Here is a 144,179-nt window from a genome sequence, read left to right on the forward strand (position 1 = left end):
CACGTGGGCCAAAGTCCCGAGGTAAAAGGTCTTGCACTTTCTTCAATTTGTACGGGTGCATCCCCTCTTCTGCCAGGACACGCCACACATTCACATGGGAGGTGTTTCGTTCGTGGGCTAGTGCGCGCGTACTGGTGCCTGGATGATCCATCACTGCAGTTAGCACATCTTCCACAAACCGTCGTGTTCGCACACTTCGCGGTCGTCCAACTTCTCGACGAGGTGGCAACACTGATCCTGTTTCCCGAAGTCGAGCGTCTACAGTTTGAAATAAGGTGTGCGATGGTAACGCCCTATTTGGAAAACGTGCCCCATACAGACGCCTTGCAGCAAGGCTATTACCTCCAGCCTCCCCATAAATCAGATGCATGTCCGAAAGCTCTTGGGACGTGTATGCAGCCATCCCTTACACCGGGCTACAAGTGTTTATGGCCGTTCACACTAGTACACTTCACAGAACACGATGGGCTGTGGCTAAGAATTAACACGTAACACTGCTAGGTCAAATGTTTGCCCAACACTACTGTCCAAGAACCTCACGTCTTTCCATTCAACCATGAATGTTTAACAACCTGCTGCTGGCACAGCACCTGAAGCACGAATGGCACAGACACGTGCGCTCCTTCATGAGGAAACGTACACTGTTGGCGCCCCTAGCGGGAAATGTGGTACTTAAGGTCAGATCACACGGACACCCATCCGCCCTTCAGGGTATGCAACCTATGACAGTTCATTTTTTTTCGTTTTTACGTCATGGTGCCCTTCGCTCAGGAAATTTTCTTTGTTTTTTGGTGCCATTCAACACATGCCAATTTTCGTCGATACCAGCTCACGCAGAACACACACACACCCCACTCCCGTCAACATCTTCGTTCGCGTCCTTTGGGGAATCCCTTGCGCCGACATTGCACGACATTGCCGCGTGATGTTTTGACAAGAGCGTACCCAATTTCTTAGTGGACCGCCCAACACCGACGACTTCTCTCCACCCGTTTTGCCATTATTCACTTCGGAAAATCATTTTCCCACGTTTTCAAACATCAGTAACTCGGCAACAAAGCCGTTTCCGGAATTTCGTTACATGAACTTTCCACCTTATTTTCACTCATACAATCACCTCCCAAGCGTTGTAAACGAACTTACGAAACACCCTGTATATGTGTGTGTGTGTGTGCGTGCGTGCGTGCGTGTGTGTGTGTGTGTGTGTGTGTGTGTGTGTGTGTGTGTGTGTGTGTGTCTCAGTGGCGGCGATTGGGTTCCAAATTCGGGGGCAAGGTGCCAAAACTGGGGGGCAAAGACAGTATATTTCCCTTTGGAGATAAGATTTAGCATAGTGCGGTGGCAAAAGTGGCTAAAAGTCGGGGGGTAACTGACCCCCTCGCCCCCCCCCCAAATCGCCGCCAGTGTGTGTGTGTGTGTGTGTGTATGTATGGGAGGCTGAATTGTGAACACCCCAAATGAGAAACGTTCCTGCGCCACTGCTTATGTGTAGTTGTTTTGATGTATATGTAAATTACTCTGAACCACAGAGATAGAAAATTAAGACTGGAGGGGAACAGATAACTTTTGTGCCACGGAAGCTGGAATACTTCTAATAGAGTGATTTTCGGTGGGTTCGGACACATACTATGTACTCCACTGTTTAGTACCTATCAATACAATAAAACTGTGAGATGGAATGAAGTTTTCTTTCTCCGACTGAACTTTCATCAAGGCTTTTGCCCCCGCCCCCCTAATCAGAGGGTCTGCGCACGCCTATAATGCACACACACACAGCGAAGAGAAGTATGATAGATACCGCAGAGTGTGAATCTTTTGAGCACGCTGCGATAAGTTTTTATCGCTTCATCGCCTGGCCGCACTGAACGTACAAGGACCATCTAGTGCTAGTGAATCCACCAACCAACCATTCCAAAGTTTGCTGCTACATAAATGACATGACTCATTATCAGCTGTCGGCGTGCGTGCAGTGTGAGGATGTTCGACCGCTGCAGACATGTGTCGGCGGAAACCTGGAATCCAAACAGAACTTGAGATAAAGGTATGTGTGCATTCCCTGTCTTCGGGTGCTCGTTTCTAAGGTTATCGCTCAATGCGTCATCTTCTAGGAAAATATATTATATTTCGGTTAGTTTACATGTCCGTGACAGAGTAGTCAAGATCTTGCGTTGGCAGGCCAGAGATCCAAAGTTAGAACCCCGACCAATGTTCATCATCATTCATCCTCACTTTTGCGATTAACCAAGGGGTAGAAAAACGATGTAAAGTAATCAAAATAGACATTTTAATAATGGCTCAGCTATACCGATGCTGATGTATCGGTATCGGAAAGTATCTGTTGAAATTTATATACCGATATCTGTTGAAACATTTCCGACATTTTTAATTGCAAGCCTGTTGATTCATTTCCATTATATCTCATTTATATAGATAGGACCAGTGGCTGCGATTAGGGGGGTGAGGATAGGCAGTTGTCCGCCCACTTTTTGACACTTTTGCCCCCGCACTATACTCAACTATATACACCAAGGGAAAGTCTGTCCTTGCTTCCCACTTATTGCACCTTGCCCCCCTAGGTTTGGACCCCAATTGCCGCCACTGTATAGGGTTGTATGATAAATAGGCTATATACAATAAATAAGAATTGTTGCGGTAGATCAGGTCAAATTTCCAAGATTCGCCACTGGATCAATATTACCATTACCCTAGGGAACTTAATTCACAGTTGTTTGTGGAACACGTGGCTTCTGAGAACAGATTCTCACCGTTGTTCACAGCATATTAAAGTTTTCCAACACTTGCTGTTGTAAAAATATTAACCTACAACGACACAATAAATATTAAACAAAACAATGGTAAAAATGCAGAATACTAACATTTTCTGCCGAAATGGACTTTTAAAGTTAACATTTGGTGCTAGTTCAATTTTCTAACATGCTGTGTTTAAAACATCTTTCAGACAGCCAACTTCAATTGTCTTGTTTGAGTTGGTGTTTTAAGTCCACTTTATGCACAGTTAGGTTAATCGGGACTGGGATCCGAACCAATGTGCCACCACCGGGTTTCGATCCCGGTACCCCTTGAGGTCGAGGTCGAATTGTCTTGTGTGTGTGTATGTGCGCGCGCGCACACATGGCAACCCACCAACATATCCAGTGGCGTAGCAAGGGGTGGGCGAAGTGGGCGACCGCCCGGGGCCTCGCGTCCCATGGGGCTTATATGAAAAATGTAATAAATAGAAGTAAGAACAAAAGATGGAAAGGGCTCTTCTTTTTGGACAAGAAATTAAAACATTCTGTTTTTATCTAACTTTAATTCTAGTTAAACGTTATAATTTGAATGAATACGTCAAATCAGGGACATAACATACAGGTAGACGAGCCTAAGCCTAAGGGGCAAAGAAAGTAAAAATTATTGTCGTAAGTCTGAAGTAAAAATTCACGATAACTTCCTTTCATATTTTTACCCATGTATTTTTTTCTTGAATAAAAAGCACTCTCGATTTTTAATGTTAACAATAAAGTACCACCAACTTCCACGAAGCAATTGTGAGTCATTTTAATACTTGCGTTGTTTTCAACTCAAGTAGGGCACGGATAATATTAGCATATCTTCCTTCCTTTCTACAGCTTCAGATTTCAGCTCCAGGAGAACAGAAGCATTTTTTAGGGTGTGTGAATTTTTTAAGTATCATTTTCGTCTGTAATTTATAATTTAAATATGATAATTTTCTGACGTATCCTTGAAGATTTAATTAGTATCGATTCATATTGAGATTTCAATATCACCCCAGCGTAATTTTCTTTTTGTTGTGATGTTGGTATTCCTGCGAAAATGTTCAAGCACGATTACTCAATCTTTTTCTGTGATGATCTTTATTAGAAGGTGCAGTCCGCGGTTAGAAAGAATATTTTTGGTGCTAAAAAGCGACCCTCTGTGCTGGTGTATCACCCCTGTTACTTTCAACCCTTGCGAAAATTCTGTTCCACACTCCTGCAAAATGGCATTGAAATAAATGACTGACAACGAATTCGTTACTTTTGTGTGTAAAATTTTGAAAGAAAGGGATGACTTCGATGATGACGACGGATAATCTGAAATTGTGAGAACATTGTAGAGGAGCATGTGAAAATTGTCCTTCGAAGTGTATGTGTATGGATTCGGTCGTAATCCGGCCTCGTTTAACTGAGCGATTATATTTCACTTTCAAAATTGTAATACTTAAATAAATAGCAATATAATAAGTAATGCATCATATATTAATACTTAGGGAAAGAACTTACCTGTATATCATGTTTGAATTGTACAAGAAACCTCTGGGGCTGTAAATAACTCCCATTACCAACGAAAGGTGTTAAATGAATGTCACCAAGCTAGGATTAAAGAACGGATGGGGGCCTTGCAATATAATCTCGTCCAGGGCCTCGCGATATGTTGCTACGCCACTGCACATAACATATACATACACACACACACACACACACACACACACACACACACACACACACACACACACACACACACACACACACACACACCATAAACCACGTATCATACATACACATTTAATGCAACAATGGAACATTAGCATAGCAACAATATCAAGTTAATAACGTGTACTTGATATGGATTATAAATACCTTGAATTCGAAGCGAGTATTTCAGAATTAAAATTCTGACCTTGGTGTTAGATGCTAAAAGAACATTGATGAGGAAACATGCATTTCAAGTCGAACAATACACTCCATTCAAATAGGAAATTGGCAGCTATGTGAATAAGGTATTTAATATGAAAATTGTTTATTATATATCGCCATTGCTTTCTTGCATCTTAGGTTGGTAGGAGCATGCTCAACATTCTAAAAAAGAGTCTGATAATAGTAGAATAGTAGAATCAGTATGAATATGAACAAGTGACGATGCCTAGATTGAAACGTAAATATTAGACGTGAAAATTTCATTTTCTTTCTTTCTTTTCGAAAATTGGTTGAAATTCAACCAGGACATCATTTCGGGCGGGTAGGAGGGAAGCTTCTGGATAAATTAGAAGGATCTTCGAAACTTAAATAAAATATGTAGTAATGCTACATATATGCTTATATTATAACTAGTGTGGTTTTATTAGTGCATAAAATTTGTTAAGTATAATAATTAATAAAGATTCGTTTGCGTTCCGCATTCAGAATATCTGTATTGGCTTGAAGGTACGGAAGCCCCACACGAGAGTATGTTTCGAATGACAGAAATGCATGTGGTACCGATTTGGAATCCTGCCATTATTTATTAGATTAGGACATCCTATTAATTTATAATAGATTTAAGGTTTCCTTTAATGAAAGTAATTAGATTGAAAGGTTGTCTCTCTTGGGGCATTTTGTAAGACAAATGGCTTAGTTACCTATTAGACTATAATCATTTCCTTAATTCATAATAGACTCAGGATTTCCTTCCATAGAAAGTACGTATATAGATTGAAAGGGTCCCTTGGAGTCCTTGGTCCGTGAAATAAGCGAAATGCCACCTTCAGCAATGTTTCTCAATACAGAATACGTAAGTACGAATATTCAAATTAAATGAACTAGCATATTTCAGACGTTTGTCCGATGCGAGAAATTTACCATTGTCTCTAACTATTACATTAGAATACTTCGCTTAATTTATAATATATTCAAGCATTCTTCGGTAGTAAAAATGTATGTACAGTAGATTCAACAGTGCTCTTGAGTGTATTTTGTTAGACAAATGCTATTAGACTAAGATAATTTACAATATTTACTATAGATTGAAGTATTCCTTCGACAGAAAGTATGTACACCTCAAGTTTAATTTAGTGTACTTATGTTAGACGAATGACTAAAGTGAGTCTCCTTGCTGATTCAAGGGAAACAAGAATTCTTGTGTTTACGCAACACAAGGACCGAAGTTCCAGCCTCACCCATATCTCTCATGATGTGGGCGCTGCTCCTCACGTTAGACTGTATCTCCCAATTGTTGGAGGTGAATGTGGTAGCATTTGGGAATCCTGGAGGTTGCTAGCTATTAGATTAAAATTATGTGTTTAATTTAGAATAGATTTAAATTTCCTTTCATCGAAAGTGTTTAGATTGGATAGACACATGAATTTAGTTAGCTATTAGATTAGGTTTCATAGTGATAATTAATAATATAATTTGGTTTTCCTTTGCTAGAAAGTATTTACATTGGAATGTATTCTAAGGGACCCTTTGTTAGACACATGGCTAACGTGAGTTTGTTTGCTGTTTCAAGCGAAACAAGAGTCGCCTTGTGTTTACGCAACACAAGGACCGTAGTTCCAGCCTCACCCATATCACTCATGATGTGGGCGCTGCTTCTCACGTCAGACTGTATCTCCCAATTGTTGGAGGTGAATGTGGTAGCATTTGGGAATCCTGGAGGTTGCTAGCTATTAGATTAAAATTATGTGGTTAATTTAGAATAGATTTAAGTTTCCTTTGATCGAAAATCTTTAGATTGGATAGACACATGAATTTAGTTAGCTATTAGATTAGGTTTTATATTGGTAATTAATAATATAATTAAGTTTTCCTTTGCTAGAAAGTATTTAGATTGGAAAGTACTCTAAGCGTCCCATTGTTAGACACATGGCTAACGTGAGTTTGTTTGCTGTTTCAAGCGAAACAAGAGTCGCCTTGTGTTTACGCAACACAAGGAACGTAGTTCCAGCCTCACCCATATCACTCATGATGTGGGCGCTGTTTCTCACGTCAGACTGTATCTCCCAATTATTGGAGGTGAATGTGGTAGCATTTGGGAATCCTGGAGGTTGCTAGCTATTAGATTAAAATTATGTGGTTAATTTAGAATAGATTTAAGTTTCCTTTGATCGAAAATCTTTAGATTGGATAGACACATGAATTTAGTTAGCTATTACATTAGGTTTTATATTGGTAATTAATAATATAATTAAGTTTTCCTTTGCTAGAAAGTATTTAGATTGGAAAGTACTCTAAGCGTCCCTTTGTTAGACACATGGCTAACGTGAGTTTGTTTGCTGTTTCAAGCGAAACAAGAGTCGCCTTGTGTTTACGCAACACAAGGAACGTAGTTCCAGCCTCACCCATATCACTCATGATGTGGGCGCTGTTTCTCACGTCAGACTGTATCTCCCAATTATTGGAGGTGAATGTGGTAGCATTTGGGAATCCTGGAGGTTGCTAGCTATAAGATTAAAATTATGTGGTTAATTTAGAATAGATTTAAGTTTCCTTTGAACGAACCCTTTAGATTGGATAGACACATGAATTTAGTTAGCTATTAGATAAGGTTTTATATTGGTAGTTAATAATATAATTAAGTTTTCCTTTGCTAGAAAGTATTTAGATTGGAAAGTACTCTAAGCATCCCTTTGTTAGACACATGGCTAACGTGAGTTTGCTTGCTGTTTCAAGCGAAACAAGAGTCGCCTTGTGTTTACGCAACACAAGGACCGTAGTTCCAGCCTCACCCATATCACTCATGATGTGGGCGCTGCTCCTCACGTCAGACTGTATCTCCCAATTGTTGGAGGTGAATGTGGTAGCATTTGGGAAACATGGAGGTTGCTAGCTATTAGATTAAAATTATGTGTTTAATTTAGAATAGATTTAGGTTTCCTTTGAACGAACCCTTTAGATTGGATAGACACATGAATTTAGTTAGCTATTAGATTAGGTTTTATATTGGTAATTAATAATATAATTAAGTTTTCCTTTAGTAGAAAATATTTAGATTGGAAAGTACTCTAAGCTTCCCTTTGTTAGACACATGGCTAACGTGAGTTTGTTTGCTGTTTCAAGCGAAACAAGAGTCGCCTTGTGTTTACGAAACACAAGGACCGTAGTTCCAGCCTCACCCATATCACACATGATGTGGGCGCTGCTCCTCACGTCAGACTGTATCTCCCAATTGTTGGAGGTGAATGTGGTAGCATTTGGGAATCCTGGAGGTTGCTAGCTATTAGATTAAAATTATGTGGTTAATTTAGAATAGATTTAAATTTCCTTTGATCGAAAGTGTTTAGATTGGATAGACACATGAATTTAGTAAGCTATTAGATTAGGTTTCATTGTGATAATTAATAATATAATTTGGTTTTCCTTTGCTAGAGAGTATTTAGATTGGAATGTATTCTAAGGGACCCTTTGTTAGACACATGGCTAAGGTGACTTTGTTTGCTGTTTCAAGCGAAACAAGAGTCGCCTTGTGTTTACGCAACACAAGGACCGTAGTTCCAGCCTCACCCATATCACTCATGATGTGGGCGCTGCTCCTCACGTCAGACTGTATCTCCCAATTGTTGGAGGTGAATGTGGTAGCATTTGGGAATGCTGGAGGTTGCTAGCTATTAGATTAAAATTATGTGGTTAATTTAGAATAGATTTAAGTTTCCTTTGAACGAACCCTTTAGATTGGATAGACACATGAATTTAGTTAGCTATTAGATTAATTTTTATATTGGTAATTAATAATATAATTAAGTTTTCCTTTGCTAGAAAGTATTTAGATTGGAAAGTACTCTAAGCGTTCCTTTGTTAGACACATGGCTAACGTGAGTTTGTTTGCTGTTTCAAGCGAAACAAGAGTCGCCTTGTGTTTACGCAACACAAGGACCGTAGTTCCAGCCTCACCCATATCACTCATGATGTGGGCGCTGCTCCTCACGTCAGACTGTATCTCCCAATTGTTGGAGGTGAATGTGGTAGCATTTGGGAATCCTGGAAGTTGCTAGCTATTAGATTAAAATTATGTGGTTAATTTAGAATATATTTAAGTTTCCCTTGATCGAAAATCTTAAGATTGGATAGACACATGAATTTAGTTAGCTATTAGATTAGGTTTTATATTGGTAATTAATAATATAATTAAGTTTTCCTTTGCTAGAAAGTATTTAGATTGGAAAGTACTCTAAGCGTCCCTTTGTTAGACACATGGCTAACGTGAGTTTGTTTGCTGTTTCAAGCGAAACAAGAGTCGACTTGTGTTTACGCAACACAAGGACCGTAGTTCCAGCCTCACCCATATCACTCATGATGTGGGCGCTGCTCCTCACGTCAGACTGTATCTCCCAAATGTTGGAGGTGAATGTGGTAGCATTTGGGAATCCTGGATGTTGCTAGCTATTAGATTAAAATTATGTGGTTAATTTAGAATAGATTTAAGTTTCCTTTGAACGAACCCTTTAGATTTGATAGACACATGAATTTAGTTAGCTATTAGATTAGGTTTATATTGGTAATTAATAATATAATTAAGTTTTCCTTTGCTAGAAAGTATTTAGATTGGAAAGTACTCTAAGCGTCCCTTTGTTAGACACATGGCTAACGTGAGTTTGTTTGCTGTTTCAAGCGAAACAAGAGTCGCCTTGTATTTACGCAACACAAGGACCGTAGTTCCAGCCTCACCCATATCACTCATGATGTGGGCGCTGCTCCTCACGTCAGACTGTATCTCCCAATTGTTGGGGTTGAATGTGGTAGCATTTGGGAATCCTGGAGGTTGCTAGCTATTAGATTAAAATTATGTGGATAATTTAGAATAGATTTAAGTTTCCTTTGAACGAACCCTTTAGATTGGATAGACACATGAATTTAGTTAGCTATTAGATTAGGTTTTATATTGGTAATTAATGATATAATTAAGTTTTCATTTCCTAGAAAGTATTTAGATTGGAAAGTACTCTAAGCGTCCCTTCGTTAGACACATGGCTAACGTGAGTTTGTTTGCTGTTTCAAGCGAAACAAGAGTCGCCTTGTGTTTACTCAACACAAGGACCGTAGTTCCAGCCTCACCCATATCACTCATGATGTGGGCGCTGCTCCTCACGTCAGACTGTATCTTCCAATTGTTGGAGGTGAATGTGGTAGCATTTGGGAATCCTGGAAGTTGCTAGCTATTAGATTAAAATTATGTGGTTAATTTAAAATAGATTTAAGTTTCCTTTCATCGAAAATCTTTAGATTGGATAGACACATGAATTTAGTTAGCTATTAGATTAGGTTTTATATTGGTAATTAATAATATAATTAAGTTTTCCTTTGCTAGAAAGTATTTAGATTGAAAAGTACTCTAAGCGTCCCTTTGTTAGACACATGGTTAACGTGAGTTTGTTTGGTGTTTCAAGCGAAACAAGAGTCGCCTTGTGTTTACGCAACACAAGGACCGTAGTACCAGCCTCACCCATATCACTCATGATGTGGGCGCTGCTCCTCACGTGAGACTGTATCTCCCAATTGTTGGAGGTGAATGTGGTAGCATTTGGGAATCCTGGAGGTTGCTAGCTATTAGATTAAAATTATGTGTTTAATTTGGAATAGATTTAAGTTTCCTTTGAACGATCCCTTTAGATTGGATAGACACATGAATTTAGTTAGCTATTAGATTAGGTTTTATATTGGTAGTTAATAATATAATTAAGTTTTCCTTTGCTAGAAAATATTTAGATTGGAAAGTACTCTAAGCGTCCCTTTGTTAGACACATGGCTAACGTGAGTTTGTTTGCTGTTTCAAGCGAAACAAGAGTCGCCTTGTGTTTACGCAACACAAGGACCGTAGTTCCAGCCTCACCCATATCACTCATGATGTGGGCGCTGCTTCTCACGTCAGACTGTATCTCCCAATTGTTGGAGGTGAATGTGGTAGCATTTGGGAATCCTGGAGGTTGCTAGCTATAAGATTAAAATTATGTGGTTAATTTAGAATAGATTTAAGTTTCCTTTGAACGAACCCTTTAGATTGGATAGACACATGAATTTAGTTAGCTATTAGATTAGGTTTTACATTGGTAGTTAATAATATAATTAAGTTTTCCTTTGGTAGAAAGTATTTAGATTGGAAAGTACTCTAAGCATCCCTTTGTTAGACACATGGCTAACGTGAGTTTGCTTGCTGTTTCAAGCGAAACAAGAGTCGCCTTGTGTTTACACAACACAAGGACCGTAGTTCCAGCCTCACCCATATCACTCATGATGTGGGCGCAGCTCCTCACGTCAGACTGTATCTCCCAATTGTTGGAGGTGAATGTGGTAGCATTTGGGAAACCTGGAGGTTGCTAGCTATTAGATTAAAATTATGTGTTTAATTTAGAATAGATTTAGGTTTCCTTTGAACGAACCCTTTAGATTGGATAGACACATGAATTTAGTTAGCTATTAGATTAGGTTTTATATTGGTAATTAATAATATAATTAAGTTTTCCTTTAGTAGAAAATATTTAGATTGGAAAGTACTCTAAGCGTCCCTTTGTTAGACACATGGCTAACGTGAGTTTGTTTGCTGTTTCAAGCGAAACAAGAGTCGCCTTGTGTTTACGAAACACAAGGACCGTAGTTCCAGCCTCACCCATATCACACATGATGTGGGCGCTGCTCCTCACGTCAGACTGTATCTCCCAATTGTTGGAGGTGAATGTGGTAGCATTTGGGAATCCTGGAGGTTGCTAGCTATTAGATTAAAATTATGTGGTTAATTTAGAATAGATTTAAATTTCCTTTGATCGAAAGTGTTTAGATTGGATAGACACATGAATTTAGTTAGCTATTAGATTAGGTTTCATTGTGATAATTAATAATATAATTTGGTTTTCCTTTGCTAGAGAGTATTTAGATTGGAATGTATTCTAAGGGACCCATTGTTAGACACATGGCTAAGGTGACTTTGTTTGCTGTTTCAAGCGAAACAAGAGTCGCCTTGTGTTTACGCAACACAAGGACCGTAGTTCCAGCCTCACCCATATCACTCATGATGTGGGCGCTGCTCCTCACGTCAGACTGTATCTCCCAATTGTTGGAGGTGAATGTGGTAGCATTTGGGAATGCTGGAGGTTGCTAGCTATTAGATTAAAATTATGTGGTTAATGTAGAATAGATTTAAGTTTCCTTTGAACGAACCCTTTAGATTGGATAGACACATGAATTTAGTTAGCTATTAGATTAATTTTTATATTGGTAATTAATAATATAATTACGCTTTCCTTTGCTAGAAAGTATTTAGATTGGAAAGTACTCTAAGCGTCCCTTTGTTAGACACATGGCTAACGTGAGTTTGTTTGCTGTTTCAAGCGAAACAAGAGTCGCCTTGTGTTTACGCAACACAAGGACCGTAGTTACAGCCTCACCCATATCACTCATGATGTGGGCGCTGCTCCTCACGTCAGACTGTATCTCCCAATTGTTTGAGGTGAATGTGGTAGCATTTGGGAATCCTGGAGGTTGCTAGCTATTAGATTAAAATTATGTGTTTAATTTAGAATAGATTTAAGTTTCCTTTGAACAAACCCTTTAGATTGGATAGACACATGAATTTAGTTAGCTATTAGATTAGGTTTTATATTGGTAATTAATAATATAATTAAGTTTTCCTTTGGTAGAAAGTATTTAGATTGGAAAGTACTCTAAGCTTCCCTTTGTTAGACGCATGGCTAACGTGAGTTTGTTTGCTGTTTCAAGCGAAACAAGAGTCGCCTTGTGTTTACGCAACACAAGGACCGTAGTTCCAGCCTCACCCATATCACTCATGATGTGGGCGCTGCTCCTCACGTCAGACGGTATCTTCCAATTGTTGGAGGTGAATGTGGTAGCATTTGGGAATCCTGGAAGTTGCTAGCTATTAGATTAAAATTATGTGGTTAATTTAAAATAGATTTAACTTTCCTTTCATCGAAAATCTTTAGATTGGATAGACACATGAATTTAGTTAGCTATTAGATTAGGTTTTATATTGGTAATTAATAATATAATTAAGTTTTCCTTTGCTAGAAAGTATTTAGATTGAAAAGTACTCTAAGCGTCCCTTTGTTAGACACATGGTTAACGTGAGTTTGTTTGGTGTTTCAAGCGAAACAAGAGTCGCCTTGTGTTTACGCAACACAAGGACCGTAGTTCCAGCCTCACCCATATCACTCATGATGTGGGCGCTGCTCCTCACGTGAGACTGTATCTCCCAATTGTTGGAGGTGAATGTGGTAGCATTTGGGAATCCTGGAGGTTGCTAGCTATTAGATTAAAATTATGTGTTTAATTTAGAATAGATTTAAGTTTCCTTTGAACGAACCCTTTAGATTGGATAGACACATGAATTTAGTTAGCTATTAGATTAGGTTTTATATTGGCAGTTAATAATATAATTAAGTTTTCCTTTGCTAGAAAATATTTAGATTGGAAAGTACTCTAAGCGTCCCTTTGTTAGACACATGGCTAACGTGAGTTTGTTTGCTGTTTCAAGCGAAACAAGAGTCGCCTTGTGTTTACGCAACACAAGGACCGTAGTTCCAGCCTCACCCATATCACTCATGATGTGGGCGCTGCTTCTCACGTCAGAATGTATCTCCCAATTGTTGGAGGTGAATGTGGTAGCATTTGGGAATCCTGGAGGTTGCTAGCTATAAGATTAAAATTAAGTGGTTAATTTAGAATAGATTTAAGTTTCCTTTGAACGAACCCTTTAGATTGGATAGACACATGAATTTAGTTAGCTATTAGATTAGGTTTTATATTGGTAGTTAATAATATAATTAAGTTTTCCTTTGCTAGAAAGTATTTAGATTGGAAAGTACTCTAAGCATCCCTTTGTTAGACACATGGCTAACGTGAGTTTGCTTGCTGTTTCAAGCGAAACAAGAGTCGCCTTGTGTTTACGCAACACAAGGACCGTAGTTCCAGCCTCACCCATATCACTCATGATGTGGGCGCTGCTCCTCACGTCAGACGGTATCTTCCAATTGTTGGAGGTGAATGTGGTAGCATTTGGGAATCCTGGAAGTTGCTAGCTATTAGATTAAAATTATGTGGTTAATTTAAAATAGATTTAACTTTCCTTTCATCGAAAATCTTTAGATTGGATAGACACATGAATTTAGTTAGCTATTAGATTAGGTTTTATATTGGTAATTAATAATATAATTAAGTTTTCCTTTGCTAGAAAGTATTTAGATTGAAAAGTACTCTAAGCGTCCCTTTGTTAGACACATGGTTAACGTGAGTTTGTTTGGTGTTTCAAGCGAAACAAGAGTCGCCTTGTGTTTACGCAACACAAGGACCGTAGTTCCAGCCTCACCCATATCACTCATGATGTGGGCGCTGCTCCTCACGTGAGACTGTATCTCCCAATTGTTGGAGGTGAATGTGGTAGCATTTGGGAATCCTGGAGGTTGCTAGCTATTAGATTAAAATTATGTGTTTAATTTAGAATAGATTTAAGTTTCCTTTGAACGAACCCTTTAGATTGGATAGACACATGAATTTAGTTAGCTATTAGATTAGGTTTTATATTGGTAGTTAATAATATAATTAAGTTTTCCTTTGCTAGAAAATATTTAGATTGGAAAGTACTCTAAGCGTCCCTTTGTTAGACACATGGCTAACGTGAGTTTGTTTGCTGTTTCAAGCGAAACAAGAGTCGCCTTGTGTTTACGCAACACAAGGACCGTAGTTCCAGCCTCACCCATATCACTCATGATGTGGGCGCTGCTTCTCACGTCTGACTGTATCTCCCAATTGTTGGAGGTGAATGTGGTAGCATTTGGGAATCCTGGAGGTTGCTAGCTATAAGATTAAAATTATGTGGTTAATTTAGAATAGATTTAAGTTTCCTTTGAACGAACCCTTTAGATTGGATAGACACATGAATTTAGTTAGCTACTAGATTAGGTTTTACATTGGTAGTTAATAATATAATTAAGTTTTCCTTTGGTAGAAAGTATTTAGATTGGAAAGTACTCTAAGCATCCCTTTGTTAGACACATGGCTAACGTGAGTTTGCTTGCTGTTTCAAGCGAAACAAGAGTCGCCTTGTGTTTACACAACACAAGGACCGTAGTTCCAGCCTCACCCATATCACTCATGATGTGGGCGCTGCTCCTCACGTCAGACTGTATCTCCCAATTGTTGGAGGTGAATGTGGTAGCATTTGGGAAACCTGGAGGTTGCTAGCTATTAGATTAAAATTATGTGTTTAATTTAGAATAGATTTAGGTTTCCTTTGAACGAACCCTTTAGATTGGATAGACACATGAATTTAGTTAGCTATTAGATTAGGTTTTATATTGGTAATTAATAATATAATTAAGTTTTCCTTTAGTAGAAAATATTTAGATTGGAAAGTACTCTAAGCGTCCCTTTGTTAGACACATGGCTAACGTGAGTTTGTTTGCTGTTTCAAGCGAAACAAGAGTCGCCTTGTGTTTACGAAACACAAGGACCGTAGTTCCAGCCTCACCCATATCACACATGATGTGGGCGCTGCTCCTCACGTCAGACTGTATCTCCCAATTGTTGGAGGTGAATGTGGTAGCATTTGGGAATCCTGGAGGTTGCTAGCTATTAGATTAAAATTATGTGGTTAATTTAGAATAGATTTAAATTTCCTTTGATCGAAAGTGTTTAGATTGGATAGACACATGAATTTAGTAAGCTATTAGATTAGGTTTCATTGTGATAATTAATAATATAATTTGGTTTTCCTTTGCTAGAGAGTATTTAGATTGGAATGTATTCTAAGGGACCCATTGTTAGACACATGGCTAAGGTGACTTTGTTTGCTGTTTCAAGCGAAACAAGAGTCGCCTTGAGTTTACGCAACACAAGGACCGTAGTTCCAGCCTCACCCATATCACTCATGATGTGGGCGCTGCTCCTCACGTCAGACTGTATCTCCCAATTGTTGGAGGTGAATGTGGTAGCATTTGGGAATGCTGGAGGTTGCTAGCTATTAGATTAAAATTATGTGGTTAATTTAGAATAGATTTAAGTTTCCTTTGATCGAAAATCTTTAGATTGGATAGACACATGAATTTAGTTAGCTATTAGATTAATTTTTATATTGGTAATTAATAATATAATTGCGCTTTCCTTTGCTAGAAAGTATTTAGATTGGAAAGTACTCTAAGCGTTCCTTTGTTAGACATATGGCTAACGTGAGTTTGTTTGCTGTTTCAAGCGAAACAAGAGTCGCCTTGTGTTTACGCAACACAAGGACCGTAGTTCCAGCCTCACCCATATCACTCATGATGTGGGCGCTGCTCCTCGTCAGACGGTATCTTCCAATTGTTGGAGGTGAATGTGGTAGCATTTGGGAATCCTGGAAGTTGCTAGCTATTAGATTAAAATTATGTGGTTAATTTAAAATAGATTTAACTTTCCTTTCATCGAAAATCTTTAGATTGGATAGACACATGAATTTAGTTAGCTATTAGATTAGGTTTTATATTGGTAATTAATAATATAATTAAGTTTTCCTTTGCTAGAAAGTATTTAGATTGAAAAGTACTCTAAGCGTCCCTTTGTTAGACACATGGTTAACGTGAGTTTGTTTGGTGTTTCAAGCGAAACAAGAGTCGCCTTGTGTTTACGCAACACAAGGACCGTAGTTCCAGCCTCACCCATATCACTCATGATGTGGGCGCTGCTCCTCACGTGAGACTGTATCTCCCAATTGTTGGAGGTGAATGTGGTAGCATTTGGGAATCCTGGAGGTTGCTAGCTATTAGATTAAAATTATGTGTTTAATTTAGAATAGATTTAAGTTTCCTTTGAACGAACCCTTTAGATTGGATAGACACATGAATTTAGTTAGCTATTAGATTAGGTTTTATATTGGTAGTTAATAATATAATTAAGTTTTCCTTTGCTAGAAAATATTTAGATTGGAAAGTACTCTAAGCGTCCCTTTGTTAGACACATGGCTAACGTGAGTTTGTTTGCTGTTTCAAGCGAAACAAGAGTCGCCTTGTGTTTACGCAACACAAGGACCGTAGTTCCAGCCTCACCCATATCACTCATGATGTGGGCGCTGCTTCTCACGTCAGACTGTATCTCCCAATTGTTGGAGGTGAATGTGGTAGCATTTGGGAATCCTGGAGGTTGCTAGCTATAAGATTAAAATTAAGTGGTTAATTTAGAATAGATTTAAGTTTCCTTTGAACGAACCCTTTAGATTGGATAGACACATGAATTTAGTTAGCTATTAGATTAGGTTTTATATTGGTAGTTAATAATATAATTAAGTTTTCCTTTGCTAGAAAGTATTTAGATTGGAAAGTACTCTAAGCATCCCTTTGTTAGACACATGGCTAACGTGAGTTTGCTTGCTGTTTCAAGCGAAACAAGAGTCGCCTTGTGTTTACGCAACACAAGGACCGTAGTTCCAGCCTCACCCATGTCACTCATGATGTGTGCGCTGCTCCTCACGTCAGACTGTATCTCCCAATTGTTGGAGGTGAATGTGGTAGGATTTGGGAAACCTGGAGGTTGCTAGCTCTTAGATTAAAATTATGTGTTTAATTTAGAATAGATTTAGGTTTCCTTTGAACGAACCCTTTAGATTGGATAGACACATGAATTTAGTTAGCTATTAGATTAGGTTTTATATTGGTAATTAATAATATAATTAAATTTTCCTTTAGTAGAAAATATTTAGATTGGAAAGTACTCTAAGCGTCCCTTTGTTAGACACATGGCTAACGTGAGTTTGTTTGCTGTTTCAAGCGAAACAAGAGTCGCCTTGTGTTTACGAAACACAAGGACCGTAGTTCCAGCCTCACCCATATCACACATGATGTGGGCGTTGCTCCTCACGTCAGACTGTATCTCCCAATTGTTGGAGGTGAATGTGGTAGCATTTGGGAATCCTGGAGGTTGCTAGCTATTAGATTAAAATTATGTGGTTAATTTAGAATAGATTTAAATTTCCTTTGATCGAAAGTGTTTAGATTGGATAGACACATGAATTTAGTAAGCTATTAGATTAGGTTTCATTGTGATAATTAATAATATAATTTGGTTTTCCTTTGCTAGAGAGTATTTAGATTGGAATGTATTCTAAGGGACCCTTTGTTAGACACATGGCTAAGGTGACTTTGTTTGCTGTTTCAAGCGAAACAAGAGTCGCCTTGTGTTTACGTAACACAAGGACCGTAGTTCCAGCCTCACCCATATCACTCATGATGTGGGCGCTGCTCCTCACGTCAGACTGTATCTCCCAATTGTTGGAGGTGAATGTGGTAGCATTTGGGAATGCTGGAGGTTGCTAGCTATTAGATTAAAATTATGTGGTTAATTTAGAATAGATTTAAGTTTCCTTTGAACGAACCCTTTAGATTGGATAGACACATGAATTTAGTTAGCTATTAGATTAATTTTTATATTGGTAATTAATAATATAATTAAGTTTTCCTTTGCTAGAAAGTATTTAGATTGGAAAGTACTCTAAGCGTTCCTTTGGTATACACATGGCTAACGTGAGTTTGTTTGCTGTTTCAAGCGAAACAAGAGTCGCCTTGTGTTTACGCAACACAAGGACCGTAGTTACAGCCTCACCCATATCACTCATGATGTGGGCGCTGCTCCTCACGTCAGACTGTATCTCCCAATTGTTGGAGGTGAATGTGGTAGCATTTGGGAATCCCGAAAGTTGCTAACTATTAGATTAAAATTGTGTGTTTAATTTAGAATAGATTTAAGTTTCCTTTGAACAAACCCTTTAGATTGGATAGACACATGAATTTAGTTAGCTATTAGATTAGGTTTTATATTGGTAATTAATAATATAATTAAGTTTTCCTTTGGTAGAAAGTATTTAGATTGAAAAGTACTCTAAGCTTCCCTTTGTTAGACACATGGCTAACGTGAGTTTGTTTGCTGTTTCAACCGAAACAAGAGTCGCCTTGTGTTTACGCAACACAAGGACCGTAGTTCCAGCCTCACCCATATCACTCGTGATGTGGGCGCTGCTCCTCACGTCAGACTGTATCTCCCAATTGCTGGAGGTGAATGTGGTAGCATTTGGGAATGCTGGAGGTTGCTAGCTATTAGATTAAAATTATGTGGTTAATTTAGAATAGATTTAAATTTCCTTTGATCGAAAATCTTTAGATTGGATAGACACATGAATTTAGTTAGCTATTAGATTAGGTTTTATATTGGTAATTAATAATATAATTAAGTTTTCCTTTGCTAGAAAGTATTTAGATTGGAAAGTACTCTAAGCGTCCCTTTGTTAGACACATGGCTAACGTGAGTTTGTTTGCTGTTTCAAGCGAAACAAGAGTCGTCTTGTGTTTACGCAACACAAGGACCGTAGTTCCAGCCTCACCCATATCACTCATGATGTGGGCGCTGCTCCTCACGTCAGACTGTATCTCCCAATGGTTGGAGGTGAATGTGGTAGCATTTGGGAATCCTGGAAGTTGCTAGCTATTAGATTAAAATTATGTGGTTAATTTAGAATATATTTAAGTTTCCTTTGATCGAAAATCTTAAGATTGGATAGACACATGAATTTAGTTAGCTATTAGATTAGGTTTTATATTGGTAATTAATAATATAATTAAGTTTTCCTTTGCTAGAAAGTATTTAGATTGGAAAGTACTCTAAGCGTCCCTTTGTTAGACACATGGCTAACGTGAGTTTGTTTGCTGTTTCAAGCGAAACAAGAGTCGCCTTGTGTTTACGCAACACAAGGACCGTAGTTCCAGCCTCACCCATATCACTCATGATGTGGGCGCTGCTCCTCACGTCAGACTGTATCTCCCAATTGTTGGGAGTGAATGTGGTAGCATTTGGGAATCCTGGAGGTTGCTAGCTATTAGATTAAAATTATGTGGATAATTTAGAATAGATTTAAGTTTCCTTTGAACGAACCCTTTAGATTGGATAGACACATGAATTTAGTTAGCTATTAGATTAGGTTTTATATTGGTAATTAATAATATAATTAAGTTTTCCTTTGCTAGAAAGTATTTAGATTGAAAAGTACTCTAAGCGTCCCTTTGTTAGACACATGGCTAACGTGAGTTTGTTTGCTGTTTCAAGCGAAACAAGAGTCGCCTTGTGTTTACTCAACACAAGGACCGTAGTTCCAGCCTCACCCATATCACTCATGATGTGGGCGCTGCTCCTCACGTCAGACTGTATCTCCCAATTGTTGGAGGTGAATGTGGTAGCATTTGGGAATCCTGGAAGTTGCTAGCTATTAGATTAAAATTATGTGGTTAATTTAGAATAGATTTAAGTTTCCTTTGATCGAAAATCTTTAGATTGGATAGACACATGAATTTAGTTAGCTATTAGATTAGGTTTTATATTGGTAATTAATAATATAATTAAGTTTTCCTTTGCTAGAAAGTATTTAGATTGGAAAGTACTCTAAGCGTCCCTTTGTTAGACACATGGCTAACGTGAGTTTGTTTGCTGTTTCAAGCGAAACAAGAGTCGCCTTGTGTTTACGCAACACAAGGACCGTAGTTCCAGCCTCACCCATATCACTCATGATGTGGGCGCTGCTCCTCACGTCAGACTGTATATCTCAATTGTTGGGGTTGAATGTGGTAGCATTTGGGAATCCTGGAGGTTGCTAGCTATTAGATTAAAATTATGTGGTTAATTTAGAATAGATTTAAGTTTCCTTTGAACGAACCCTTTAGATTGGATAGACACATGAATTTAGTTAGCTATTAGATTAGGTTTTATATTGGTAATTAATAATATAATTAAGTTTTCCTTTGCTAGAAAGTATTTAGATTGGAAAGTACTCTAAGCGTCCCTTTGTTAGACACATGGCTAACGTGAGTTTGTTTGCTGTTTCAAGCGAAACAAGAGTCGTCTTGTGTTTACGCAACACAAGGACCGTAGTTCCAGCCTCACCCATATCACTCATGATGTGGGCGCTGCTCCTCACGTCAGACTGTATCTCCCAATTGTTGGAGGTGAATGTGGTAGCATTTGGGAATCCTGGAAGTTGCTAGCTATTAGATTAAAATTATGTGGTTAATTTAGAATAGATTTAAGTTTCCTTTGATCGAAAATCTTAAGATTGGATAGACACATGAATTTAGTTAGCTATTAGATTAGGTTTTATATTGGTAATTAATAATATAATTAAGTTTTCCTTTGCTAGAAAGTATTTAGATTGGAAAGTACTCTAAGCGTCCCTTTGTTAGACACATGGCTAACGTGAGTTTGTTTGCTGTTTCAAGCGAAACAAGAGTCGCCTTGTGTTTACGCAACACAAGGACCGTAGTTCCAGCCTCACCCATATCACTCATGATGTGGGCGCTGCTCCTCACGTCAGACTGTATCTCCCAATTGTTGGAGGTGAATGTGGTAGCATTTGGGAATCCTGGAGGTTGCTAGCTATTAGATTAAAATTATGTGGTTAATTTAGAATAGATTTAAGTTTCCTTTGATCGAAAATCTTTAGATTGGATAGACACATGAATTTAGTTAGCTATTAGATTAGGTTTTATATTGGTAATTAATAATATAATTAAGTTTTCCTTTGCTAGAAAGTATTTAGATTGGAAAGTACTCTAAGCGTCCCTTTGCTAGACACATGGCTAACGTGAGTTTGTTTGCTGTTTCAAGCGAAACAAGAGTCGCCTTGTGTTTACGCAACACAAGGACCGTAGTTCCAGCCTCACCCATATCACTCATGATGTGGGCGCTGCTCCTCACGTCAGACTGTATCTCCCAATTGTTGGAGGTGAATGTGGTAGCATTTGGGAATCATGGAAGTTGCTAGCTATTAGATTAAAATTATGTGGTTAATTTAAAATAGATTTAACTTTCCTTTCATCGAAAATCTTTAGATTGGATAGACACATGAATTTAGTTAGCTATTAGATTAGGTTTTATATTGGTAATTAATAATATAATTAAGTTTTCCTTTGCTAGAAAGTATTTAGATTGGAAAGTACTCTAAGCGTCCCTTTGTTAGACAAATGGCTAACGTGAGTTTGTTTGCTGTTTCAAGCGAAACAAGAGTCGCCTTGTGTTTACGCAACACAAGGACCGTAGTTCCAGCCTCACCCATATCACTCATGATGTGGGCGCTGCTCCTCACGTCAGACTGTATCTTCCAATTGTTGGAGGTGAATGTGGTAGCATTTGGGAATCCTGGAAGTTGCTAGCTATTAGATTAAAATTATGTGGTTAATTTAAAATAGATTTAACTTTCCTTTCATCGAAAATCTTTAGATTGGATAGACACATGAATTTAGTTAGCTATTAGATTAGGTTTTATATTGGTAATTAATAATATAATTAAGTTTTCCTTTGCTAGAAAGTATTTAGATTGAAAAGTACTCTAAGCGTCCCTTTGTTAGACACATGGTTAACGTGAGTTTGTTTGGTGTTTCAAGCGAAACAAGAGTCGCCTTGTGTTTACGCAACACAAGGACCGTAGTTCCAGCCTCACCCATATCACTCATGATGTGGGCGCTGCTCCTCACGTGAGACTGTATCTCCCAATTGTTGGAGGTGAATGTGGTAGCATTTGGGAATCCTGGAGGTTGCTTGCTATTAGATTAAAATTATGTGGATAATTTAGAATAGATTTAAGTTTCCTTTGAACGAACCCTTTAGATTGGATAGACACATGAATTTAGTTAGCTATTAGATTAGGTTTTATATTGGTAATTAATAATATAATTAAGTTTTCCTTTGCTAGAAAGTATTTAGATTGAAAATACTCTAAGCGTCCCTTTGTTAGACACATGGCTAACGTGAGTTTGTTTGCTGTTTCAAGCGAAACAAGAGTCGCCTTGTGTTTACTCAACACAAGGACCGTAGTTCCAGCCTCACCCATATCACTCATGATGTGGGCGCTGCTCCTCACGTCAGACTGTATCTCCCAATTGTTGGAGGTGAATGTGGTAGCATTTGGGAATCCTGGAAGTTGCTAGCTATTAGATTAAAATTATGTGGTTAATTTAGAATAGATTTAAGTTTCCTTTGATCGAAAATCTTTAGATTGGATAGACACATGAATTTAGTTAGCTATTAGATTAGGTTTTATATTGGAAATTAATAATATAATTAAGTTTTCCTTTGCTAGAAAGTGTTTAGATTGGAAAGTACTCTAAGCGTCCCTTTGTTAGACACATGGCTAACGTGAGTTTGTTTGCTGTTTCAAGCGAAACAAGAGTCGCCTTGTGTTTACGCAACACAAGGACCGTAGTTCCAGCCTCACCCATATCACTCATGATGTGGGCGCTGCTCCTCACGTCAGACTGTATATCTCAATTGTTGGGGTTGAATGTGGTAGCATTTGGGAATCCTGGAGGTTGCTAGCTATTAGATTAAAATTATGTGGTTAATTTAGAATAGATTTAAGTTTCCTTTGAACGAACCCTTTAGATTGGATAGACACATGAATTTAGTTAGCTATTAGATTAGGTTTTATATTGGTAATTAATAATATAATTAAGTTTTCCTTTGCTAGAAAGTATTTAGATTGGAAAGTACTCTAAGCGTCCCTTTGTTAGACACATGGCTAACGTGAGTTTGTTTGCTGTTTCAAGCGAAACAAGAGTCGTCTTGTGTTTACGCAACACAAGGACCGTAGTTCCAGCCTCACCCATATCACTCATGATGTGGGCGCTGCTCCTCACGTCAGACTGTATCTCCCAATTGTTGGAGGTGAATGTGGTAGCATTTGGGAATCCTGGAAGTTGCTAGCTATTAGATTAAAATTATGTGGTTAATTTAGAATAGATTTAAGTTTCCTTTGATCGAAAATCTTAAGATTGGATAGACACATGAATTTAGTTAGCTATTAGATTAGGTTTTATATTGGTAATTAATAATATAATTAAGTTTTCCTTTGCTAGAAAGTATTTAGATTGGAAAGTACTCTAAGCGTCCCTTTGTTAGACACATGGCTAACGTGAGTTTGTTTGCTGTTTCAAGCGAAACAAGAGTCGCCTTGTGTTTAGGCAACACAAGGACCGTAGTTCCAGCCTCACCCATATCACTCATGATGTGGGCGCTGCTCCTCACGTCAGACTGTATCTCCCAATTGTTGGAGGTGAATGTGGTAGCATTTGGGAATCCTGGAAGTTGCTAGCTATTAGATTAAAATTATGTGGTTAATTTAGAATAGATTTAAGTTTCCTTTGATCGAAAATCTTTAGATTGGATAGACACATGAATTTAGTTAGCTATTAGATTAGGTTTTATATTGGTAATTAATAATATAATTAAGTTTTCCTTTGCTAGAAAGTATTTAGATTGGAAAGTACTCTAAGCGTCCCTTTGCTAGACACATGGCTAACGTGAGTTTGTTTGCTGTTTCAAGCGAAACAAGAGTCGCCTTGTGTTTACGCAACACAAGGACCGTAGTTCCAGCCTCACCCATATCACTCATGATGTGGGCGCTGCTCCTCACGTCAGACTGTATCTCCCAATTGTTGGAGGTGAATGTGGTAGCATTTGGGAATCATGGAAGTTGCTAGCTATTAGATTAAAATTATGTGGTTAATTTAAAATAGATTTAACTTTCCTTTCATCGAAAATCTTTAGATTGGATAGACACATGAATTTAGTTAGCTATTAGATTAGGTTTTATATTGGTAATTAATAATATAATTAAGTTTTCCTTTGCTAGAAAGTATTTAGATTGGAAAGTACTCTAAGCGTCCCTTTGTTAGACAAATGGCTAACGTGAGTTTGTTTGCTGTTTCAAGCGAAACAAGAGTCGCCTTGTGTTTACGCAACACAAGGACCGTAGTTCCAGCCTCACCCATATCACTCATGATGTGGGCGCTGCTCCTCACGTCAGACTGTATCTTCCAATTGTTGGAGGTGAATGTGGTAGCATTTGGGAATCCTGGAAGTTGCTAGCTATTAGATTAAAATTATGTGGTTAATTTAAAATAGATTTAACTTTCCTTTCATCGAAAATCTTTAGATTGGATAGACACATGAATTTAGTTAGCTATTAGATTAGGTTTTATATTGGTAATTAATAATATAATTAAGTTTTCCTTTGCTAGAAAGTATTTAGATTGAAAAGTACTCTAAGCGTCCCTTTGTTAGACACATGGTTAACGTGAGTTTGTTTGGTGTTTCAAGCGAAACAAGAGTCGCCTTGTGTTTACGCAACACAAGGACCGTAGTTCCAGCCTCACCCATATCACTCATGATGTGGGCGCTGCTCCTCACGTCAGACTGTATCTCCCAATTGTTGGAGGTGAATGTGGTAGCATTTGGGAATCCTGGAGGTTGCTTGCTATTAGATTAAAATTATGTGTTTAATTTAGAATAGATTTAAGTTTCCTTTGAACGAACCCTTTACATTGGATAGACACATGAATTTAGTTAGCTATTAGATTAAGTCTTATATTGGTAATAAATAATATAATTAAGTTTTCCCTTGGTAGAAAGTATTTAGTTTGGAAAGTACTCTAAGCGTCCTTTTGTTAGACACATGGCTAACGTGAGTTTGTTTGCTGTTTCAAGCGAAACAAGAGTCGCCTTGTGTTTACGCAACACAAGGACCGTAGTTCCAGCCTCACCCGTATCACTCATGATGTGGGCGCTGCTCCTCACGTCAGACTATATCTCCCAATTGTTGGAGGTGAATGTGGTTGCATTTGGGAAACCTGGAGGTTGCTAGCTCTTAGATTAAAATTATGTGTTTAATTTAGAATAGATTTAGGTTTCCTTTGAACGAACCCTTTAGATTGGATAGACACATGAATTTAGTTAGCTATTAGATTAGGTTTTATATTGGTAATTAATAATATAATTAAGTTTTCGTTTAGTAGAAAATATTTAGATTGGAAAGTACTCTAAGCGTCCCTTTGTTAGACACATGGCTAACGTGAGTTTGTTTGCTGTTTCAAGCGAAACAAGAGTCGCCTTGTGTTTACGCAACACAAGGACCGTAGTTCCAGCCTCACCCATATCACTCATGATGTGGGCGCTGCTCCTCACGTCAGACTGTATCTCCCAATTGCTGGAGGTGAATGTGGTACCATTTGGGAATCCTGGAGGTTGCTAGCTATTAGATTTAAATTATGTGGTTAATTTAGAATAGATTTAAGTTTCCTTTGAACGAACTCTTTAGATTGGATAGACACATGAATTTAGTTAGCTATTAGATTAGGTTTTATATTGGTAATTAATAATATAATTAAGTTTTCCTTTGGTAGAAAATATTTAGATTGGAAAGTACTCTAAGCGTCCCTTTGTTAGACAACATGGCTAACGTGAGTTTGTTTGCTGTTTCAAGCGAAACAAGAGTCGCCTTGTGTTTACGCAACACAAGGACCGTAGTTCCAGCCTCACCCATATCACTCATGATGTGGGCGCTGCTCCTCACGTCAGACTGTATCTCCCAATTGTTGGAGGTGAATGTGGTAGCATTTGGGAATCCTGGAGGTTGCTAGTTATTAGATTAAAATTATGTGGTTAATTTAGAATAGATTTAAATTTCCTTTGATCGAAAGTGTTTAGATTGGATAGACACATGAATTTGTTTAGCTATTAGATTAGGTTTTATATTGGTAATTAATAATATAATTAAGTTTTCCTTTGCTAGAAAGTATTTAGATTGGAAAGTACTCTAAGCGTTCCTTTGTTAGACACATGGTTAACGTGAGTTTGTTTGGTGTTTCAAGCGAAACAAGAGTCGCCTTGTGTTTACGCAACACAAGGACCGTAGTTCCAGCCTCACCCATATCACTCATGATGTGGGCGCTGCTCCTCATGTCAGACTGTATCTCCCAATTGTTGGAGGTGAATGTGGTAGCATTTGGGAATCCTGGAGGTTGCTAGCTATTAGATTAAAATTATGTGGTTAATTTAGAATAGATTTAAGTTTCCTTTGAACAAACCCTTTAAATTGGATAGACACATGAATTTAGTTAGCTATTAGATTAGGTTTTATATTGGTAATTAATAATATAATTAAGTTTTCCTTTCTTAGAAAGTTTTTAGATTGGAAAGTACTCTAAGCTTCCCTTTGTTAGACACATGGCTGACGTGAGTTTGTTTGCTATTTCAAGCGAAACAAGAGTCGCCTTGTGTTTACGCAACACAAGGACCGTAGTTCCAGCCTCACCCATATCACTCATGATGTGGGCGCTGCTCCTCACGTCAGACTGTATCTTCCAATTGTTGGAGGTGAATGTGGTAGCTTTTGGGAGTCCTGGAAGTTGCTAGCTATTAGATTAAAATTATGTGGTTAATTTAAAATAGATTTAACTTTCCTTTCATCGAAAATCTTTAGATTGGATAGACACATGAATTTAGTTAGCTATTAGATTAGGTTTTATATTGGTAATTAATAATATAATTAAGTTTTCCTTTGCTAGAAAGTATTTAGATTGAAAAGTACTCTAAGCGTCCCTTTGTTAGACACATGGTTAACGTGAGTTTGTTTGGTGTTTCAAGCGAAACAAGAGTCGCCTTGTGTTTACGCAACACAAGGACCGTAGTTCCAGCCTCACCCATATCACTCATGATGTGGGCGCTGCTCCTCACGTCAGACTGTATCTCCCAATTGTTGGAGGTGAATGTGGTAGCATTTGGGAATCCTGGAGTTTGCTAGCTATTAGATTAAAATTATGTGTTTAATTTAGAATAGATTTAAGTTTCCTTTGAACGAACCCTTTAGATTGGATAGACACATGAATTTAGTTAGCTATTAGATTAAGTCTTATATTGGTAATAAATAATATAATTAAGTTTACCCTTGGTAGAAAGTATTTAGATTGGAAAGTACTCTAAGCGTCCTTTTGTTTGACACATGGCTAACGTGAGTTTGTTTGCTGTTTCAAGCGAGACAAGAGTCGCCTTGTGTTTACGCAACACAAGGACCGTAGTTCCAGCCTCACCCATATCACTCATGATGTGGGCGCTGCTCCTCACGTCAGACTGTATCTCCCAATTGTTGGGGTTGAATGTGGTAGCATTTGGGAATCCTGGAGGTTGCTAGCTATTAGATTAAAATTATGTGGATAATTTAGAATAGATTTAAGTTTCCTTTGAACGAACCCTTTAGATTGGATAGACACATGAATTTAGTTAGCTATTAGATTAGGTTTTATATTGGTAATTAATAATATAATTAAGTTTTCCTTTGCTAGAAAGTATTTAGATTGGAAAGTACTCTAAGCTTCCCTTTGTTAGACACATGGCTAAGGTGACTTTGTTTGCTGTTTCAAGCGAAACAAGAGTCGCCTTGTGTTTACGTAACACAAGGACCGTAGTTCCAGCCTCACCCATATCACTCATGATGTGGGCGCTGCTCCTCACGTCAGACTGTATCTCCCAATTGTTGGAGGTGAATGTGGTAGCATTTGGGAATGCTGGAGGTTGCTAGCTATTAGATTAAAATTATGTGGTTAATTTAAAATAGATTTAACTTTCCTTTCATCGAAAATCTTTAGATTGGATAGACACATGAATTTAGTTAGCTATTAGATTAGGTTTTATATTGGTAATTAATAATATAATTAAGTTTTCCTTTGCTAGAAAGTATTTAGATTGGAAAGTACTCTAAGCGTCCCTTTGCTAGACACATGGCTAACGTGAGTTTGTTTGCTGTTTCAAGCGAAACAAGAGTCGCCTTGTGTTTACGCAACACAAGGACCGTAGTTCCAGCCTCACCCATATCACTCATGATGTGGGCGCTGCTCCTCACGTCAGACTGTATCTCCCAATTGTTGGAGGTGAATGTGGTAGCATTTGGGAATCATGGAAGTTGCTAGCTATTAGATTAAAATTATGTGGTTAATTTAAAATAGATTTAACTTTCCTTTCATCGAAAATCTTTAGATTGGATAGACACATGAATTTAGTTAGCTATTAGATTAGGTTTTATATTGGTAATTAATAATATAATTAAGTTTTCCTTTGCTAGAAAGTATTTAGATTGGAAAGTACTCTAAGCGTCCCTTTGTTAGACAAATGGCTAACGTGAGTTTGTTTGCTGTTTCAAGCGAAACAAGAGTCGCCTTGTGTTTACGCAACACAAGGACCGTAGTTCCAGCCTCACCCATATCACTCATGATGTGGGCGCTGCTCCTCACGTCAGACTGTATCTTCCAATTGTTGGAGGTGAATGTGGTAGCATTTGGGAATCCTGGAAGTTGCTAGCTATTAGATTAAAATTATGTGGTTAATTTAAAATAGATTTAACTTTCCTTTCATCGAAAATCTTTAGATTGGATAGACACATGAATTTAGTTAGCTATTAGATTAGGTTTTATATTGGTAATTAATAATATAATTAAGTTTTCCTTTGCTAGAAAGTATTTAGATTGAAAAGTACTCTAAGCGTCCCTTTGTTAGACACATGGTTAACGTGAGTTTGTTTGGTGTTTCAAGCGAAACAAGAGTCGCCTTGTGTTTACGCAACACAAGGACCGTAGTTCCAGCCTCACCCATATCACTCATGATGTGGGCGCTGCTCCTCACGTCAGACTGTATCTCCCAATTGTTGGAGGTGAATGTGGTAGCATTTGGGAATCCTGGAGGTTGCTTGCTATTAGATTAAAATTATGTGTTTAATTTAGAATAGATTTAAGTTTCCTTTGAACGAACCCTTTACATTGGATAGACACATGAATTTAGTTAGCTATTAGATTAAGTCTTATATTGGTAATAAATAATATAATTAAGTTTTCCCTTGGTAGAAAGTATTTAGTTTGGAAAGTACTCTAAGCGTCCTTTTGTTAGACACATGGCTAACGTGAGTTTGTTTGCTGTTTCAAGCGAAACAAGAGTCGCCTTGTGTTTACGCAACACAAGGACCGTAGTTCCAGCCTCACCCGTATCACTCATGATGTGGGCGCTGCTCCTCACGTCAGACTATATCTCCCAATTGTTGGAGGTGAATGTGGTTGCATTTGGGAAACCTGGAGGTTGCTAGGTATTAGATTAAAATTATGTGGTTAATTTAGAATAGATTTAAATTTCCTTTGATCGAAAGTGTTTAGATTGGATAGACACATGAATTTGTTTAGCTATTAGATTAGGTTTTATATTGGTAATTAATAATATAATTAAGTTTTCCTTTGCTAGAAAGTATTTAGATTGGAAAGTACTCTAAGCGTTCCTTTGTTAGACACATGGTTAACGTGAGTTTGTTTGGTGTTTCAAGCGAAACAAGAGTCGCCTTGTGTTTACGCAACACAAGGACCGTAGTTCCAGCCTCACCCATATCACTCATGATGTGGGCGCTGCTCCTCACGTCAGACTGTATCTCCCAATTGCTGGAGGTGAATGTGGTACCATTTGGGAATCCTGGAGGTTGCTAGCTATTAGATTTAAATTATGTGGTTAATTTAGAATAGATTTAAGTTTCCTTTGAACGAACTCTTTAGATTGGATAGACACATGAATTTAGTTAGCTATTAGATTAGGTTTTATATTGGTAATTAATAATATAATTAAGTTTTCCTTTGGTAGAAAATATTTAGATTGGAAAGTACTCTAAGCGTCCCTTTGTTAGACAACATGGCTAACGTGAGTTTGTTTGCTGTTTCAAGCGAAACAAGAGTCGCCTTGTGTTTACGCAACACAAGGACCGTAGTTCCAGCCTCACCCATATCACTCATGATGTGGGCGCTGCTCCTCACGTCAGACTGTATCTCCCAATTGTTGGAGGTGAATGTGGTAGCATTTGGGAATCCTGGAGGTTGCTAGTTATTAGATTAAAATTATGTGGTTAATTTAGAATAGATTTAAATTTCCTTTGATCGAAAGTGTTTAGATTGGATAGACACATGAATTTGTTTAGCTATTAGATTAGGTTTTATATTGGTAATTAATAATATAATTAAGTTTTCCTTTGCTAGAAAGTATTTAGATTGGAAAGTACTCTAAGCGTTCCTTTGTTAGACACATGGTTAACGTGAGTTTGTTTGGTGTTTCAAGCGAAACAAGAGTCGCCTTGTGTTTACGCAACACAAGGACCGTAGTTCCAGCCTCACCCATATCACTCATGATGTGGGCGCTGCTCCTCATGTCAGACTGTATCTCCCAATTGTTGGAGGTGAATGTGGTAGCATTTGGGAATCCTGGAGGTTGCTAGCTATTAGATTAAAATTATGTGGTTAATTTAGAATAGATTTAAGTTTCCTTTGAACCAACCCTTTAAATTGGATAGACACATGAATTTAGTTAGCTATTAGATTAGGTTTTATATTGGTAATTAATAATATAATTAAGTTTTCCTTTCTTAGAAAGTTTTTAGATTGGAAAGTACTCTAAGCTTCCCTTTGTTAGACACATGGCTGACGTGAGTTTGTTTGCTGTTTCAAGCGAGACAAGAGTCGCCTTGTGTTTACGCAACACAAGGACCGTAGTTCCAGCCTCACCCATATCACTCATGATGTGGGCGCTGCTCCTCACGTCAGACTGTATCTCCCAATTGTTGGGGTTGAATGTGGTAGCATTTGGGAATCCTGGAGGTTGCTAGCTATTAGATTAAAATTATGTGGATAATTTAGAATAGATTTAAGTTTCCTTTGAACGAACCCTTTAGATTGGATAGACACATGAATTTAGTTAGCTATTAGATTAGGTTTTATATTGGTAATTAATAATATAATTAAGTTTTCCTTTGCTAGAAAGTATTTAGATTGGAAAGTACTCTAAGCTTCCCTTTGTTAGACACATGGCTAAGGTGACTTTGTTTGCTGTTTCAAGCGAAACAAGAGTCGCCTTGTGTTTACGTAACACAAGGACCGTAGTTCCAGCCTCACCCATATCACTCATGATGTGGGCGCTGCTCCTCACGTCAGACTGTATCTCCCAATTGTTGGAGGTGAATGTGGTAGCATTTGGGAATGCTGGAGGTTGCTAGCTATTAGATTAAAATTATGTGGTTAATTTAGAATAGATTTAAGTTTCCTTTGAACGAACCCTTTAGATTGGATAGACACATGAATTTAGTTAGCTATTAGATTAATTTTTATATTGGTAATTAATAATATAATTAAGTTTTCCTTTGCTAGAAAGTATTTAGATTGGAAAGTACTCTAAGCGTTCCTTTGTTAGACACATGGCTAACGTGAGTTTGTTTGCTGTTTCAAGCGAGACAAGAGTCGCCTTGTGTTTACGCAACACAAGGACCGTAGTTCCAGCCTCACCCATATCACTCATGATGTGGGCGCTGCTCCTCACGTCAGACTGTATCTCCCAATTGTTGGGGTTGAATGTGGTAGCATTTGGGAATCCTGGAGGTTGCTAGCTATTAGATTAAAATTGTGTGTTTAATTTAGAATAGATTTAAGTTTCCTTTGAACAAACCCTTTAGATTGGATAGACACATGATTTTAGTTAGCTATTAGATTAGGTTTTATATTGGTAATTAATAATATAATTAAGTTTTCCTTTGGTAGAAAGTATTTAGATTGGAAAGTACTCTAAGCTTCCCTTTGTTAGACACATGGCTAACGTGAGTTTGTTTGCTGTTTCAAGCGAAACAAGAGTCGCCTTGTGTTTACGCAACACAAGGACCGTAGTTCCAGCCTCACCCATATCACTCGTGATGTGGGCGCTGCTCCTCACGTCAGACTGTATCTCCCAATTGCTGGAGGTGAATGTGGTAGCATTTGGGAATGCTGGAGGTTGCTAGCTATTAGATTAAAATTATGTGGTTAATTTAGAATAGATTTAAGTTTCCTTTGATCGAAAATCTTCAGATTGGATAGACACATGAATTTAGTTAGCTATTAGATTAGGTTTTATATTGGTAATTAATAATATAATTAAGTTTTCCTTTGCTAGAAAGTATTTAGATTGGAAAGTACTCTAAGCGTCCCTTTGTTAGACACATGGCTAACGTGAGTTTGTTTGCTGTTTCAAGCGAAACAAGAGTCGTCTTGTGTTTACGCAACACAAGGACCGTAGTTACAGCCTCACCCATATCACTCATGATGTGGGCGCTGCTCCTCACGTCAGACTGTATCTCCCAATTGTTGGAGGTGAATGTGGTAGCATTTGGGAATCCTGGAAGTTGCTAGCTATTAGATTAAAATTGTGTGTTTAATTTAGAATAGATTTAAGTTTCCTTTGATCGAAAATCTTTAGATTGGATAGACACATGATTTTAGTTAGCTATTAGATTAGGTTTTATATTGGTAATTAATAATATAATTAAGTTTTCCTTTGGTAGAAAGTATTTAGATTGGAAAGTACTCTAAGCTTCCCTTTGTTAGACACATGGCTAACGTGAGTTTGTTTGCTGTTTCAAGCGAAACAAGAGTCGCCTTGTGTTTACGCAACACAAGGACCGTAGTTCCAGCCTCACCCATATCACTCGTGATGTGGGCGCTGCTCCTCACGTCAGACTGTATCTCCCAATTGCTGGAGGTGAATGTGGTAGCATTTGGGAATCCTGGAGGTTGCTAGCTATTAGATTAAAATTATGTGGTTAATTTAGAATAGATTTAAATTTCCTTTGATCGAAAATCTTCAGATTGGATAGACACATGAATTTAGTTAGCTATTAGATTAGGTTTTATATTGGTAATTAATAATATAATTAAGTTTTCCTTTGCTAGAAAGTATTTACATTTAAAAGTACTCTAAGCGTCCCTTTGTTAGACACATGGCTAACGTGAGTTTGTTTGCTGTTTCAAGCGAAACAAGAGTCGCCTTGTGTTTACTCAACACAAGGACCGTAGTTCCAGCCTCACCCATATCACTCATGATGTGGGCGCTGCTCCTCACGTCAGACTGTATCTCCCAATTGTTGGAGGTGAATGTGGTAGCATTTGGGAATCCTGGAAGTTGCTAGCTATTAGATTAAAATTATGTGGTTAATTTAGAATAGATTTAAGTTTCCTTTGATCGAAAATCTTTAGATTGGATAGACACATGAATTTAGTTAGCTATTAGATTAGGTTTTATATTGGAAATTAATAATATAATTAAGTTTTCCTTTGCTAGAAAGTATTTAGATTGGAAAGTACTCTAAGCGTCCCTTTGTTAGACACATGGCTAACGTGAGTTTGTTTGCTGTTTCAAGCGAAACAAGAGTCGCCTTGTGTTTACGCAACACAAGGACCGTAGTTCCAGCCTCACCCATATCACTCATGATGTGGGCGCTGCTCCTCACGTCAGACTGTATATCTCAATTGTTGGGGTTGAATGTGGTAGCATTTGGGAATCCTGGAGGTTGCTAGCTATTAGATTAAAATTATGTGATTAATTTAGAATAGATTTAAGTTTCCTTTGAACGAACCCTTTAGATTGGATAGACACATGAATTTAATTAGCTATTAGATTAGGTTTTATATTGGTAATTGATAATATAATTAAGTTTTCCTTTGCTAGAAAGTATTTAGATTGGAAAGTACTCTAAGCGTCCCTTTGTTAGACACATGGCTAACGTGAGTTTGTTTGCTGTTTCAAGCGAAACAAGAGTCGTCTTGTGTTTACGCAACACAAGGACCGTAGTTCCAGCCTCACCCATATCACTCATGATGTGGGCGCTGCTCCTCACGTCAGACTGTATCTCCCAATTGTTGGAGGTGAATGTGGTAGCATTTGGGAATCCTGGAAGTTGCTAGCTATTAGATTAAAATTATGTGGTTAATTTAGAATAGATTTAAGTTTCCTTTGATCGAAAATCTTTAGATTGGATAGACACATGAATTTAGTTAGCTATTAGATTAGGTTTTATATTGGAAATTAATAATATAATTAAGTTTTCCTTTGCTAGAAAGTATTTAGATTGGAAAGTACTCTAAGCGTCCCTTTGTTAGACACATGGCTAACGTGAGTTTGTTTGCTGTTTCAAGCGAAACAAGAGTCGCCTTGTGTTTACGCAACACAAGGACCGTAGTTCCAGCCTCACCCATATCACTCATGATGTGGGCGCTGCTCCTCACGTCAGACTGTATATCTCAATTGTTGGGGTTGAATGTGGTAGCATTTGGGAATCCTGGAAGTTGCTAGCTATTAGATTAAAATTATGTGGTTAATTTAGAATAGATTTAAGTTTCCTTTGATCGAAAATCTTTAGATTGGATAGACACATGAATTTAATTAGCTATTAGATTAGGTTTTATATTGGTAATTGATAATATAATTAAGTTTTCCTTTGCTAGAAAGTATTTAGATTGGAAAGTACTCTAAGCGTCCCTTTGTTAGACACATGGCTAACGTGAGTTTGTTTGCTGTTTCAAGCGAAACAAGAGTCGTCTTGTGTTTACGCAACACAAGGACCGTAGTTCCAGCCTCACCCATATCACTCATGATGTGGGCGCTGCTCCTCACGTCAGACTGTATCTCCCAATTGTTGGAGGTGAATGTGGTAGCATTTGGGAATCCTGGAAGTTGCTAGCTATTAGATTAAAATTATGTGGTTAATTTAGAATAGATTTAAGTTTCCTTTGATCGAAAATCTTAAGATTGGATAGACACATGAATTTAGTTAGCTATTAGATTAGGTTTTATATTGGTAATTAATAATATAATTAAGTTTTCCTTTGCTAGAAAGTATTTAGATTGGAAAGTACTCTAAGCGTCCCTTTGTTAGACACATGGCTAACGTGAGTTTGTTTGCTGTTTCAAGCGAAACAAGAGTCGCCTTGTGTTTACGCAACACAAGGACCGTAGTTCCAGCCTCACCCATATCACTCATGATGTGGGCGCTGCTCCTCACGTCAGACTGTATCTCCCAATTGTTGGAGGTGAATGTGGTAGCATTTGGGAATCCTGGAAGTTGCTAGCTATTAGATTAAAATTATGTGGTTAATTTAGAATAGATTTAAGTTTCCTTTGATCGAAAATCTTTAGATTGGATAGACACATGAATTTAGTTAGCTATTAGATTAGGTTTTATATTGGTAATTAATAATATAATTAAGTTTTCCTTTGCTAGAAAGTATTTAGATTGAAAAGTACTCTAAGCGTCCCTTTGTTAGACACATGGTTAACGTGAGTTTGTTTGGTGTTTCAAGCGAAACAAGAGTCGCCTTGTGTTTACGCAACACAAGGACCGTAGTTCCAGCCTCACCCATATCACTCATGATGTGGGCGCTGCTCCTCACGTGAGACTGTATCTCCCAATTGTTGGAGGTGAATGTGGTAGCATTTGGGAATCCTGGAGGTTGCTTGCTATTAGATTAAAATTATGTGTTTAATTTAGAATAGATTTAAGTTTCCTTTGAACGAACCCTTTAGATTGGATAGACACATGAATTTAGTTAGCTATTAGATTAAGTCTTATATTGGTAATAAATAATATAATTAAGTTTTCCCTTGGTAGAAAGTATTTAGTTTGGAAAGTACTCTAAGCGTCCTTTTGTTAGACACATGGCTAACGTGAGTTTGTTTGCTGTTTCAAGCGAAACAAGAGTCGCCTTGTGTTTACGCAACACAAGGACCGTAGTTCCAGCCTCACCCGTATCACCCGTATCACCCGTATCACCCATATCACTCATGATGTGGGCGCTGCTCCTCACGTCAGACTGTATCTCCCAATTGCTGGAGGTGAATGTGGTACCATTTGGGAATCCTGGAAGTTGCTAGCTATTAGATTTAAATTATGTGGTTAATTTAGAATAGATTTAAGTTTCCTTTGAACGAACTCTTTAGATTGGATAGACACATGAGTTTAGTTAGCTATTAGATTAGGTTTTATATTGGTAATTAATAATATAATTAAGTTTTCCTTTGGTAGAAAATATTTAGATTGGAAAGTACTCTAAGCGTCCCTTTGTTAGACAACATGGCTAACGTGAGTTTGTTTGCTGTTTCAAGCGAAACAAGAGTCGCCTTGTGTTTACGCAACACAAGGACCGTAGTTCCAGCCTCACCCATATCACTCATGATGTGGGCGCTGCTCCTCACGTCAGACTGTATCTCCCAATTGTTGGAGGTGAATGTGGTAGCATTTGGGAATCCTGGAGGTTGCTAGTTATTAGATTAAAATTATGTGGTTAATTTAGAATAGATTTAAATTTCCTTTGATCGAAAGTGTTTAGATTGGATAGACACATGAATTTGTTTAGCTATTAGATTAGGTTTTATATTGGTAATTAATAATATAATTAAGTTTTCCTTTGCTAGAAAGTATTTAGATTGGAAAGTACTCTAAGCGTTCCTTTGTTAGACACATGGTTAACGTGAGTTTGTTTGGTGTTTCAAGCGAAACAAGAGTCGCCTTGTGTTTACGCAACACAAGGACCGTAGTTCCAGCCTCACCCATATCACTCATGATGTGGGCGCTGCTCCTCACGTCAGACTGTATCTCCCAATTGTTGGAGGTGAATGTGGTAGCATTTGGGAATCCTGGAGGTTGCTAGCTATTAGATTAAAATTATGTGGTTAATTTAGAATAGATTTAAGTTTCCTTTGAACAAACCCTTTAAATTGGATAGACACATGAATTTAGTTAGCTATTAGATTAGGTTTTATATTGGTAATTAGTAATATAATTAAGTTTTCCTTTCTTAGAAAGTTTTTAGATTGGAAAGTACTCTAAGCTTCCCTTTGTTAGACAACATGGCTAACGTGAGTTTGTTTGCTGTTTCAAGCGAAACAAGAGTCGCCTTGTGTTTACGCAACACAAGGACCGTAGTTCCAGCCTCACCCATATCACTCATGATGTGGGCGCTGCTCCTCACGTCAGACTGTATCTTCCAATTGTTGGAGGTGAATGTGGTAGCTTTTGGGAGTCCTGGAAGTTGCTAGCTATTAGATTAAAATTATGTGGTTAATTTAAAATAGATTTAACTTTCCTTTCATCGAAAATCTTTAGATTGGATAGACACATGAATTTAGTTAGCTATTAGATTAGGTTTTATATTGGTAATTAATAATATAATTAAGTTTTCCTTTGCTAGAAAGTATTTATATTGAAAAGTACTCTAAGCGTCCCTTTGTTAGACACATGGTTAACGTGAGTTTGTTTGCTGTTTCAAGCGAAACAAGAGTCGCCTTGTGTTTACGCAACACAAGGACCGTAGTTCCAGCCTCACCCATATCACTCATGATGTGGGCGCTGCTCCTCACGTCAGACTGTATCTCCCAATTGTTGGAGGTGAATGTGGTAGCATTTGGGAATCCTGGAGTTTGCTAGCTATTAGATTAAAATTATGTGTTTAATTTAGAATAGATTTAAGTTTCCTTTGAACGAACCCTTTAGATTGGATAGACACATGAATTTAGTTAGCTATTAGATTAAGTCTTATATTGGTAATAAATAATATAATTAAGTTTACCCTTGGTAGAAAGTTTTTAGATTGGAAAGTACTCTAAGCGTCCTTTTGTTTGACACATGGCTAACGTGAGTTTGTTTCCTGTTTCAAGCGAAACAAGAGTCGCCTTGTGTTTACGCAACACAAGGACCGTAGTTCCAGCCTCACCCATATCACTCATGATGTGGGCGCTGCTCCTCACGTCAGACTGTATCTCCCAATTGTTGGGGTTGAATGTGGTAGCATTTGGGAATCCTGGAGGTTGCTAGCTATTAGATTAAAATTATGTGGATAATTTAGAATAGATTTAAGTTTCCTTTGAACGAACCCTTTAGATTGGATAGACACATGAATTTAGTTAGCTATTAGATTAGGTTTTATATTGGTAATTAATAATATAATTAAGTTTTCCTTTGCTAGAAAGTATTTAGATTGGAAAGTACTCTAAGCGTCCCTTTGTTAGACACATGGCTAACGTGAGTTTGTTTGCTGTTTCAAGCGAAACAAGAGTCGCCTTGTGTTTACTCAACACAAGGACCGTAGTTCCAGCCTCACCCATATCACTCATGATGTGGGCGCTGCTCCTCACGTCAGACTGTATCTCCCAATTGTTGGAGGTGAATGTGGTAGCATTTGGGAATCCTGGAAGTTGCTAGCTATTAGATTAAAATTATGTGGTTAATTTAGAATAGATTTAAGTTTCCTTTGATCGAAAATCTTTAGATTGGATAGACACATGAATTTAGTTAGCTATTAGATTAGGTTTTATATTGGAAATTAATAATATAATTAAGTTTTCCTTTGCTAGAAAGTATTTAGATTGGAAAGTACTCTAAGCGTCCCTTTGTTAGACACATGGCTAACGTGAGTTTGTTTGCTGTTTCAAGCGAAACAAGAGTCGTCTTGTGTTTACGCAACACAAGGACCGTAGTTCCAGCCTCACCCATATCACTCATGATGTGGGTGCAGCTCCTCACGTCAGACTGTATATCTCAATTGTTGGGGTTGAATGTGGTAGCATTTGGGAATCCTGGAGGTTGCTAGCTATTAGATTAAAATTATGTGGATAATTTAGAATAGATTTAAGTTTCCTTTGAACGAACCCTTTAGATTGGATAGACACATGAATTTAGTTAGCTATTAGATTAGGTTTTATATTGGTAATTAATAATATAATTAAGTTTTCCTTTGCTAGAAAGTATTTAGATTGGAAAGTACTCTAAGCGTCCCTTTGTTAGACACATGGCTAACGTGAGTTTGTTTGCTGTTTCAAGCGAAACAAGAGTCGCCTTGTGTTTACGCAACACAAGGACCGTAGTTCCAGCCTCACCCATATCACTCATGATGTGGGCGCTGCTCCTCACGTCAGACTGTATCTCCCAATTGTTGGAGGTGAATGTGGTAGCATTTGGGAATCCTGGAAGTTGCTAGCTATTAGATTAAAATTATGTGGTTAATTTAAAATAGATTTAACTTTCCTTTCATCGAAAATCTTTAGATTGGATAGACACATGAATTTAGTTAGCTATTAGATTAGGTTTTATATTGGTAATTAATAATATAATTAAGTTTTCCTTTGCTAGAAAGTATTTAGATTGGAAAGTACTCTAAGCGTCCCTTTGTTAGACACATGGCTAACGTGAGTTTGTTTGCTGTTTCAAGCGAAACAAGAGTCGTCTTGTGTTTACGCAACACAAGGACCGTAGTTCCAGCCTCACCCATATCACTCATGATGTGGGTGCAGCTCCTCACGTCAGACTGTATATCTCAATTGTTGGGGTTGAATGTGGTAGCATTTGGGAATCCTGGAGGTTGCTAGCTATTAGATTAAAATTATGTGGATAATTTAGAATAGATTTAAGTTTCCTTTGAACGAACCCTTTAGATTGGATAGACACATGAATTTAGTTAGCTATTAGATTAGGTTTTATATTGGTAATTAATAATATAATTAAGTTTTCCTTTGCTAGAAAGTATTTAGATTGGAAAGTACTCTAAGCGTCCCTTTGTTAGACACATGGCTAACGTGAGTTTGTTTGCTGTTTCAAGCGAAACAAGAGTCGCCTTGTGTTTACGCAACACAAGGACCGTAGTTCCAGCCTCACCCATATCACTCATGATGTGGGCGCTGCTCCTCACGTCAGACTGTATCTTCCAATTGTTGGAGGTGAATGTGGTAGCATTTGGGAATCCTGGAAGTTGCTAGCTATTAGATTAAAATTATGTGGTTAATTTAAAATAGATTTAACTTTCCTTTCATCGAAAATCTTTAGATTGGATAGACACATGAATTTAGTTAGCTATTAGATTAGGTTTTATATTGGTAATTAATAATATAATTAAGTTTTCCTTTGCTAGAAAGTATTTAGATTGAAAAGTACTCTAAGCGTCCCTTTGTTAGACACATGGCTAACGTGAGTTTGTTTGCTGTTTCAAGCGAAACAAGAGTCGCCTTGTGTTTACTCAACACAAGGACCGTAGTTCCAGCCTCACCCATATCACTCATGATGTGGGCGCTGCTCCTCACGTCAGACTGTATCTCCCAATTGTTGGAGGTGAATGTGGTAGCATTTGGGAATCCTGGAAGTTGCTAGCTATTAGATTAAAATTATGTGGTTAATTTAGAATAGATTTAAGTTTCCTTTGATCGAAAATCTTTAGATTGGATAGACACATGAATTTCGTTAGCTATTAGATTAGGTTTTATATTGGTAATTAATAATATAATTAAGTTTTCCTTTGCTAGAAAGTATTTAGATTGGAAAGTACTCTAAGCGTCCCTTTGTTAGACACATGGCTAACTTGAGTTTGTTTGCTGTTTCAAGCGAAACAAGAGTCGCCTTGTGTTTACGCAACACAAGGACCGTAGTTCCAGCCTCACCCATATCACTCATGATGTGGGCGCTGCTCCTCACGTCAGACTGTATCTCCCAATTGTTGGAGGTGAATGTGGTAGCATTTGGGAATCATGGAAGTTGCTAGCTATTAGATTAAAATTATGTGGTTAATTTAAAATAGATTTAACTTTCCTTTCATCGAAAATCTTTAGATTGGATAGACACATGAATTTAGTTAGCTATTAGATTAGGTTTTATATTGGTAATTAATAATATAATTAAGTTTTCCTTTGCTAGAAAGTATTTAGATTGGAAAGTACTCTAAGCGTCCCTTTGTTAGACAAATGGCTAACGTGAGTTTGTTTGCTGTTTCAAGCGAAACAAGAGTCGCCTTGTGTTTACGCAACACAAGGACCGTAGTTCCAGCCTCACCCATATCACTCATGATGTGGGCGCTGCTCCTCACGTCAGACTGTATCTTCCAATTGTTGGAGGTGAATGTGGTAGCATTTGGGAATCCTGGAAGTTGCTAGCTATTAGATTAAAATTATGTGGTTAATTTAAAATAGATTTAACTTTCCTTTCATCGAAAATCTTTAGATTGGATAGACACATGAATTTAGTTAGCTATTAGATTAGGTTTTATATTGGTAATTAATAATATAATTAAGTTTTCCTTTGCTAGAAAGTATTTAGATTGAAAAGTACTCTAAGCGTCCCTTTGTTAGACACATGGTTAACGTGAGTTTGTTTGGTGTTTCAAGCGAAACAAGAGTCGCCTTGTGTTTACGCAACACAAGGACCGTAGTTCCAGCCTCACCCATATCACTCATGATGTGGGCGCTGCTCCTCACGTGAGACTGTATCTCCCAATTGTTGGAGGTGAATGTGGTAGCATTTGGGAATCCTGGAGGTTGCTAGCTATTAGATTAAAATTATGTGTTTAATTTAGAATAGATTTAAGTTTCCTTTGAACGAACCCTTTAGATTGGATAGACACATTAATTTAGTTAGCTATTAGATTAAGTCTTATATTGGTAATAAATAATATAATTAAGTTTTCCCTTGGTAGAAAGTATTTAGTTTGGAAAGTACTCTAAGCGTCCTTTTGTTAGACACATGGCTAACGTGAGTTTGTTTGCTGTTTCAAGCGAAACAAGAGTCGCCTTGTGTTTACGCAACACAAGGACCGTAGTTCCAGCCTCACCCGTATCACTCATGATGTGGGCGCTGCTCCTCACGTCAGACTATATCTCCCAATTGTTGGAGGTGAATGTGGTTGCATTTGGGAAACCTGGAGGTTGCTAGCTATTAGATTAAAATTATGTGTTTAATTTAGAATAGATTTAGGTTTCCTTTGAACGAACCCTTTAGATTGGATAGACACATGAATTTAGTTAGCTATTAGATTAGGTTTTATATTGGTAATTAATAATATAATTAAGTTTTCGTTTAGTAGAAAATATTTAGATTGGAAAGTACTCTAAGCGTCCCTTTGTTAGACACATGGCTAACGTGAGTTTGTTTGCTGTTTCAAGCGAAACAAGAGTCGCCTTGTGTTTACGCAACACAAGGACCGTAGTTCCAGCCTCACCCATATCACTCATGATGTGGGCGCTGCTCCTCACGTCAGACTGTATCTCCCAATTGCTGGAGGTGAATGTGGTACCATTTGGGAATCCTGGAGGTTGCTAGCTATTAGATTTAAATTATGTGGTTAATTTAGAATAGATTTAAGTTTCCTTTGAACGAACTCTTTAGATTGGATAGACACATGAATTTAGTTAGCTATTAGATTAGGTTTTATATTGGTAATTAATAATATAATTAAGTTTTCCTTTGGTAGAAAATATTTAGATTTTAAAGTACTCTAAGCGTCCCTTTGTTAGACAACATGGCTAACGTGAGTTTGTTTGCTGTTTCAAGCGAAACAAGAGTCGCCTTGTGTTTACGCAACACAAGGACCGTAGTTCGAGCCTCACCCATATCACTCATGATGTGGGCGCTGCTCCTCACGTCAGACTGTATCTCCCAATTGTTGGAGGTGATTGTCGTAGCATTTGGGAAACCTGGAGGTTGCTAGCTATTAGATTAAAATTATGTGTTTAATTTAGAATAGATTTAAGTTTCCTTTGAACGAACCCTTTAGATTGGATAGACACATGAATTTAGTTAGCTATTAGATTAGGTTTGATATTGGTAATTAATAATATAATTAAGTTTTCCTTTGGTAGAAAGTATTTAGATTGGAAAGTACTCTAAGCGTCCCTTTGTTAGTCACATGGCTAACGTGAGTTTGTTTGCTGTTTCAAGCGAAACAAGAGTCGCCTTGTGTTTACGCAACACAAGGACCGTAGTTCCAGCCTCACCCATATCACTCATGATGTGGGCGCTGCTCCTCACGTCAGACTGTATCTCCCAATTGTTGGAGGTGAATGTGGTAGCATTTGGGAATCCTGGAGGTTGCTAGCTATTAGATTAAAATTATGTGGTTAATTTAGAATAGATTTAAATTTCCTTTGATCGAAAGTGTTTAGATTGGATAGACACATGAATTTGTTTAGCTATTAGATTAGGTTTTATATTGGTAATTAATAATATAATTAAATTTTCCTTTGCTAGAAAGTATTTAGATTGGAAAGTACTCTAAGCGTTCCTTTGTTAGACACATGGTTAACGTGAGTTTGTTTGGTGTTTCAAGCGAAACAAGAGTCGCCTTGTGTTTACGCAACACAAGGACCGTAGTTCCAGCCTCACCCATATCACTCATGATGTGGGCGCTGCTCCTCATGTCAGACTGTATCTCCCAATTGTTGGAGGTGAATGTGGTAGCATTTGGGAATCCTGGAGGTTGCTAGCTATTAGATTAAAATTATGTGTTTAATTTAGAATAGATTTAAGTTTACTTTGAACGAACCCTTTAGATTGGATAGACACATGAATTTAGTTAGCTATTAGATTAGGTTTGATATTGGTAATTAATAATATAACTAAGTTTTCCTTTGCTAGAAAGTATTTAGATTGGAAAGTACTCTAAGCGTCCTTTTGTTAGACACATGGATAACGTGAGTTTGTTTCCTGTTTCAAGCGAAACAAGAGTCGCCTTCTGTTTACGCAACACAAGGACCGTAGTTCCAGCCTCACCCATATCACTCATGATGTGGGCGCTCCTCCTCACGTCAGACTGTATCTCCCAATTGTTGGAGGTGAATGTGGTAGCATTTGGGAATCCTGGAGGTTGCTAGCTATTAGATTAAAATTATGTGGTTAATTTAGAATAGATTTAAATTTCCTTTGATCGAAAATCTTTAGATTGGATAGACACATGAATTTAGTTAGCTATTAGATTAAGTTTTATATTGGTAATTAATAATATAATTAAGTTTTCCTTTGGTAGAAAGTATTTAGATTGGAAAGCACTCTAAGCGTCCCTTTGCTAGACACAAGGCTAACGTGAGTTTGTTTGCTGTTTCAAGCGAAACAAGAGTCGCCTTGTGTTTACGCAACACAAGGACCGTAGTTCCAGCCTCACCCATATCGCTCATGATGTGGGCGCTGCTCCTCACGTCAGACTGTATCTCCCAATTGTTGGAGGTGATTGTCGTAGCATTTGGGAAACCTGGAGGTTGCTAGCTATTAGATTAAAATTATGTGTTTAATTTAGAATAGATTTAAGTTTCCTTTGAACGAACCCTTTAGATTGGATAGAAACATGAATTTAGGTAGCTATTAGATTAAGTCTTATATTGGTAATAAATAATATAATTAAGTTTTCCCTTGGTAGAAAGTATTTAGATTGGAAAGTACTCTAAGCGTCCTTTTGTTTGACACATGGCTAACGTGAGTTTGTTTGCTGTTTCAAGCGAAGCAAGAGTCGCCTTGTGTTTACGCAACACAAGGACCGTAGTTCCAGCCTCACCCATATCGCTCATGATGTGGGCGCTGCTCCTCACGTCACACTGTATCTCCCATTTGTTGGAGGTGAATGTGGTAGCATTTGGGAATCCTGGAGGTTGCTAGCTATTAGATTAAAATTATGTGGTTTATTTAGAATAGATTTAAATTTCCTTTGATCGAAAATCTTTAGATTGGATAGACACATGAATTTAGTTAGCTATTAGATTAAGTTTTATATTGGTAATTAATAATATAATTAAGTTTTCCTTTGGTAGAAAGTATTTAGATTGGAAAGCACTCTAAGCGTCCCTTTGTTAGACACATGGCTAACGTGAGTTTGTTTGCTGTTTCAAGCGAAACAAGAGTCGCCTTGTGTTTACGCAACACAAGGACCGTAGTTCCAGCCTCACCCATATCACTCATGATGTGGGCGCTGCTTCTCACGTCAGACTGTATCTCCCAATTGTTGGAGGTGAATGTGGTAGCATTTGGGAAACCTGGAGGTTGCTAGCTATTAGATTAAAATTATGTGGTTAATTTAGAATAGATTTAAGTTTCCTTTGATCGAAAATCTTTAGATTGGATAAACACATGAATTTAGTTAGCTATTAGATTAAGTTTTATATTGGTAATTAATAATATAATTAAGTTTTCCTTTGCTAGAAAGTATTTAGATTGGAAAGTACTCTAAGCGTCCCTTTGTTAGACACATGGCTAACGTGAGTTTGTTTGCTGTTTCAAGCGAAGCAAGAGTCGCCTTGTGTTTACGCAACACAAGGACCTTAGTTCCAGCCTCACCAATATCACTCATGATGTGGGCGCTGCTCCTCACGTCAGACTGTATCTCCCAATTGTTGGAGGTGAATGTGATAGCATTTGGGAAACCTGGAGGTTGTTAACTATTAGATTAAAATTATGTGTTTAATTTAGAATAGATTTAAGTTTACTTTGAACGAACCCTTTAGATTGGATAGACACATGAATTTAATTAGCTATTAGATTAGGTTTTATATTGGTAATTAATAATATAACTAAGTTTTCCTTTGCTAGAAAGTATTTAGATTGGAAAGTACTCTAAGCGTCCTTTTGTTAGACACATGGATAACGTGAGTTTGTTTGCTGTTTCAAGCGAAACAAGAGTCGCCTTCTGTTTACGCAACACAAGGACCGTAGTTCCAGCCTCACCCATATCACTCATGATGTGGGCGCTGCTCCTCACGTCAGACTGTATCTCCCAATTGTTGGAGGTGAATGTGGTAGCATTTGGGAATCCTGGAGGTTGCTAGCTATTAGATTAAAATTATGTGGTTAATTTAGAATAGATTTAAATTTCCTTTGATCGAAAATCTTTAGATTGGATAGACACATGAATTTAGTTAGCTATTAGATTAAGTTTTATATTGGTAATAAATAATATAATTAAGTTTTCCTTTGGTAGAAAGTATTTAGATTGGAAAGCACTCTAAGCGTCCCTTTGCTAGACACAAGGCTAACGTGAGTTTGTTTGCTGTTTCAAGCGAAACAAGAGTCGCCTTGTGTTTACGCAACACAAGGACCGTAGTTCCAGCCTCACCCATATCGCTCATGTTGTGGGCGCTGCTCCTCACGTCAGACTGTATCTCCCAATTGTTGGATGTGAATGTGATAGCTTTTGGGAATCCTGGAGGTTGCAACTATTAGATTAAAATTATGTGTTTAATTTAGAATAGATTTAAGTTTCCTTGGATCGAAAATCCTTAGATTGGATAGACACATGAATTTAGTTAGCTATTAGATTAGGTTTTATATTGGTAATTAATAATATAATTAAGTTTTTTTTTGCTAGAAAGTTTTTAGATTGGAAAGTACTCTAGGCGTCCCTTTGCTAGACACATGGCTAACGTTAGTTTGTTTGCTGTTTCAAGCGAAACAAGAGTCGCCTTGTGTTTACGCAACACAAGGACCGTAGTTACAGCCTCACCCATATCACTCATGATGTGGGCGCTGCTCCTCACGTCAGACTGTATCTCCCAATTGTTGGAGGTGAATGTGGTAGCATTTGGGAAACCTGGAGGTTGCTAGCTATAAGATTAAAATTATGTGTTTAATTTAGAATAGATTTAGGTCTCCTTTGAACGAACCCTTTAGATTGGATAGACACATGAATTTAGTTAGCTATTAGATTAGGTTTTATATTGGTAATTAATAATATAACTAAGTTTTCCTTTGCTAGAAAGTATTTAGATTGGAAAGTACTCTAAGCGTCCTTTTGTTAGACACATGGATAACGTGAGTTTGTTTCCTGTTTCAAGCGAAACAAGAGTCGCCTTCTGTTTACGCAACACAAGGACCGTAGTTCCAGCCTCACCCATATCACTCATGATGTGGGCGCTGCTCCTCACGTCAGACTGTATCTCCCAATTGTTGGAGGTGAATGTGGTAGCATTTGGGAATCCTGGAGGTTGCTAGCTATTAGATTAAAATTATGTGGTTAATTTAGAATAGATTTAAATTTCCTTTGATCGAAAATCTTTAGATTGGATAGACACATGAATTTAGTTAGCTATTAGATTAAGTTTTATATTGGTAATTAATAATATAATTAAGTTTTCCTTTGGTAGAAAGTATTTAGATTGGAAAGCACTCTAAGCGTCCCTTTGCTAGACACAAGGCTAACGTGAGTTTGTTTGCTGTTTCAAGCGAAACAAGAGTCGCCTTGTGTTTACGCAACACAAGGACCGTAGTTCCAGCCTCACCCATATCGCTCATGATGTGGGCGCTGCTCCTCACGTCAGACTGTATCTCCCAATTGTTGGAGGTGATTGTCGTAGCATTTGGGAAACCTGGAGGTTGCTAGCTATTAGATTAAAATTATGTGTTTAATTTAGAATAGATTTAAGTTTCCTTTGAACGAACCCTTTAGATTGGATAGAAACATGAATTTAGGTAGCTATTAGATTAAGTCTTATATTGGTAATAAATAATATAATTAAGTTTTCCCTTGGTAGAAAGTATTTAGATTGGAAAGTACTCTAAGCGTCCTTTTGTTTGACACATGGCTAACGTGAGTTTGTTTGCTGTTTCAAGCGAAACAAGAGTCGCCTTGTGTTTACGCAACACAAGGACCGTAGTTCCAGCCTCACCCATATCGCTCATGATGTGGGCGCTGCTCCTCACGTCAGACTGTATCTCCCATTTGTTGGAGGTGAATGTGGTAGCATTTGGGAATCCTGGAGGTTGCTAGCTATTAGATTAAAATTATGTGGTTTATTTAGAATAGATTTAAATTTCCTTTGATCGAAAATCTTTAGATTGGATAGACACATGAATTTAGTTAGCTATTAGATTAAGTTTTATATTGGTAATTAATAATATAATTAAGTTTTCCTTTGGTAGAAAGTATTTAGATTGGAAAGCACTCTAAGCGTCCCTTTGTTAGACACATGGCTAACGTGAGTTTGTTTGCTGTTTCAAGCGAAACAAGAGTCGCCTTGTGTTTACGCAACACAAGGACCGTAGTTCCAGCCTCACCCATATCACTCATGATGTGGGCGCTGCTTCTCACGTCAGACTGTATCTCCCAATTGTTGGAGGTGAATGTGGTAGCATTTGGGAATCCTGGAGGTTGCTAGCTATTAGATTAAAATTATGTGGTTAATTTAGAATAGATTTAAGTTTCCTTTGATCGAAAATCTTTAGATTGGATAAATACATGAATTTAGTTAGCTATTAGATTAAGTTTTATATTGGTAATTAATAATATAATTAAGTTTTCCTTTGCTAGAAAGTATTTAGATTGGAAAGTACTCTAAGCGTTCCTTTGTTAGACACATGGCTAACGTGAGTTTGTTTGGTGTTTCAAGCGAAACAAGAGTCGCCTTGTGTTTACGCAACACAAGGACCGTAGTTCCAGCCTCACCCATATCACTCATGATGTGGGCGCTGCTCCTCATGTCAGACTGTATCTCCCAATTGTTGGAGGTGAATGTGGTAGCATTTGGGAATCCTGGAGGTTGCTAGCTATTAGATTAAAATTATGTGTTTAATTTAGAATAGATTTAAGTTTCCTTTGAACAAACCCTTTAAATTGGATAGACACATGAATTTAGTTAGCTATTAGATTAGGTTTTATATTGGTAATTAATAATATAATTAAGTTTTCCTTTGCTAGAAAGTTTTTAGATTGGAAAGTACTCTAAGCTTCCCTTTGTTAGACACATGGCTAACGTGAGTTTGTTTGCTGTTTCAAGCGAAACAAGAGTCGCCTTGTGTTTACGCAACACAAGGACCGTAGTTCCAGCCTCACCCATATCACTCATGATGTGGGCGCTGCTCCTCACGTCAGACTGTATCTCCCAATTGTTGGAGGTGAATGTGGTAGCATTTGGGAATCCTGGAGGTTGCTAGCTATTAGTTTAAAGTTATGTGTTTAATTTAGAATAGATTTAAGTTTCCTTTGAACAAACCCTTTAGATTGGATAGACACATGAATTTAGTTAGCTATTAGATTAAGTTTTATATTGGTAATTAATAATATAATTAAATTTTCCTTTGCTAGAAAGTATTTAGATTGGAAAGTACTCTAAGCGTCCCTTTGTTAGACACATGGCTAACGTGAGTTTGTTTGCTGTTTCAAGAGAAACAAGAGTCGCCTTGTGTTTACGCAACACAAGGACCGTAGTTCCAGCCTCACCCATATCGCTCATGGTGTGGGCGCTGCTCCTGACGTCAGACTGTATCTTCCAATTGTTGGATGTTAATGTGGTAGCATTTGGGAATCCTGGAGGTTGCTAGCTATTAGAATAAAATTATGTGTTTAATTTAGAATAGATTTAAGTTTCCTTTGAACGAACCCTTTAGATTGGATAGACACATGAATTTTGTTAGCTATTAGATTAGGTTTGATATTGGTAATTAATAATATAATTAAGTTTTCCTTTGGTAGAAAGTATTTAGATTGGAAAGTACTCTAAGCGTCCCTTTGTTAGACACATGGCTAACGTGAGTTTGTTTGCTGTTTCAAGCGAAACAAGAGTCGCCTTGTGTTTACGCAACACAAGGACCGTAGTTCCAGCCTCACCCATATCACTCATGATGTGGGCGCTGCTCCTCACGTCAGACTGTATCTCCCATTTGTTGGAGGTGAATGTGGTAGCATTTGGGAATCCTGGAAGTTGCTAGCTATTAGATTAAAATTATGTGGTTAATTTAGAATACATTTAAGTTTCCTTTGAACAAACCCTTTAGATTGGAAAGACACATGAACTTAGTTAGCTATTAGATTAGGTTTGATATTGGTAATTAATAATATAACTAAGTTTTCCTTTGCTAGAAAGTATTTAGATTGGAAAGTACTCTAAGCGTCCCTTTGTTAGACACATGGATAACGTGAGTTTGTTTGCTGTTTCAAGCAAAACAAGAGTCGCCTTCTGTTTACGCAACACAAGGACCGTAGTTCCAGCCTCACCCATATCACTCATGATGTGGGCGCTGCTCCTCACGTCAGACTGTATCTCCCAATTGTTGGAGGTGAATGTGGTAGCATTTGGGAATCCTGGAGGTTGCTAGCTATTAGATTAAAATTATGTGTTTAATTTAGAATAGATTTAAGTTTCCTTTGAACGAACCCTTTAGATTGGATAGACACATTAATTTAGTTAGCTATTAGATTAAGTCTTATATTGGTAATAAATAATATAATTAAGTTTTCCCTTGGTAGAAAGTATTTAGTTTGGAAAGTACTCTAAGCGTCCTTTTGTTAGACACATGGCTAACGTGAGTTTGTTTGCTGTTTCAAGCGAAACAAGAGTCGCCTTGTGTTTACGCAACACAAGGACCGTAGTTCCAGCCTCACCCGTATCACTCATGATGTGGGCGCTGCTCCTCACGTCAGACTATATCTCCCAATTGTTGGAGGTGAATGTGGTTGCATTTGGGAAACCTGGAGGTTGCTAGCTATTAGATTAAAATTATGTGTTTAATTTAGAATAGATTTAGGTTTCCTTTGAACGAACCCTTTAGATTGGATAGACACATGAATTTAGTTAGCTATTAGATTAGGTTTTATATTGGTAATTAATAATATAATTAAGTTTTCGTTTAGTAGAAAATATTTAGATTGGAAAGTACTCTAAGCGTCCCTTTGTTAGACACATGGCTAACGTGAGTTTGTTTGCTGTTTCAAGCGAAACAAGAGTCGCCTTGTGTTTACGCAACACAAGGACCGTAGTTCCAGCCTCACCCATATCACTCATGATGTGGGCGCTGCTCCTCACGTCAGACTGTATCTCCCAATTGCTGGAGGTGAATGTGGTACCATTTGGGAATCCTGGAGGTTGCTAGCTATTAGATTTAAATTATGTGGTTAATTTAGAATAGATTTAAGTTTCCTTTGAACGAACTCTTTAGATTGGATAGACACATGAATTTAGTTAGCTATTAGATTAGGTTTTATATTGGTAATTAATAATATAATTAAGTTTTCCTTTGGTAGAAAATATTTAGATTTTAAAGTACTCTAAGCGTCCCTTTGTTAGACAACATGGCTAACGTGAGTTTGTTTGCTGTTTCAAGCGAAACAAGAGTCGCCTTGTGTTTACGCAACACAAGGACCGTAGTTCGAGCCTCACCCATATCACTCATGATGTGGGCGCTGCTCCTCACGTCAGACTGTATCTCCCAATTGTTGGAGGTGATTGTCGTAGCATTTGGGAAACCTGGAGGTTGCTAGCTATTAGATTAAAATTATGTGTTTAATTTAGAATAGATTTAAGTTTCCTTTGAACGAACCCTTTAGATTGGATAGACACATGAATTTAGTTAGCTATTAGATTAGGTTTGATATTGGTAATTAATAATATAATTAAGTTTTCCTTTGGTAGAAAGTATTTAGATTGGAAAGTACTCTAAGCGTCCCTTTGTTAGTCACATGGCTAACGTGAGTTTGTTTGCTGTTTCAAGCGAAACAAGAGTCGCCTTGTGTTTACGCAACACAAGGACCGTAGTTCCAGCCTCACCCATATCACTCATGATGTGGGCGCTGCTCCTCACGTCAGACTGTATCTCCCAATTGTTGGAGGTGAATGTGGTAGCATTTGGGAATCCTGGAGGTTGCTAGCTATTAGATTAAAATTATGTGGTTAATTTAGAATAGATTTAAATTTCCTTTGATCGAAAGTGTTTAGATTGGATAGACACATGAATTTGTTTAGCTATTAGATTAGGTTTTATATTGGTAATTAATAATATAATTAAATTTTCCTTTGCTAGAAAGTATTTAGATTGGAAAGTACTCTAAGCGTTCCTTTGTTAGACACATGGTTAACGTGAGTTTGTTTGGTGTTTCAAGCGAAACAAGAGTCGCCTTGTGTTTACGCAACACAAGGACCGTAGTTCCAGCCTCACCCATATCACTCATGATGTGGGCGCTGCTCCTCATGTCAGACTGTATCTCCCAATTGTTGGAGGTGAATGTGGTAGCATTTGGGAATCCTGGAGGTTGCTAGCTATTAGATTAAAATTATGTGTTTAATTTAGAATAGATTTAAGTTTACTTTGAACGAACCCTTTAGATTGGATAGACACATGAATTTAGTTAGCTATTAGATTAGGTTTGATATTGGTAATTAATAATATAACTAAGTTTTCCTTTGCTAGAAAGTATTTAGATTGGAAAGTACTCTAAGCGTCCTTTTGTTAGACACATGGATAACGTGAGTTTGTTTCCTGTTTCAAGCGAAACAAGAGTCGCCTTCTGTTTACGCAACACAAGGACCGTAGTTCCAGCCTCACCCATATCACTCATGATGTGGGCGCTGCTCCTCACGTCAGACTGTATCTCCCAATTGTTGGAGGTGAATGTGGTAGCATTTGGGAATCCTGGAGGTTGCTAGCTATTAGATTAAAATTATGTGGTTAATTTAGAATAGATTTAAATTTCCTTTGATCGAAAATCTTTAGATTGGATAGACACATGAATTTAGTTAGCTATTAGATTAAGTTTTATATTGGTAATTAATAATATAATTAAGTTTTCCTTTGGTAGAAAGTATTTAGATTGGAAAGCACTCTAAGCGTCCCTTTGCTAGACACAAGGCTAACGTGAGTTTGTTTGCTGTTTCAAGCGAAACAAGAGTCGCCTTGTGTTTACGCAACACAAGGACCGTAGTTCCAGCCTCACCCATATCGCTCATGATGTGGGCGCTGCTCCTCACGTCAGACTGTATCTCCCAATTGTTGGAGGTGATTGTCGTAGCATTTGGGAAACCTGGAGGTTGCTAGCTATTAGATTAAAATTATGTGTTTAATTTAGAATAGATTTAAGTTTCCTTTGAACGAACCCTTTAGATTGGATAGAAACATGAATTTAGGTAGCTATTAGATTAAGTCTTATATTGGTAATAAATAATATAATTAAGTTTTCCCTTGGTAGAAAGTATTTAGATTGGAAAGTACTCTAAGCGTCCTTTTGTTTGACACATGGCTAACGTGAGTTTGTTTGCTGTTTCAAGCGAAACAAGAGTCGCCTTGTGTTTACGCAACACAAGGACCGTAGTTCCAGCCTCACCCATATCGCTCATGATGTGGGCGCTGCTCCTCACGTCAGACTGTATCTCCCATTTGTTGGAGGTGAATGTGGTAGCATTTGGGAATCCTGGAGGTTGCTAGCTATTAGATTAAAATTATGTGGTTTATTTAGAATAGATTTAAATTTCCTTTGATCGAAAATCTTTAGATTGGATAGACACATGAATTTAGTTAGCTATTAGATTAAGTTTTATATTGGTAATTAATAATATAATTAAGTTTTCCTTTGGTAGAAAGTATTTAGATTGGAAAGCACTCTAAGCGTCCCTTTGTTAGACACATGGCTAACGTGAGTTTGTTTGCTGTTTCAAGCGAAACAAGAGTCGCCTTGTGTTTACGCAACACAAGGACCGTAGTTCCAGCCTCACCCATATCACTCATGATGTGGGCGCTGCTTCTCACGTCAGACTGTATCTCCCAATTGTTGGAGGTGAATGTGGTAGCATTTGGGAAACCTGGAGGTTGCTAGCTATTAGATTAAAATTATGTGGTTAATTTAGAATAGATTTAAGTTTCCTTTGATCGAAAATCTTTAGATTGGATAAACACATGAATTTAGTTAGCTATTAGATTAAGTTTTATATTGGTAATTAATAATATAATTAAGTTTTCCTTTGCTAGAAAGTATTTAGATTGGAAAGTACTCTAAGCGTCCCTTTGTTAGACACATGGCTAACGTGAGTTTGTTTGCTGTTTCAAGCGAAGCAAGAGTCGCCTTGTGTTTACGCAACACAAGGACCTTAGTTCCAGCCTCACCAATATCACTCATGATGTGGGCGCTGCTCCTCACGTCAGACTGTATCTCCCAATTGTTGGAGGTGAATGTGATAGCATTTGGGAAACCTGGAGGTTGTTAACTATTAGATTAAAATTATGTGTTTAATTTAGAATAGATTTAAGTTTACTTTGAACGAACCCTTTAGATTGGATAGACACATGAATTTAATTAGCTATTAGATTAGGTTTTATATTGGTAATTAATAATATAACTAAGTTTTCCTTTGCTAGAAAGTATTTAGATTGGAAAGTACTCTAAGCGTCCTTTTGTTAGACACATGGATAACGTGAGTTTGTTTGCTGTTTCAAGCGAAACAAGAGTCGCCTTCTGTTTACGCAACACAAGGACCGTAGTTCCAGCCTCACCCATATCACTCATGATGTGGGCGCTGCTCCTCACGTCAGACTGTATCTCCCAATTGTTGGAGGTGAATGTGGTAGCATTTGGGAATCCTGGAGGTTGCTAGCTATTAGATTAAAATTATGTGGTTAATTTAGAATAGATTTAAATTTCCTTTGATCGAAAATCTTTAGATTGGATAGACACATGAATTTAGTTAGCTATTAGATTAAGTTTTATATTGGTAATTAATAATATAATTAAGTTTTCCTTTGGTAGAAAGTATTTAGATTGGAAAGCACTCTAAGCGTCCCTTTGCTAGACACAAGGCTAACGTGAGTTTGTTTGCTGTTTCAAGCGAAACAAGAGTCGCCTTGTGTTTACGCAACACAAGGACCGTAGTTCCAGCCTCACCCATATCGCTCATGTTGTGGGCGCTGCTCCTCACGTCAGACTGTATCTCCCAATTGTTGGATGTGAATGTGATAGCTTTTGGGAATCCTGGAGGTTGCAACTATTAGATTAAAATTATGTGTTTAATTTAGAATAGATTTAAGTTTCCTTGGATCGAAAATCCTTAGATTGGATAGACACATGAATTTAGTTAGCTATTAGATTAGGTTTTATATTGGTAATTAATAATATAATTAAGTTTTTTTTTGCTAGAAAGTTTTTAGATTGGAAAGTACTCTAGGCGTCCCTTTGCTAGACACATGGCTAACGTTAGTTTGTTTGCTGTTTCAAGCGAAACAAGAGTCGCCTTGTGTTTACGCAACACAAGGACCGTAGTTACAGCCTCACCCATATCACTCATGATGTGGGCGCTGCTCCTCACGTCAGACTGTATCTCCCAATTGTTGGAGGTGAATGTGGTAGCATTTGGGAAACCTGGAGGTTGCTAGCTATAAGATTAAAATTATGTGTTTAATTTAGAATAGATTTAGGTCTCCTTTGAACGAACCCTTTAGATTGGATAGACACATGAATTTAGTTAGCTATTAGATTAGGTTTTATATTGGTAATTAATAATATAACTAAGTTTTCCTTTGCTAGAAAGTATTTAGATTGGAAAGTACTCTAAGCGTCCTTTTGTTAGACACATGGATAACGTGAGTTTGTTTCCTGTTTCAAGCGAAACAAGAGTCGCCTTCTGTTTACGCAACACAAGGACCGTAGTTCCAGCCTCACCCATATCACTCATGATGTGGGCGCTGCTCCTCACGTCAGACTGTATCTCCCAATTGTTGGAGGTGAATGTGGTAGCATTTGGGAATCCTGGAGGTTGCTAGCTATTAGATTAAAATTATGTGGTTAATTTAGAATAGATTTAAATTTCCTTTGATCGAAAATCTTTAGATTGGATAGACACATGAATTTAGTTAGCTATTAGATTAAGTTTTATATTGGTAATTAATAATATAATTAAGTTTTCCTTTGGTAGAAAGTATTTAGATTGGAAAGCACTCTAAGCGTCCCTTTGCTAGACACAAGGCTAACGTGAGTTTGTTTGCTGTTTCAAGCGAAACAAGAGTCGCCTTGTGTTTACGCAACACAAGGACCGTAGTTCCAGCCTCACTCATATCGCTCATGATGTGGGCGCTGCTCCTCACGTCAGACTGTATCTCCCAATTGTTGGAGGTGATTGTCGTAGCATTTGGGAAACCTGGAGGTTGCTAGCTATTAGATTAAAATTATGTGTTTAATTTAGAATAGATTTAAGTTTCCTTTGAACGAACCCTTTAGATTGGATAGAAACATGAATTTAGGTAGCTATTAGATTAAGTCTTATATTGGTAATAAATAATATAATTAAGTTTTCCCTTGGTAGAAAGTATTTAGATTGGAAAGTACTCTAAGCGTCCTTTTGTTTGACACATGGCTAACGTGAGTTTGTTTGCTGTTTCAAGCGAAACAAGAGTCGCCTTGTGTTTACGCAACACAAGGACCGTAGTTCCAGCCTCACCCATATCGCTCATGATGTGGGCGCTGCTCCTCACGTCAGACTGTATCTCCCATTTGTTGGAGGTGAATGTGGTAGCATTTGGGAATCCTGGAGGTTGCTAGCTATTAGATTAAAATTATGTGGTTTATTTAGAATAGATTTAAATTTCCTTTGATCGAAAATCTTTAGATTGGATAGACACATGAATTTAGTTAGCTATTAGATTAAGTTTTATATTGGTAATTAATAATATAATTAAGTTTTCCTTTGGTAGAAAGTATTTAGATTGGAAAGCACTCTAAGCGTCCCTTTGTTAGACACATGGCTAACGTGAGTTTGTTTGCTGTTTCAAGCGAAACAAGAGTCGCCTTGTGTTTACGCAACACAAGGACCGTAGTTCCAGCCTCACCCATATCACTCATGATGTGGGCGCTGCTTCTCACGTCAGACTGTATCTCCCAATTGTTGGAGGTGAATGTGGTAGCATTTGGGAATCCTGGAGGTTGCTAGCTATTAGATTAAAATTATGTGGTTAATTTAGAATAGATTTAAGTTTCCTTTGATCGAAAATCTTTAGATTGGATAAATACATGAATTTAGTTAGCTATTAGATTAAGTTTTATATTGGTAATTAATAATATAATTAAGTTTTCCTTTGCTAGAAAGTATTTAGATTGGAAAGTACTCTAAGCGTTCCTTTGTTAGACACATGGCTAACGTGAGTTTGTTTGGTGTTTCAAGCGAAACAAGAGTCGCCTTGTGTTTACGCAACACAAGGACCGTAGTTCCAGCCTCACCCATATCACTCATGATGTGGGCGCTGCTCCTCATGTCAGACTGTATCTCCCAATTGTTGGAGGTGAATGTGGTAGCATTTGGGAATCCTGGAGGTTGCTAGCTATTAGATTAAAATTATGTGTTTAATTTAGAATAGATTTAAGTTTCCTTTGAACAAACCCTTTAAATTGGATAGACACATGAATTTAGTTAGCTATTAGATTAGGTTTTATATTGGTAATTAATAATATAATTAAGTTTTCCTTTGCTAGAAAGTTTTTAGATTGGAAAGTACTCTAAGCTTCCCTTTGTTAGACACATGGCTAACGTGAGTTTGTTTGCTGTTTCAAGCGAAACAAGAGTCGCCTTGTGTTTACGCAACACAAGGACCGTAGTTCCAGCCTCACCCATATCACTCATGATGTGGGCGCTGCTCCTCACGTCAGACTGTATCTCCCAATTGTTGGAGGTGAATGTGGTAGCATTTGGGAATCCTGGAGGTTGCTAGCTATTAGTTTAAAGTTATGTGTTTAATTTAGAATAGATTTAAGTTTCCTTTGAACAAACCCTTTAGATTGGATAGACACATGAATTTAGTTAGCTATTAGATTAAGTTTTATATTGGTAATTAATAATATAATTAAATTTTCCTTTGCTAGAAAGTATTTAGATTGGAAAGTACTCTAAGCGTCCCTTTGTTAGACACATGGCTAACGTGAGTTTGTTTGCTGTTTCAAGAGAAACAAGAGTCGCCTTGTGTTTACGCAACACAAGGACCGTAGTTCCAGCCTCACCCATATCGCTCATGGTGTGGGCGCTGCTCCTGACGTCAGACTGTATCTTCCAATTGTTGGATGTTAATGTGGTAGCATTTGGGAATCCTGGAGGTTGCTAGCTATTAGAATAAAATTATGTGTTTAATTTAGAATAGATTTAAGTTTCCTTTGAACGAACCCTTTAGATTGGATAGACACATGAATTTTGTTAGCTATTAGATTAGGTTTGATATTGGTAATTAATAATATAATTAAGTTTTCCTTTGGTAGAAAGTATTTAGATTGGAAAGTACTCTAAGCGTCCCTTTGTTAGACACATGGCTAACGTGAGTTTGTTTGCTGTTTCAAGCGAAACAAGAGTCGCCTTGTGTTTACGCAACACAAGGACCGTAGTTCCAGCCTCACCCATATCACTCATGATGTGGGCGCTGCTCCTCACGTCAGACTGTATCTCCCATTTGTTGGAGGTGAATGTGGTAGCATTTGGGAATCCTGGAAGTTGCTAGCTATTAGATTAAAATTATGTGGTTAATTTAGAATACATTTAAGTTTCCTTTGAACAAACCCTTTAGATTGGAAAGACACATGAACTTAGTTAGCTATTAGATTAGGTTTGATATTGGTAATTAATAATATAACTAAGTTTTCCTTTGCTAGAAAGTATTTAGATTGGAAAGTACTCTAAGCGTCCCTTTGTTAGACACATGGATAACGTGAGTTTGTTTGCTGTTTCAAGCAAAACAAGAGTCGCCTTCTGTTTACGCAACACAAGGACCGTAGTTCCAGCCTCACCCATATCACTCATGATGTGGGCGCTGCTCCTCACGTCAGACTGTATCTCCCAATTGTTGGAGGTGAATGTGGTAGCATTTGGGAATCCTGGAGGTTGCTAGTTATTAGATTAAAATTATGTGGTTTATTTAGAATAGATTTAAATTTCCTTTGATCGAAAATCTTTAGATTGGATAGACACATGAATTTAGTTAGTTATTAGATTAGGTTTTATATTGGTAATTAATAATATAATTAAGTTTTCCTTTGGTAGAAAGTATTTAGATTGGAAAGCACTCTAAGCGTCCCTTTGTTAGACACATGGCTAACGTGAGTTTGTTTGCTGTTTCAAGCGAAACAAGAGTCGCCTTCTGGTTACGCAACACAAGGACCGTAGTTCCAGCCTCACCCATATCACTCATGATGTGGGCGCTGCTCCTCACGTCAGACTGTATCTCCCAATTGTTGGAGGTGAATGTGGTAGCATTTGGGAATCCTGGAGGTTGCTAGCTATTAGATTAAAATTATGTGGTTAATTTAGAATAGATTTAAATTTCCTTTGATCGAAAATCTTTAGATTGGATAGACACATGAATTTAGTTAGCTATTAGATTAAGTTTTATATTGGTAATTAATAATATAATTAAGTTTTCCTTTGGTAGAAAGTATTTAGATTGGAAAGCACTCTAAGCGTCCCTTTGCTAGACACAAGGCTAACGTGAGTTTGTTTGCTGTTTCAAGCGAAACAAGAGTCGCCTTGTGTTTACGCAACACAAGGACCGTAGTTCCAGCCTCACCCATATCGCTCATGATGTGGGCGCTGCTCCTCACGTCAGACTGTATCTCCCAATTGTTGGAGGTGATTGTCGTAGCATTTGGGAAACCTGGAGGTTGCTAGCTATTAGATTAAAATTATGTGTTTAATTTAGAATAGATTTAAGTTTCCTTTGAACGAACCCTTTAGATTGGATAGAAACATGAATTTAGGTAGCTATTAGATTAGGTTTTATATTGGTAATTAATAATATAATTAAGTTTTCCTTTGGTAGAAAGTATTTAGATTGGAAAGTACTCTAAGCGTCCCTTTGTTAGACACATGGTTAACGTGAGTTTGTTTGCTGTTTCAAGCGAAACAAGAGTCGCCTTGTGTTTACGCAACACAAGGACCGTAGTTCCAGCCTCACCCATATCACTCATGATGTGGGCGCTGCTCCTCACGTCAGACTGTATCTCCCAATTGTTGGAGGTGAATGTGGTAGCATTTGGGAATCCTGGAGGTTGCTAGCTATTAGATTAAAATTATGTGGTTAATTTAGAATAGATTTAAATTTCCTTTGATCGAAAGTGTTTAGATTGGATAGACACATGAATTTGTTTAGCTATTAGATTAGGTTTCATAGTGATAATTAATAATATAATTTGGTTTTCCTTTGCTAGAGAGTATTTAGATTGGAATGTATTCTAAGGGACCCTTTGTTAGACACATGGCTAACGTGAGTTTGTTTGCTGTTTCAAGCGAAACAAGAGTCGCCTTGTGTTTACGCAACACAAGGACCGTAGTTCCAGCTTCACCCATATCACTCATGATGTGGGCGCTGCTCCTCACGTCAGACTGTATCTCCCAATTGTTGGAGGTGAATGTGGTAGCATTTGGGAATCCTGGAGGTTGCTAGCTATTAGATTAAAATTATGTGTTTAATTTAGAATAGATTTAAGTTTCCTTTGAACGAACTTTTTAGATTGGATAGACACATGAATTTAGTTAGCTATTAGATTAGGTTTTATATTGGTAATTAATAATATAATTAAGTTTTCCTTTGCTAGAAAGTATTTAGATTGGAAAGTACTCTAAGCGTTCCTTTGTTAGACACATGGCTAACGTGAGTTTGTTTGGTGTTTCAAGCGAAACAAGAGTCGCCTTGTGTTTACGCAACACAAGGACCGTAGTTCCAGCCTCACCCATATCACTCATGATGTGGGCGCTGCTCCTCACGTCAGACTGTATCTCCCAATTGTTGGAGGTGAATGTGGTAGCATTTGGGAATCCTGGAGGTTGCTAGCTATTAGATTAAAATTATGTGGTTAATTTAGAATAGATTTAAGTTTCCTTTGAACAAACCCTTTAAATTGGATAGACACATGAATTTAGTTAGCTATTAGATTAGGTTTTATATTGTTAATTAATAATATAATTAAGTTTTTCTTTGCTAGAAAGTTTTTAGATTGGAAAGTACTCTAAGCTTCCCCTTGTTAGACACATGGCTAACCTGAGTTTGTTTGCTATTTCAAGCGAAACAAGAGTCGCCTTGTGTTTACGCAACACAAGGACCGTAGTTCCAGCCTCACCCATATCACTCATGATGTGGGCGCTGCTCCTCACGTCAGACTGTATCTCCCAATTGTTGGAGGTGAATGTGGTAGCATTTGGGAATCCTGGAGGTTGCTAGCTATTAGTTAAACTTATGTGTTTAATTTAGAATAGATTTAAGTTTCCTTTGAACAAACCCTTTAGATTGGATAGACACATGAATTTAGTTAGCTATTAGATTAAGTTTTATATTGGTAATTAATAATATAATTAAATTTTCCTTTGCTAGAAAGTATTTAGATTGGAAAGTACTCTAAGCGTCCCTTTGTTAGACACATGGCTAACGTGAGTTTGTTTGCTGTTTCAAGAGAAACAAGAGTCGCCTTGTGTTTACGCAACACAAGGACCGTAGTTCCAGCCTCACCCATATCGCTCATGATGTGGGCGCTGCTCCTCACGTCAGACTGTATCTTCCAATTGTTGGATGTGAATGTGGTAGCATTTGGGAATCCTGGAGGTTGCTAGCTATTAGATTAGAATTATGTGTTTAATTTAGAATAGATTTAAGTTTCCTTTGAACGAACCCTTTAGATTGGATAGACACATGAATTTTGTTAGCTATTAGATTAGGTTTGATATTGGTAATTAATAATATAATTAAGTTTTCCTTTGGTAGAAAGTATTTAGATTGGAAAGTACTCTAAGCGTCCCTTTGTTAGACACATGGCTAACGTGAGTTTGTTTGCTGTTTCAAGCGAAACAAGAGTCGCCTTGTGTTTACGCGAAACAAGGACCGTAGTTCCAGCCTCACCCATATCACTCATGATGTGGTCGCTGCTCCTCACGTCAGACTGTATCTCCCAATGGTTGGAGGTGAATGTGGTAGCATTTGGGAATCCTGGAGGTTGCTAGCTATTAGATTAAAATTATGTGGTTAATTTAGAATAGATTTAAATTTCCTTTGATCGAAAATCTTTAGTTTGGATAGACACATGAATTTAGTTAGCTATTAGATTAAGTTTTATATTGGTAATTAATAATATAATTAAGTTTTCCTTTGCTAGAAAGTATTTAGATTGGAAAGTACTCTAATCGTCCCTTTGTTAGACACATGGCTAGCGTGAGTTTGTTTGCTGTTTCAAGCGAAACAAGAGTCGCCTTGTGTTTACGCAACACAAGGACCGTAGTTCCAGCCTCACCCATATCACTCATGATGTGGGCGCTGCTCCTCACGTCAGACTGTATCTCCCAATTGTTGGAGGTGATTGTGGTAGCATTTGGGAATCCTGGAGGTTGCTAACTATTAGATTAAAATTATGTGTTTAATTTAGAATACATTTAAGTTTCCTTTGAACAAACCCTTTAGATTGGATAGACACATGAACTTAGTTAGCTATTAGATTAGGTTTTATATTGGTAATTAATAATATAATTAAGTTTTCCTTTGCTAGAAAATATTTAGATTGGAAAGTACTCTAAGCGTAGCTTTGTTAGACACATGGCTAACGTGAGTTTGTTTGCTGTTTCAAGCGAAACAAGAGTCGCCATGTGTTTACGCAACACAAGGACCGTAGTTCCAGCCTCACCAATATCACTCATGATGTGGGCGCTGCTCCTCACGTCAGACTGTATCTCCCAATTGTTATAGGTGAATGTGATAGCATTTGGGAATCCTGGAGGTTGCAACTATTAGATTAAAATTATGTGGTTAATTTAGAATAGATTTAAGTTTCCTTTGATCGAAAATCCTTAGATTGGATAGACACATGAATTTAGTTAGCTATTAGATTAGGTTTTATATTGGTAATAAATAATATAATTAAATTTTCCTTTGCTAGAAAGTATTTAGATTGGAAAGTACTCTAAGCGTCCCTTTGTTAGACACATGGCTAACGTGAGTTTGTTTGCTGTTTCAAGCGAAACAAGAGTCGCCTTCTGTTTACGCAACACAAGGACCGTAGTTCCAGCCTCACCCATATCACTCATGATGTGGGCGCTGCTCCTCACGTCAGACTGTATCTCCCAATTGTTGGAGGTGAATGTGGTAGCATTTGGGAATCCTGGAGGTTGCTAGCTATTAGATTAAAATTATGTGGTTAATTTAGAATAGATTTAAATTTCCTTTGATCGAAAATCTTTAGATTGGATAGACACATGAATTTAGTTAGCTATTAGATTAGGTTTTATATTGGTAATTAATAATATAATTAAGTTTTCCTTTGCTAAAAAGTATTTAGATTGGAAAGTACTCTAAGCGTCCCTTTGCTAGACACATGGCTAACGTGAGTTTGTTTGCTGTTTCAAGCGAAACAAGAGTCGCCTTGTGTTTACGCAACACAAGGACCGCAGTTCCAGCCTCACCCATATCACTCATGATGTGGGCGCTGCTCCTCACGTCAGACTGTATCTCCCAATTGTTGGAGGTGAATGTGGTAGCATTTGGGAATCCTGGAGGTTGCTAGCTATTAGATTAAAATTATGTGTTTAATTTAGAATACATTTAAGTTTCCTTTGATCGAAAATCTTTAGATTGGATATACACATGAATTTAGTTAGCTATTAGATTAGGTTTTATATTGGTAATTAATAATATAATTAAGTTTTCCTTTGCTAGAAAGTATTTAGATTGGAAAGTACTCTAAGCGTCCCTTTGTTAGACACATGGCTAACGTGAGTTTGTTTGCTGTTTCAAGCGAAACAAGAGTCGCCTTGTGTTTACGCAACACAAGGACCGTAGTTCCAGCCTCACCCATATCACTCATGATGTGGGCGCTGCTCCTCACGTCAGACTGTATCTCCCAATTGTTGGAGGTGAATGTGATAGCATTTGGGAATCCTGGAGGTTGCAACTATTAGATTAAAATTATGTGGTTAATTTAGAATAGATTTAAGTTTCCTTTGATCGAAAATCCTTAGATTGGATAGACACATGAATTTAGTTAGCTATTAGATTAAGTTTTATATTGGTAATTAATAATATAATTAAGTTTTCCTTTGCTAGAAAGTATTTAGATTGGAAAGTACTCTAAGCGTCCCTTTGTTAGACACATGGCTAACGTGAGTTTTTTTGCTGTTTCAAGCGAAGCAAGAGTCGCCTTGTGTTTACGCAACACAAGGACCTTAGTTCCAGCCTCACCAATATCACTCATGATGTGGGCGCTGCTCCTCACGTCAGACTGTATCTCCCAATTGTTGGAGGTGAATGTGATAGCATTTGGGAATCCTGGAGGTTGCAACTATTAGATTAAAATTATGTGGTTAATTTAGAATAGATTTAAGTTTCCTTTGATCGAAAATCCTTAGATTGGATAGACACATGAATTTAGTTAGCTATTAGATTAGGTTTTATATTGGTAATTAATAATATAATTAAGTTTTCCTTTGCTAGAAAGTATTTAGATTGGAAAGTACTCTAAGCGTCCCTTTGTTAGACACATGGCTAACGTGAGTTTGTTTGCTGTTTCAAGCGAAACAAGAGTCGCCTTCTGTTTACGCAACACAAGGACCGTAGTTCCAGCCTCACCCATATCACTCATGATGTGGGCGCTGCTCCCCACGTCAGACTGTATCTCCCAATTGTTGGAGGTGAATGTGGTAGCATTTGGGAATCCTGGAGGTTGCTAGCTATTAGATTAAAATTATGTGTTTAATTTAGAATAGATTTAAATTTCCTTTGATCGAAAATATTTAGATTGGATAGACACATGAATTTAGTTAGCTATTAGATTAAGTTTTATATTGGTAATTAATAATATAATTAAGTTTTCCTTTGGTAGAAAGTATTTAGATTGGAAAGTACTCTAAGCGTCCCTTTGTTAGACACATGGCTAACGTGAGTTTGTTTGCTGTTTCAAGCGAAACAAGAGTCGCCTTCTGTTTACGCAACACAAGGACCGTAGTTCCAGCCTCACCCATATCACTCATGATGTGGGCGCTGCTTCTCACGTCAGACTGTATCTCACAATTGTTGGGAGTGAATGTGGTAGCATTTGGGAATCCTGGAAGTTGCTAGCTATTAGATTAAAATTATGTGGTTAATTTAGAATAGATTTAAATTTCCTTTGATCGAAAATCTTTAGATTGGATAGACACATGAATTTAGTTAGCTATTAGATTAGGTTTTATATTGGTAATTAATAATATAATTAAGTTTTCCTTTGCTAAAAAGTATTTAGATTGGAAAGTACTCTAAGCGTCCCTTTGCTAGACACATGGCTAACGTGAGTTTGTTTGCTGTTTCAAGCGAAACAAGAGTCGCCTTGTGTTTACGCAACACAAGGACCGTAGTTCCAGCCTCACCCATATCGCTCATGATGTGGGCGCTGCTCCTCACGTCAGACTGTATCTCCCAATTGTTGGAGGTGAATGTGATAGCTTTTGGGATTCCTGGAGGTTGCAACTATTAGATTAAAATTATGTGTTTAATTTAGAATAGATTTAAGTTTCCTTTGATCGAAAATCCTTAGATTGGATAGACACATGAATTTAGTTAGCTATTAGATTAGGTTTTATATTGGTAATTAATAATATAATTAAGTTTTCCTTTGGTAGAAAGTATTTAGATTGGAAAGTACTCTAAGCGTCCCTTTGCTAGACACATGGCTAACGTGAGTTTGTTTGCTGTTTCAAGCGAAACAAGAGTCGCCTTGTGTTTACGCAACACAAGGACCGTAGTTCCAGCCTCACCCATATCACTCATGATGTGGGCGCTGCTCCTCACGTCAGACTGTATCTCCCAATTGTTGGAGGTGAATGTGGTAGCATTTGGGAATCCTGGAGGTTGCTAGCTATTAGATTAAAATTATGTGTTTAATTTAGAATACATTTAAGTTTCCTTTGATCGAAAATCTTTAGATTGGATATACACATGAATTTAGTTAGCTATTAGATTAGGATTTATATTGGTAATTAATAATATAATTAAGTTTTCCTTTGCTAGAAAGTATTTAGATTGGAAAGTACTCTAAGCGTCCCTTTGTTAGACACATGGCTAACGTGAGTTTGTTTGCTGTTTCAAGCGAAACAAGAGTCGCCTTCTGTTTACGCAACACAAGGACCGTAGTTCCAGCCTCACCCATATCACTCATGATGTGGGCGCTGCTCCTCACGTCAGACTGTATCTCCCAATTGTTGGAGGTGAATGTGATAGCATTTGGGAATCCTGGAGGTTGCAACTATTAGATTAAAATTATGTGGTTAATTTAGAATAGATTTAAGTTTCCTTTGATCGAAAATCCTTAGATTGGATAGACACATGAATTTAGTTAGCTATTAGATTAGGTTTTATATTGGTAATTAATAATATAATTAAGTTTTCCTTTGGTAGAAAGTATTTAGTTTGGAAAGTACTCTAAGCGTCCCTTTGTTAGACACATGGCTAACGTGAGTTTGTTTGCTGTTTCAAGCGAAACAAGAGTCGCCTTGTGTTTACGCAACACAAGGACCGTAGTTCCAGCCTCACCCATATCACTCATGATGTGGGCGCTGCTCCTCACGTCAGACTGTATCTCCCAATTGTTGGAGGTGAATGTGGTAGCATTTGGGAAACCTGGAGTTTGCTAGCTATTAGATTAAAATTATGTGTTTAATTTAGAATACATTTAAGTTTCCTTTGATTGATTTTGATTTTGAATTTAAAATTTTGGGAGCGTCAGCACTTAGGCTATTTTGCTCCCGTCACATTATACGGGGGCCAGCCCCTTATCATTACAAATAACAACTCTAGCGTTGCATAACTAAAAATGTTAAAATGTTCTGACTTCTGTTAAAAGCTGAGGCCGTAAACGGGCACTCAGCACACAGAAGGACAACAAACAGGACAACACACACAAAATTATACTGGCCATAGTGCCAGTCGCCAGAGCCTCGTTAGTCTTTAGTCCAGGGTGCACTACGTGGAAGTGAGGTTGACGTTTGGGCGCCTACGTGAAAGGTCACCCCTTACACCCCAAGTTTCCTTTGAACAAACCCTTTAGATTGGATAGACACATGAATTTAGTTAGATTTGGATTAGGTTTTATATTGGTAATTAATAATATAATTAAATTTTCCTTTGCTAGAAAATATTTAGATTGGAAAGTACTCTAAGCGTCCCTTTGTTAGACACATGGCTAACGTGAGTTTGTTTGCTGTTTCAAGCGAAACAAGAGTCGCCTTGTGTTTACGCAACACAAGGACCATAGTTCCAGCCTCACCCATATCACTCATGATGTGGGCGCTGCTCCTCACGTCAGACTGTATCTCCCAATTGTTTGAGGTGAATGTGGTAGCATTTGGGAATCCTGGAGGTTGCTAGCTATTAGATTAAAATTATGTGGTTAATTTAGAATAGATTTAAATTTCCTTTGATCGAAAATCTTTAGATTGGATAGACACATGAATTTAGTTAGATATTAGATTAGGTTTTATATTGGTAATTAATAATATAATTAAGTTTTCCTTTGCTAGAAAGTATTTAGATTGGAGAGTACTCTAAGCGTCCCTTTGTTAGACACATGGCTAACGTGAGTTTGTTTGGTGTTTCAAGCGAAACAAGAGTCGCCTTGTGTTTACGCAACACAAGGACCGTAGTTCCAGCCTCACCCATATCACTCATGATGTGGGCGCTGCTCCTCACGTCAGACTGTATCTCCCAATAGTTGGAGGTGAATGTGGTAGCACTTGGGAATCCTGGAGGTTGCTAGCTATTAGATTAAAATTATGTTGTTAATTTATAATAGATTTAAGTTTCCTTTGATCGAAAATCTTTAGATTGGATAGACACATGAATTTAGTTAGCTATTAGATTAGGTTTTATATTGGTAATTAATAATATAATTAAGTTTTCCTTTGGTAGAAAGTATTTAGATTGGAAAGTACTCTAAGCGTCCCTTTGTTAGACACATGGCTAACGTGAGTTTGTTTGCTGTTTCAAGCGAAACAAGAGTCGCCTTGTGTCTACGCAACACAAGGACCGTCGTTCCAGCCTCACCCATATCACTCATGATGTGGGCGCTGCTCCTCACGTCAGACTGTATCTCCCAATTGTTGGAGGTGAATGTGGTAGCATTTGGGAAACCTGGAGGTTGCTAGCTATTAGATTAAAATTATGTGGTTAATTCAGAATAGATTTAGGTTTCCTTTGAACAAACCCTTTAGATTGGATAGACACATGAATTTAGTTAGCTATTAGATTAGGTTTTATATTGGTAATTAATAATATAATTAAATTTTCCTTTGGTAGAAAATATTTAGATTGGAAAGTACTCTAAGCTTCCCTTTGTTAGACACATGGCTAACGTGAGTTTGTTTTCTGTTTCAAGCGAAACAAGAGTCGCCTTGTGTTTACGCAACACAAGGACCGTAGTTCCAGCCTCACCCATATCACTCATGATGTGGGCGCTGCTCCTCACGTCAGACTGTATCTCCCAATTGTTGGAGGTAAATGTGGAAGCATTTGGGAAACCTGGAGGTTGAAATTATGTGTTTAATTTAGAATAGATTTAAGTTTTCTTTGAACGAACCCTTTAGATTGGATAGACACATGAATTTAGTTAGCTATTAGATTAGGTTTCATATTGATAATTAATAATATAATTTGGTTTTCCTTTGCTAGAGAGGATCTATATTGTAAGGTACTATAAGCGTCCGTTTGTTAGACACATGGCTAACTTGAGTATGTTTGTTGTTTGAAGCTAAACAGTAGTCGCCTTGTGTTAACGCAGCACAAGTACTGTAATTACAGCCTCACCCATATCATGATGGACTAAGTTTTTCTTTGGTAGAATTTATTTAGATTGGCAGGTATTCTAATTATACTTTGTTAGACGCGTGGCTAATGCGAGTGATTGTTTTATTGATTTGGTGTTTTAAGTTCACTTTATGCACAGTAAGACTAATCGGGACTGGACCTACAGTTTAAAGTGGAGTCCGATCCCCTATGTGCCTCCACCGGATATCGAACCCTGGACCCGTTGATTAGCATGGTTAATGTTAGTTTGTTGGGTTTTTTATTTATTTACTTTATTTTAATTCACATTTATGCCACTTTTGGCTATTTGCTTAGATGGGGATGAGTAATGATTTGATGAAATTTATGAATGTACACTCACAAACATTCATGCCTGAACCGGGATTCAAACCGGGAATTATTTTTTTTTTCCTTTTTAATTGAAACCAGATTCGACTTGTTTTTATGCAGCACAAGGATCGTAGTTACAGCCTCGGGCGCTTCTCCTCATGTCAGACTGTATTTCCTTAGAGGTGAATATTGTAACATTTGGGAATCCTAGAATTACCTATTTCATGAGAATATAGTGTTATTTCATAATAGATTTAATTTTTTTTATGGAAAGTAATTATAGATTCAAACGTTTTCTTGAGATCTTTTTGTAGACACGTGGTTTTAGCTATTAGGGTATTATGCTTAATTTATAATAGATATAGGTCTTTATTTTTATGTAAAGTATGAATTTAGAATAGAATGTATATATTATAACCAAACATTTATGGTGGTGTTGGTGGGGGTCTAGGCCATTTTGCGTCAGTTATCTTTGTCTTTGTGCTAGTCCTCCTCCGTGTCCGTGCCACGGACTGCGGGACCGCATGAGTTCGAGTCCACCTGGGTTCAGTCTCTGGGTTCTCGACCTGTTTATAGGGCCGGTGGCAACCCACCATCGTGAGGAAATTGGGGAGCTACGAGTGAGTAGCGTAATCCGGTCTCTAAAATCTCCTATAACGGCTGGGATTTCGACGTGTTGACCCCACGTCACCCCATTACCGGTTGAAGAACTCCACACCTCTAGGTAGGATTGTGGGATGGAGACTGGCAGTCGGGAGACAGGCCAAGGCCCTTTAAGGACTGTCGCGCCACGGATTATTATTATTATTATCTTTGTGTGAACATTTTGGCCTCAGCACTCTTTGTGCTATTATTGTTCCACTTGCTTGAATAGTTATCGCCTTTTAAAAATGTGAAATGACACAATTTTTACATCTCACACGGCCGCCATTACATCTGCATTCGTGACCTAGAGGTCGCTTTCCGATAATAATTCAGTATTCGATAACTTGATAAAATCACTCAAAACATAGATATGCCGATCTACAATATTTGATAACTTGATAAAATCACTCAAAACATAGATATAGCGATCTACAATATTCAAAATTATTGTCGATTTGAAAAATATTTAGTAAAAACTTTTTTCCTCGCTCCGCTGATAGTAGTGAATAAGAATAATAATAACATTTGCATACATCAAACAAGCAGGGCCGGGCGATTACCTGAGGCATCCTCCTTGATTAGAGACAAATACTAAGCATGGCTATTTATGTGTTTGAATTTATTTTTAGGTCCACTTTATGCACAGAAATGCAAACAGAGACGACCTACTATCTGTTCTAAAAAAGAGTTTGGATTTATTGTTGTCCAGAATTAATTGAAGTTACTGCTGGATAACTTGCAAAATCATGTAGCAATTGAAGATAAGAGATTATTGTTATTTTGATGCCATTATAATAATAACCCATGGCTCGACAGCTCCCGAAGGGCCAAGGCCGATCTCCCGACTACCAGTCTCCCTCCCACAATCCTACCTAGAGGTTTGGAGATCTTCAGCCAGTAATGGGGTGACGTGTGGTCAACATGTCGAACCCCCAGCTGTTGTAGGAGATTTACGAGACCGCATTACGCTACTCACTCGTAGCTCCCCAATTTTCTCACGATGGTGGGTTGCCACCAACCCTACACACAGGCCGGGAACCCAGGCGAACTCGAACCCATGCCGTTCCGCAGTCGGAGTCCAAAGCACAGCACCTTAGACCGCAGGGCCACGGAGGAGACTTTTGATGCCATTATGTAGGCATTAAACAAACACATACTCACATACCTAAAATAAACATGTTCTTTAACAGTAACACTCAAAGCATTTTTAAAATAGGGCTATTATTTTTCGTCATCAAAACCGTAAATATAATGGCAATAATTTACATTGGACCAGGGTGAGAAGTAGAAGAAGCAGGGTGGAAAAGAGGGTGCATCACCTCGCCCGGGTGAAAATTTTATCTCAAGCCGCTCCTGCAAACAAGTTAGCAGATCCAAAGAACACATGCAGAAAATCAGTTGAAACCTATCTGGCAGTTGTTTAATTTTAATGACCGATTGACCAAAATAACAAAATCAGGTACCGTGGACGGTCCGTTACCCCCGCGATAAGGTGATGATTTTTGTGTCATTTATGAAGATATGTTCTATACGAACGAATTTTGTTGTTTTTAGCTTTAGGAGATGTTTATAGTGGAGTAATGAGAGTTTTTTGGTGGTGACTATTTATGACGTCATTTTCCTCGTTGTGATATGAAGGAACATTACGTTATTTGTGTTTTGTAACTTGGAGCCGTGTTGGAAATATCTGAGATTGAAGGTTGGCAACCCTGGTGTTACGTCAGGCCGCACAAGATTTACAGCAGACTATGTTTCGGTTCATGTCACATGGTACTAGGATTTTGTTTGCAAGGTGGGCGTGCGTTTTTAGTTTAGTAAGTGCTATTCATTGAAAATGCATATTGGGGAGTGTATCGACATTTTCAGTATCGTGGCGTTCTTCGGCCGGGCAACCACGTAGCAGAAAATGCATAGTACTTTTTAAAATTATATATTCTCGTTCGTATTGGAAATGGTTGTGGCATGTTTTTACAATACCGGACGGTTCCCCAATTTCTTTCATTTTTCGCATAGTCAATAATTTAGGCCTCGTAATCACGAATCTGCAGTTAACATTTGGCGCTGACGTCATGCACGGGTAGCCCCACAAATCATTCACGGATAGCCCCACGAACCATGCACGGTTAGGTTAGGTTAGGCAAACATAGTTAAAATTTGGGCTCGTAGTAATGTCAGGATACGCCAGGAGTGTTAGTTTTGCTGCTGTTTGGGAATTTTTTACGGGGAAAATGAGCAATAGTAGTCTGGAATGGGAGTTTCTTGTGTTTACGCGGGTCATACTTTGCGATCAAATATCCCCGTTATTTGTGATTTCCTAACGCTGGAACTACTTTTATATTACGTAAAACGTTGAAATCAGTCGATTAAAATAGATAGACATAATTCTCGAGGGGGTACAGTTGGTCGACGGCCCCCAAAATCAAGCGAACAGTGGCGTAGCAACATATCGCGAGGCCCTGGGAGAGATTTTATTGCAAGGCCTTCATCCGTTCTTTAATAATCCTCCCTTGGTAACATTCATTTGACACCTTTCGTTGCTAACGGGGGGTTATTTACAACCCCAGAAGTTTCGTGTACAATTGAAACATGATATACAGGCTAGTTCTTTCCCTAAGTATTAATATAAGATGCATTACTTATTATATTGCTATTTATTTAATTATTACAATTTTGATTACGACCGAATCCATACACATATACTTCCAAGGAGAATTTTCACATGCTCCTCTACAATGTTCTCACAATTTCAGATTCCCGTCGTCATCATCATCATCATCGAAGTCATCCCTTTCTTTCAAAATTTGACACACAAAAGTAACGAATTCGTTGTCAGTCATTTATTTCAATGCCATTTTGCATAAGTTTAGAACAGAATTCTCGCACGGGTTGAAAGTAACAGAGGTGATATACCACCACAGAGGGTCGCTTTTTAGCACCAAAAATGTTATTTCCAACAGCGGACTGCACCTTTTAATAAAGATCATCACAGAAAGAGATTAAGTAATCGTGCTTGAACATTTTCGCAGGAATACCAACATCACAACAAAAAGAAAATTACGCTGGGGTGGTGCACCCACCCCGTTAACTTGTAAGGATTAAATTTGAAATCTCAATATGAATCGATAATAAATCTTCAGGGATACGTCAGCAAATTATCATATTTAAATTATAAATTACAAACGAAAATGATACTAAAAAAATTCACCCACCCTAAAAAATGGTTCTGTTCTCCTGGAGCTGAAATCTGAAGCTGTAGAAAGGAAGGAAGAACTGCTAATATTATCCGTGCCCTACTTGAGTTGAAAACAACGCAAGTATTTAAATGACTCACACTTGCTTCGTGGAAGTTGGTGGTACCTTATTGCTAACATTAAAAATCGGGAGTGCTTTTTATTCAAGAAAATAATACATGGGTAAAAATATCAAAGCAAGTTTGTATGAATGAATGAAACACCCTCCCTTGCCCGGGAAAACAAATGCTACCACTACCTAAATAGAGGCGGCAAAATCTCCCTCGGACAAGCGAAATAGCGTTACGGTCCAGGTTAAGTTCGTGTGTAGGAACCGGTGACCAACAGTGCATAGTAATAAGCCATATCGAATAAAAACAAAGACATATGTACTTTCAAATTACCACCTCTTTACCTGTAGCCGGGATGCGGCTAGCTGTATACCTGAAAATCACGGGTAGCGACATGCATACGAAAATGATATAGCCCAAAATTAACATGAAAATAAAAAGTATATTCTATTCATAACCAACAAAAATGGAATCATTACAGGTCCCCACACTTGCACTCTCACATTCTCTCTCAGATTCAATCCTCATGGGGTCATCGACACAAGAAATTATACATGACATGCACAGGTTTTATGACGACAAGCCCTAATTATTGCATTCTCAATTAATTTTATCTTACTTTTTGTCTAATCAGGTCATTTGTGATTTTGCTCCAGTGCTACTTAAATCCTAGCCAGCCCTTACTTAAGTTCACCTTTTGTTTTTTTAAAAAAGAAACTAGTCGGCGCGGTGACAATACATTACTTGACCAGTATAAACAAAGGCGTCTCAACGGCAATTACATTCACGTGGGCGGACGTTTTCCTTTTACAAGACCTCACGTGGTTCCAAACATAACAAATAACCTCCGTTGAGTGGCGCAAACATATACTCTCTAGCAGGCGGGACTTAAACCCTTCGCCGCGACGAGCAATTCACATTACCAGGCAAATACTTTAACAAATAATCACATATGCGACCGGACATAGCTAGCAGCGACACAGCGCTGACACATAAAAATGAACAAACCTCAAGTAGAATATGCAATTAAGCGGGCGGCGCTTTACTCTAATAGTACGCACTTTAAACAAATACAAAGGAGCACAAACAACAATGAATTTAAGATCATAAAAAAATATCACAAGGAATAAGAAAAATTGACCTGAGACGAATAGATTACAAATGACAAGCGCGACGGGAGTTCGATATAAAATTTCGAGTTGAGTGGGCGTTTTCAAAATGTCGACGAATTTCAAGGGCGTTCTCTAAATCAATCGGGCCGTCACGTGTTAAGGTTCACACAGATGAATACTTTACCATCTCTCAGCTTCCAGGGTGCATCCAGGCGTCTTTATGGGCGATTGAAACACATAGTATCCACGCGAAAGGTTCCTTTGGTCGCGACGATGAAGATGCGAGAAGGATTCAAACACCTAGTTTCCCGGCTCCTCTTCCTCTCGGGATCGGTGGATCTCCGTGGTATGGCGCGGTTCGGACGTCGCATCTGAGCGGTCGTTGTAGGCGTCGTCGGGGCGTCAACATCTCTCTCTACGTCTCTCTGTCGCGGCTGGTAGGCGTCGTCGGCGTCGTCGGGGCGTCAACGTGGCGGATGGTAGGCGTCGTCGGCGTCGTCGGGGCGTCAACATCTCTCTCTACGTCTCTCTGTCGCGGCTGGTAGGCGTCGTCGGGGCGTCAACGTGGCGGATGGTAGGCATCGTCGGCGTATCAATAGGGCGGCGTTCGACGTTCTCTCTCTCTCCATGGCGGCGGATAGGCATCGTCGGCGTATCAATAGGGCGGCGTTCGACGTTCTCTCTCTCTCCATGGCGGCGGATAGGCATCGTCGGCGTAGCTTCTTCTGACATCAGGCGAATCGACGTAACGCCCTCATCTCTCTTCTCCCTCTAGCCCGCCATAGTTTCCGGTGTTCCTCGTTTCTCAAAAATTATAAATGGCGTAAGGTAATCACGGAAACAGTTTCGCTTCAACTTCCCCCAGCGGTTGAGGTAGGCGCACTCGTGTAGACTTACTGCCTATCACACACACTGGTGTTCGCACAACACGACAAAGTCCACTGTACACGAAAGGTAGCACGGAGCTGCTCTCCCTACAAGGATCGCGGTAAGACTGTGTGTCGAAAAACCATGTCCTTCGTTTTATTTAGATTTTGAAAAACGACGCTATGCGATCGTTGAAGCGACGCTTCCGAAGAGGTCAGTCCACTTTGCTCTATTGTCTCCCAAGTGGGACGAGCCGTGCTCGAAGTTGAGTTTGTGCGGATTAAGCTTCCGCCTGGCTGTCGCCCATAGCTCAATAGCAATCGCTGTCCACAAACTGATCAATTAGAACCGATTTGATCTGGCGTCCGTAATTGTCGCTTGATCGTGACGAAACTCCACACATCCGTCCTTGCACACATGCCGCTGCGCTGGTATAAGTTTCACATGAATCTGACCGTTGGAAACCGAGATATTTAAATGTTTGTCATTACGGTCGAATTTCCTAAGCTTTAGACGCATAGCGTGACCCTTCAGGTGCTCACCCTTAACACAAGCGAATGTCTCGTTCCTCCCGTCGGCTTGGCAAAAAATCAAATATGTATTCTTACAACTTAAAACTCTCAACGCTTTGAATCAACACGTCTTTTTACCGCTACATACATGAATAATAATGATGATAATAATAATGACGGTAAATCTGACTGTCACAAGTTATCGTGAATTTTTACGTATATGTTTCACTTCAGACATACGGCAATATTTTTTACTTTCTTTGCCCCTTAGGCTTAGGCTCGTCTGCCTGTATGTTATGTCCCTGATTTGACGTATTCATTCAAATTATAACGTTTAACTAGAATTAAAGTTAGATAAAAACAGAATGTTTTAATTTCTTGTCCAGAAAGAAGAGCCCTTTCCATCTTTTTTCTCACGTCTATTTATTACATTTTTCGTATAAGCCCCTGTGGGACGCGACGCCCCGGGCGGTAGCCCACTTCGCCCACCCCTTGCTACGCCACTGCAAGCGAAATCAAGAGAATAATAAATATTAAAGAAAATAACAATACTCACTCAGTCAACACTGCCCTGCTTCCTACTACAGAATTTTTTTTTGGTAAAATTTCAGTAACCACCAAACGTCTGAAATTCCTTTATTTTCTTCTTTTTCACATTGGTACTTACATATTCTGCATTCCTAAGGATTGTTCAAGGTGGCATTTCGTTTTTTTTTTTTCCCGCAAATAATCTCAACTTTCGACATATCGAGTAATTCTTGTTTGTTCGTTTTCGCTTGCGTTACACGCAATATGGCGGAGAAATCTTGACTAGGGTTGTCGATGATCAGTGGTTATGCAGTGTTGCAATCTTCTTAATCGAAAAATGCCTACTTTCGTGTTACTGATTTTGTATTTTTTTCCAGGTTCGAAAACCCCACGAACCATGCACGGATAGCCCCACGAACCATTCACGGATAGCACCATGAACCATTCATACATAGCCCCACGAACCATTCATAAATAGCCCGACGAACCATGCACGGATAGCCCCACGAACCATGCACGGATAGCCCCACGAACCATTCACGGATAGCCCCACGAACCATTCACGGATAGCCCCAAGAACCATTCACGGATAGCCTCAGGAACCATTTCCGGTAAGGTTAGGTTAGGTAGGGTCACGTATAGGTTACAATAGTTAAAAATTGGTTTCGAAAAAAATATGCGTAGCCCCACACACCATTCTCGCATAGCCCCACGAACCATTGACACATAGCCCCACGAACCATTGACACATAGCCCCATGAACCATTGACACACAGCCCCACGAACCATTTGCGGAAACGTACCTTCTTCAGTTACAAAAACACGTGTTTGGAAACACTGACCGGGATTACGTCATCACACACAGGCAACATCCACCTGGAAGTAAATGGATGCAAGAGCTTTCGTGCATCGGTCACACATTTATATCGAAAAATAGATGATTTACCGGCAAAATTCAATGAACGATGCGAGAAAACACTTCCCCGAACTTCCACAATTATAAAGAAACTGCATTCTGTAAGTAATTTCTCCTGAAAAATTGAAGAAATACGTTTTGCGGATACGAAAATTTTACCGAACGAGCTTTTTGACAGTGCAACAATCTTGCAACGCATGAACAGGCACACAATGAATACAGCTCACTGATCAACGTTCCACCGCACGGGTTGATCGACTACAGCGCCACAAGAACAGTTTATTTTGTCAAGGCTGCAATAAGCAAAGGCAATGCAAGACATTGTTCAAAACACTCGTTTTGCTTTCAGTTGCCCCTTTCCTCCCTTCACTCTTGTTCCTTGCTCGGAACAGGGTGGGCGAAGATACCTCTACTCCGCCACACGATCTCGAATGGAATAGGATTGAAACACTTGCACAGCGCTTGCAAGCTACAGGCGCCAATCCCTTCTCTTTTCTTGCGTGTTGCAAACAGCAGCAAATGAGCACACTGCGACACGGAGACTATATTTAATCCATTAGATGAAGAAATGAAGAAAAGAAAGTATTTATCGGGGAGGGAGCAATATCCAACTTTTGCATATTAGGCCTTAAAGTGGGGGGTGAGAATTAAATTAAACGTTTTGGGGGGGGACAATAATCAACTGTTGAATATCATTGTTAAGTCTTAGATTATGGCGGGTATTCTAGTTAGGGGCTATTGAACATTCAATTCAGGCGAGTGGGGCATCCAATTATTGTGTATTACTATTGTCTTAGAAATTCTGATGTGAGGAGTGAGAATTATTTGTCTTGGAGAAGCACAGTAAGTCTATAATTGGAAATTTTGGTGTGAGAATTGAGTATTAAATTTAAATGGGGGAAATATGAAGCTCTTCGTAAAGTGTTAAATCTTAAGATTGTGAAGGAACTTCTGTAGTGTGGGAGAGTTCGAATATTATATGTATTTTGGAGATTTGAGGGCAGTGGTGGCTCAGTCGGTAACGCGTCTGACTACCATGCTAAAGGTCCCGGGATCGATCCCCGGCCGGTTCAAATCCGGGAACTTTTCTAACGGTGGAAGCGGCCCCGGCGCCCACCCAGCGTCGAATACCATGGGTACCTGGGGGAAACCCTGGGGGGTAAAGGCGGTCAGGGGCGTGATGCTGATCACATCACCCCCACTCACGACCGGATCAAGAAAGTGTGGGGCGTTACCCCCACACCCCCTATACGCCTTCATGGCGTAGTGCTATGCACAGGGGAACACTTTACCTTTACCTTTTACTTTCCTTGGTATATAAGGTTAAGTAGGCCTATAGTGCAGGGGTAAAAGTGGCAAAAAGTGGGGAGGTAACTGCCCTCCTAATCGCCGCCATTGCTCGTGAGCTAAGTAAGGAAGAATAAAGAGAGTGGCCCAGGGTGTGGCTGGGAAAACTTGCCCTTGGATCGGCATGCCCTTTCTGTTTGAAAATGTCCGCACAAATAAGATCTGTGGATTTTAAACAATATAGGTATATATTTTTAAATATATATTCCTTTGAATTCAATTTATGTCTCCCAGGGACGCGCGTTTGCAGATGATGCTATATTTTACCATTACCAAACACAGGGTGGTAACATGTGCTAGGTTTAAAATAAATCCGTTATGCTAGGGTTTGCATCCTTTCGTCAATTAAAAGTAGGTTCGTTTGACTGAACCTGACGTCGAAGACACCTAGTAGCAACCGGCCACACTACTTAGGGCTTTCTTTCAAATGTGATAAGTGAAAATTGACAGGGGGGTCAAGGACCGGAGACTGCCCAGTTCGGCAACAGATCCTTGAGTACCCCTTGATTATCGCTGAAACCAGTGGTACCCAAAGAGAAGGGTAATAGTGGCCAGACTGCGCCATCGAAATTTGTGGGGGGGGGGTTGCCCTTAAAATAATTCGAAATTCAACATTTAATATATTTTTCTAAAATAAATGTAAAAAACCTTTAAACCTTAGATGCATCATATTTAACCCCTACTAGATGAGGAAAAGGAGGTATTTAGGGGCAGGAGTGCCCTCAGGCGGGTTTGCGGACTCACGTTGCGTCCGCTCAACTTTTTGGGGGATAATTTTTTGTGATGGAAATTTGACGTGAACAGTACAGCCTTGGACAAAAGTTGAATTACGATATCAACTAACCACTGCTGCTCTATAAATAGCAATTTCTAAATCGTCAAGCAAATTGTAACGTAATATGTATTATCGAAGGGGGGAGGGGATGGGGTCTTAAATCAACACGTGGATTCTGGTGGTGGATCGAGGATTAAACGTTTGAGGGGACAATATCCAATATTCATTTCTAGTCTGTGATATCCAACTCCTGAATATCCGTGTTAAAGCTTATTTTATGCCAGGAATTTTGGTTAGGGGGACTTGGCATTAAATTTGGGAGGGGCATTACTATTGCGTCTGAAACTGTTGCAGAAAATCTGGCGTGGGGACTGAGATATTTATTTATTTATTCATTTATTTATTGGAGGAGTTATATGTTGTATCTACTGTTAAATAAATACCAACGGTAGGCTAAGTCTAAAATTTTGGTGGGAGGATTGGATATTAAATTTGAGAGGGGGGGAGATATGAAGCTCTTGATAAAGTGTAAAATCTTAGATGGTCTTAAGAGATTTCTGTAGTGGAAGGAGGGTTCGAACATTATATTTTGGTGACTATATTTAGCAATATGGTATCCATACGTTTTCGGCGCCGAACGTGCAAAGAGAGAAGCTGGAAAAGAGTAAATATCGCGTGATCCTATTTATTTATTTGTTTGAGAAATCCTGAATACAGAGAGAATCCATTTTATAACAGGATATCAACAGAGAGAAAAATTGAAATTAACAAATGAGAAGCACGCACACATATGTAACAAGAATAATAAAATAAAAAATAAAAAATAATAATATTAAAACAATAACTAGGGTATATCAACTATTAATTTCTCTTCAGCTGCTTGATGCACGCATTTCTGAAAGCCTTCTTAGATAGATGGAAGCCTGGAGGATCATTTAGTGTATTGTACCTTGTTTGTAGCCTATAGAGAAATGACATTTGTTCTAGGGATAGCCTTGAGGCTTTTGTGTAAAATAAGTTGTTGCATTTGCGTTGGTACGTGGGATCCGGATGTGAAGATGTGGCAAGAGTTCGTTAGTGAAAAGTTGTCAATTCATGATTCTGAAAAGAAATGTTAGATCGGAAACTTGACGGCGAAGGGAAGGATCGTGAATTTGAAGAGTGGATAGAATTTCATGTTTGGAAAAGTTTGCAAGGGCTGGACATCTATGTTTGACTATTCAGATAAAGAAATTTACCACTTTGTTTGTTCTCTTTATATTGCTATCACAGACCATTGACCAAATACAGGAACCATATTCAAGAATAGGAACAACGCACGTTGTAAAGTAGGTTTTGAGGGCAGAAACATTTGTGAAATCTGTAAATTAGCCCAAGGGTTTTCATGGCTTTCGAAGTTATGTAATCTATATGGTGACTGAAAGTGAGTTTGCTGTCGAAAATGACTCCAAGATCTTTGTGCTGTTGTACAAACGGGATGATTTTGTTGCACTTATAAATTAATATTTTTGCAAGCCTGAAAAGAAATGGATGTATTTTTTTATTTTTTATTTTTGCACGCTTCGCTCGCAATTGCCGAGCGCTCCATGTCGATCATACGTCGAGAAACGCAACATTAGCGACTGCTACTCGTATTAAAATAGTAATTTAAATAAGTGCTGATAATGTAAATTTCTCTTTTGGCATAGGAGAATTAAAATTACAGCATTAACTGTCTGCTCCTTTAACATTTATTTGGTTTTATTGATCAAAATAATTTTAGCCTAAATGTTATAAAACTGTACAGTCACGTGGTTTATCCGTTTACTCATCATAACTGCCTACGCGCATTTTCGGTTGTGATCTCGATGCTTGTGGTCGTGGACTGAAGTGTTAAAACAAACGCTTGAAGTTGTTATTGTACTGTATAAAATGTTTGTTTTTCGTTCAGTTGGTGTCACGGACTGACTTGTGCGACACATTCATTTTGCGTGCGAGTGTCACAAGTGAAAAATGAGTTTAGATTTGTGGCTAAAATGGACACCTTCCAACAAGCGTGATACAACTGAAGTTGAACTTGAAGGTGCTAAAAAGATATGAACTGAAAAAAAAAATCTGACTCAATTGCTGTGAAAGCAGTGTCCATGTTAGTATAGCATTCTATTTCCTGATTGTTGAACAGTTAAATGTATTCTAAAAAACAAAATTAATATCCTTGGCTTACTACAAAGCACAATAAAATAGCGTGCAGTTCGTGCCCACAAGTAAAATTGATACGATTAAAAGATACTAGTCTACAAGAATTTTGGATACGTTGTCAAAATAGATGATTTTTTTGCCCCCATTTGGCGCAGTGGTAGCGTTGTCGCCTTGTAATCAAGGGGTCCCGGGTTCGATACCCGGTGGAGGGACATGGCGCAGTGGTTCGGATCCCACTTTAAACCGTAGGTCTAGTCCCGATTAGCCTTACTGTGCATAAAGTGGACTTAAAACACAAACTCAACAAAATAGATGATTCCAGTTTTTTGGAAACTTACTAATTAGTGTATTCATTTGTTTATTATTTAGTCCTATCTATTTTCTACATGTGTATAACATGTATATACATTTGTATAACATAACACATACGTCACTCATATTATACAGCTTGTCTTAGAAACTTATGCAGTAGTGAGTGGTTTGATGTCTAATATAATATTTGTTATTACAATTCATGCGTGGTACAAATAAATAGGAGCGCAATTTGTGGTAAAAGAGAGAGAATGAGAATCGTTTTATTATTTCAGAAATCACACACAATTTTTTTTTATCCAAAGACAGGTCTGTGCATATGAACATACCGGCAGAAATTTATTTTCAATTCGGCCAGTCACACATACTCACACACAAACACACACATACATACTTACAGCACATGTACTCCCCACACCTTCAAGATAAAATTTCTTTATCCTCATTTTTGCCAACGGTAAAGATAATAAATGGTAGGTAAATTGTCCATCGCTCTTTTCGTTCTTTTCTATTCTACATCCTGTGTTATTTTAAGCAACTGAATTCTGTTGATTCGAAGCAGATGTTGTTCTCTACTTATTGACGTGTTTATTTCAATTCATCATTATCCTATTGTTGAAAACATTCTGGAGGAAAATGGTGACGAACAATTAGCATACCATTTCTTTTGCCGTTGAAGCTTTCTACAGCAATAAAAAACTACTTTTATAATTAACGTTAATACAAGTTTGTTCTGAAGTTGACTACAAACATTAATATTCGTAATGGAAATTGGGAACAATCTTAAAATTATCTAACCTCACAACGTTACAACATTTATTATACAAAAAAAGAGAGCTTTAAGAGATGCAAATTGTCGATAACAGCTGGTAAAGCTATTTTTCTTGGCAAGTGAATATTTATGGCCAAAGTCCTTACGATTGTAAGCCTGTCATGCGCGTAAGAAGCTGACCTAGTTTTAGATTTGTCCTACAGATGATGTTAATCTTTGCCCAGTGAGTTGGTTCGTTTTCAAGCAACTATTGATTTGATATGAATAAAAAGTCCATACAAGACTTGCAAATGCTGTTTTCGGGAGAAGTAAATGTGAAACGTGGAACATTCAGTCATTTGCATTTGGATGAGAGTGTGCTCACGGGGTTGTAAGAGAGGGGAGCGCTTTGTGAGCGCACAAGATAACCTTGGCAAATCTGATCACTCTCTCAACCCAATCACAAGACCTCTCCCCTCCTCTCTTGAGGGGACATATTGAGACCTAAACTAGAGCTTACAAAGCGGAAGAACTCGTCGATAAATAGGGTGATGACTTTGTCTACAAACAGATGAATGTTTTCCTCAGAGTGACGCAATCACAAAAACTCCAGCCATAGCCTAGCAAACAGTGGCACCAGCTTTTATGGGCCAGTGGAGCTCGAGCGCACCCAATAATTTGCCTGTTATTATGTTTTATTTTAGAAATAACGTTCCCGCGCTTAAGAAAATAAAATGATTCATCATTATACACCTAAAAATTCTCACAACTTAATTACTGACTGAGTTTCACCATAATATTTCCTAATAATGTGCTACATCTCCAATATGATACTTTTCTGTGTCCTCTATGATTTACATTCCTCATCGTTATTAGGAAAGTAAGGGAGAATAAGGACTTATAGTGAGGATGAGGATCTATAGGCAATAAAAACTCTCAAAATAGATAGGCAAAAAAGCACCAAAAATACAAAATAGGGACTAAAATTTATAAAAATAACCTGATTTTTCATCATTTTCCCGAATTAGGCGCTCAAGAATCCGTTAGCTTAAAAATACATATGTTTCTATCAGAAATGGCCTGAAAATGTTTCTTAAACGTAAGAGTCAAAATAAAAAATAAAAAATGGAGAAAATCCTAAGCCTTCTTATAACATATTAATTCATAAAAGTATGAAACAAATCTTCATGTTCAGCACACCCTATGTGTTTCAAAAGTTGGCACCCATGCTGGCAAACAACCGGTTTACCAAGTAATTTGAAGAATTTCTTGTAAATGGCATCGTAATGATCCTCTCCTGAGATACAAGGGGTCCCGGGTTCCGGCACCCAGAGGAGGCACTTTAAACTATAGGTCCAGTCCCGATTAACCTTACTGTGCATAAAGTGGACTTAGAACAACAAATCAACCAACCAATTTTCTGAGAGGTATTTAGGCGAATGCTTAATGTGACGGACTCAGAGGAGCCACCACGAATTTTTGTCTGAGGTGGATGGGGAGGACAAGCAAACTTACAAATAATAATAATAATAACACCAGAATTAGTAGTAGTATCAAAGACGTTATATCCTCGTAAATCACGCAAAAAGGGGGTAGAAGTCGGTACTATAGCATTTGTGTTGGAACAAACTATGTGAAATATTATTTCAACACGTTCAATTTCACATTATCTAAGAATGGAAAACAAGCACACTAACTGTATTTTTGAAAGACAGAAAATGTATGACAATATAATCATTTTTGCATATACAAGCATGACATGTAGATTGCGAGCAAAGCGAGAAAGAACATTTTTGGATCCAAATTTGTGCAAACTGAAAAAAAAAATATTCATTTAATAATTCGACGGGGCGCCATATGGTGTTCTCTTTTACAATTTTCATTTAGATCGTTCGGCTCCCAGGGCCGACTCCCCCCGCCCCTAGCTACGGCTCCTAACTTAATGAGACTGTAATAAAAGCAGATATTGCGAGCGAAGCAAGTAAGAAATATTTTAAAAATGTATTTTTATTTGTATAAAATTTGAAATCTAGGATTGGCAATTGCCCCTCTTTGCCCCTTCCTGCCGCCTGGAAGAAGAAATGCAAGAAATACATGAAAACTAATTCCACCTTGAGCATTCCTTTATTCTGTTACTTCTAGATTCTGCTAGTTTTGCTTTCTTTCTATTTCAACGTTTGACCCCCCCTCCATGCCCTCCCTAGAATTGACTTCCGTCCAAGGTTGGGGGGCAATGCTCCCCTGTGGTTTCGCCACTGGAAGGACTGAATTTGGAGATCGCACGTTGAAAACTTCGCCTGTCGGCCTTCTTGACTAGCAATGAAAATCTGAGACTAGGCTGACTATTGTTATTATTTCTTTCAATATTATATCAAAAGGTGCCTCCCTTCCCCCTCTACAACTAATTCTGGTGACACCCATTGCTTCCAAGTAGTTGATTGGTTAGCACTGTCGCATTTATTGTTGCGGCGCTGGGTGACTGTCACTGTTGACCCGGAAAGATAAAAAATACAACCCAAAAGGTTAAGAGAAAAAACTCCAGCCTAAAAGATTAAGAGCAATTCCCCGTTCAATCTGGCAAGAGAGGTGGTATCACATACCACCTTCTATGTGTTAGCTATTGTAGCTGATATGTTGGTCAGACAGAAGCAGTGTTTGGAAGTAACTCTATAGTCCAGTGGCGCAGGAACGTTTTTCATTTGGTGGGGTACAAAATTCAGCCTCCCATATATATATATATACACACACGCACACACATTATGAAAAAGGAAACACTCACCAGACAGTAAAAAAAAAGAATTTTCGCAGACTTTTATCGCTGCATCTTCGGTGTAAGAAGAAAGACGGAACCGGTTTCGGTTTTTTCTTCTTACACTGAAGATGCAGCGATACAAGTCTGCGAAAATTCTATTTTTTTTACTGTCTGGTGAGTGTTTCCTTTCTCCTTCTTTGCTTTTTATTTAGCCCTTTTGGCCCTCCTTTCTTTTATCCATTTTTTTTCCATTTTTAGTATATATCAGTATAATATGTGTGTATATATAATATGTGTGTGTGTACTAATTCACAGGTTCCATATATCTAGGTACGAGTATAATGTGAAAGCATGGGAAATATTCCATTTTAGAACAGCACACACGAATTTCCTGTTCTTTAATGCAAAATTTGCATAAATTTTTTTTATTTCTTTGTTTTTCTTATAATTTATGATTATTTTAAAAACAGATTTTAATACCAGATAACAATTCCGAAACATATCAAGCTCTGGACCTTGTTCTGGGCTCATTTTGAATTTAACGAAACGGAAAATCAGGAGTTCGAAATGTGAAAATTGCGAACAAAGAAACATCTATTGAATTTAATTCGGGGCGAGATTAAAGGGAGCAAGGTGGATTCCGCCCCCCTCTATCTTGAGCCATCCCAACCAGAAATAATCATCTCCCACCCACAGGAACCATATTTTTCACTTCAGTTCAGTTCATTTTAATTTTAAAGTCCCATAGCTGCGTTTAAAAATATCTTTAAACAATTTATGGCAGATGTGTACCACATCCAATGCCTTTTAGAAGCCACGTATTTGGTATTATCTCAGACATCTATAGGGCGTTGTATTAAAAAAGAAAAAAATACTGAGTTGAGATGGTTCCCGATCAACTCTTAAGAGGTCTAAGTTTGGAATATTTGTAAAACATTTGATAAAGCATTTACTTGTAATATAACTAGTTGTACCTAATGACGCTCTTAAAGCACTGAAAGTACTATCATTACATATACAAAACCGAAATCCTTCAGATCTCAGAGTAAGCAAGGAAACTGAAAACCATAGGCTGGAAAGTTTTATTGTCCAATCTTTGGTGGACAATATGAAGAGCCGGCCAAGGTTTCTTTTCGTATGTAGTGGTATTAAATGCAGATACATGCGTGTGTTTTAAGATGACGTCTCAAATCCTCGTTTATGTGGAAAGGTGAACTTTAATGAAAGCAATAGCATGTGCCCATGACAATTAGAGATTTTCGCATCTACAAAGAAAATCCAAATCACATTCCCAACTCGGCGGCCTCCGTGACGGAGGGGTTAGCATAGCGCGCGCTACGACGCCACAGGTCCCGGGTTCAAATCCCGACCTGCCCATGGGTGTTATTTGCGAGCCCCCTTCATCAATTTCATAACATCACTCATCCCCATCTTCGCGATTATCCAAAATTGGCAGAAAAGTGAATTAAAATAAACCAAATCAATTAATCAAACATTCCAATCTCGCTCAAAGACCTTGTGAATCCAATCCAAAATCTACCAATATCTACAGACGAATGTGAAATACCATCAACCTAACCTTAACTGATTAGGAAAATCATTAAGAAGTTTTAAACCTAGTTTTTCTTTCCATAGACCCCCAGTGCATTGCTTTCATGCAGAAAAATTTGCAAGAAATTGGATGAAGTCTAAGTATCACAGTGCCCTTGACAAGCCAACTGGCAAACCATAGAACCTGCAGTGAGTCTCATTTAACTCGTGCATTCATCTGACTAAAGTAATTTTCTTATAGTTTGACTTAAGTTTAACTTAAAATGGCGTTGTGTTTGTGTTGCATTCGATATCAAAATTAGATTTTAAGCAATTAATGTCCAATTCTAAGTATATCTAATACTTAGTTAAAAATACTGGGCGAGTCTGTTAAAAGAGGACCAGTGGAAAATGTGCTCCATGTATGTAGGCAACCCTGGTACACCGAAGAGAAGAGCGGGGTAGAGAACAGTCAAGGATATCGGTGCCAAGCAGTTTAGACAACTTGACATAAACGTAAATGAATGATTGATTGATTTGTTTTATTTTACTTCGCTTTTTGTGCCTCTTGGCTGATTTGCGAAGATGGGGATGAGGGATGAAATGATGAAATTTATGAATGGACATTTACAAACAACCATGCCCGAGCGGGATTCGAACCGGGGACCCATAACATCGCAGGGCGATGTGCTAACCACTCGGCCACGGGGTCCGGCATACATGAATGAAAGAACTCTTCTGTAAATACAGTACAGTGTGACAACAACCTACCTAGAGGAGGTGCTGGAAATGTCCTCCGTTGACCTCGAGGCACGTGTGCAGACGATACCATATGTTCTGAAAAGCACGGGCGAGGACATCCTGCGGGATGGCCTGGATAGCTGTGATAATGTTGTTCTGGAGTTCTTCGAGTGTGTGAGGGTTGTTGCTATACACCTGTCCCTTTAGAGCTCCCCACAAGAAGAAATCACAGGGTGATAAATCTGGAGAACGAGGTGGCCAAGGTTGGTTCGTGCCACGGCTGATGGCGCGATCAGGCGGGAACACTGACTCAATGCGCGTGATCGTTGCACATGCTGTATGTGCCGTGGCTCCATCCTGCTGAAAGTAAGCGTTCCTTCGCTCATCCTCAGTCAGTTGTTCAACAAACACGTTGAATATGTTACTGATATAACGAGCCAAGTTCACAGTCTCATGGAAGAACACGGGGATGATGCGGCGTGACGACACTGCACACCAGACACAGAGTTTCTGAGCGTGCAGTGGAACCTCCATGAACACGTGTGGATTGTCACCTGACCAGTTGTGCGTGTTCTGGGAGTTTATGTAGCCTGACAGATGGAACCATGCTTCATTGGAAATGAACAAGTAACCATCCTGCAGCATCTCCGGAGCAATATTGTACAGAAACCACTCACAAAACTGCCTTGTCCACATCCCGCACCTGATGCATCACGGTAACTTTGAATGCGTGCAAGTTCAAGTCCTGCTTCAGGATCCGCATAGCGGTTGACTGGGACACCTGCAACTGTTGTGCCAAACGCCGAGATGAATTTCGTGGACTGCGTATCATTAGCTGCGAAGCGTCGCCCAGCTTTGCCTCAGTGCGGACAGTCTTTGGACGCACTTTTGGCCTATTCAGCACGGATCCGGTTTCTCGCCATTTTGCAATCAGTGTTTTGCATTACTGATTTGGTTGGGGCCTTCGCTGTAACTCCATTCACCGCGAACTCCGTCGTAAACAAATCTGCACACTGTTTCCAAGAACTGAGACGTGCACACGCTGCTGCACCTTTAACCCCATGCTGACCCACCGAACCACAATCACAACTTTCCTCGCCGCTCAACTGTACTCAACTGACCTGCACGCTGCCTGCCTCAAGGTCACTGCTGGACACTTTCTTTTCAATCCCCCTCTATATCATGTTGTCGAAACTGCTTGGCACCGATATCCTGGACTGTTCTCTACCCCGCTCTTCTCTTCGATGTACCAGGGTTGCCTACATGCAAGGAGCACATTTTTCACGGGGCCTCTTTTAACAGACTCACCCAGTAAGTCGTCGTTCCTCTGATAAAATCACATATTGTACCCTGTTTTAATGTCTAGGAAACATTTCATTTCACCTAGGAATGATATCGAGATGAGACGAGTCGAGAATTGTCACAGCCTCATTTTGTCTCCTGTGTGGTGAGGTCCTTCTCGTTCTTGTTTATGCTTATTTTTGTTTCGGTTTCCACTCAGAAGTTGTTAAAACTTATTCTAGATTCACTTCAGCTCAGATAGGCTAATCGGGACTGAATCTGCAGTTTAAAGTGGAAACCAAAGCACTGTTCATGTGGGACGCTTCAATTACAAGACGCGATATCTCGTCTTGGCCCTCAAAATGTTAAGTATCAAGCAACACATGTGTCACCACTGAAAGTTTCACACCCTATATATGTAATTAAAGCAAAAACTTTTCTAAATAACGTTTTTCTGCTGCGAGTCGTATAAATACGGAATTATATCATGAATAGATGAAACCGGGCATCATAGGCTTGCAATTGTCACTAATTGACTTTGCAATTACAGTAAACAAAATATACGACTTATTTGAAGAAAAAAATCAATAACATATGAGCTTGGTATGTCTGGATAAGACATAGTAATTTAAATTTATTTTAAGCAATTTATTCAAATATGATACCAGAGTTTCAAACGAGATCGTCTCGAACATCAAGTATCGTCTTGCTTTGATTTTGCAGAGAATTATTTCAGTCTCATCTCGAAATTTGAGAGGAAACAGACTTTTCTTGTCTCAGTCCATCTCTTTTTTTCAAAAAATCTCTTAATATATAGGTTAAAGCATAGTTTTCCCTCTTACAAAGTTATGAAAATTATGGGTGAGGTACATAGGGGTACAATGTACCCCTGTACCCCCCGTTCCTGCGCCACTGATATAGTCTCTTGTAATGTACATATTTGCAAGTAACGGTTACTTTTTTTTTTTTGCAATTTCAACTGTAACTACTTTTAAAATAAGTAGCTGTAACAGAGTTGCTTTATTGCAATAGAATTAACATTGTCAACAGTTACTATTTTTATGGTTATTTCATGACACTCAAGTTGTTAACTTTAAAATTGGTTTCCAACCATGTATTCTCTGGATGCTAAGGTGAAAGGATTTGCATAGAATCACCTAAAGCATGGAAGCTAGGCTTCATTGTATGCTAAATTTAGAACATCCATGCCTTATTGCTATTCATCATTTCTAATTGCTAGTTTATTTAGGTTGCTGCATTCATTTGGAATGTTTTAGTCGAACTTGAAAGAAGTCATTGTATAATACGAGAAAGTTTTAAAGTATGGGCATACATAGAGGGATTATAATAAAATGAATATCATTCAAGGCAAGCTGACTTCGCTGTAATATAAACAAATTAAGACTACCAGTGTTACCACTACATCACTGGAAAGATCCTGGAACTGCTGCAGTAAGGCCAGTTTGGTTGCACTATGAAACCCAAAATTCTAGGTTAGAATGGCTGTCTCATTTTTTTAAACATATATGTTTTAAAAGTTTCTTATAATGATTTATAATGCATATTGTGTTCACCAGAATTATAGTGGAACCACAGGCAAAGGAGCTTGTGCAGACCCGTGACTCCTCTGCATGGTACTCCCATATGGAGAGGAAGAATAGAGTGAAGCATGCTTGCTTATGGCCCGAGTTGAACTGGTGGAGGGGAATGTGCACAAAGGATTTTGGCCGAAGGTTCATTTCCTTGTGGTTGGTCTATACTTAATAGTGTAAAAGGTTCAGACTTCCTCAATATTACATAGGTTAATAATTTTAATGTATCATTGTTTTAAGTCAGTAAACTACATATGTGTGTCTTTCTTTTTAATATACATTATGTCTGTATTTGGTTTTCATGTACAAACTGCTACAAGTAAGTTTTGTAAGCTGTTATTGGTAGTATAAACTTCTGTGCAATAAATAAACTTAATGCATCTCATAGCTATTAGTTCAAGTCCACTTATGTTTCAAAATCTTGCTTCACTGAGTGTTTATCTGTTACTATTTTCATTCCAGGAAACAACTAGCAACGTCACAAAGAAAATGAGTGCCATTTGTGAAAATCTACGTGTGCCTTACTTTAAAACTGTGATACTTATGCTGAAGATTTTGTGCTGTTGTTCTCTTGTAAAATTCAGGACAGTGAGTGCATCTAATAACTACACATGCAGTAAAATAATTAATGAACAACTCCTAGAACTGAAGGGTTGCACTACTAACAAAACTGAAAGAGGAATTTTGTGCACATTTTACTCACTAGGAGAAAGTTCACATGTTTTCAAAAATGTTACTGAAGTGCTTCAGTTTGTGATTAGCTTTAGTTATATTGACGAATATAATGTATCTTCAGGGCAAACTTCGTATCTGCAGAAGTGTGTTGGACTGAAGACTGTGGTCATTTCAAAATTCAGAGGGAATGTAGATGAAAGTGCAGTGGAATTTTCGCTACCATCTCAAGTTGCTGATTTACTTGCTATTGTGCTTGATTTTGAAATTGACATCAAATTTCCAGGAGACACAGCTGTAGGGGTTGTGACACTAAACCCAGACGACTGCAAAGATGAGTAAGTTAACAATTACTTGTGCATTTTTTTTCTTTCAAATCATTCAGAAAGAAGTTGGTACCTTATTATGATACAGGAACATAATCAAGTAAAGCCAGTCCCCATGACTGAGTGGTTAGCACATCGCCCTACGACTCCAGGGGTCCCGGGTTCGAATCCCGGCCTGGGCATGGATGTTTGCGAGTGTCCCTTCATCAATTTCATCATATCATCTTTGCAAATTAGCCAAAAGTGGCACAAAAGGCAAAGTAAAATAAAGCAAATCAATCAATTAATCAATGATAATCAAGTAAAAAAATGCTGGCATGGGGCACCATAAACAATTGCAAGGGATTGCAGGATAGGAATTTTCTAAGAATGGTCATACACAGGATTCCTGTTTTCTTTTTTTTAAGGGGTTGTAATGTTAAATGAGGATATTACATAGCTACATTATAGAAAAGGGGGGGGGGTTTGGTGGGTGGGATACAGTTTAAATTTTTTAACCTTCATTTTAAAAGTGGTTCAAAGACAAAATTAGTAATCAAAGGCCGTTTTTAAAGGAAGTTTACAGTTACAATATTGGTTTTCCCCAACTTCTTTACTTCTTTCAATAGAAAATTTTGAATTTCTTAAAACTTCGGGAATGAACTGCAGCCCCATCAGCTCCCCCCACCCTGTGTACGCCAGTTGGAAACAGTGAGACTTAATGTTTGAAGTGGAAATTATTAAGCAGGAGCAATATTTGTTTGAACTGGGGAGGGATACTATTCCAGTTGGACAAGATAAGCAGTGTGGTATTTGAAAATTTTCCAGCAGGGTAGGATTCCAGTAACTACTCTTGTATTACATAAGTTATATATATATAGTCCAGCCCCCCCAAGTTCCAACAATCACCAACCAGATGGGAGAATATCCATCATCGCCCTTACTAATATGAGCCTCATGGTGATAATATGGTAGATAAGGTGTAGTTTTGAGTACATTTTCCAGCCTTGGAGAAGAGATTTACTTTACTTTCCTCCTCACTATAATTATAACTATTTTTGTAGTTACAATTTAAATTGACGTTTTATCTTTGGTATATTTTCTTCTGAAAAATGTAATTTAATATCTAAATAAAATTCATTATGATTTACACATTTGGATAGCATCATAAAATGTTGGATCCCTCAAGTTGTTTTCTTAGAGAGTGGGGCAGACTATGTGGCTTTATTAATTTTCAATTATTCACGTGATTGTTAGTTATCAAGGGATCACTGTGTTTCTGAATGTTGTAGGGAAATAATTCAAAATTGTTGATTAAGTTGAGTAAGAAGGTGAATTTAATGTAGTGTCTTGTAGTTAAATGCAAATCGCATTTGCAACAGATTATTTCAAGTTATTCCAACTGATTTGTAACATATCATGGAAGAACCTAGTTGAGGGATCACGGCTTTGTAAACCAAGTCCATTTTTTTACAAGCGTAACAGTATTCAATGAAGGTAAATTATGTGTGTGGGGAGGGGGGTGGCACATTAAGTTAATATAAAATACAAAATGTAGAAATATTGTACAAATACTACAGTATTTTTCTATCTTCTAAAACATCTCTTGAAGTGTTAATTGACATCATACTGACATTTGGACAACTACTAACATCATACCTTACTAGACACTCCATACTACTTTTTATACAGATATTTATATCATACAAGAAAAAATGCACAATATTCAATCATAGTGCCTACCCCATACATTTCAATCCTGGCCGAAGCAATAAAGCTCCCCTTCATCCCCAAAACTTGGTAGCCAATGGCCTTTGATGCAAATGTAGAAGGAATTTGTGGATGATGATGTCAAAGTCACGGATTTCTGTCTAAATGTGAGGCTGAAACAGGAGCACTTCCTTATGAAATAACTTTCTAAAGTGTAGAGAATCTTCTAAATACTTTCCACTACTTAGAATTCTGCTAATAAACAAGATAAATGATTGTAATAGCTGATGTTTATGTTCTGTGAATTTATCCATCACCAAAGTTGTGGGAAAAATAATATCTGCTGTCTACATTTTCACTCTTCGCCACAAACAAATTATACAAAATAGTTTTACCTAATGTCAATGGGGCTGACAGCAGTGCCTGGCTGCAGGCCTGCTCAGGGGGGTGAATTCTCCCTCAAAATCCTTCAAACATCTAGTTTAAATAGTGTATACTCGTAATTAATTTTACTTCATTGGCAGATTAAACATCTTGTATAATAAATTGTAGTATATTGAGATATTCATCTTCAGGGCTTCTACCTTCACACTTTTTCTCCTTTAGATGGCAGCTGCTGATAAGGAATGAGCCCTCCCCAAATAAAATTCTGACTATGGGCCTGGGCTAAGAATATGAAGTTGAAACTTTAATTGTACAAAATTATATAATTTTCTCCCTTCAGATTATGTTCTACTACTATGAGACTGCTGCACTCAGTTTTTGCTTACAACAAAAAAATTGTCTGGGACATCCATCTCATCGAGCAAGTGAAGAAAATATTATTTGAGAGGCTTCATGGACGCACTGAGTTTTTGCGGTTGTCTGGTACTTTAACTGGTGCAGTGTCTACAGTGTGGCTAAAAATGATGGAAGGCTTGAAGATGTTCAAATTTGATGCACATGGAAACACTTGGTACCATTTACCAGCGTGGCTTCCATCAATGCCAGAACTACAGTCACTTGATCTTTCCGAGTGCCAACTGAGTTCTATAGCACCAGGTACATCCATTATTATCAAAAATATCTGTTAAAATGTATTTCTTCAACTGCATTTATAACTGAAATTGTATTGTAACAAGAAAATAGGTGAGTATGTATGCATTAATGTTTGGAAAGTTACTTTTTAAAAATAACTTAATTACAATTACAATTACTCTGCTCAAAAAGTAACTCAGTTTCAGTTATAGTTTTTTGTTTTGAAAAATTGCTCTTCAGTGCAGTTAATTTATTCCAGACAAGATGAAACTCACCTAAAGTTTTGATTTGATTTTTGATTTTTAGTGTCACTTTTGGCTAATTGTGACGATGAAGATGAGTAATGATATGATGAATTTCACAAAGGGACACACTAAGAACACCCATGCCCCATCCAAGATTCGAATTTGGGATCTCTGGTGTTGTAGCATGCTTCTTTATTTCTTATCGTGACCATCTAAGATTAATAGTTTTCATTAAATTATAATTAACGTAATAGAAATTCTTATAATTGAAAACGTTATATCACAAACCTAACATAATATGTATATACACAATTATTAACATTTCAATTCTATTTAATGCTGTGTTTATTCTTACAAGTACATACAAAATTGCATGTCATGTTTATATTTACATGAATAGGATAAATAAATACAGTGCAAATTGTATTTTATTTGTCTGACAGTAAAAATAAATTTGAACAATATTAACTTACAGAAGTAGTAGTTTATCCCATAAATTTAAAGTGTAAAGTCATCTTGTAGACTTTGTCAAAATGACATTTTTTCTTGAAGTTTACATAAGCATACAGAGGGGAGTTGAGGTTCATCCCTCCTTCCCTGAAGATTCCACAATAGATATGTCGTTATTGTGTTTAACCCATTAGTGCATAGTGTGCAATATATTGTACATTCACTAATATTCTTCTATTCTTCTTTCAAATTCTTAAAATGATTCTGTATTTGTATAAGACGGTTTTCGGAACACCAAGAATCACATTTTTAATAATGTCCTGGCAATTGTGATTGTTGAAGCTGAAGAAGAAGAAGAAGTTTTAAAAATGGCTCAAGAGATTTTCAAGTAACACGCACTGGGAAAGCAAATTTCAAATTATAAATTTTATTTTACATTTCATGTAACTATTTTTTTGTTTACCAGGAAGCTGTGTATTGCAGTTTGTGTACAGTTAATATTTGCACAAAGAATCGGTTTACATAGATATCTGGAAACAATAAAAGTTAGGTGTAAAATATATTGTACGCTATGCATAGCAACCTCTTTGAAAGCCATTGTTTCATGATTATGGCTTGCATTCTGCTTGAAATGTTGCACTAGCTTTTCCTTCATGATTGCTTTATCTAATTGTTGAGCCTTGTTATACAACAATGTATGTAGCTTGTTATTGTTTATTGTTAGAATATAACGAAATTTATTCATAAAGAGGGCATATACTGTCCTCGTGTTTTACTTCAAACACTAATTTATCAATACATGCATATGTTCCTTTTTCTCAATAAAATTTTCCCTTGATTCAGGTTGAATGTTACGGAAAACATTCAGCCAAACAATTTATTAGAGGAAAACCGTTTTGTTTCGGTTTTAAAAATTGGGCTCTGTATTCTAGTTCTGGGTACTTGATAACATTTCAAATATATACTGGGAAGGAAAGTAGTGGCATTCACCAGTTTGGACTTGGAGGGGATATTGTGTTATCTTTGATAAAATCAGCTGATATTCCTCCAAATGCAGGGCATAAAGTTTTTTTTGACTATTATTTAACATCTGTCGCTCTTATGAAAGAGCTATCTGCATATGGCATATGCGCTACAGGGACAATACAGGATGGAAGAACAATGAAATGCACTCTAGTAAAAAACAAGGACATGAGAAAGAAGGATAGAGGAGAGCATGATTATTGTTCGTGTGATGATGTACTTCTTGTACGGTGGAACGACAATAGCGTCATTACCCTAGCTACAAACTTTGAGGAACTCTCAGTTGGCCAAGCCAATCGTTGGTCTCAGGCAAAAAGAGCAAAAATTACAGTCACGCAACCGAGTATTATATCTAACTACAATAAAGGGATGGGAGGAGTGGACCAAATGGACCAAGATGTTGCTGCCTACCGCACACAAATTAGGCAGAAAAAGTGGAGGTGGACCATATTTGCATATTTTTTTGGATATTTCTGTTTCCAACGCTTGGATTTTGGCTAAAAAGGTGAATTCAAGAAACAGTACAGAATCCCTTCTCTCTTTTCGAAGATACATAGCTCTTGCTTTGTTAAAAATGTTTGGAACAGCTACACACCAGGGAAAGCAAGCAGCAACTCCATTAGTCGATGTGCGGTATGACAGGATGAATCACTGGCCAGTGAAAATACCTAAAGTCAGGAGATGTGCAAATGAAAAGTGTTCAGGGAGAGCTAAATACGTATGTAATAAATGTAACGTGGGACTCCATCCTGAGTGCACACCCCGTAGTTCCATTGTTACCAACAATAAAACTGAAATTACGGTATTTGTTTCATATTTGCACCCCATGAGTACCAAAATTATGAAAAAATGCAAAAACCATTATTAGTAAACTTTATGCACTAATGGGATAATTTAAGACTATGTCAAGACACCTCCCGAATTTTGTTTCTGGGCCATGTCCCTGTACATAATGATCATAATTACTTAGAGTAAACATTTTATAATTTTATATGAGTTCCTGCAAGGGTTGATCAAATGAAAAGTTACGAAACATCGTAACAATGGAATCGTTTATATAATACTGATGCCGCGATGGGAGAATGTAGCGTGATATGTAGGGGTGCGATTGTAGTCGGCACGCGGCATCAAAGCATGCAGGGGAACGCGCATGCACAGGAGAGAGCAGAGGCTCCGATACAGAGTGCCGTCCAAGTGACGCGGCAGTGCGTGTTCGGACAGGATGGCGTTAACATTGGCAAATTTGACTGTTGAGGAGCAGCGAGGCGTTATCCGTTTTCTGACAGCGGAAGGTGTTAAACTGGCCGATATTCATCACCGGATGGTGAAAGTTTACGGGGAAGACGAACGACCGGGGCTGCTCACGGAGGGTGTGGTTCTGCTCCATGATAACACACGTCCACATGTCTCCAGGGTTACACACGCGGAACTGGCCAGGTTCAAGCGGGAGCAGCTATTTCACCCTACAGTCCGGACTTATCCCCCTGTGATTTCCATGTGTTTGGTCCCCTGAAAAAGCATCTCAAAGGAAAGCGCTTCACCTCGGACGATGAACTCAAGGATGCTGTGAAGGACTGGGTCGCGTCACGGCCAAAGGAATTCTGGGAAAAAGGAATCATTCGGCTCGTTCATCAATGGGATCAATGTGCTCAGGCCTATGGAGGATACTTTGAATAAAGTATTCATTTACACCGACAGTGTCGTTTTGTACCTTTTCATTTGATCAACCCTTGTAGAAAAGATTCGCCTCACAGATAGTAGTTCTTTGACTTGATATTATTGCCTGTCAATGTCTAATGTAAGTTCTTTCTTTGCTTGAAGGAAGGGTGCATAAAACAACTGGAATTTTGCACCTGCATACAGATATATATATATATTCACATTCTAAAATCTTGGGTAGATGAGGGAAAATTTATTGTCAGAATGATCATATGACCTTTGTGAAAAATTTTAGGGGAGGAGTGTCATGAAAATTTGGGGGAAGTTGTATGGGTTTCTAGAGGTGTGGCTTTTGAATCTCTCTATCATTTAGAAAATATGTATATTTCATGAAGAAATGGCACAGAAAAGACTACATTTCAAGTAAATATGGAAACATTAAGAAACCCTGTGAGAGCAGTGATGATTTTGAATTGTCTGATGATATTTTGGATTCATTATTTTTAAATAAAAAAATAATAAATACGGAGAAACTAGTACCAAGATGCACAGCGCACCTAGCAGCGCACCTAACGGCAGCCAGAGAACTACGAACAAAAGACGCACGCCAAGCAACAGCGCAGCAAGTTCCAACGAGGATGGTGGCAGTGGCCACTGAAATTAATCGAAAAAGAAGAAAAAACAGCTTCGCGGATAAAAGTGAGTACTAGTTTCTCCGTATTTATATACTACCGTGTCTCTCTTTTCCCAATCATGAAAAAAATAATGTTATCAAATTCTTTATCTGAAATAAAAATAAAACAGACTGCTTGTTTTCACAGTTAAGTTGCTATATTACAACAATGTAACATTGACATCAGCCATTTTATAACTGATTATTTTTGTTTAAAAAAAATTTAACCATTGTTATAACTGTATCTTTAATCAAACTAAAAATAAATGTCTGATGAAGGGAGCATGTGTTCTGAAACGTTACAACAAAAAGGTGTGTTTTTATGCTTCTAATAACCGTAGACTACAAGAGAAATAATTCTACAATGCAAGCAATGTGTACATACAAGAAAAATTAAGTAAATACAGGTTAGCATTGATTTCTTCAGTGATCTTTACTCTGTAAAACTTTCTAAGCTTAATTTCAGTGTCTGTAATGGAAAGGTCAGGGGGGAAAATACCAGGTAAGACAATTTTCTGTCATAAGGGAGGTAGACATGTCATTTCCTGCCATGTTGATGCTGTAGTGAACTTTACAACACACTTTCTTTTGTTTCGTACATTTGGCACTTCCATTCATCAAAGCATATGGTTTTTTTGTACCTTTTCATTATATGTCCAGTAATGTGTTTCACTTAAAATATCATTTTCTGGAGTTTGACAAGCATTGGCTTACCTGTTGTTTTCCTCTGAATTCAATTATATATACTTGCTGATTTCATTATTTCAAATATGACTGTTTGACATACGTTCTTTTTCTGTTCACAGATAATTTTGAACAAGTGGCGAATATTAGAGAGATTAATTTGTCACGAAATAACTTCACTGAAATTCCTGAGGGATTAAGCAAGTTGACGAACCTTCAAGTATTGAAGATTTCAGGCACAATGTCAAATAAATTTACTTTAATGAAAGACCGACTTAAAGACTTGAAAAAACTGGTAACTCTGGACATGAGTTACTTACCTCTTAAAAGTTTATCAACCTATTCACTGTCAAAGTTACCTAACCTGCTGCATCTCAATTTAAGTAATTGCGGAATCATCCGACTCGACAAGGATACTTTCTCGAACTTGAGTCTCACGAGCCTCGACCTTTCTAGAAATTTACTGCACATAGTTGATCAACACACATTTGCCTCTATGCATTATGGTGGAAAACTGTACTTGTCATGGAACAAATTCACTAAAGGACAGAAACTATTAATCGATTACCTGGAGCTACTTGATTTTTCAGGCAACAGTTTGACATCACCAGCTGATATATTGTCATCGGGGAGACTGGAACTGCTACACCTAGCCTTCAATAAAATAATTGACTGGTCTGTGAAAAGTCCATTCAAAGGGAACAGCTATGAGATCCTGAAAGCAAATTTGTCACACAACTTGATAAACTATGTAAGTTCTGTAATGGGTAAAGGTTTAAACAACCTACACTCAGTCGATCTTGGAGGCAATCCTTTTAATTGCAAGAGTTGTGGGTTACTAGAGTTCAAGACGTGGTTGTCTGTAAAGAAGATAGTGATATTTAATCTCGGATTGAACACTTCCATAACCTGTGCACTTCCCAGTGCACTCAAGGGACTCCCCATTGTTAAAGTGGCTTTCGATAAGCGTTTCTGTCTTCCGAAACCGACCAATTATATTGTCGTTCTTGGCATTCCCACAGCAGTCATATTCACTATTGGCTGCATTAGTCTCATTTTAGGATATGTGTACAGATTTGAAATTACTTATATTCACCATTTGCTGAAGGCTAAACGTCGCAAGAAGAAAATTGATACTGACAACGGGATCTACGCTTATGATGCTTTTGTTGCTTATAGGTAAGTGGTTCATTTGTTGTGAAATAATTATGGTACTTTTAACCTTTTACATTAGCACTCAAAAACAGAACTTGCATTGTTGCTGTCCATAAAAGAGGCAATACCAATGCAAATTGTCCATCATTTTCATCATCTATTCTTTTGCATTGTATGTGCTTATAATGTATAGAAGTTTACAGTTGTCAAGTGAATTCTTTGTTTTGCTGGAAGTTTTGTTTCAGTAATTGCGAAGCTTGCATTGTGTAAAATTACAAAGCAAATGAATATGCTGGTGGAAATTAGGCTTCATCAAATTTATGACTACAACAAAATAAATAACTTAAAGTACCCTATATTCACACAGGTCATGGTACATTCCAGAATACAAAGTTAATAATTTGTAATTATCTAACTCTCTCCTTCTCATGGACATCAGGAAGGGGTGTCAAACCAGTCTGCCAACCACCCTTGGAAATTGGCATCAATCATTTCAAGCAGAACATTTGTTATTTTGATTGTTAATAACATGCATAAACTTCAGTTAGTATTTGGACAGAATAATTAAGGTACAAACTGCATTTGATCGAAAAAAAAATGAGTGTAAAATGTTCTTGGTTACATTTCCACTTTCTAGCTTTTTATCCAGATAATAAATGGTTCCACAGGTTTCAAAGTTTTGAAAATAAGATTTTTTTTATGTGAGAATTAACATAACTTAAACATAAATTGTATGACTAATATTTGACTTTAGCTTATTGAGCTTTCTTGAACAAGGTGTGTAAAACTTAATAACAAGACAGAATAACTGTGAATTTCAGCACACCAACTATATGAAATGTAAAAAAAATAATGGAACATAATTTGCATTAGATATTCATTCATCTGGTGGATTGAGTAGACGTCTCCCAATGGTATAATGATTATAATAATAATAAATTTGGAATAAAATTGGTTTATTTTTATCAGTGTGTAATAGTTATTGTTCTATAGTAACAATTACAACCATGACAATAATAACTTTTACTATTATTTCCACTATTAAAGTTTTATCAATAACCTGTCCACCAATACAAAAATTTCTGAGGATGTCCATACCCCTTCTTTGAAAGCATGTGTTACTTGTATTGTAACAAGGGCTGTGGAAATGCAGTAAACTGGGGCAATTTGCTATGCAAACATAGTAATAATACCAGAAACATTACTCTATCGTCTTACGAGACAATAAGTTTAGTACATATTTTACATTATATTTATCCTTATTATACCAATGTTGTAATTTTCCCTCATGATTCAGTGGCGAAGACCAGGAGTGGGTGCTGGGGGACCTGTTGAAAAACATGGAAAATGAAGAGGATAAATATCAGCTATGTTTGCACCAGAGAGATTTCCGTCTCGGATCTTTCATCATGGAAAACGCTGTTGAGTGCATCGACAAAAGCAGGAAGGTGATTCTTGTACTCAGCAAGAACTTCATTGACAGCGAGGTATGTGTATCACAATTGTTGTTTCAATGCCAAAGCAGAGCAACAAAGAGTAATTGCATGTGTGAAGTAATATAAGTAAAGAAAATGGAAAGAGAAGCCAGATTACAAGTTTCTTCATGTTAAAAACCTTTTAGAAATTCATTTCAAACACTTGAAAGCAGCGGTGGCTCAAGTGGCAGAGCCACTGTGCCATGGCACTATCCTCAGAAGAAACGCATACCTCGTCAAAGTATTGTTAAATTAATAAAATTTACAATTTACAGACAAGGAGATTCGAATCTTGTAATCGGTCAAGCTCATGGCAGAAAGACTTGGGTCAAGCTGACAACAGCCCCAACGTACAAGCGGCATTGCCAGCTGTTTCATACCCTTGCGAGGCCCGAGCCCTCCAAGAGCTGGCCTGACCAAATTGACACATGTGCAGAGTGGTAAAAAAAAAATCAATAATTTATATACTTTTAACCCTTAAAATTGTTCTTTGATGTAAAAAAATAATGTGTGTAAAATTTCAACATTTTAAATTTACATTTAGGGGTAGCTCAATACGTTCAAAGTTTTAGATTATACAATTTATGCAGAAATATTGCTGTATTAATTATTTTGATAAATTCCACACGCAAATCTTTACCAACATCAATTAGGTCTGTAACAGATAACAGAACATTGTTGCCACTTGAAGTAATATGCATTGTTACTACTGAAATTACCATAATGAGAGTTTCTTGTGACTTTATTCATGGGAGATAAGTTTTTCTTTCCTGTTGTCGGGATAACAATGCCTATGTTGTTCCACAACTTGTAATAAATATTATTTATGGTCTTCATTCTTAGTTATAAGGGCATTATACTCTTGCATAAGTGCCACACCCCTTTCAGCGTTGTCATTATCAACTCTTAAATGTTTAACTGTTGCCTTGCTTGTTTATAGTCATCTCTTGAGAAGCCATTTTTCAGGATCAAAATCTAAGTAATCCCTTGGGATACTAAGGCGATGAAATAAATGCATGGTGTTTTTTTATCACAAAATCTTCAATCTTCATATCACAGGAACTCTTGCCACTCAGCTGGATACGCTTAAGAGGTTCGTCGACCCCATCCCTTTCTTCAAGGGAATGAAGCATAGCTTTTTTTAAACTTGTGGACACAGTTTTATCAAAAAAAGGCCAAACCCACAAGCTCCTCACTGAAATACCACAGATGACCTTCAAGTTTCTTGCTGGCAACTTTAGAGATACCAGAATTAATCTTTTCATAACCACTTAGTTTTTGCAGTAGTTTCAAGTCATTAGAGGGTGCTGAAATAGGAAGATGAGCTGTAAACCAAGCTCTCAGATAACTACACACAAGAAAAATGCAGATGTTACACAATCCGTTTTCTTCCAACATGGAGGTTTCGAATTGATGACGAAACATCCATATTTTAAAAGAATACAATGCCTTTTCCATCCATCTAGCATGATGGAAGGCCCCAGGGGATATAAAGTGTATCCCACGTGGAGGAACACCTGCCAAGAAGATAATTGCAAGATCTAGAAATTTTCTGTAATCATCTCCAACTTGTGTTGCCTCAAGCTGGTTAAATGCAAATTGAGTCACAGTGTCCTTGTCATCTCCCAATGCTGCCAAAACTGTTGCAAGTGTTGCATTATTGGTTGCACTTTCGTAAGCTGCTTGATCAATCTTATTCCAGGACTGTTTAAAACTTTTAAAGATGGCTATATGGACCAGATGATGTATATCGCATAGCCTCGTTGAACACACTTGCAAAAATGAGTTCTAATATGTGGTGACAACATGCTAGGTAGAGAAGGTCCTCTTGCAACTTCTGTTCCAAAAGTATGCAAGCTCCATTTCTGTGACCTGTGTTGCTGGCAGTAGTGTCAAAGCACATTGTGCTTACTTGGTGAACCAGTCCCCACACTTCAAGCAAAGTAGCCACTTCTCCAGCCTGCGCTTCTCCAGTACCTGACTGCAACTTTGGTACGTCAAGCAGCTGATTTACTCCTACACCAGACACAACCACTGGTAGTCAATCTACCTTTTCATTCTCAGTCAGGTGTAGAAGAAGTTTACCATCCCAGTGAACAACAAGGGATGAGTTTGTCCGAAAGGATTCCTTTAAATTCTTTGCAACTTCTGCACATGTTTTTTCTCGATATCTCCGAATAGAAGTTCTGATAATAATAAGATTTATTTTTCAGCTTAGTCCACTTTTCATGAAGCTTCTCCAGTTTTTTGATACAATCCTGCTCATGATGAATGGGAATACAAGCCTTTTCCCAAAACATAGAAGTTTGCTTCACAACGGCCCTACAGCTCTCACAAATTGTTGTTTTCAAGGTTTTATGGTGGTAGAAAAATACACTTAACACTATTGTTTATTTGAAGGTAACTTGGATCCTTTCAGTTCACTTCTTCAGAGCCAATTAACCAAATTGTAGAGACCCGTCTAATATTAGCTGCTGCTGCCATGTTCAGTTTTCACCATTCCTGGAAAAATAATATAAAAATTAGAAAAACAGGAACTTTAAATTGATTGAGCGACCTCTAAATATGGTCTGATCTGCATGAAACTTTTCACAACATATTTTTTTTACATCATAGAACAACATAGGTGGGTCAGACAACAACATTTCAAAACTTCAAAAATAAGGACCACCCTAGTGCAGAGGGTTGAAGAAGTCTCAGCTGGAAACAAGGGGGGTTAGCCATGCTGGTCATAAGACACCAGCCGAGCCTGTTTTCCCTTGGTGCGATGAGGGACATAGTTGCCACCTTTGGAGATAAGTCACTAAATGTGACTGATTTGTAAGACCCGTTGGAAAGTAATTAGTCAGAAAGGTACTATCTACTTTTCTGCTTACTTTTTGAAAACAAACATAGTATTTATTCAAAGTTAAATGAACATTTAGATGTAAGATAGATTCATCTAAAGGGCATTGCAGAGGTTTTTTTTCTTCGATTTCTTGATCACATTGGTACTACCCATCATAGTAGTTGCGGGCCGCCACTGCTTGAAGGTAAATTGCATGTAGAAGTCTACATAAATTACAGGACTGAAATTGTAGAAGTGATAGTGAAAGGAGTAACATACTTTTAGTTATTTTCCTGTAGTTTACGGTTATTACAAGCATAAGAAAACAGTTTTTCGTTGTGACGTTTCAGGAGAACACACGTTCCCTTCATCAGACATTTATTTTAATTTTGACTAAAGATACAGTTATAACAATGGTTAGCAATTTTTTAAACAAAAAGAATCCGTTATATAATGGATGTTGTCAATGTTACATTGTTGTAATATAGCAACTTAACTGTGAAAAGAAGTAGTCTGTTATTTCTATTTCAGATAAAATAATGTGATCATTTTTTTTTTATCTGAAATAAAAATAACAGACTGCTTCTTTTCACAGTTAAGTTGCTATATTACAACAATGTAACATTGACAACATCCATTATATAACGGATTCTTTTTGTTTAAAAAATTGCTAACCATTGTTATAACTGTATCTTTAGTCAAAATGAAAATAAATGTCTGATGAAGGGAACGTGTGTTCTCCTGAAACGTCACAACGAAAAACTGTTTTCTTATGCTTGTAATAACCGTAAACTACAGGAAAATAATTCTGCAATGCAAGCAATGCGTACATACAAGAAAATACTTTTAGTGGTTGAAAATTTGTTCTGTCTAAGTATAGAAATAGACAACTTTTAAAGAGACATAACGTTAAGAAATTTTCAGTCACATTTGAGAATGGCATATCATGGTTGTGTTCAATTGCAGCTCCACAGGAAACAGCACCTTGAAGACCAGTTGACTTATCATTTGGAGTCAGATTGTCCGAGAATCAAGTCCCATCGCAAATGTTATCTGGTCTTCTTTCTGGAGTAAATGAATACTGGTGTTGTCATTATAGATTTAAGGATTACAACCAACTCTTTATCGAGCACATTGGTGCCGATGTGGAATTTCTGGAACATTCAGGATAGATGAGGCAGCTTTCAGACAGATGTGACCACCAACAAGTGACTTGCGACACGTGGGTTTCACACTGACTTTACAAGCAACATGAGCACATCAAGTCTGTAAGAAAGCATTCACTGCATATGAACAGCCAACAGACTGAGTCGACATGCATACTATCAACAAATCTGTGTGAGTGACTTGCAAGCAATAAGCGACATGTGCAGTTTGTCATGTCACTTCAATATGAAAGGTTGTAGCCAGTTCTGAATATTTATTTTCAAGTGACATTTGGCATTTGTCACTTCTGTCTGGAAGCTTCCCAAGATGGAATATAAGTCACATTTCTCAGTTACTCTGTTGGAGCAACTGAATATTATAATAGTAGTAATATCTTTATTGGGTGAGGATTGTTATATTTTCTTATCCTTTGATCTTTTCGAGTTAGAACTATATTGCTCAAGAGATGCTGCACATACATACATATTCTTAAAAAGTATTTTGCAAATAATGAATGGCAGTTTTTTTTCATAAGGGCCTCCCCGATGCCATAGTGATAGCATCATCGCATTGTAATCAAGCAATCCTGGGTTCAATACTTGGTGGAGGCACATAGTGGTTCGGTGGTTCAGATCCCACTTTAATCTGTAGGCCCAGTCCTGAATGGCCTTTCTGTGCATAAAGTAGACTTAAAAACAAATTCAATCAATATATTTTTGTACATATTTCTCCAGTGGTGCCGATGGGAGGTCCGCATGGTGAACCACCGCCTGTTCGAGCACAGGGAGAACTTCGTGGTGCTGATAGAGCTGGAGCGCTTGGACAAGGCTTCCCTGCCCTTGCACCTCCGGTGCCTCATGGACACCATCACCTACCTCGAATGGTTCTCAGAGAAAGAGCACCACCCTGTCTTCTGGCAGCGATTGAAAGATGCTCTTGGGCCGAGCTTGAAGCTGAGGCAGCCAGAAGGAGAAGAAGATGATCTTTCGGAAGACACATAGCATTGACTTCAGTGAGTTATTTCTATTTTGTTCATATTTGCAAGTTAATAACATCTGTTGTGTTAGTAGAAAACGTTACAACATAAATGTAAAGCATTCAAAGAATGTAATATACTTAATGCAGGATTAGACGTTGGTGAGCAAGCTTTAAAAACTTTTTTAAGTGTGCATGTGTTTGTATATACCGTGTGCCCACAATTAAAATTGCCCAACTTGGAGCCCTCTGGATCCTGTTTCGAACAACAGATTGCATTTAAACTTGGTACAGGGGCTATGGAGAACATGAGGAAGCAAATTCTGATGAAAAATAGTTCAAATTTTCACCACCAGGTGCAAATGTGGCATTGAGAATTAAATTTCCCCTACCCAGACCCCTCTGGTGCCTGTTCGAAGCAACGGATTGCACTGAAACTTGGTATAGACCTTGGAGACCATAGGTAAGTGAATGCTGATGAAAAGAATAGTCCAAATTTCACCACCAAGTGCATATGTGGCGCTGAGGTAACAACAACCAGTAATTTGACTTTATGTCAGTACAGCAGTGTTCAATATGCTCCCTGTCATGAATGGCCCTTTGGAAGCATAAGACAGTGTGAGCAAAGGTCCCACGAAGCATTTCCAGGGATGTTCACTGTGCACCAGATTTCAACCTGGTGGTGATTGGAACTGATTTTTTTACATCATCATTCCCTCTATACCAAGTTTCAGGGCAATCTGTTGCTTTGAACAGGCTTCAGAGGTCTCTGAGGTAGAGCAACTTTATTTGCGGTCACCTGGTATACACACCCTTCTGTTTACAGAAACAATATTTTCTAAAAAATACCACTGTTTGGTATACTGTGCTGTGGATCTCTGAGAATAAAAATGACAAGGTTTTTTACATATTACTCTACTGGAGATTTTATAAGTGTGTATGTAAATTTTATAATTTGTGTACAAATTAAAATGGGCAAAGATCTTATTTTGTTACAATGTATATGTTTATTTTTTTATTTTGTTTGTGTTAAATTATATTTTATATACATAGCAGCTATGTAAAAACTAATGGATCCTAATACAAAAATAGATTTTTCACTTTATTGTCTAACCTTATTTGCATGTGCCATGCACGGTGAACTATCAATATCAATAGATTTGGAACTGACTGGAGGATTCCTTGCTGGTGTAGCAAGTTCTTTTTAAATATGTGCTACTGGATCAGGTAAGTTGGGTTAATATGTTTTTATGGTACTTTGGGCTAGGCTAACCTCTGTGTCAGAGTGGTTAGTACAGCTGCAATGGCAGAGGTTCCAGATTTGAATCCTGGCCTGGGCATGAGTGTTCTCAGCAAGTGTCCTTTTATCAGTTTCATAATAAAATCACTGATCCTCATCTTCACGATTAGCCACAAGTGGCAGAAAAGCTAAGTAAAATATACCAAATCAATCAATTTATGTTCCTTTATTAAATGAAATTAATAACTAATATAAGTAGGCATAAACATTATGCAAATAATAGCCTGTGGCGCAATAGCCCTTGAGGGCCAAGGTCTACCTACTGACTGTCAGCCTCATTCCCATATGTCTCAGCAGAGGTGGGCGATCATCCAGTCAGTTACGGGGTAATATGTGGTCACCATCATGAACCCCCAGTCATTGTAGGTTTCCATGACCGGGACATACATTATGCAACATTGGAAATAATAAATCAATTCAATATAAGTTACTGTAACGTTCACTGCTCAATGCTGGTTCAATAGAAATGTAAACAACATGAAAATAATTTATTACACTGCATTCATAGGTAAAGTTTTGTCTGACCATTGGAGGAGGGTTTTAACTGGGGCTACCGTTATTCATGTTTTTATTCATTACAAAATTCATCAAGGGAATTCTCCTTGGAAAAACAGGCTTTTTCACAACATCTTATCCAAAAGAATTAGAATTGTGTTAATGGTGAGTGTCACTTTTATGAAAGGTATAAATATGCTATTATAGATGGTCACTAATATAATAAAGAACACACTTCCTAATGAAAATTAAAGAACATATAATTTTAATTGATAATGCTATGTTCATGGTAGAGAACAAATGATAATATTGAAAGGCATTTAAAGAACTACCTATATAGGAAATGAAACTGTAAGAATTTAAATTTCCTTAATTTCTCTCCAACAAAATGTTGATTTTCCTAATTTTACTTTAGTCGAGAACCACTTGCAATTAGATCCATGAAAAAATTATAAGACATTACACCATGTAATTATCTTATCTAAAACTTCAATAGAAGTGCTCTATCTTGCTCTTCTGTATTTATTCCTGAATTATTTTTTTGTCAGTCAACTACAATTTCCCAACAATGTTAACAAAGAAACTGTCTTGTCCTATGGTTGACCTTAGCCATGTTAGTCTTAGCAGTTTTCCACACAATTTAGAATTTTTAGCACAACATTTTATTTGTAACACACACTATAAGCCATTAACACTAAGTCGCATGCTTGTATGTATTGGTGAGAAACAGAATGAACAAAAATCAGCATTGAAGTAGAAAAAATTATGAATGATTTGGTAATTTTGATAATATTTATTAATTTACTTATTGTTACTTTCTTACATTAAATTTGCACTATTTTTTAAAAAAAATTAATATTATTGAAATCGGAGAAAATATCCGTTCATATAAATTTTGAAAAATAACTTTTTCTGCAAGTGTTTAGTGTATGTACACAGTCCAACAAGGAATGTTGATTGATAGATTAATTGATTTAGTATATTTTACTTTGCTTTTCTGCCACTTTTGGCTAATCGCAAAGATGATGATGAGCATAAGTGATAATTAAATGAAACTGATGAAGGGACATTCATATTGGATATCCATTCCCAGGTTGAAATGTGAATCCATGACCCCTGGCATCATAGTGTGCTGCGCTAACCACTCTGCCATGTAGGTTGGCTCAAGCAAGGAATGTTGAGAATGAGCAGTTTAACCATAAGTGGAATTTAGCAAGTAGGGAGAGTTATTACTCCCACTCAAAGTTACAAGAAAATCAAAATGAATAACTAAAAAGAAATTCCATATTTGTAGTAAGTTGAAACTCAGAAGTAAAATGTATTGAAGCTTTATGACAACTTGACTTCACTTGTTGACAGGGGCGGCACCAGGGGGCCGCGACGGGGTGAGGTACACCCCCTTCAGCACCTCCTACGTTCAACTTAAAATACTATCCTTTAGAGTGTCATATTATGTCATGTCCTCATATTGAGTACAGACTGTTAGGTACTGAAGTAAGACCATTATTATTGTATGCGACAAGCAAGCACTGTAAGAGATTCCGATGTATGTATGAGTACATACTTTCCTGTACTGGTGGCAGCCTCTAAAAAAGATCAGCGAACCTTTTTTACTTTCGTCAGAATTGTTGTTATGAATTTTTCTTCTTTTGTTTCTTCAAGTGGTTTTCAATAATTGCCTATAGATTAATGTGAGTTGTTTTTTTTTCCTTTTTTGCATTGTTGATAAACAGTTTATTCTTCTGCCTGCTTTTGTTTCTTCAAGTGGTTTTCGATAATTGCCTATAGATTAATGAGAGTTTTTTTTTTTGTTTTTTTTTTGATAAATGGTTTATACTTTCGCCTGCTTCTTCTTCCTCACACTGAAGCCAAAATTTCAGCTGCTCGGGAAATTATTTAATGCGAGTTGTTAATACGTTCTATGTATATATTTGTTCCATGTAACATGTCTAATAAACGTACCATTTCAGGCTTTATCAAAAACTGTTAGGAAGAAGGCCAATGTTCACGAATAAATTTTACAGTTCGTTGTTGGTGATAGTGCGGCAGAAGGGATTTTAACGAAGGTGAAGTTGCTGTGGACAGTTCAAAAATTCTTTTTAAAGGCAAGGATAATTTCATTTTATGTCCTCCTCCGTAGTCGAGCGGGTTAAGGCGTTCACTCGTCTTGAGATCGTTCGCTGCGGGACGGCGTAGGTTCGAATCCGGCTCTGGTCGGAATTTATTCGGCCTACGTATAGGGCCGGTGGCAACCCACCACCGTGAGGAAATTGGGAAGCTCCAAGTGAGTGAGCGTAACCCGGTCGAGAAGACCTACAACAACGCCTGGGGATTCGTCGGGCTGATCACCCGTCACCCCAACACTGGTCTGAGACCTCCACGCTATAACAGGCGACGGCGGAACGATGTGGGAGGGAGACCAGCAGTCGGTAGGTAAGCCAAGGCCCGCCAAGGTGCTGTAGAGCTGTGGGGTTATGGTTAATTTCATTTTATATTTCAGAACATAGTTCAATAAGACTACAACGTGTATCTGAATGTTTAAACTCTATGACCATTTTCTTGGAGTAGAAGACTTAATGCACATCATCAGGGATGTCCAGGGGGAGGGCAAGAGGGGCACGGACTCCCTGGAAAATGAATGTCAATCAAAAGTTATATACTCATATTTCACACATATAATTTCATTTCAGTGAGTAATTTATGATAACACAGGGCCGCAAATTAAATTCAATTTAATGTTGGTTTAAAGGTGGAACTTTATTATTTGTGCCATGCTGATCACGAATATGAAATTCGTTTTTCTCTATCACACAAGGTTTTCTTACAAATCAAATTTCAAAATTTGGGCTTGTCCAATATTGCATACTGTTTTATTATAATTTTTCTTTTCTTCAATCAGAATAAGTAGCTTATCACACTAAACGCATAAACATGTTTATTTTAAAATTAATATAGACAGACACACAGGACCCATATAATATAGAAAACGACATATAGCAGTATATAATATACACACAAGAAAATCATTATACAATACATATTTTTCAGTTCTGTTTAGCACGCTTTCTTCTGTAAGCTTTTCTAACTTTCTTGTGATTTCCTTCTGGCATTTCTCTGTACAATGCCAAACAGTAGTCAGTCATCATGCTAACACTCCAATATCCTTGATACCTTTTCTCCATATCCCTCATGTCCTGATGGAACCGTTCGCCTTGTTCCTCACTTAATTCACGGAGATTTTGTGGAACGTTATCAAGGTGTGAATGCAAAAAATGTAATTTGAGATTCGTGTTGCAACCCAGCTCTTGAAATTTAAGTAACATATTCTCAACAACTTCTCTGTAATCAGGACTTTTGTGGTTCCCCAAGAAGTTCAACACTACACTTTTAAATGCTATCCAAGCATCTCTTTCAGCTACAGTCATTGTTTCCTCAAAGTCTTTATCATTCATTAATTTCCTAATGTCTGGTCCAACAAAAACACATTCTTTCACTTTTCCCTATGACAGGGATGGAAATTTGTTGCATATGAACTGGAAACATTGTCCTTCCTTGTTAAGTGCCTTCACAAATTGTTTAGTCAGCCCTACTATCCCACTCACAAATGTAACATGGCATTTTCGTATATCCACATTGTAGTCCAAGTAAAATGCTCAAAACTTTAAGATCACCACACACCAACCAACCATGGTCCTCATATTTAATTTTATTAAGAACAAGTTGCATATTGCTGTAGGTTTCTTTTAGTGACACAGAATGAGCAATATTACATATTCCATTATGTAACACAACAAATTTTAAACTTGTTTTATTCGAGTCAATGAATAGCCTCCAATCAGTTCAAAAACAAGGAAAATTTAACTTAGTCAGCAAACCGGACACATCACAACAAAACACGAGAGAATCTTGTTTCGAGAAATAAGGCACAAACTCTTTTTCTCAGTGTCTGTACCAGGAAAATGTTGTTCCACGAGCCAGCAAGTTTGTTTCGTTAAGTCTGGAACCAAGAAGCTCAGCTGATTCTTTAGATAAATTTAGGTTTCTAATTAAATCATTGAGTTCGCTTTGAGTGAACGGTATAGGGTCATGAGATCCGTGAGGGGTGTCATAAATGTCATCTTCCATTTCACTTCCTTCCACTGAATTACTTAGTGAACCAGGGTCACTTACACACTCAAGACTTGATGGAGGTGTCGGTACAGGCAAGTCTGGACCGTGCAACACAGGTCTCATTTCAGAGGGAATATTGGGATACACTATCCTCTTCTTGTTTCTAATATTTCGACCTACAGTTTCACAGGAACAAAAGTAACAATCATTGCTGTGATCCCGAGGCTCCCTCCACACTATAGGGATTGCAAATGGCATAGATGGCAGCTTTCCCGTGCTCCAGTTTCGTAAAGATTCCACACATGATCTACATACCTTGTGTGGGGCCCACGATTTATCTTGATCTCCTAGTTTAATTTTAATGTACGCGTAATATGCTCTTCTTACAAAATCTGTAATTTCCTGTCTCTGTACCCGGGGAACAAATTCACTGCAGATGTAGCAAAACATATCTGGGCTATTCAGACAACCACGAGATGCCATGGCCACACCATGCAATTTAGGACTTTTGAGAGTTACATATAAAATTAATTTCAAATGATATATCAATGTTTTACATAGTATTATTTTCAGCATTTAGGCAAGAAACATATTAATTAATTTAAATAAAACAAAACTTCTCTGTATTTAAAGCTTGTTCATCTTTATTACTTGTTGAATAATTTTGAAACGTACCAGTGACATCTAGCGACAATCACTTCAATTGCACTGAAATGTGCATACTACAACCCACATATAAAAATCGTGAATTGTAAAAAATTCTTGCGTGATGTGAGAAAACTAATGTCAGTTTCAGCATCAGCAAATTCAAATGCATGTAAAACACCCAAAATTATAAAAACAACAGAACCCATGCGGCCCTGTGTAATCAGTGGTGGTGATTAGGGGTGCAGTTGCCCCCGGCTTTTTGCTAAGTGTATTTTTGCCTCCGCACTATGCTAAACCTTTTCTACCAAGGTAAAGCAAACTGTTGCAACAAAACAACGGAGGGCCATGAAATTGGTTTCATGTGAAGCAGTTTGTAACAAAACGATCTGCGCATGCACCAATTCATTCAATTCAGGCATGGACCAGAAACTGGCGCAACTTGAAGCCAGCAATTAAATGTAGACATTGAATCTTAAATTGAATGGTTAATATCATATTTTGTAACCAATTAATTGCTAGAAATATATCCAGTTCACAACATAACCTGATACATCATTTCTACATTTCTACATACACAATAATACACTGATTCTGCTGTAAACTGTTATACTATTATAATAATGCATCGTTACCTGCTTCCCAAATTATAAAAGACAGATTGGTCCTATTGCGTATGTGGACAAAATTAGTTAATAAACAAAATGACTCATCGTGTTGTGTTGGATCCTGTGTGCCTCTGGCCTTAGGAACATTAAAATTAGAAATCAGTGAAAATATGCTATTCATATACCAACATCACTATAAGCAAATAGTAGACATAGGCATGCGCAGACCCTCTAATTGGAAGGGGGGGGGGCATAAGCCTTGATGAAAGTTCAGTCGAGAAAGAAAAACCTCATTTGTTTTAGTTTCATTGCATTGATGTGTGTGTGTGTGTGTGTGTGTGTGTGTGTGTGTGTGTGTATATATATATATATATATATATATATATATATATATATATATATATATATAATGCAGCAACACAGAAGCACCATAACGAATAAATAAATTGTCTCCGGAATGTGCCGCGCTCCTTTTCCTCCAAACAATTGTATTGATGCATTTAAGACACAACTGGTTAGGAGCAATAGTCTGAAGTACTTAGTAGTTATAACTTCTCTCTCAGGAAAATTACAATGTATTAGAGAAGAGAGAAGAAGAAAATTGCGAGCGAAGCGAGCAAGAAAATTTTTAGATCCAAATTTTTGCAAACTGAAAACAATATTGATTTAATATGGCGCAAGAGAATCCATGAGACCCAATGCATTGTCCTTTACAATTTTTTTCACTTACATCGTTCGGAACCCAGCACCAATTCCCACTGCCCCCTATCTACAGCTCTTAACTTGACAAGACTGTAAGAAAAACAGACTTTTAGAGCGAAGCGAGCAAGAAAATTTTACGAATTGTGTTTATATTTGTATAAAATTTGATATTGTGGGGGGAAATTGCCTGTCTGTGCCCCCTGCAGGTACTCTTGGCCGTCTGGAGGAAATAATGCAAGAAAGACGTGAAAACTAATTCCATCATGAGTATCCTTTTGTCCATGGCCACATCTGCCCCTCAGAAATCGAATGTCAACCTAAAAGTATATATTTCACATGTGTAATTTGATTTCAGTCATAGTAATTTACATTAATGCGGTAATTTCAAATTCAAGTTGTGTTTTTTGAGGGGGGGCAACACTATTATTGGGGCAATATGCCTCTTGGAAAAATACCTTGCTTGTCCCTCCGTGGAAGAAAATTGCGGATGTCCATGATTAGGCAGGGGGCAATTGACCCCCCCCCTTTGCCACCCTGTGCACACGCCTATGATAGTAGAAGACACTGTCCTAAAATGTAGAACTTCAGTCAAAAAGTAGGAAACACACTTAACTCTCACTAAATAATATATTCTGGTAATGCTAGTAAATAATGCAAAATTGACACTTTTTAATGAATTATTCAGCACAAAATTTCCCAACTTATATAAGCTCCAAGCATTGAGGAGCAATTTTTTTCTGATGCTCTGATTGTAGGACATTAAAATTTCCTATTCAAATTGTTTATTGTACTTAAGGCTAAAATTCAGCATGTATCTGGAAAAGAGAAGATGCCTGGTAATAATCAGTGGTGCAGAAGCAAGGGCATTGTACGCCCCAAATTTTTATGTACAGTACCCCATAAATTCTTTGATCCAAATTTTACTCCTTGAAAAAAAGTTGCCATACACAAGATGCTTCTGTTCAAAGAATCTCGTTATTAGTAGCTATATGTAAGAAGTTTCTTTTGTCTACATTATCTCCCTATCCAAAAGAATCAAAACCACTAATGAATCTATTATACTACATTGTCATACTAATGACCTCACTTGATGGGTGCTATTGGAAAAGCTTTATGAGAAAGTAAGAGCTGTTTAAAATAAATGCAAAATGATGGAACATAGCCTAGAGTTTCTGAAATTGTACATGTTTTTAAAACCGTTAAAAATAACTTGAAAGTATCCATAATATCGATAAAAAAATCCAAATTATTTTGAGATCAAGCTTTATTTTAAAAATTCGCAGGTATGGGGCACATTCTAAAATAGATTGCCCATGTGTGTATGTGCATGTGCATGTGTTGGGAGATGGGAGGGGAGGTTTACTCATTTAAAACGTTTCTGCACCACTGCACTTAATTTACTTGAAGTATTAGGTGCATCCAGAAAGTAAGTTTCCCTGGGATCGTGCACATAAAGGAAACATTATTGCATTCAATGATTTATTGCCACAGATACAACACTTGTCCAGTTACTTGTCAACATAATTCCCACCAGAATTGAGGCATTTGTCATAACATGGGACCAACTTCTGTATACCTGCATCGTAGAAGTCCGCCGCCTGGGTGCCGAACCAGTGTGTGACAGCCGTCTGAACCTCTTCGTCGCTGTGAAAATGTTGACCGGACAGGAACTTTTTCAGGTGCAAGAACAGGTGGTAATGACTGGGAGCGAGATCCAGGCTGTATGATGGATGATCGAACACCTCCCAACCGAACCTGTCCAGAAGGGCTCCAGTGTGCCTAGCCACTGCACTCGTCATCATGCACATTTTGCCGGCCTTCAGTAAATGTCCTGCACCAACGACGCACCATCTTATTGCTCATGATGTCTGGCCCATACACCTGGCACAGCTGACGATGAATTTCGATCAGCTGTATGTTTTGTGCGTTGAAGAACTTGATCACCGAACAAACCTCGCACGCGGCGGGAGATGGAATAAGAGCCGCCATGTTTGTTTGCTGCCACGACACTATTGAAGACTTTCGGGAAGTGTCTTCTAGGACAGGCATATGCCTCTTACGCATGTTCAAAACCGGTTTCAATATGCATGGCCTGCCACATGTTGGGGAGTGGGAAACTTACTTTCTGGATGCGCCTAATATATTAAGAATGAAAAACTATAATTTGATGGTGAAAATTATATTGAGCTTAAATTGCATAATTCATTATTGTTCATTATTTCAGCTGTGTGCACCCTGAAATATTTGCCTTCAAGTGCTGTGCTGTAAAAACTTTTTTGCAGTAACTAAAAACATTATGTGTCTTCTAAAGTGTGCTGTCATTCAACTTCCTTTCTTTCAACAACATCTTCAATTTTAATTTTTTGTAACCTTAGTGTAATGAAAACAGAAGTTAAACAGTAAAAAATTTATCAGTCATACATATTTTAACACAGCCACCGTACAATTACCAAAAGCACTGCTGGTAATGCCAAAGAAAATGTTTTTACAGATGCATGATTGCACAAATCTCCTTGGCAGAAACATGCATAAACTTTTTTATGCTTCCAGACAGTGTAAGCACATCTTTCCTCATCATCAGAAGGTCCTCGTTGCAAGCACATACGCTCTGTGGCTATTCCATAGTCTGTGAAGAAAATGAGAAATTGTTTCAGAAGATATGTTGTCTCTGACATCAATTGATATTCATGCATAAAACTACAATCACAATAAAGTACAAACACACACAGATATACTTTGTACAATTCAATTAATTATTATGAAAGCACTAAAAAATTATTGGTTTGAAGTTCAAATAAATTCTATGTGTGACATATGGCCTACAGTTTCATAGTTTCATGCGATATATAAACAACCAGAAATATAGAATGTAATTCCAAGACCATGCATTCATACAAAGAAAATTTTAACTATTTGTTCCACATCATTTTTTCATTAAGATAAAACTCATAAGATATTAAATTATAGTGTCTTGGTACCATGCTTGAAGTTAAAATTCTTAGCAGCCAGAAAGGGGAGGGGGTTGAGTTTCAGCACAAATGGAGGATGCCGACCTCCATGGTGAAGTGGTTAGAACAGCATGCTATGATGCCAGTATGTCTTTTATCACATGAAAGATATCTCAAAATTCAACACCTTCCTACAAAATGTTTGTATGGTCTTCCAGCTACTTGTGTTGCTATACACTACCAGTCTCTTGAAATTGATTGATTGATTGATTGATGACTGATTTATTAGCGCCTGTTCAACTTTTACAGAAGTTGGGAATTGTCAGATTGTACATGTACAAGTAGAATCCATCTATAAAACTACAGCCATTGCTACAACCAAGCTTGGACAGCTTGTTATATAACAACCCAAAGAGATTACACAACTCTGTGTGGAGAAGATTAAACTTCAGATAATTCTGACATGTATTAGATTTTGTTTTGAAAAAGAAATGCACATTGCGTATGTGTGACCATGTTATAATCTCCAAGATATTAATGGGGTAAATACAGCATTGCCAAATAAAACTTTTCAAGTTACTCTTTCTTATAATGTTTTGAGTTCAATTTTGTTATTTCTGGTTTGAAATTATAAGCCACAGAAACCCAGACAATAACCTTTTACTTTTTAAACTGAACCCTCCCTTTTTTAACCTTTGAAGCTTCTTAAACAAAACATTTCAACATTAAGTAATATTAGTAAATGGACTGTGTAGAATTTCTATGATTTGGTTGTCAATCGATGTTATTACATGTTGGTTTGTTTGTTCCCTTTTGCCTTGAGCTAGTATGACCTGCTAATGTTAGACAAAACAGAACCACTTAAGTCAACAGCTTACCATCATCCTTAAAGCTGCTTCCGCCCTCAAGAGTTTTCCCGCACCAGCCAGATGCACATGGAATACTTGCTATGCCTCTCTCCGAGTCTATAGAGGTTACGTTGTATGAGAAAGGATCTTTACAGCTTCCGAGTTCTCCTCTAGATCTGCATTCAAAGCAGCGTCGGATTATTCCTGAAAGGAAAGACATTAATTTAATAACAAAAGTCTATAATAAAATATAACATCAGCTAGAGCCCCCAGAGAAAATGCACTGTTGCTAAAGTGATATTTGCATGCAAGGATATCACCAGAAAGTTGTAAAAGGAGTGGTCCAGTAATAGAAGTAGTAATAATAACAATAATATGATCAATAATGTGTAATACACAAGATGAGCGAGTATCTGGAAGCAGTTTTTCTTAATTTTTTTGTTTTTAATTTCAAGCAATTACATTGAAGATCCCTATATTTTGTTGAAAATTTTACTCCAAGTTCAATCAAAGAAATCTTTAAATATTTGGGGGCGGGGATATTTTCATGCAGTTTATGTTGTAGTGACCTCTTGCATATAAATGAAATTTTTGGAATTTGGGAATTACATTTTGGAACTTTTTCTTTTTTTCCGTATTAAGTGGTTAACGTTTTGACTGGTTTTTGTATTCTACATTGTATTCTTTAAGATCACTCATTTCTTGCATTAGTTTATCTACTGAAAATCTAATTAACTGAATCATTGACCATCACAAACATAAGCTTTTTTTCTTTTTTTAGTATCAAATGAATAATATCAACCTACTGACTAAGCAGTTATGTAACCTTCTATCAGTATTTCAATCATAACAATAAGTCACATTTCCCTCACTACATAAGCACAGATAATGCCGAATCTACAAATCTTAGGCCCCCCGCAAAATATTGCCAAAGGGGCCCCCCCTCTACCTACCTACCTTTACACACACACACACACACACACACACACATACGTTGTGTGTGTGTGTGTGTGTGTGTGTGTGAGGTGTCACCTGTCATCATTTCACATCGCTATCCTGCTATCGAGATTGCTTAGATTACAAAGATAACCGCCTATGAACAAATGGATTGCAGCGGTTTTAAGTATTCACTGGATTTTTTCCCATGGTTAGTCTTTTAAATTACATATTTACTTTTCTAGAATGTAGTATGTGTAATTTGTATAACCAAGCGTAAAATGGGGCTTCTTAATGTACTCGATGTTAGGAAACAATATGATTATATACTCGATGCACAACCCTACAAGTAATTCTGCTGCTGGCCATGCATACGGGCCCCATGAAGTGTAATATCCTTCAAGGTGGGTTCCAGACAGAAAAAGGTTGAGAACCACTGGCTTGGGGGGGGAATCACATTGGTGTGTTCCAAGTAGACGCCCACCATATTGAATTCAACTCATTCTTTTTTTTTTTAATGGAAAGGGAGGTGATGTGGTATATACGAGTATTTGACACTGTTTTCTCACACCTGGAAAATAATACATTTGTTACAATCATGCAGTCGTAAGTTGTTCCTGATTCAAGATAGTTTGAAGAAACCTTCACTTCTGCATTGCTAGTGAAATTCTAGCCTCATTTGATTCTGTCTGACTGCCACACGAGAAACTCGAGGTGGGTGTCTAAGATCGGAATTTTTCAGGCTTTGTTCCAGCATAAAGTGGCTCTAGTGCCCACCCAGCCTTAAATCAAATGGTACCCGGGGGTTAAACGCAGCCGCAGCATGGTGCTGATCACATCACCTCCAAGATGGCCGACAATGAAAATATGTGGGGCCCTACCCCATGCCTTCACTCCACTCGATTTGTGTTTGTGTGCACATTATATTAGAAGATGAAATATGTAGTAAATACTCAATGATTTTAGTCATTTGTCAAAAAGCATGGGCATCATGAGGAGGGGGAGAGGTCGAAACCACCAATTGGAAATTAATATCATTGAGGGGGATGGTATGGGTTATTTCTGCTAAGATTTTTATTTTATCTTTCTCATATATTGATAAATAATTTGCACTCTTGGAATGAAATAAAACAAACACTGAAGCCTTTACAATACACATATCAGTGTAGTACTTAGGGGGAGTAGGGGGTAATTTCAATGGTTGCTGAGAGAAGGAGAATGAAAGATAGAGTTCACTAAAGGAAGATAGATAGCTTGTATATATCGTCTTTATGTAACATGCATGTTTCAGCCTCTAGGGTGCTTCACCCGAGCTTTAATCAATGAAGGGTGGAGAACATGTGGTCATAGAGAGAGTTGCAGCAGTCACTGGACATTTGATCAAAAAAATATTTATTACACTGATCAAGTTTTTGCATCACCTTACTTGAGTTTTTTGCATTGTTGACAGCTTCCAAACTGAGATTTCAGCCTAAGTGCAGAAATAATAATTTTCAATATCAACACTGTACATGTCACAAAGTCTTTTGCAAGCACCACCAATGCATTGATCAATATTTCTACATATTTTGGCAAAATTGTGGGAGAGATCCGGGTCCAGTAAGTTAATGCCTATGTCAGGTTATGCCTTTGCCCTCAGGCACCGAAGGATGTAGGGGAAGGCAGATCTAACAGGGTTGGGGAGTGACCACTCTCCCTTGAGGATCTTTGTGGGAGGGGAGGGGACGATCTCTTTTGCCAAAGACCTTATTCCATTTTCTCAGATGCTGATATGCAGAGCGATCCATTGAAGTGTAGACCGCAGCATCAATTTTTGTGCTGTCGGCTAGCAAGGCACTGGTGTTCAAACTAGTTGCCTTCAACATTTATTGATACATCTTTATTAAGACACCCACTGATATAAGCTGGTGAAGGGGCTACAAACCAGTTTTTACTGAGGTCCTAAAAATAGGAAGGAAACTGTGAAGTAATAAGGGTCCTTGTTTTGTATTGTGTGGCCTCTTTATTAGTCTGGCAACTGAAGTGATAGGGTGCTTGTTACGTATTGTCACAACAACTAGGGTTACCAGACGTCCGGATTTTCCCGGACATGTCCTACATTTTAGCCTTATGTCCGGCGTCCGGGAGGAATTTGAAAAATATCATAAATGTCCTACATTTTGAGCGTCACATAATATTAATTAGGAAACTATGTAACAGAAAAACAGTCATTCAAATTACAAGTCTATGGACTGCGCTTCCAAACTCAATAGTGAAATTTATTTTGATTCAATCATTTTACAAAAAGAATAAAGTTTGTCCTGCTATTAAACAAATGGGAAAATGGAAGCAATTAATGAACAAAGTCTTGGGACCACTTTCTGATAACGTCACTGTTCAATGCCTGAGCAGAATTTCTTGCCTTAGGGTTTATACTGATGGAACAAGGTGTTGCCCATTCTTATTCAATATTCAATATAATTTGATTGTAAAGCAGGAGTATAGAGAACAAAGTTATTCAGGGGGTCTGCCAGTCAAGAAAGTTATGGAAGTCAAGAAAAAGTAAAGAAATCAACAAGTAGGTCAAGAAGTCAATAAAAAGGTAACAAATTATTCTTGTGGTCAAGAATTTTTGCTATTGATTGGTTGATTTAGTTTATTTTACTTCACTTTTTTCTGTCCCATTGGCTAATCGCGAAGATGATGATGAATGATGGTAAGATAAGATGGATCAATGGATAGTCATAAACATATAGGGACAACAGACACAAACCCCACATAAGATTATACTGGCTGAGTCCAGACGCCAAATCCTCGCTTATCTGCCAAACACAGTTCAGGATGCATTAATATGAAATAGCAGATGTAATTCTCTTCTTAAATTCAGCTTCAGTTTTCATCTTAACTGGCCCTTTGGTAGAGATTTTCATTAAATAAATATTTATTTTCTTAATTACTAATTTTCAACTTTACCTAAGTAGGATCTAGAAAAGTTCAGAAAAAGTCAAGATTTCTGGATGTATTATTTTGGTAGACATCCTGTTATTGAACTAAAAACTACCCAAGATGAAACCATTTTAAATTACAGTAATTGCTGAATATTTGTTTGCCTCATAGGTGCCGACTCCATGGGGCTTGGGGGGGGGGGGGAGCTCGAAACCCCCCCCCCCAAGGTTAACGATGTGGGGGCAGAGCCCCCAAATAATTTTGCTTAAGAGGATCTAATGCATTATTTTGCTTCTCTTGTAAAGTTTACTCTGAATTGTGCCACATGAACTTAACTTTAAATACACATTTGAAATGTTCTAGACCATCAACTTTGGGGGCTGAGACTGCTAAACCATCAACTTTGGGGGGGGGGGGCTATGACCAGAGACAGCAAAACACATGACTTATTACTATATACTAAGTATATAATTATGAGTATTGTTAACATTTTTACTAAAAAGAGTTACAAAAGACGATGTGCATGAACTAGGGGAGCAGATGGGAGTTTGGGCTACAAATGGCTCTCACATGACATTCAGAAAAAGATCGTTGATATATTAGGGAGATTTGTCTTGCGCTCCATGGTAGCAGATATTAAAAGTTGGGAATATCTTGCTATTATGGTTGACGAAACTTGTGACATATCCATCCATGAAAAATTGACATTCTGCATTCGAACTGTGAATGAAAATTTTGATATTTTGAGGAATTCATGGGCTTTTATGAGATTTCGAACACTGAGGCCAAAACTTAAAAAAGGGAAGGAGTGAACGAGTCATTCATTCATTTATTTTGACAAGTCGGCGCCCCTGTTTGCCATTACAGGTCATAGTTCAAATGTTGAGAGAGTACTTTCATTACCATCAGCACAACAGACTCACGAGAGAATTATTTTTTCATAAAGTCTGTAAAATGTTTGGTATTGGTCCCTATAATTTCAACGAGTTTGATAAAAATTGTCTCCTCTGAGAAGTACCACTTAAATCAAGTAGTAAGAGGTGCATAAATTAGTATGATTGCAAGTTTTGAAATTTTGCATTTAAACATTCGTTGGGAAATATTTTTTTTAAAAACTGAAAACTGTCATTTTTCAACTACTTCTTAACGTGTTCTATAGAAATATGTATTATTGATTGAGAATGTGTTGCGTCCTACATTTTGACTTAATGTCCTACATTTTGGGACAGCATCTCCTACATTTCCCTTACAGCGATCTGGTAACCCTACACAACAACACCAGTGCCTCGCTACTGCACAGCGTGTATTTATTTATGATTCATATGTGTTAACTCAATCGGTACGTGAAGCTCAAAGGTGATTTGAAAAAGAGATTCCAGGGTGTAAAAGTTCCATATCTTAAATAAACCACTCTTTAAACTAGTTAGGGAAACTTGCGTGCTTGATTCGCAGACAATCTACGGTGCCGACATACGGTAGTGAGTGCCTCGCTTGCTGATAGAGCACTGATGTGGCGGTCTACACTTAAATGGATCGCTGCATATAATTTGCACAGTTGAAATGAAATGTAATAAATGGTGTAATATTTTACGGCACACATGGCAAGGATGTTGCTACTGGCGCTGAAAGATAAGGGAGGGGGAAATAACGGGGCACCGAAAAGAACTATAAAAGTGGGATGTGGATTATTGGGGATAGGAGAAATGGAGCTTTATCTTAGTTTTGAAGGGCATCACAAAAGCATCCACCCCTCACAAGAGAACGTTGTTAATCCACCATTGACTTTATACAAAGAATAAATCGTTCCACGAGTTTTCAAAATTCCGAAAATGATATTTTTTTACGTAAGAGGTAACACAACACGACTATTATTTATTGTTAAACATTTTACTGCTTCCATTTTTATGAGTGTGTGTGGGGGGGAATAGAGAGAGAGAGAGAGAGAGAGAGAGAGAGAGAGAGAGAGAGAGAGAGAGACACCCAGCCCTCTTTACTTCCTTTAACCTTCAATCTCAATCCTTCCGTCCCTTTTTCTTACATAAAAATATCATGTTTGGAAATATGAAAACTCATGGAACGATTTACTCTTTGGATTAAATCAGTGACGGATTAACAACGTTCTCTTGTGAGGGGGTGGATGCCTTTACGGCACCCCCTCCAAAACTAAGATAAAGCTACATTTCTCCTATCCCCAATAATCCACATCTACCGAATATTGAACCAGGAACCCTTGACTACAAGGCGGACATTACCACTATGATATCTTGGAGGACCTCATTCTATTTTGTCATTAGTATTTACACACTATGACTCACATTCAAGAAAAATATAAAATTATGGGGCAGTTTTAGCAAGAAGTTTACGTCTTAATAACCTAATGATAATAATTATAATAATATATTTGTTCTTCTGTCTTTTTCATTTTTATTTTATGTTTTAAATATATATTTACTGTTTGTAGGAAATGTATGTTAACGGTATTGTATCCTGACAAGGGTTAAGTTGTTCGGATCCAACTTTAAACTGTAGGCCCAGTCCCGATTAGCCTTACTGTGCATGAAGTGGACTTAAAATTGAATGATTTTGCATTACATTTATACTAGTGGTATGGCATGTAAAAAAACAAAGAGCAATTGTGAAAGATATTCATTCATCTCCTGTATCGAGTTGAATTGTATACCAACTCCCCCTATAATAATTTCTCTGGCGACATCAATGCCCACCAGTGACTCATACACAATGAGCAGCACTGAGGGCTGCTATGTGGGTCACTGTGTCACTTTCCACCATCGCAGGAACCGCGGAACTACCATTACCAGCACACTTCCGTTCTCTCGTGGAATGCTTCCTTGAGATCCGCAAGCACGAAAGCAGTTCAACGTATTGCGAGGTTTTCCCGGCAACTCTCAGCGCTACGACGAAGTAGGTTACCGACGCCTCCTGTAACTTGCATAATAATATCAATACACGTAATGTTGAGCCAGTGTTTGGAAGTAACTAGTTTTTTGTAACACAATTGTACAAGTAACACTTACTTCTGGGCAGGCACGTATCTAGAAACTAGAAATATATTTCGGGCGGGTGGTCCGAACCAAATGTCTCATAATAATAATAATAATAATGTTTAAATTAAAATAATTATATTTAATTAATTAAATAGTAGGATTAAATTATTCAAACTAATTAATATTTTTATTACATGAACAGGTAAACAGACTTTATAAGGATAATGATTAACAGCACATATTCATTATCTAGCTCACGTGTAGTTAAGGTAGGCAAAATTTGTCAAAAAATAAACCGTCGTGGCAAGAAATTTGATGTCAAATAGATAAAAATTGAATATATGTATTGAATACCAAAAAAGGATGTTAGTAGATCCAGTTGACGAAAAGTCAAGTTCCTGGTAATATTTTATGCATGTTATTACAACTAATAAATCTTGCATAAATCTTCATTGATACTGTCATTCAAAGTCGAATGATCGCAATATAATCCTTGCATTCCAATAAGTTTGGCGGAAATAAATAAGCCTCGATTAAACAACAAGTATATTTTCATTATTTAATTTTAGTTATTCTATTATATCATTATTTAATTTTTGTAGTTTGTAAGTCTTTCGGGGGCTCTAGATCCCCTGGACCCCCTTAAATACGCCCTTGCTTCTGGGGGAGGAATTCTAATTGTAACTAGCTACTTTTTAAAAGTAGTTGTAGCTGTAACTGAGTTATTTTTTAGCAATAGAAGTAACGTTATTAATAGTTACTTTACTGCATTTATAGTGTTAACTTGAAAATCTGTAACGCATTGAAGATATAGACTTGGCAAATCTGTTTTCAACTGTGTCTTCTCTGGATGCTACTGAGAAAGGATTTTCGGGGAATCTCCCAACAAGGCAAGGGAGCTAGAATTCGTTGTACGCTAAATTCAGAACACCTACGCTTTACTGCAATTAGTAATTTCTAATTATACGCGAAAACATCAGTGTTTTGTGTCGAATGATGCCTTCATTTAGAATAGTTTGTTGAGATGGAAAGGAAGTTATTCTTGAACAAGAAAAAGTGCTTAAGGTATATGCATGTATAGAGAAATATAAAATGAATTATCATTCAAGCAAAACTGACTCGTTATTCCATCATTTATTTGTTGTAATAATATATTATGTACAGTACCAGCGCGGTGGTTTAGTCGATAGGGCGTGTGACTTCCACAAGGGAGACCCGGGTTCAATTCCCGGGGTGGATGATCTAAGGTCGGATTGTTTTCGGCCTTGTCCCGCATAAAGTGGCTCCGGGGCTCACCCAGCCTCAAATCAATGGGTACGGGGAGGGGAGTTAAGGCAACCGGAGCGTGGTACTGATTACATCACCTCCAAAATGGCCAGATACATAATATCACATGGAAGTTTTCATTATTTTATTACAATTCATGAAATTAATGATCAATGATTGTGTGTAATCTGTTTGAAAGAAATTTTCTGTGAGGTGTAAAAATAGTTACTTTTCAAGTTCGAGTAACTGTAAGTTACTTTTTAAGATGAGTAAGTAACTATAACTCAGTCACTCTTTGAACCAAGTATCTGTCAACTCAGTTATTTTTAGTAAATAACTTTCAGAACGCTGTGTTGAGCCAGCCTTAAGGGTAGGTTGACCGGATTCTGAACGAAAATAATTCATTATTCTTCGTCCCATTTAAAAGTTTCCAATGCATTAGCTATACAAAACAACACCAAGCACCAAGGTAACTTAATATACTATAAGGTAGCGCCATCCGAAAATTGCCGATCATGAACGAACGCGTGACGTCATGTGGGAGGATCGGTTATGCTCGGTGCCCCTTCGGTTATGTTCGTTCGGGGCTTGGCAGAAGCAAACGGCCGCTATCATTTCTATGCGAGTTTGAGAGTTTGAGAGAGTAATCTTCGCAAATTAGCCAAAAGTGGCACAAGAAGCGAAGTAAAATGAAGCAAATAAATCAATCAATATTTGTTTTCACATATACTATCACATTTACTAAATTCTCAAGGACAAATCAATATCTTGCCCGATTGGATTCGAATCCGGAACCCCTGGCGCCGAAGCGCGATGTGCTAAGCACTACGCCAAGGAGATCGACAGAGGCCTCCGAGGTACTACGGGCTCACAGAACGTCACAGGAGTACTATCGGATTATAAATTATGGATATTAGAGTTTAGATAATAAATAAATAAATTATATAATCTATAATCTATAAATAAAAAAAACACCCATTCTTTATTTATAGAATCTCAAAGAGAGCGATAGTTTGCCAAACTAAAAAATAATCCTATCTTGTTCTCACGATAATAAAAATAGAAGGCATAATAAAAAATAAATTGGTAACTATAGATTGACACAGAATTTAATAAGCTGAATTTTGATGTAACTTGTTTTTATGTGGTTCTACTGATTAACTTTTAATTGGAGTCCAAACTTGAATATCCGTAATTTCTAATCCGATAGTAGTCCGGTATAATCTATTTACATCATTTAACACAACGCAGTACAAATGCCTAATATTTAGTTTTCTGACTAAATAGTTCCTTCTTATTCATTCAGAACGTTGCAATTATTTCCAGGAACATTTCAAATTTTACATAACATCAGAAAGTATTAAAATTATACTGATATACTTAAAATCCAATCTTTACCATTCACCATAATGTAACTTTATTTTTGAAGTTATCAAGTGAAAGAAGCAATATACAATCTAGATAACATTTTACTCTGCATTTGATACTTACTCTAAATTCGAAAGAATTCCCAACCTTCTTCATATATTTATTTACTGTACAATAATTTACGTACGGATCAAAGTTCCAAATGCAAAATTTTTTTGTAAAGTTTTATGTGGAGGAAGAATGATGAAATAGTTTGTAAGATAGTAGTTTCAGACTTTGAAAACGCAATTCCAGTTTGTAATTTTCAGATATTTTTAATTTCTCTGGTTCAAATTTGGCTGCAAGTTATCGTTATCATAGTTCTAAAAAGTATTTTTTCGTATTAAGAACTTTACATACAAACGCGTGCAGAAGATGAGTCAAAGTGTACAAGTACTAATTTAACTAAGTTAACCTACTCGAAATACTTGATGAGTACTAGGAGCATCAAACTTAAATGTCTTAACCTACTAATTCAAGCATATAGAAATAGGTTTTTGATCACACGGTAAATGAAACGCTTTGAGAATATCGATGAAAATATCTTAGTTTAATTAAACAATAAAGGAGAAAAGTTACATGAACCCACAATGATTGACCATGCAACTGTACGAATCATTATTCGTTAAAGGACTTTGTCCGCAGATTTTCCATTTCCATTCCCATGTGTGTCTGAGTTGTATAACCGGAAAATATACTCCAAGGCTGATATGCGACACACATTTGTACATAAACGAAGTAACTTGCATTACACTAATCTTAGATCTTGCTCTTTTTGACAGAAATGTACTACAAAGAAATAATGTAACATCCATTGGTTTATATTGAGTACAAGGGTACAAAATTATTCACAATATATTTGTGAAATACCAAATTTGAACAAAGTTGCAAACACTTTAATGATGGGTGTAATATTCACTTATGCAATATTTACCATCGTGCATACAACGCTATGTAACTCGAATTGAAGATGTACTAAGTGAATTTCATTTCGAATAGCGTGAAAGTTAGTACACGATCTTCGAAATGCCCATTTCCGACAACGTTTTTCACAATAATGTGAACATACAAATCACAATCAACATCGGTGTGTGTTAAATGAAATTGTTAATAATTATAAATCCGACTTACATAAAATGTACTTAACAAATCAGTTAGGCTCACTACGTACTTCGCACTAGTCGAACACATTTTCAAGATATTGATGACTTCTCTTGTAGTACTGTCGGTTAGGTTACGTTCTAGATTTTGAACTTTTTTATTTGGTTAAAGCGGTTGAAAGAGGTTGTTTGTAATCTTTAATTTATTTGCTTCATTATGCAGATGTGTATTTCTCCTTTGTAATAGATCGAATATGTTTTCCAACAACGAAACATTGCTTGCAGTTTGTGTATATACCAACGTCTATATATTTTTCACTTTTTTGGCAGCATAGCCTTTAGCCTGTTTAGGGCACGTTTCCTTATTGCGTGTCTTTCGTAGCGTACAGCTCTGCAAACCTTATGAGCACGTCCTACAAGCGAAGCATATTGTGAAGATAAGTGTTTAGGAGAACTACACCATTTCCTCGATTATTTGGTACTAAAGTAACTGGATGTAATTTTAGCGATGGCACTGGAGTTGGCTTCAGCACGTTCTTTGGTGGAAAATACAGAAATTCTGCTTTTAGATCTCGCACATAGTCCTCTTCACAATAATTGGCACTGCACACTTGCATTTTTTACATTTCGTCTACAAGCATGAATCCACTGTTTACTTACGCAATTATCGACTGGAAATCTATGATATTTTATGTCAGTTCCTTTAGTTTTCTGGTTATATTTTTCATAGCTTGCTACAGCACAATTAGACATGATTGCAGTCTAGAAGTACAAAAATACAATAAAAATAAATCGAACAAAATCAAAATCAACAACCTGCTTGTTCCGATTTTTGCGACGTGTTAGTAGCTAAATGTACCCCGCACCAAACTTACTGCACATAGCAACGAGCACCGTCAAACCCGATCCTCCCAGATGACGTAATGCATACGTACTTCACATAGCAACGAGCACCCCCTGACCAAGCACACATACAGTGCAGTGGAACCTCGATAACTCGAACTTGAGGGGAAAAGAAAAAAAATCGAGGTATAAAGGATTTCGACTTACCAAGGTTCGATCTATTGAGGGCCAAAATCGCCGACTTCGAGTTATACAGGTCTAAAGTTTACTGTCCCTTCTGAACGTCGGCACTACGTATGCCTATAGCGTATGTAGCATCATTTTAAATTAACACTTCTACAAGGCATACTAAGCACATTAACAATGATGGTTACATACACGGCAGGGTGGGGGAGTTCAAGTCCCGACACGATTGTTGATCACGTGACATTGTACGTACGCACCCCTACACTTCGACTTATTGAGGTCCGTGAGACTAAAACTTCGAGTTATTTAACTTCGACTCATACAGGTTTTTCATAGTCTTAACATCGAGTTATTGAGCTCGAACGGCATCCCATAAACTGTACAAAAATTCGTCTTATCAAGATTTTATTCGAGTTGTTGAGGTAAAATTAGTATTGAGTGTTATGGACAATTCAAGGGGATTACAAAAAATTCGGCTTATCAAGGAATTCGAGATGTTGAGATTCGAGTTATCAAGATTCCACTGTATATCCATTAGTGCTCGCAAGATTTTTTTTCGGAGGAGAATGGAATTGTAAAGGTGGATACTAAATAGTTGCGTTCTCTCTCCTTCTGTGTGTGTGTGGAGGGGGACGAATACACAATAAAATCTTTTGCAATTTTAACCTTCCTTTTAAAATTTGTTCAAAGACGAAAATGTTAATGGGGATCACTTTAAAGGGAGTTTGCAATTACCACTTTGTTTTTCTAAAGTTCTTTGCTGCTCTCATTTATTTATTTTTTTCCAAAATTTCGGAGAGACCCCATATGCTCCCCCTCCGGGTACGCCACTGCATATATCATAGGCCCAGCTTATTTAATATTGAAAAATGAAAAATCTACACAACGTAAATAAAGTAACCAACAGTTAAGAAATTTTAAAAAACACCTTCTAATTTATATTTTGAGAGTCTAATGTATATTTTTTACTACACGCAACTACATTTTTCACACATAATGTAAGCTCGAGGCCCTGTGAGATTACTGAAGCAAGAAAACTAACTAACTAACTCTCTAGCATTCTTAAACCCGAAGGTTCATGGCTGCAGCAACACAGGCCTTCCATCTGTCCCTATCTTGAGCAAGATCTATATACTCTTTTCCATCCCTACCAATTTCCTTTAGGTCCATCTCAACGTTGTCCCTCCATCTTCGTCTTGGCCTTCCTACAGGTCTCTTACCATCTGGTTTCCCAACAAGAATCCTGTAAACTCCTCTTTCCTCTCCCATTCGTGCCACATGGCCTGCCCACCTAAGTCTTCTTGATTTAATTATTCTAATAATATCTGGACATGAGTACAAATTATGTAGTTCTAAATTATGTAACCTTCTCCACTCACCTGTCTCCTCATCCCTTTTAGGTCCAAAGATTTTCCTAAGGATCTTATTTTCAAATACTCTCAATTTATGTTCCTCTTTCAATGTAAGGGACCACGTTTCACATCCATATAATACTACAGGCAAAATTACTGTTTTGTATATTTTAACTTTTAGTTTCTTAGATATTAAACGAGAAGACAAAAGTTTATGAAGAGAGAAGTAACGTGCATTTCCTGAATTAAGCCTACTTTTTATTTCCTCTTTAATATAATTTTCACTTGTTAATATTACTCCTAAGTATTTGAATTTGGAAACTGGTTCAAACGAGTTGTTATCAATAATTAGATTTTGATTATTACCTAACACTTGGTTTCGGCCTGTAAACATATATTTAGTTTTCTCTTTGTTAACTTCCAAACCTATCTCTTTAGCAGTTTTGAAAAATATTTTAGCATTATTCTTAATTGTATTCACATCATCCCCCAGTAAGTCTACATTATCTGCATATGCTAACAACTGAGTCACACCATTTAATTTTAGTCCTTCTTTAGTTTCTTTTACTTTCCTAACAGCATATTCTAAGGCAAAATTAAAGAGCAATGGAGATAATGAATCTCCTTGTTTTAACCCATCATGAATTATAAATTTGTCAGACATATTATTACCCACACGAATTTTACTTTCTGTTTCACTGGTGCATATTTTTATCATACTAACAAGCTTCTTAGGTATTCCAAACTCTACTAATATATTATATAATTTATCTCTTTTGACCGAATCATATGCTTTTCTGAAATCAATGAATAGCTGATGGACATTTTGATTATATTCCCATTTTTTTTCAAGTGTCTGTCTGATGTGAAAAATTTGATCTGTAGTTGATCTGTTACGTTTAAATCAACATTGATAATCACCTATAATTTCATTAGCATATGGGGTTAGTCTTGTTAAAAGAATGTTAGATAATATTTTGTATGTTGTTGAGAGTAGAGAAATTCCACGGTAATTATTGCAGTTCATTTTATCACCTTTTTTAAACACAGGAACAATTATGGATTCTTTCCACTGTTGAGGGATTTCTTCTTTATTCCATATTAAACAAATTAATTTATGAATTTGACATATTAATGAATTTCCACCATATTTAATTAACTCAGCTGGTATTAAATCAATGCCAGGTGCTTTGTTATTCTTAAGCCTTTTAATAGCATCTTTAACTTCAGTCAAGTTAGGTTCTGGAACTAAAGGTTCTGCTGTGTGTACTTCATTCACTTCTGATTTATCTCCTACATGGACATTTAAAAGGTCATTAAAGTAGTTCTTCCATCTATTTAGAATATCGCTTGGGTCAGCTAGAAAATCACCATCTTTATCTTTTATCAAGTTTACTTTAGGTTGCCACCCCTTTCTAAATTCATTTACACCTTTATATAAATCTCTGATATTTTTATTTTTGCTGTTTGTTTCAATTTCGTTAATTTTGCTTTTCAAGTAATCTCTTTTTTTACTTCTAAACGTGCGGTTAACTTCTCGCTTTATTCTATTATAATTGCTTAGATTTGTATCATCCGAGTTATTTAACCACCTAAGTCTAGCCTGATTTCTTATTTCTATTAGATTATGACATTCATTATCAAACCATGGCTTACTTTTTCTCGGTTTATGGTATCCTATACTTTCCTTAGCTGCTGATTCTATTGCATTACGTATGTGCTCCCAATTCTTGTTTACGTCTGTTTCATTTATATTTTCATCATCATTTAAATCCTGCAAAACATCAAATCTATTTGACAGTTTAATTTGGTAATCTTTCTTAATTCTTTCATCAGCAAACTTTCCTGTATCAAATTTTATAACTTTTAGATTTTGTTGCTTATGATTTATCACTGAGAGTCTTTCTCTTAATTTAGCAATTACTAAATAATGGTCACTGGCACAGTCAGCACCTCTATGTGTACAATCGTCAATTATACTAGTATGCCTTCTCTTATCAATGAGAATATGATCTATCTGATTATGAGTTTTACCATCTGGAGAAGACCAGGTATATTTATGGATATCTTTATGTTTAAAAGTGGTACTTTTCACAATTAAATTCTTTGAGGTTGCAAAAGTAATCAATCTTATACCATTATCATTACTTAATTCATGAAGACTTTCTTTACCAATCGTGGGTTTAAATGTATCTTCTTTGCCAATCTGTGCATTACAGTCACCTAACAGAATTTTCATATCATACTGAGAAAATTTATCAAAGACCTGTTCTAACTCTGTATAAAAATCATCTTTAGTATTATCATCTTTATCTTCCGTTGGTGCATGTATGTTTATTAAAATAATTTTACACCACCTACCCTGTAAAACTGCATATGATATCCTATCATTAATAAATTCTACTGTTTTAAGAGCCGCGATAATTACTGAAGCAAGAAAAAGATAATAAATTTTATAAAATCGAAATACAGTAGAGCGTCGATTATCCGAACGTCGGTCAACCGAACGACCGCTTAACCGAACTGTGTACTCGCTCGCACCTGTTACTCTCCCACCCTACCGTCCATCATCCCCCTCACTCCCAAACCAAGTTTCCCACAGTAGTCGCCGCACTGAGCCACCGCTGGCGGAACATTGCTTCTAATGGGGCCTTCATAAGGCGCTGCTGACCAAAATAAAGGATTTTTTTAAACGTTAATTTTGTGTACTGTGTGTATTGTTCATGCAAAATGCGTATGTAATATGTACATATTTTTGTTTAATAAACTGTACCACATACTATATATTCCTACTAAAGTTGCCTTTGTACGTTACTTTGTACTTAAAGAGATGCCTGTTTTTATGAATAAATTTACTGTACAGTACTTCTTTTTGGCAAATAAACATGTACAGTTCGATTATCCGAACAAACCAGTTTTCCGAACACCCATGTCCCCCAATTACTTCGGATAATCGACGCTCTACTGTACTTGAAAATCAATAAAAAAAATTATAGTATGGCGCGACGAAAAATGCGCTCTCGCAATAAAAGTGGGAAAAATGCGCCCAGCACACATGACCTTCACCAACTAATCCATTGAAGGGTTGGGATTCCCGGTTATCTAACTATGTTCATTTGTTTGCTTCTATCGCAATGATCCCCCGCGAGGACGTTGAAGATGGGTGGCTCCAAATCCATAGTACGGCGCCAGCAGGAGAGAAACTGACAGCGTTTCTTGACTACTTTGTACAACAATGGCTGCAAAATTCAAATCTACAGTTGATGTGTGGCACTGTGGAGATGCAAAGCACCGCATGAACAATGCTGTCGAAGGGTGGAACAATAAGCTGCAGGAAAAAGTTCGACTTCATCCCAACTTCTACACCCTTCTGAAGACGCTGAAGCAGGAAGCGGGATACAGCGGATACAAATATGACAGGGCTAGCATCGGTTTGGGAGGAATGAAGAGGATGAACAGATTAGCAAAATTTTACATACTTACAAAACAAGCACACCCAAGGACCTTACCAAGTGCCTGAGAAGTATGGCGTACATCCAAGAAATGGAGTAAAAGATCGTCAACGGAGGTCACAAGAAATGGAAATTCAAATGTAAATAAAAACTTTAATCAAATATAATAAAATTTACAAAAGTAAAATAAAAAAATATGACAAAGGACATCATCTCCAGCTTCTAAACACGCCAGAAAAGAGAATATTTTTACTGTACTTTTAAAAAAAATATCTTTCCTGACAGTCCCAAGCCTGTGTTAAGTGTGAGGGGAAGCTGCGTAAAGGTTGTTTTAATCAACATATTATCATATTGGTGTGTGCTGGGCGCAATTTTCCCACTTTTCATTGTGGTTACTCTTGGGAGGGCGCATTTTTTCCACTTGTATTGCGAGAGCGCACTTTTCCCGATGTGAAAAGATCAGTTTATGTGAAAATATTAAAATTCAGGCAAGTTAACACAATATATGTTTTGCATATTTTCTCATATGTTCCTTTTCTGCCTCTTCAGGCTAATGGCGGCGATTGTTATTTTGACCAATGGCAGCGCCAGAAAATAAATAGGGCAGAGGGAAATGGGGGCTATCGAATTTAATAGTTCTCTAAGCATTATACAAAAATGCATATTTTGGCCAAAGAAGCATTTATTTATCTGGCATTTCTTATTTCCTGGGGGGGGGAGAGGGGTTGGCTGATCAAGAGAGAGGGCTCTACGATGACTGATTGATTACTAATAAGTAAAATAATTAAGTTTGATATCAGCTGCACAATAAAATGTAAAAACCACATCGGTGACTGACTATTGATGGGAAAAAAAAACAAATTTTCAAAGCTTTCGCCTTATGGAGAAACAAATATATCACATTTATCAAAACCTCTTGGTCAGGGCCTCGCGAGATGTTGCTACGCCACTGATCTTAAGTCACATGAATTCATCTCTCAACATTTTTGGTTATACTACAAATGTTGTTTCAATTATAGCTACTTTGTTATTTGATTTTCAGTATTTACGTATAAATACCACTGTTTTGCAAGTCTTGTAATTTCGAATATCCTTTGTTACTTCCTGATTCTGTTTTAAATTAAATGACTGAACTATGTTCCTAGTTTGTTTGCACATTTTCCTGGTTCAATAGAAACGGCATGATTCGAGACAAAATTCATCAATTTGGTCGTAGGCTATATTGATATTGTTAATTTTATCGCGACAATGCGAGGCCATGATAATGTTGGAACAGCACTCCAGGAGCGGTGCTGGTATTGTTTAGGTATTAATTAGTTACCACCACAAACCAGTATTTAGTGTTAAGCATCTTTTTGTTACCTAACATGACAGGAATTAACTCTGAACCATAGAGTTTTAAGTAGTGTTGTCATATGAAGGTTTTTAGCACGAATCTATAGTAGTCTTAATTTTCCCTTTGCGGAAATTAAATGCCAATATCACTGCGCTACAATTTTAGGTTTTCTGGGTTTCTTGGGTTCAGATTACTGTTAAACTGTAGGTCCAGTCCCGATTTGTCTTTGTGCATTAAATAATCTCTCGACAGGTTTTTGTTCTGCAAATCATTTATATCACACACTTTCAATGTCATGTGCCGAAAATTAATTTATTAAATTATTAACTCTATATTAAATCTGGTCGCGTAAAAATGCCAATTGCGAGAAGTATCCGTAATCGTATGGTGAAGAATCTGCCCCTTCCCCTCATTTCTGGTGGTGTAAGCGCAAGATTATTATTTCCAGCCATTTAATAGATATCTATAGTTTTTTCTTCTTTCAGAAAATCAAATTCGATAGTTAAGATATAAACGTCTTCAACCCTCCCTGGCCACGGTTGTGACTTGGGGAGAATCTAGAACTACATGCAGCAACCTGTTAAATACTAAACCAGCTGATTCAACATTCCAGAAAGCTACAAACGTCATCGACTTGAAATTAGTTTCCTATTCCACCGTTGGTGTCACTGCACGCCCACGCAGACTGAACATATGTTAGTTTCAAGTAATATTAGTTTGAGTACTATTAAGTATGTATATAGCAAGTATGTATAGAATAAAACAAAAACATTACGTGTTGAACTGTGTCGTTTAACAATGTTGTATTCACAACAGATGAGAGCGACGTTGTGTAGCATAACGGGATATGGAGTTAATGACCCCAATCCCACCTGAACAGCAGCTTTTGAAGGAATGCAGACGAATTTTTGTTTAAATCTTGTTGTACACACACGTATTGTGCACTACACTATATTAGAAGTTTACGAAAGGTATTTGTTATAAGGAAATTCATGTATAACAATTCTTCATGCATACAGAAGTGAAAACAACAGATTTTTACGACCACTAACATACAACCTTTCCAAGTTGCTTGCCATTACACCTACCTTGTACCGAGCAGATAACTAAACACACATACACAAACAACTGAAACGTAATGCACTTCATCACGAAATGTCTTCAAAGCACACAAATAAAGACGTTTCACTACGAGCTGTCATGCTACAGCGTTTCTTCTGAACTCATTCCATTCTTCCTGTGTCCGTTGCCTCCTGGCGCTTTCCCTTTATGAAGGGAGGTGTCTTGAGCAGGACAGTTTCAAGGTGAAATAATTTCAGATCAGTGTTGCTAACTTGGAATGATACTGAACCACTGGCGGCGATTATGGGGTCGATAGGGAAAGTTTCTCCCCCACTTTTTGCGACTGCACTTGTCTACCAAGAAAAAGTATGCTGTCCCCCCCATTAGTTTTGAAAGCCAATCGCCGCGCCGCTTCTGTACTGAACTGTGAAATGGCCAAGGGTCAGGTAGATTTAGGACTACAATAGTCGCCGTATCAACCGGTGTCCATTCACAGCGCAGAACGGTTATTTTGACAAAATCCTGTTTCCCTGCTGACTGCTCCGGGAAGGAGGGATTTTAATGTTGCTTGATTGATTTGCTTTGTTTTACTTCGCTTTTTGTGCCACTTTTGGCTAATTTGCGAATGATGAATGGACACTCACAAACATCCATGCCCAGGCCGGGATTCGAAGCAGGTACCCATGGCGTCGTAGCGCGATGTGCTAACAACTCCGCCACGACGGCCGGCGATTTTAATGTTGCCACTTCTTGTCCAAGCAGTAAGCCTAATCAGGCCCGTAGCCAAGATTTTTTTTCCGGAGGGGGTCATTCCTTATCAGCAGCCGCCATCTAAGTGCGAAAAGTAGGGGGGGGTAGAAGATAAATTTCTCAGTATATTACAAATTATTATGCAAGGTGTTTAATCCTGTTAAGGAAGTAAAAAAAATATCCGGGGGGGGTTTCTTCAGCCTCCTTAGCCCTAACTACGTGCCTGGGCCTAATTTGTTGTTTGAACACAAGTTCCTTCTTAGGTAAAAGCGGCAACAGAGGGTCACTGCCATAAAGGCGGTCCCCTCGCAGGCTGAAATGACTACTCCACCCTCCACTGTAGGTCCAGAGACTTCGCTGTTTATTTTCAGTTTCCAGTGGTTTTGAGTGGACGTATAATATTCATACAGGCATGTGTCTCTGGAAATATATCTTGGATGGGTCCGAACCAAGTGTCTGAGATATAAAAATTAAGTCTAAATTATAATAATTAAATAATAATTATATTAAATTAAATTATAATATTAATAAAGTATGTAAATTAACTAATATAGTAATGTTACGATTACATCAATAGGTAAAAAGATGGTATAAGAATGGATCGCCAAAATGTGTATAAAACAACTACTCTGGCAATGGAAATTAATTGTCAAAAAGATGAAGAATTTAATATTTATTGAATAACAATATATCCAGTTCACAAAAAGTAAAGCTCCTGATTAATATTTTATGCTTGTTATAAGTAGTAGTGTGCATAAATCTTCTTTGGTACTGTACGAGTTGCATTCCAATAAGTTCAGAGGAAATAATAACATCGATTATACAACAAATGTTAAACAAGTATATTTTCATTATTTAATTTATGTACTTGGTCTTTCGGGAGGGGGGTCACGACCCGCTGTACCCCCCTTCCCCATTAAATACGTCCTTGAGTATAGATTCCGGGAATTGAACTCCCTAATATACCGGAAAAACTGACAGAAGTGTTTCCAACTCTTCAATTAATGTGAATGCAGTTACTTGATTTGTAATTTTTGTTAATTGACCACGCTTTTCCTACTTTTGGGTAGCTGCGACGATGCATATGAACGATGATTAGATAAAAGAAATGAACGAACACGTAGGCAGGATTCGAACCGGGTACATTATGTAACCAGATTGAATTCATGGTCAGTCGTTTTCACCGTGGAAATATTCTCTGACAAGTCTTATATTTTTATTAGATACTGATGTCCAGACCTATCTGGCAATCGTTCTTTGAACGCACCTGTTGTTGTCTTTTGTGGTTAGTTGTGTGTGCGTGTCAGCGCGTGTGTGTGTATACTAGAATATCTTAGCCTTTATGCTTGTTTGCTAGCTTCTCGAAAGTACTTTCACTTTTGGGAAATTCCTCAGATTTTCCGAGCGTCAGTTGCAATACACGGCGATATTAGAATGTCAGCCGCGAGTATCACTGAATCGTTCTGCTTTTTTTGCGTCAGAAAACGAGTTAATTGTCGAGTGGAGGAAATTATTCTTTCCTTATTCTTATTCCGGAGTGAAACGTGGGATTAATTACCACAAACAAAGGAAATAAATCCGCTACGTTGCCAATTGACTCCTCCACCTCACCGAGCTTCTTAAAGAAATTTAATCGTGGTTGGCAACAAGGACGTATTTAGGAGGGGTCCGGACCCCGCCCCCCGAAAGATTTATCAAGTTCTAAAATTAAATAATGAAAAATATTATTTTAGTATAATTTCCTCTGAATTTATTGGAAGACAAGGATTATATTGAAATCATACGGTTTTGAAGGACAGGAAGGACGTATTTAGGGGGTTCGGACATCCCCCACCAGAATGACTTATTAAGTACGAAAATTAAATATAATGAAAATATACTCGTTTAGCATTTTTTGTATAATTTCCTCTGAACTTATTGGAAGACAAGGTAATCCTTGTATATTGGGGCCATACGGCTTTGAAGGACAGGAATGACGTATTTAGGGGGGTGCAGGGGTGCGGACCCCCCCAAAAAGACTCACCAAGTACTAAAATTAAGTAATGAAAATATTAGTTTTCGTTTCATAATCGATGGATATTAATTTCCTCGGAACTTTTTATAAGGCAAGGATTATATTGGGATCATACGGCTTTAAATGACATTACAAAGAAGATTTATGTACACTACTACTCAATATGCATAAAATATTATTCTCGAACTGCATGTAACATCATTTTTGTTATTCGATAAATATTCAATTATTCATCTATTTGACATGAATTCCATTGCCAGGCCACTTGTTTTTATGTACATTATTCCGATCTTAAGCTACGTAATGAATATGCGCTGTTATATATCTTTTGTTATACAGTCTTTTTACCTATTCGATTATAATAATATAATATTAATTTATGTATTGTAATTAGTATTAATTTTATTTAATATAATTATTTTAATTTAAACATTATTATTATTATTATTATTATTATTATTATTATTATTATTATTATTATTATTATTATTATTATTATTATTATTATTCCTGAGACACTTGGTTCGAACTCCCCCCGAAACATATTTCTAGATACGTGCCTGGTTGGCAACACTCTTCCAGAAACAAGTGGACAGTGTTGCAAACTGCCAATATAAGTTGTATCCTAAGTGATATTCTGGTCAGGTTGCAGGGTTGAGAATTAAAGCCATCTCTGTGGCCGAGTGCCTTCGGTAATTGGCTCACGACCACCCTAGGTTATCCTCAAGCCCACTTTATGCACAGACAGGCTAATCGTGACTGGGGCTACAGTTCAAAGTGAGATCCGAACCACTGTGTGCGTGGCTATTTATCCTTAAAAGGCTTGGAGATTTGTTGACAAGAATTGATCGAAGTTACTTCTGCATTACATACTAAGTATATTACAAAATCATGTAGCAATTTAAGCTAAGATATTACTGTTACTTTTATATTATTATGTAGTTATTAATAAACACATACCTACAATTAACGTAATAAAGTATTTTAAAAATAAGGCTATTATATTTCGTCATTAAAACAGTAAATATATAAGATGGTCATGTTTTTTTTGTTGGAGGAAAGTGAAATTGTTCTTTGGGGGGAGGGAGTATAAAAACATCCCTGCCATATTATTTTTTCTTCTGCCAGCGATATTTTTACGAGAGGGGTTTCTGGCATTCCCGTTGTTACACTGACAAACTTCACAATTATCCTTACAGCTCTGTCTAGAAGTCATTTTCGGAGTGAAAGGAACTAAAAGTTGTTTTGCTTAGTAAGAATTAATTATTCGATATGTCATAACAATTTTCTTCAATATATCACAAGGATATGGTAAATTCTTAATTGGAATTTAGGAATCTTCATTAACTTTAATAGATCAATACATAAATATTACTAACCCTAACCTGAGGAGATAAATGAGCCTCTTTCTGGCTGGTATCGAGATGATACAAGATTCGTCTCGAGCTTTAAACATCTATCTCGTTCTGTCTCGATCTCGAAGGGCAAGTTAGGCCTCGTCTCGTGTCTGGAAATGTGTCGTGTAATAAACATATACAGTATCAATACACGATCTTCCACAGGGTATAGAGGACATTAACACAAACAACTTCTCTTAATAATATATTTTGTTTGATACCTCATTTCGACGCTACGAACCCTCGAAGAAGGGGATTTTTACCCTGAATTTATAAAACTGCGCTGCATAAGGTCACGGCTGTCACTGATGAATTAACTTTGCAATTACGATAAATAAAATATGCACATGTGACATGACCTCTCTGTAAATACACTTATGTACGTCCGAATAAGTCACGTGATGTAGCAATTTTGTTTCTTGTGGGTCCTTGACGATTTTCTTACGCCACTGAATGAACCATTGTACGATTTCAATATTTAAATGTTTCGTTTTAGTTTAATAATATTAATAATAGTTTACAGCATATAGGTAGCACATTTTTTCACAAAGGTGATGATTTGTCTGATTTTACATGTACACATTCATATGTACTCAACGCATTTTAGTTAAAAGAAGGTATATATACATACACATATACATATTGTACATGTGAGTGTGTGTTTTGAGAGTAAATTATGACATCAACAATTGCGTTTAAACAATATTTATTGTTGCTAAGGTTTTAAAGTATATGATTATCATGGTGTAGGTGTATGACAATTAATATTCAATTCACAAATGAGTTAAGGAAGACATTTTTCTGGAACTGTGAATGTTGAACACAACAAAATTATTTGTAAAGAAGCCAGATGAACGACAAGCAGAACAATAAAGATTCAACACCAAGATTGCTGGAGGGACTGTAGCAATTTTGAAGGTACGTGAGTCAAGTAGAAGAGAAACAATTAAAGTGTTTTCAGGGCCTGCTGATAGCAAAGTGGATAAAGCTGTCACCTTGGATTCAGGAAGTTTTGGTTTCTATTTCCATTGATGATACCGTGAAGTAACGTGGACTGTAGGTCCACTTTACACACAGAAAATGGACATAAAAATAAACTCAAATGGGCAAGATCTATTCATGTTAGTAAAGTAACAGCCCCCCCCCCCCCCCCGTCTTTGCAGCATAAAAATTCGATGACGAGCTCGCTTTCTGTGAGAAGACCTTATAGCTGTTTTCTTTTCGTATGAATATATAAGTGTCAAAGAAATATAAATAGTAATCTATGCTATTTAACAGTTACCCGCTCGTGTAGCTCCAACCAGCGATCCAAATTAAATATTTAAATCTCTAGAAGCAAACTTTTAATGCGCATTGTACTTGGGATGGGGGGCAAATATATTTCTTGCGGGTGTTCCCTTGACGATTTTCTAACACCACTAAATGAACCCTTGTACGATTTTCAATATTTAAATGTTTTGTTTTAGTTTAATAATAATAATAATAATAATAATAATAATAATAATACATATTGCATCATCTCTACAAAATACTAAATTTTCAGTCAATATATCCGTTTTGTGTTTATACATGAAATAGCAATTGTACCCCCCCATCCTCAGGGCACCAGGTATGGAATCCCATAGCCTTCCATAAATCTTCCATTTAACCTTCAATGCTCTTAGATAGTAAAGAGAAGTATAATATCATTGATTGATTCATTTGGTTTATTTTACTTCGCTTTTCTGCCACTTTTGTTTAATCGCGAAGATGAGGATGGGTGATATGAAATTGATGAAGGGACACTTACATACGTAGAACACACATGCCCAAGCCGGTACTCACGTATTTCAGACTAAGGAACAGAAATTTTGAAACCTCTGAAATATTTTTGTTATGGGCCCTGCGTATGCTGCATGCCCCATGTCCCGCATCCATCTGTTCCAAAAATAGAAAAATTGTTATTACTCTCTAGAGCTTATGAGGATACGTGCATGCACTCTTGTCAAGATTGGAACATGAGTTAATACAAGATAAGGAGATGGACGCACATAGTGGTTCGAATCCCACTTTGAACTGTAGGTCCATTCCCGATTAGCCTTTCTGTGCATAAAGTGGACTTAAACAACAATTCAGTCGATCAATTGATCAAGGTAAAGAAAAGAAGAACAGACAATGAAGATAAGGTTAAATGGCTAAAAATGCCGAAGCCAGTTGTCAAAATTTCCATAAATGTTGCACATGAGAGGCGAGTTTCATTCGCTACACGCGCCGCGATTGAGTGGCACAATAACCAAATGAAGGCACAAGGGAGGTCTCTTCCACACCAATGAAAAGAAGAACGTGCATACAATAAATAGAAAAATAATAAAGAATATATTAAATATAATGTTAAAAGTACACACAAAAGTTTAGTCTGGACACATTGGCCCCATTTCGAAATGTTGACAGATTGAGTTACTCTGCAATGTAGTTTTGTAAAAGAACAAAAGTATCTTGAGATTATTTTTTCATTGTTTTTTGTTTTCATGTTGCACAGGAAAGGTTAAGTGGAACCTGAATTAAATAAACTTAATTTTCACAATCCCGATAACACCGAAACACTTTAATCTATGTCCGAAATTGCCATATTTGTCATAGATTTGATCTCATTTGGCACATAGTATAGCTCGTCACAAAATCGTAAATTATCTGCTATGCGAGTTTAATGTTTTCGATAACATTTTGCCAAGAAGGAGTAACTTGGGTGACCCTATTATGGCCATGTTCCTGATATGGCCAACCCCCTATTGTGGGCTAGCTAAGGAAAAAATCCGCTAGATGGCATCAGCATCCAGTGAGGGGACCTCCTAATGTGTCACGTGATCATTTCCCATCCAGCCAGGTTGAGCAATATGGCGTCAGTTTGCTGTTTGTGTTTTTCGTGTAACCTCTTCCTGTTTTTCTTTGGTAAGTCCCCTTTGTTTTATGCACATTTTACAAAGACTGTTTTCATGAAAAGCATCGTACTCTATTACGTTTTTAATGCTCTTTCGATTGGTGTTGTCGTTGACGGCGTATCTCTTACGACTTGTTCATAATCACACGATTTTCCTGAAAGCTGACCTGCTCCTGATATGGCAACCCAGGTGTTTAAAAATAAAATAAGCTTATGTTAACATAGCAACAAAAACTAACTTGTGATTTGTAACCAGTAATTTGTTTTAACAATCTCATTTTTGTCTTGTATTCTACTCTTGAATGATTTCACATTTTTGTGTTTTGAAGTTATGCCTGGCGAAAAGTATACATTTCTTTCGAGAAAATGATCAAGAAATACATATAATACTATTCACAAGAAATTATCGTAAT

The 144,179-nt window shown here is 37.5% G+C and overlaps 2 protein-coding genes across 3 annotated transcripts; one reads left to right on the top strand and one right to left on the bottom strand.

Moving 5' to 3' along the window:
- Positions 1-1,921: 1,921 nt before the first annotated feature.
- LOC145996944 (toll-like receptor 1) lies at positions 1,922-107,133 on the top strand. Of its 2 annotated transcripts, XM_083133531.1 has the most exons (7): positions 1,980-2,041; positions 76,349-76,582; positions 90,609-91,156; positions 93,558-93,874; positions 98,707-99,763; positions 101,037-101,226; positions 105,922-107,133. In XM_083133531.1, the coding sequence occupies exons 3-7, from the start codon at positions 90,636-90,638 to the stop codon at positions 106,186-106,188; spliced, it is 2,352 nt and encodes a 783-aa protein (XP_082989657.1). In that variant the 5' UTR covers positions 1,980-2,041; positions 76,349-76,582; positions 90,609-90,635; the 3' UTR covers positions 106,189-107,133. The 2 variants fall into 2 exon arrangements, with proteins under 2 accessions (XP_082989656.1, XP_082989657.1); XM_083133530.1 differs by lacking the exon at positions 76,349-76,582 and having other exon boundaries at positions 1,922-2,041.
- A 9,281-nt stretch (positions 107,134-116,414) lies between these two features.
- rtv (QVR superfamily protein rtv) lies at positions 116,415-136,925 on the bottom strand. Its single transcript, XM_083133527.1, has 3 exons — positions 136,715-136,925; positions 117,849-118,022; positions 116,415-116,648 (listed from the first exon to the last, which is right to left on the bottom strand). Exons 1-3 carry the CDS (start codon positions 136,773-136,775, stop codon positions 116,449-116,451), a joined length of 435 nt encoding a protein of 144 aa, XP_082989653.1. The 5' UTR covers positions 136,776-136,925; the 3' UTR covers positions 116,415-116,448.
- Between the last annotated feature and the right edge of the window lie 7,254 nt (positions 136,926-144,179).

Source organism: Lepisma saccharinum, chromosome 13, assembly GCF_977018435.1.
Source record: "Lepisma saccharinum chromosome 13, izLepSacc3.1, whole genome shotgun sequence".
NCBI lineage: Eukaryota > Metazoa > Arthropoda > Insecta > Zygentoma > Lepismatidae > Lepisma > Lepisma saccharinum.

Coding starts and splice junctions, on each gene's coding strand:
- LOC145996944 (XM_083133530.1), top strand. CDS start 1,997: ATGTGTCGGCGGAAACCTGGAATCCAAACAGAACTTGAGATAAAG. Junction 93,875..98,706: donor ACTGAGTTCTATAGCACCAG/GTACATCCATTA, acceptor TTCTGTTCACAG/ATAATTTTGAACAAGTGGCG. Junction 99,764..101,036: donor GATGCTTTTGTTGCTTATAG/GTAAGTGGTTCA, acceptor CTCATGATTCAG/TGGCGAAGACCAGGAGTGGG.
- rtv (XM_083133527.1), bottom strand. CDS start 136,775: ATGAAGTGCATTACGTTTCAGTTGTTTGTGTATGTGTGTTTAGTTATC. Junction 118,023..136,714: donor AGTTATCTGCTCGGTACAAG/GTAGGTGTAATG, acceptor CTTTCCTTTCAG/GAATAATCCGACGCTGCTTT. Junction 116,649..117,848: donor AAGCAGCTTTAAGGATGATG/GTAAGCTGTTGA, acceptor TTTTCTTCACAG/ACTATGGAATAGCCACAGAG.